The following is a 122,921-nucleotide window of genomic DNA, read 5'->3' as shown; positions in this document are numbered from 1 at the left end:
ACTGGGAACTGCTGTCTGTAGCCCTAGACACCCACCTAGATACCCAAATCTGAGAACATTCCAATTACAGAGAACAATACCTTTGCATACAATAAACACACACTCTGGTGCATCCAAACTCACCCCCAGGTTACCTGTTAGAGCACACACAGGAGTGCTGCATGCATGGTTGCCACTGCAGCAGCGTCTAGGGGACAGGTTAGAAAAGCCTGTTGATGTTCAGTTTCAAATGTTTCAAAGTCCATTTTCTTCCATGTTTGATGGAATCCAAGGGTGTGAAGCCACTCATGGTCAAAATCTTTGCATAGAGAATCTCTGTCCTACTGTTTTCGAAGCAGTTTCAAAAACAGACTATATAGAAATGGCTGGCCATTGTGTGCCTGGTACTAGAGTGTAAGATCTCTCACCCCTCTATAGAGCTCTGTTGCCAAGAATCCAGACTGTATGGATTGGCAGAAAGCCCTCTCTTGATCAATCCAGAATGACATGGGTGTGTCTGACAGTAGAAGGACCTTACTGCACGCTGGAGCCTTTCCTAGGGGACATTTGATACTTGTATATTTGTGGAAAAATTCATTGTGGGTTGAGGCAGAGGTATCGCCAAACCACAGAATCTGTCTACATTCAGACAATATCCTTGCAGCCGCTATAGCTGTACCTCCCAGGCCAAGACAGCCAAGACTCCCCAGGATTGAGACAAGGGACAGTTTGAGCATCAGCACCATAATTCCCAGAGGGCGAGAGTGAGTGAGGGAAGGTGACCACAGAGAAACCTGGCCATGCAGCCTTGCTTGATCCCTAGTTCTATCCGCATGGTCAGGAAACCAGCCTTTCACTGCCCCTGCCTTCCGAGGCCCAACCCACCCTGCCTGGAGAAGGTGGCCCAGGGTCAGAGCAAGCAATTCTTTCCTCCTCAGACTGGTAGCCATGGAGCAGTTATGGAAGGCCTGGAAAAAGCTCAAGGCCTTTTACCCAAGGACAGAAACACAGGCAGGGCTAGGCAGGACATGTGAGCAGCTAAGCCCATATATAGATGAGGTTTTTGCATCACTCCATGGCAGGCCTCAAGACAAGCAGTCTTGGGAGTCACCTTGCACGTGGAAAGTCACTTGAAACAGCTGCACTCCGTCCCAATAGGGGCTCTGTAATAAGCCTACAGCACCCAGAGCCAAACCTACCAAGAAATAGCAGGAACATAGAGAGCTGCTTCTCGTCATCCCTCCTCGCCAACTGCCCCTTCAGCTGACCCAAACACTCTTCACTTACTCTAGGCCCTATGCAACCTGGAAGAGTGACCACACAATGCAGCCATGTGCGCTAAAGCGATAGTTGTCGACACTCTGGGCCAGTCTGCAGCTCACACAAACAGGCGGGTCTCTTGTCACTTTCATCCCACCCAAATCACTTTTAAACACAGTTTACACGATAGGGCAACAGAATATGCCCCAGAAGAAAGTCTGGTCAGCTGTGTGCCCCTAGAACACACTGGGCACGTGATTACCTTTCACCCAGGCCACAGGAAGTAAATACACAGGAGTTTTAAAATAATACAAAAACTATTTTTATTGTTTTTAAAAGCCAACACAGTGGCTTTTGGCATAACTATCCATTTCTAATACAAAACTGGATTAAATAAATATCATCCAATGTATAAATAGACCATGAGACAATTCTGAAGATAAAAAGAGAATTTTTCTGTAAATTAAAAAATTAACTTTGAATTTTCTTAGTGGTGGCTGAAGAACAATCACTATGGCATTTTAGAACTTGTCAAATATACAAATCTTGATTCAATACAAAAATCTTCATGCCATGTCACACATAGAAAAGATTAAATAGCACAATTTTTTTTTAATTACTGCCTATTGCCCCTGACACACTAACAAATCTATACCATTTAGTCCATACAAAATGTATCTGCCTAACCATGAGGGTGCCTGGGAAGAGGTCAGCCAGAGGCAGCAGTGCCAACCATCACACTTCCAGGGCGTGCGGTGCAGGCATCCAGCTTCCCACGAATTACACGGCTCTAATTTTTAGACAGCAAGGAGGGCAAACAACCTGTTTAGACAGCAAACAACAGATTTCCAGTTGTTTCACTAGAATAAGGTAAAAAAAAAAAAAAAAAAAAAAAAAAAACCAAATCAGTTGACACTAAATTGGGCTATTGTGGGTAGCTATTTTGAAATTTTACTTGCTTTTTGATTTTGTTTCATTGAAACAGGGTCTCAAGTAGCCCAGGCTGGCCTGGAACTTGCTATGTAATAGAGACTGACTTTGAGGTTCTGATCTTCCTGCCTCATTTCTCAAGTGTTGAGATTACAAGTGTTTGCAGCCACAGCTCATTTCCTCTAAATTACATGAATTTTACCCACATGCCATGAACATAAACCAAGTGCAGAAGAAGAATGGACTATGGACCAATCTCACCGTGTATAAGGCTCACTACTCAGTAGCACCAGGCCCTGGGGTCACTGTTGGTGGGAGCTGGGGGAAGGGCAAAGTGTGGATTTTGAAATAGGCTATGGAGAAAACCCTTATGTAAGGAGGCATGAGATATCCCTTACACAGAACCCAAAAGTAGGCCTACAGATATGCACTTCCATATACAATGCTACTTACAGACATCTGTGTGGTGCCCTTTAGGTAGGAAAGTGAGTGTCAGTGAGTGAATGACACTTATCAAGACAGAGCGCACAGAAAGGATGATATCTACTCTCTAAAATCTGGGCTACACAGATATGCTCAACTCACTGGTGCTCATGAGAATTCTTTTAAAAAATGGTGTGAAGGGCATACAAACAAGCGCACATTTTTCTGGTGCAGGCTGCCCACTGTAATTTCTGAGGAGCCTCTCTGGCCCTCCCTGATTTCTTCTCACTGCTACACAAGCACCCAGTGCTCTGAGGACTGCAGGGAAGCTTGCTGGGTGTGAGACACACTTCCATTCACACCACATATTGGCTTTGATCTAGGCCCTTCTGAAAGGTCTGTCCATGCTGGATTCTCCTGCTGCCTCAGCCTCCTTGGCTGTGCTTTCAAGGATATGCCTAGCTGTTCTTCTACCAACCAGGAGCCTCCTTCAGGGACCAAAAGGCTCCACAGTACTGAAGGAGCAAGTGGCACCCCCAGGACTGCGCCAGACACAGGATTTGCTCTCAAGGGCCATATCCGACTGTCAGCTCGACGTAATGTGTGCTTCAGGGAGACACTGAGAGGATTTCCATTCTCTGGACTTCACACAGGTAAAAGAAATATCATTACAGTTTTTTTTTTTTTCCTGCTAAAAATACCTGAAATTTATTTCCCACCCAACTAGTGATTCTGAAACATGATTTAAAAACAAAACAAAGCAAAACACGTACATCACATTTCCTAACGTCATTTTGCATTTAGTTATTTTAAAACAGATATGTTATATAGAGAGTTCTAAAAAATACAGTTCTCTATCCTCCAAACCCTGGTTATACATGAGGCTAGAAACCACTTTCCTAAAATAGTACTTCAAACATTAAATACAGAGATCAACCTGTAAACCACAGTACTCAAGTGAGCTATCTTCTTGAAACCTGGTTATTTTCAAGGAATGTTGGCAAAGAAGCAGCTTTGATGATAAGGACATAAATCATAATGCATACATGTCATGCTTGTTCGCTAGTAAACTGAGAATTACTGGCAGATTTTCTTTTCTTAGGAGTCACACAGAAAAGTTTGACTTCTGTAGGTCACTGACTGCCACAGTCAGCACCTGCGTTCACGACACCATCGGGAAATAGCCAACCTCTTTACAGATGTCCTGAGATGACATTTAATGCTGAAAGGAAAATAAATAACCCAGCAAGAACAAAAACGTTTAAATGCAATAATTTCAATTTGGGGGATTTTTGTTCACTAAAATTAATATTTCTAAAATACTTTAATAAAAAAATTAAAGAAAAGTGCATTAATAGCAGAGACTTTAGAACTCTCGCACAGTTACAATTACTCTGAAAACACGACCTCGGCCGGGTGTACACACTGACATTCAGGGAGCCTTGGCGTCTTTAAGTCCAGTATCACAAGAAAAGTCAAGTAAGGCTTTTTTCTTCTTAAAAAAATATACAATACACAAATCAGTTTGAAAAAAAGTAATAATATTTAACAGTTCTCTGACTTAAATATTTTCACATAACAAAAGTTTTTATGTCACTGTCAATATTACTTATATACAGATGACAAAATGAACAGAATCAAAAGATGCCCTTTTAAAATAACAGTGAAATGTCTCTCTCCAGGACTCTTAGTGAACAAGTCCACATAATATTTATAATAAAACTGCTCTCTTCGGGAACAAAGGAGGCAATGAGAGAAAATAAAGGCAATTTTTTTTTCAGAAAAAAAATAGAGCCCAGCTTTATGTTACAATGAAAAAGATATCCATTTATTAACAGAGTGAACACGACACCGGTCTGCAGTGCACCAGGGATGGCCTCAGATGCGCTCTGTGATGAGGACTAGTGCTTCTATTTACAAAATATACTTCTCAGCCACACGGAGGCCCATATATCTGTCTATGTACACAGGTATTCACATATAGAACATATAAATAGTTTCAAGGGAATTGATATGAAGTGGGAACCTACTGTCTTTGGAATGCTGAGGCGCACGCACGCACGCACTGCTCAGCCAGTGCAGGGGGATTTGGTTTGGGATGTGTCTCGTGTGGCACTGCTGATGTCACTAAAAGGATTCCCTGAAATGAAAACACACCTCCGTATGCATGAGGAGAAAAGTCGCAGGAGTTTTGTGGGTCCTTAGCCTTAAAATACAGATAAATTTACTGAGGTGGATAGGAACAGCTTCCTGTCCCTTAAGAGACAACTCTGTCAATTCCTGCTCACAGGGTATGGCTTGTGCTTCTGCGGTGATCTAATACCAGGTGACTGGACAGATTCATGCAGCAAGCGTGTGGACATCCATGTGAGCAGCTGGTCCTCGCCTGCGGGTCAGATTTTCTCCGTGGCCCTGCTGTCGCCAGATCTTGTGTTCTTCTAACTAGGGATTAGGGATCTGTGATGGAGAGAGAACTGGTCCAGCCATCTCTCAAGGCATCAGTTACATTAACGTAAGAGTGAGCCAAAAAGAGCTGTTACTAATTAGCAAAACGCGGAGTAAAAAGTGGAAAAGCATCCATGTGTGATGGCACCGCTTCTGAACTTCACGCACTACCACACGTGTGTTTTGCCATATTGTCTTTTGCTAACACAAACCTCACTGCAATGATACTCAGATCCAGGTCATCCGCTAAGGACAGACACCGGCCATAAGAAGGTAACAGTGACCGTGGTAGTGCCCAGGTTCTGTGATTTGTAGACAAATGAAAACAGTGCATTTGTACATTTCCCAGTTGTTTCCTGTTAGTCTCTGAATGACAATGATTCTTCAAATAACTTTAGCTAAAAAAACTACTGTGGTAGATTTTTAACACTTGAAGTTTTAAAACAGAAACTCTGAGCGATCTAATCTTCACAAACATAGCTTCATGGATGCTCTTAGCCTTGTTCCATGGCATCAGAACACATTGGTTAGGGTCTGCCATTCGCCCGCCGCCTCCTGCACCACCTCCTCTAAATGGAGGGTCCTTAGCTCTTCCCCGTCCTGTTCCTGGACCACAGCGGCTGCCTGCAAGGTTCCTGCAGAAGCAAAAAGAAAATTAGCCTCAGCTCTCAGAATCAGGCCAGCATGTACATTTAAACAAGAGTATATGGGAATCAGAGAAAAGGAATCTCTAGCTTGCTTTGCTTCCCATCTCAGTGGAATGAGAAACTCTGGACCAGAGGGACCATTTTTCAACTTGTAATTCTGGGGCTGGAACCCTACGCCTCATGCATACAAACAAGTGCTGACCCCTAGGTAGAATGTCTGTTGGTCACAGGCTCTGAGATATGGGCACTCACACCCTGAGGGCTATGCCAATACAGAATCAGTGACAAACAACTAATGACACTCACAATACAGACACTCTCCAACAGGCAACAGTGACCTTCCCTCCACACAGTAGAGTTCTACCCAGATATGTCTAGACACAACCCAGTGACTACACGAAGGTCAGTACATTCACTAACAAAACCTATCATCTTACAACTAAGTGTACTTTAAATACACAGCTGTAAAACTCAACTGCCCACCCCACTCAGCTTTTAATATTCCATACTCCTGCCACCAGTGCAACAGGACCTAAATGCCTGAGTCTGTTAAGTAAAAATGATACTGCCATGCTACTGTGAGGTCTGGACCTCAAGCAGGACAGGCAGCTGTTCTCGCCCTATAACCCAATTGTGATGGCATCAATACTTGCAAACCACAGAGAAGGCACGACTTGTGTGGCCTGGACTAAGTAGACAGAATGGAGGCAATGGTGTTCAACATAGAGTCTGCAGACCCTGCCTATCTCTGTGCAGACTCCAGGCTGATCCTGCCTCCTGACACTTAGGTGTCTCTGACCTGAACACTCCAGAAAGGGAGACTGTGAAAACAAGAGTCCCGCTGCTCACACTGGCAGTCATGCTGCACACACTGCTCCACACTGACAGTCACACTGCTCACACTGCTCACACTGCTCACACTACTCCGCACTGATAGTAACTCTGCTTACATTGCTCACACTGCTCGGCCTTGATCTCCCTTCAGAAAGCACTGTCTGAAGCTGGGCATGGTGGAAAAAAAGACTGAAATTGTAGTGCTCAGGAGGCAAAGGAGGATACTGAGAGTTTGAGGGCAGCCTGGGTTATACAGTTAACTCTTGTCTCAGGAGAAAGAAAGAAGGAGGGGGAATAAGAAAGAGGAGGAGGAAAAGAGGAAAGGAGGGCAAGGGGGCAGGAAGCAGACACAGCACAGGCTTCCAACCCTGTGCTCAGGGCCTCTTCTATAAACTTCAGTCCTTACAGAAGCTATGGTGCATGGCCACTGTGAAATGTGTAAAGGTAACACCTGGGAAATACCCCATGACCTAGTCATCTGCAAGTGTGCCTTCTCTGGGACAGACTTCTTACCCACAAAGCTGTGAGCTCGCTTCATGTGCAATTTCATGTTGCTTTTCTGTGTGAAGCCCATGACACAGTAGTCACACCTGTAGGGCCGCTCGCCTGTGTGCTTCTTCATGTGTACCTGCAGCGCGCTCTTCTGGTTGAAGGCTTTCTCACACAGAGTGCAGTGGAATGGCCGCTCCCCTGTGTGCAAAAGGTGAACCACAGTCAGTGTCATTCTCAAGACTGCACACACCGTCACTCATTCCACAGACTGTTCACAGCTGACACAGACTCAGTGACAGTCCTGCTGCCACCACCAGAGTGCTGACTAGCAAGATGCTGGCAGATACTCCATGCTGACACAAAAATGAAACCTTATTCAATGAGTACCCAGACTCACAGAAATATCAGAGATAGAACATGCATGGTTTAAACAATATGTCCTAGTATATTTTATGTAACACAAGCAAAAGACATAACTGAACATTAGAATATCAACTCAATTAAATTATACTTTCCTATAATCTTTAAAATGCTACTGAATGGCCTTCAGGTGAAGGTAGAACTGGAGGGAGCTGCAAAGCATGACATCGCTGGGAGCTGCCCAGATGAACACCCAGCCGACCTCAGTGTCTCCCTTGGCAAGCCATGGTAGTCCTGCTTCCTGGAAGCAATCCCCAACCACTGAGTCATTCTGGGAGCCTGGGGATGGGGTATGGCCTCCCCCCTTTGACTACAAGTTCTTCCCATCTGCTCTGCCTAGCAGCCTCTTGCTGCAGTACCAGGGCCCTTCCTCACAAGGACTCACAGACTGTTTCTGAACAGCAGGAGTCCATGACTGCTCTGACTACATGCTGAGCTGGTCCTGTTTCTTCTCCTTAGAGACTATGCACAGCCAGTGAGGCTTTATTTCAGTCACCTAGGGTGAAACCCCAAATTGAAAAGCTTCTACCCATCCTCCTGACTGAGTGCAGTGAAACTGATCTGTTCACCAGCTACCTCCAGGGGAGAAGACGACAGCCAGACCTGGCTAAGCAACAGCTCTTAAAGCAGGTGTCTGGCTGGGAGTAATCCACACCCATCCTCTTAGAAAAGTCTGAGATGGCCTTTTCTACAGAATGCCCAAGCCAAGGGCTGGGAGCTGACTCTGCCCTGAAGGACTAAGCAAGGGGCAGAGCAGCCCGGCTCAGCCACACCAGTGGTCTCGAGACCAGCCATTGCACCTGCTACAGAACAAAAGGTGGCAACAGTCTTTCCACACTTGCATGGGTTAAGATCTCAGTGTATCTTCCAGGACATAAAGCACAGTCAGGAATGTTCCTGAGCAGGGAGAAGCAGTCCCAGCACGTAACACTGGCCTGACTGGAGGGGAGGGGAGCAGCAGGACAGGAGCTTTGGAAGCACAGAGAACACAGGGACCATCTCACTGGCTCTTCTCCACAATGACATCCTGTTCAGGATGTGCGTGAAGGGCTCAAGTCCGTCTCAGTCAAGCCAGTATGTCTACCCCACAATGACAACATGACAGAATTATGGACCACCGATGCATTAGATTAGAGGGTATGAGGCAATCACCATCAAGTTCAATGTTTTCCTGGCAAAAAAATATGTTGAAAATGTTTCAAGTTCAGTCTCCCCCACCCACAGCTATAGAGGGTACAGTATTGTTAGCCCAGTGCCACATTACAGAGGAATAAAATGGAAAAACTCAGAAACATGAATGTAATTTTTACTGGGTGGGGGTGGGGTGAGGTGCATGCCTTTAATCCCAGCATGTTGGAGGCAGAAACAGGAGATCTCTATGAATTCTGAGTCCTGGGCCAGCCTGGTCTACAGAGTGAGTTCCAGGACAACCAGGACTATTACACAGAGAAACCCTGTCTTGAACAACAACAACAAAAATCAAATCAAGTGGCAGCATTTTATCGATTACTTGCATGTATGTATGCATTTGTATGTGATAGTGCACAGGCTTGGGGTTAGGGGTGGTATCAAGACAATCTCCAGTGTCATTCCTCAGGAGCTGCTTTGTTTCTTCTGTTTGCTTTTGTTTTAGAGACAGAGTAATCCTGCTGGCCTGGAACTTGCTACACAGGCCAGGATGGCCTCAGAGGTTTGCTGGCTTCTTTGAGCCTGCCCAGTACACCACCATGCCCAGCTTCTTTGCTGCTTCTTGAGGCATAGTCTCTCAGTGTCTGGGACCTAACAGGAGACTAGGATGGCTGGACAGTGAGCCCCAGTAGCCTCACTCTCTGCAGCCTCAGCAAGGAAATTACATACGACTGGGCCAAGAAAGCTAGTCTCTCTCTGACTGTTTTTCCTCTGAAGAGATTCAAGCAGATGCAGATAGTAAATGCAGCAGAGTGCAGAGTCAGGAGAGACCAGAGCAGTAGTCTAGAGGGCTAGAGGGGCGCCCTCCATCTTCCTAACCAAAGGGAGGGAAGGGGCCACAGCATGGAAGGAAGCACCCCTATTCCCCAAGGTCACAAGAGAACTGGCAAAACCCAAGTGAGAAAAGAGTGTGAAGTTGATCACGATTAGGACGACGTGGACCACAAGGGCCTTGTTTGTAAACACTGTAACACGCCACACACATTCACACGCTTCACTCCACCTTCTCACCAATGACTTTCTCTTTCAAAGAACAATACCACATCACGTCTCACTACCTGTGTGAATGCGGCTGTGTCGCTCCAGCTGGCTTGGTTTGGCAAAGGCCTTTTCACAGGTGTCACATTTGAATACCCTGGGCTTCTGAGAGCTGAGTGAGGGGCCAGCCTGGTGTGTCAGCATGTGCTCCTGGCAGAACACACAGAAACCAGCACAGGTTAGGCCCTAATGGAACCTGAGGGGTCTGAAACAGCAACAGGAAGGATTTATCATGCAAATACAATTAGCCTGCAAGACCGACATCATGGGTGACCTCCGCCTGGGATTTCAGGACCTGGAGCTGATCACGGTAGCAAGATGAGGAGGAGCCATGGCCTTGGCAGCTCCATGTCCATACAAGTGGCAATATCTCCCTCCTCAGGCTGTAATCTGTGTGATATGGCTTTCTCAGAAATATGTGAGCCACTGTGCTGTGTCCCCCTGAGGCTATTTTCAAAGTTTTACTAAGTGCACAATTACCCTGAGAGAGGGATCTTTAAAAGTGCCCCACGCCTTAAAGCAGGATTCTGAGAGAAGTAAACACTTTCACTGTTTGTACCTGCATCACAGATTCATGAAGAACACTACTCCACCCAGACAGCCTATGAGGTGGGTCAGAGGACAGACAGAAAATGAGAAAACTGCTCTTAGCTGACATGCTAAGGTCAGGAAGGGTTTAGGACAAATTGCAGAGCATAAGACTTCAGCAGTCACACTGCACTGTGTAACTCAACGCCTGGAACTGACACTTCTCCACTGCAGCTAAGGCACACTTTATGTATGTGTGAATACCATGCCTTCTGAAACCACTTCTTTTACAAACCCTAAGCACTTGATGCTTAGAAGGCAGATGGATACTGAAGAACAGATAATCCATTATTCGAAAAGGACCATGTTGTAACTCTGGAGATAAACCAGAGAAGGGAAGTCGCTGTGACATTAGTAGTGTGCACAGTGCACACAGTATCAGAGCTGCTACTGCGGCTGGCGCAGTGACAAGCTGCACTTCTTCATCCTAGCAGGGAGAGTTTGCTGCACTGTGACTGAGTGGCTCTCCAGGATGGATGTTCTTACAGGAGGGCCAGTCAAGTGTGGCTCTGATGTTGTCACCACAGATGATGGCATGTCTGCTCTCTGCAGGGAGCTCCTGCATATGTGCTGAGCAAAGGAAAGACTGGAGTGTAGATTGGACAGAGCAGAGACTGTCTCTGGGGTGGGGGGCATCATGGCCCTTGGGAGGCATGAGCAGAGTCAGGGAAGGACAGTAGTGGCTCACTGTTCACTCCTAACTCTCCCTTACTGCAGAGTTCTTAATAATTGCCATGAAATGATCGATTCTTCCAGGCCACCAGAAGAATAAAATCAACCCTCTACCAAAATTAGAGGGACACAGAAGGCTACCCAGCAGCCCCTGTGTCTTGTCTAGGGATGGTTTCTGTCTCTTGATAAAACTTCTTTTATGGCCTCAGATATGGCCTGCATGCCTTCCTGAAGCTTCCGTGGCAAAGAGCAGAGGCTTAGAGAGCATCAGCAGGAGGCATTCAGTCCCCTGGCTGCAGGAGATGAGAGTTAGGGACAAGGACAAAGAGTTTCCAATGGGGAGAGATCTGAGAAGGTACAGGTACATAAATGTGTAATCTGTTCACAAACACTCAACAGGCCTATTTACACCTACAAGTTGGTACACACATTTACATCACTGTTTCTAGAATAATGGGAGGAACGTGTCACTCGGTTTTCCCTTTGGTTACAGCGCTGTGGGTCCCAGGACGCACCTTGAGGTGTGTGGCGCGCTTGAAGGCTTTCCTGCAGACACGGCAGCCATGGATACGCTCCTTCCCGTGCACCTCCTTGCTGTGGTGCATGAGCACGGCGGCTGACGAGAAGGCACGCTCACAGTCCAGGCACTGATGTAAAGGGCCCTCCTTCTCAGGCTGGCTATTAGGGGTCAGCTGGGCAGAGACGTCAGTCACCTGGACAGAGTCACGCACCCTATGTTACTAAAACAGTGTGGTCTGCAACTGCCAGACAGGAAAGATAAGTGCTGTGCTGCCGCCTAACATGGACACACCTGACCACCTTATTCCAGGAGAAAACTTAGAAATGCTCAAAGGCCAGAAAACGCAGCTGCCTTTTGGAACCAGTGGGAACTGAAGCTAAGGACACTGGCTAATAAGGGAGTAAGATGATATATCCACCAAGATCAGACCAGCTCCCAAACTGCTTCTCCTGGCCACATAAGCCATGTGCTTAACCACAGCTGAACAACAAGGGACAGATAAGGCATATATGAAAGGTTCTGGCAAGTAAAATATCAGACATTGTTTTAAAAATGCAGTGGTTTAGACCAGCAAGATGCTTCAGCTGGTAAAAATGCCTATCTCCAAGCCTGACGACCCTGAGCCCACATGTTGGAGGAAGAGAACCAACATCTCCAAGATGTCCTCTGGTTTCCACCCCATTAACTATTGCCCACACACATACACACATGCATGCACAAGACATGTGCACATAAAATATAAATGCAATAAAAATGCTCTGGTTTGGACCTCCATATACTGCACTAAAAACTTTAATAGCAATCAGTGGTGTTCCAGTTGGTTTGTTTGAACTAAGTTATTTTACCTAAACTTTGCATGGAGACTAATGAGTAGGCTTGCAAGTCAATTTCATGGGATGCCACCAGAACTTTCAAGAAAAGCAAAGAAAGCAGACACAGGAGACTCCACTTTAGAGATAAATCTAATGAAGCAATCACAAAAAAGTTTTATGTGACTTGCCAAAATTTCTATTCCTAGTTTGTTGAATACTTTTTCAAAATACCAGAATATTCAAGAGTGTATACAAAAAATTAGAGAAACAGCAGAAGATACTGAAAAGATGGTATTTGGAAATATAAGAGAGAGAGAGTGTGTGTGAGAGTAGACTTTTCTATATTCAGACTATCATTACTACAAGTATGGGTCCTAAAACATACACTTTAAGAAAAAGACCAATCAAACAAGAAAAAGGTCTTACCTATACACACATAGGCAATATGTACATGAAAAGTAAAGGAAGAAATAAAAGAACCAATAATTGCTTCAAGAAAATATGCAAAAAGAACTAATAAATACAAGTAAAAAGCCAAAAGAAAACTGAGCAGAAAGCAGACAGCAAACACCAATTTGGAAGTTTATCACATCACTGTTGGCCACATCTAAGATGGTGGTTCTAAGCCACACCTACTACTGACCAAGGTCTGCAAGCTATCATTTGCCACGGCCATGAAACCCACAGAGTTGAGCACTCTGCTCTGGGGCTAATAGGGCACTCTGTTCATGACGGGCCACCCGACACAGCCCTTGCACGGTCCCTTCTGATGCTGAATGTAAGTGATGCAAGCGCCATACCTGGTAAGCAATTTCTTCAGCAGTAGATGAGGACTGAGGAGTGTGGCTCACTAATATGACTTGTGGTGAGCCGGCTCCACCTTGGCCTGAGAGAGAGGGATCCGTGAGCAACGCTGGGAATTGCTGGCCCTGGTAAAAACATTATCATCAGTTTAGAAGTTGTCACATTATCAAATCACATAGTCTTTTTAAGACTTTAGAGGTTGTCAATATGGCTCAGTGGATAATGGCATCTGCTGCCAAGTCTAATGGCCCCAGTTTTATCCTCAAGACCTATATGACAGAAGGAGATAACTGACTCTCACAAGTTGTCCTCTGACCTCCACATGAGTGCCAGAGTACACATATGCCCACAACACACACACACACACACACACACACACACACACACACACACACACACACACAAATAAATAAATAAATAAAGTAATTAAAGACCTTTTATGGCACAATCACTTTGGAAAGCAAAATTCACCATATGACCCACAGTGAAAGACAGATGAAACTGAGGTCCATTTGACGCCTGGTAGAATGTCTCAGCAGGTCTTGTTCACAGCAGCCTGACTGTGAGAACCACCCAACTCTCACCAACTTTAAGGGACATTCATGCAGAGAAGAAGTATTATTGTGACTTGGTCACATAAAGGGATATTTTTCAGCAATAAAAAGGATGAAGTAGATACATGCGATATAACATGGGTGAACCCTGGAAACCCATCGGAGTAAAAAGGGCCATTTACAAAGACCCACATGATGTATGATGGCACTTACATGAAACACACAGAACAGACAAACCTGCAGAGAAAGAGCAATGGTTGCAGAGGCTGTCGGTGAGATCAGGTTAGTGCTAACTGTCGATGCATCTAGAGTCACCTAGCAAACCTCTGGACATGTCTATGAGGAAATTTCTAGACTGTGTAGCTTGAAGAGGGAAGATCCACCCCATATGTGGGCAATACATTCCACTGGGCTGAATAAAAACCAGAGAGCACAGTGAGCACCAGCATTCATCTCTGCACTTCCTGACCAGGATGCCATGTGACCAGCTGGGGAACTGGCACAGGGGCTAACTGGGGCTGGACACTGATGGAAGGCCACTGTGGGGGGTTGAATGACAAAGCCCCTACAGGCAGTCTCAGATATTTGAAGGTTTGCTTCCCAACTGGTGAACTGTTTAGGAAAGAAAAGGAGGTGTAAGAGTGTCACTGTGGGTGGGCTTTGAGGTTTCAAAAGTCTAGGCCAGTCCCAATCCCAGGCTCTCTCTGCCTGCTGTCTGTGGATTAAGATGAAATCTTAGCTACTGCTCTAGCACCATGCCTGTCTGCCTGCTGACAACTCCAGATCACGACAGACTAACCTTCTGAAACTGTAAGCAAGCCCTCCATTGAATGCTTTTTTTAAAGATTTATTTTGTATAGTGTTCTGTCTACATGTACACAGGCACACCAGAAGAGGGCACCAGATCTCATTACAGATGGTTGTGAGCCACCATGTGGTTGCAGGGAATTGAACTCAGGACCTCTGAAAGAGCAGCCAGTGCTCTTAACCTCTGAGCCTTCTCTCCATCCTTAACTGGTTTCTTCTATGAGCTGCCTTGGTTATGGTGTCTCTTCACAGCAATAAAAAGTTAGTAAGACAGCAGGTCTGTACCTGATTAACAGGTACAGACAAGTCAATCTAAGTTGCTACTCGATGTTATATAAGAAATCTTACCAGTTCATAATTTCCCCTATATATTACTTTAATGAGAAAACAAAACTATGTATTTGGTAAAGAACAAATTCATGAAGACTTTCCAAAGTTCTCTCTGAAGGACACTCACCTGAGAGGTGATGTTCAATGTAACTGTGTCCAGACCTCCAGACAGCATGCCCTGAGTATCAGCCAGGGTCAGGGTGACACTGGCATCACCACCCACACCGGACGAAGACATGACCAGGTTCTGGGTTGAAATGGATGATGGGGACATTGGTGTTGTTGAAGGAATGCTCCCACTTGTAGGATTAAGTTCTAAAAAAGAAGCAAAATAAATAATCAGTAGAAAGCTGAGTAAGTGCTCTCCTAGGGCCTGGGAAGAGCAGTCTGAAGAGCTAATCTGAAGCCACTGGCATCACCACTCTGTACCACAAGAAGGAAATCACAGGTCATCTTTGATGCAATCAGATGAGATGCTTTCTTTGGTTTCTAAGCACATACAAGAGAATGTACTCTGCTTCTCCCACATAATCTTGAAGGTGTGTCCAGCATTATCACCTACAGAGTTCATGCTTAAGAACCATGCAATTGAGTTACAAAAAGGCAAAAGAATCATGTTTTAAGTAAATCCACAATTTTGTGTTGGTCTGCATTCAAAGTTATCTAGTGCCACATACAGATTTGCAAGTTAAACATGCTTGAGAGAGAAAAACCAGAAGAAGGGAAGATAGATCTCTGGCCCTAGTCAATGTAGAAAGAAAACTCGACAAGAATTTCTAGGAACACAGACCACTGAAGAAAAGAACCAGGTCAGACCCCTGAAGCAACTAGTTACAAACTTTAGTGGACAAACTTCCTCACACTCACCATCCTAAAGGTCTACTTAGTCAGAAATGTAGGCTGCCAAAAGAAATCTCACAGAATTCTTCTAGTATTAACATATCCAGCATGACATCTTCATGTTCTTTTGATGCAACAAAGCCTTCAAATGTTTTACTGAGCAGCCAATGATAAGAGAAGGGAAGATATCCAGAGCAGAATAAGCAAAACCAGACAAGGCTTTCCTTCTGGAAACACACTCCTGTGCCCCCTGGCACGTGAGATGGGCTAGAACAGGACTACCAGTGTCCTGCAAGAGCACCAGCACTGAGCACACATGCACAGCCAGGTCTACATGCTCTGTCCTCACAACCCTGCCCTTAACCTACAAACATATGCCCATCATCCTGGATCAGGCCAGGGCCGGGCATGGAGGACCCTAAAGCAATACTGAAGCTGAGTTCATAAAACTGTCCTTGAAAGGAATAAAAAGAAAACAGGCTCCTGCCAATACCTCTGTGACCTGTGTGACACCGATCCAGAGCCTCTGCTAAGAGTCAGGGGCCAACAGGAAAGCCAGGCTACTTACTTGTAAGTGGACTTCTCCAAATACAAGGCCTCCATAGGTCCACACTCGTGGAGTCCCATAATGTGCTGCACAGACCTGGAACCTTCAAAAGCAGTATAACCATTAGGAGCCAGGATCGTGTGCACAGAGCAGCCACTGGGGCGCCCTCCCACCTGCTCCCATCCTGCATGTTTGCTAATGCAGCGGATAGGAGTATGGGTCTGTGGAGGGCATCTAGCGCACCAGCCCTACAGCTACAGAACACCACCAACAGTGATCCTTGTGCTACCTCCACATGTCCTTGTCATGCACAAGTGAACAGAACAAGAAAAGAAAGGTACTCAGGGACACTGTGAGGAACAATGTCACAGAGGAACTGCCTGGAAGTTCAGGGTAACTGGATAGAAGCCTGTTTCTCAGAGTCCCATGTCAACTCATTCTTAAAATGAGCAGACCAAAGTTGACACTACACACTACTCCTGGGTGGCCCGGTGCTCAACCGCACCCTGCCTGCAGATGCAAAAGAACCAAGGGCCTCCCCTACCCACCAGTAAAATGCACCACACTTCCTAGTGATGATCACCCATCAGAAAGTTCCAACACAGTACAAGAAATCTAAAGAGAAAAATCAAAGTCCACTTGTTCAGGGAACAGCTTCAGGTAATGCCACAGTTCATACATAACACAAAGAATCTTTCGTACCATTCCCAATCAAGTCGCTTTTCACAGAGACAGACAGCTGCCAAGAAGAGCTACCCTTAGTACAACTGAAAAGCACACGAAGCTACATGAAAGGCAGAGAATTTGTTTTTCTTAAACAAACAATTGGGATAAGCTATAAACAACTCTTGGTTGTTATCTGTTAAAATCTCAAGAAGAGGGACTGGAGAGATGGCTGGTTAAGAGCACTGGCTGCTCTTCCAGAGGTCCTGAGTTCAATTCCCAGCAACCGCATGGTGGCTCACAACCATCCCTTATGAGATCTGGTGCCCTCTTCTGGTGTGCAGATATACATGGAAGCAGAATGTTGCATACATAATAAAAAAAAAATCTCAAGAAGATACAAATGAAGTAAGGATGAAACATTTTTTCCTGAAACCACTGTTCCTCTAGGACACAACTCAATAAAGTCTTATTTTATTTGATGATCACGATAAGTAAGTCAGATGTGTCAGAACATGCCTATAATGCTAGCATCAAGGGAGGAAGAGCTAGCATCAAGGGAAGCATCAAGGGACATCAAGGGAGGAAGAGCTGCATAGCTAGCCTGAAGTCAAACTGCTACCTAAGAACAAACAAAAACCATGCGCTATGAAATCACACTCACGTCAATTGTTGGAATTAGTTCTTGGGCAAATGGAGTTTATTGAGGAAGTCCGCTCTACACCTACATCATGTAGGGTACAGCCTGTGCTTTCTTCCAGGGGCTTCAGGGTTTCAGGATTCAGGTTCATGCCTTTGATCCATTTCAGTTCTTCTGCATGTAGACATCTAATGTCCCCACCATCATTTTGAAGATGCTTTCTATTCTTCAGCACATATTTTCTTGGCATTTTTATCGTATATTAAGTGGTTGAAGTTAGGTGTACTACTCATGCTTGGATCTTCTTCAGTTCTGTTTCACTGGTCTACATGTCTGTTTTTTGTGCTAGTACCTTACTGTTTTTATTATTATGGCTCTGTAATATATTTTCATAAAACTAAAAAGCTTTAGCTGGGTGAAGAAGCTGCTCACAGACTAGTAGAGAATCTTTGCCAGATATATATCTGACAGAGAATTAACATTCAGAATATATAAAGAACTAAAAAATGAGTTTAAAAAATGATCTATGGCCTGGTACCTGAGCAGAGCTCCCAAAAGGGGAAGGGGTAGCTAAGAAACATCCCAAAATATATTCACTATTCCTAGCAATTAGAGATGAAAATCAAAACAACTTTGAGATTTCATCTTACCACAGTCAGAATGGCAAAGATCAACAAAGCAACCAACAGAAAATATTGGTCAGGGTATACAAAAAAGGGAACCCTCTTCATTGTTGGTGGTTTAGCCAACTGGTTTACATTACAAACTGGTTTAGCCACTCTAGAAATCAGAGTGGGGAATTCTCAAAAAGCTAAAAATAAATTTACCGTATTACCCAGCCATACCACTCTTGGCATACACACAGACATCTGCTTGCCCATGTTCACTGCTGCTCATTCACAATGTCTAAGAAACAGAAACAACCACAGTGTCCTTCCACCCAGGAACAGAAAGTGAGAATGTTTTTTCACAAGCACAGTTGGATATATTCAGCTGCAGGTAAATGGATGAAGCTAGAAAAGACCATATTGAGTGAGGTGACCCAGACAAGACAGACAAATGTCTCATGTTCTCTTTCATAAGAGCCTCCTAGCTCCAAATCTGCAGAGGTGAACACATATTCTGGAATAACTGCAGAAGCCAGGAGAGTAAACAGGGACCAGTGACAGGGTAGGGAGGTTGGGGAGCCACAGAGAGAATAAATAGCAGGGTGCAAGTGATCTGATCAGGGAATGGGGAAAAAGGGAGGACTTATTTTTTCTTTCTTTTTCTTTTGAGACAGAGTTTCTCTGTATACTTTGTAGACCAGGCAGTCCTTGAACTCACAAAGATCTGCCTGCCTCTGCCTCCAGAGTGCTGGGATTAAAGGTGTGTGTCACCAACGCACGGCCAAAAGGGAGAACTCTTCAGAGATGGGAAGGGAGATAAATACAGGAGGAGTGGGGAGAGTAAAATAACAATAAGGATGACTGAAAAAGTTATAAGAAATCATACTATTAACTATGTACCTTATAATACATATAATACATGTATAATAATGTATAAATACACATATGTTGTTTAAATGAACTTTTTTTTTTCTTGAAGGCTGAAAATGTTCCCTCCAAGAGTCAAAGACCACCCAAAAAAACTCTCAACACCAGACATGAGAAGCCTTCTGAGTAGTTGGTAAAGGCTGTTCATGGGATTCCCAAAGCATATTGCTATAGCCCTTGGTTGTCCTACAGAGGTGGAAGGTAAGTCCTTATTGCTGAAGACACCATGTACTTCATTCAGAAACAAGGACAGAGGCTCTGAGCTGGCACTGACCTCAATGCCTCCTTCGAGGCTCTGGAAACATTGTGGAAGGGCAGCAGAAAGATTCTAAGAGTTAGGGGATTGGTGAGTTTGCTGTAAGACTGTGTCAGCTGATACCATCAGAAGGTGCCATGAAAGCTTCCAAAAAAGGTAAGCAACCAACAGTTGCTTACCCAGCTATAATGCCTAGGAATCACAAAAAACTGGCATGGCACAATAACACTGATGTAGCCAACAGCTCTCTAATTGGATTTAAGGCCTACTCAACAAGAGGGAAACCATGCCTGGAACTGGAAACATAGAAAACTACACAGTGCTAATGAGGTTATAGATCTTTCAGGAGAACTTACAACTACCTCTTTACTAAACCAGCATAATCCCTAACAATGATCTAAACATTTGTACTATACCCACAGGTAAACATATTCCTCACTGCTCATCAGGGAAACTTCTCTTTGCAACAGACAGAGACCATAGAAAACTACAACCAATCAAAATTCAGAGTTGTGGAGAGCCCAGCCCCAGTGGATTCATCTACAAAATACTCCCACAACTAAGGCTCAGGGAACACTGTGGAAGAGGGGGTGCAAAGATTATAAGAGCTAGGGGATCAGACAGTTTGCTGTTGAGATTGTGTCTATCAGTAATTGTGGTGATATCTTGCTTGTACAAATAACATCAGTTTGAAGGTCAGAGAATGGAGTTCGCCACTAGCTAACCATAGAGCTCTATACAGACAGATGGAGTGAGGTAGCTGAGGGGAAACAGGAAATAAGCAAGGAGAAACAGGAACTCGCTCTCTTGTCTTCTGAGACCCTAAGGAGGTAAGGTGTGGCCATGGCTTGCTCCTTCTTCTCTCTGATCTCTCAGCATTCCCCCCTATATCTGACTTCAGGTTTTATTACTTAGACCAATTAAGAACTCCATTTACAAGTAGTATATCAGAAGCTACACTCAAGGTCTCATGACTGCCTAGACATGAGCTCAAAAAGGACAACAAAAGCATGCCAAAATGGACAGGACAAAGCCCATTCGGGCAATTAAAAGAATGCTGAAAGTTGAAGAAATAGTCTTTTACAGGCAAGAGCACACCTATTAATTATCCAATAACAAATGGTCAGCCCTGAAAATATACACACAAGTTGTTCCAGGTGTGAGAAAAAAGCTGAACCAAATGTATTCCAGTCCAGAACCAGATGGTTGAACAGATGACCAGGCAGGCAGTTGAATAAGCCAACTTCAACAGTGGGGCTGTCTTACTTAGGGTTACTATTGCTGTGATGAAACAGTATGACCAAAGCAACTGGGTGAGGAAAAGGCTTATTCAGTTTAGCTTCCATACCACAGTTTGTTATCAGAGAAAGTCAGAACAGGAACTCAAACTGGGCAGGATAGTGGAGTAAGGAGCTGATGTAGAGGCCATGGAGGGGTATTTCCTGGCTTGCTCCACATGGCTTGCTCAGCCTGTTTTCTTATAGAACCCAGGACCAGCAGTCCAGGAATGGCACCACCCACCATCTGCTGGGCCCTCCTTCACTGATCACTTGGGAAGGCTGTAGAGCCTTCTTTCTGCTGGAGAAAGCTGGCCATTGGGGCAGACTTTGAGGTTACAGCCTTACCGGACTTCCAGTTCACTCTTTTCTGCTTCCTTTGTGCAGCTCTCAACTGTTTTCTGACCCTGCTGCTTGCTACTATGTCTCACCTGCCATTATTGCTCTCCATCTGGAACCATAAACTCAAATCAACTTTTCCTTGTATAAGTTGCCGTGATCATGGCGTTTTATCACAATGACAAAAAAATAACTAATACAGTAGGCACAGTGATACATGCTTATAACTCTCAGCACTGAGGAGGCAAAGGCCAGAGGACCAGAGGTTTAACACCACTCCTGGTACACAATGAGTTTGAGGCAGGCCTGAGCTACATAAGAACTTGGCTTTTTGGGTTTTTTTGTTTTTTCCGAGATAGGGTGGCTTTTTGGATTTTTTAAAGACTTAGTTTACATGAAGGAATGAAAGCTGCAGAGGAAGGAATCGTGGGTAAAGCATACCAGGCCCATGCTACACTGATCGGATGAGTTTGAGGAACAGGGATGTACAGCAAGGGAGGAGCGACACCTTCAACCAGTGACTGACATTCGGGGAGGTTTGGCCATGTCAGGTGCTCTTTATTGCCAAATAGCATTTCCCACCTATTTACCATCTTTTCAATGCTCTACATACCTAAAGCTTTCTACATGGCCTCAGTAGTGTTCTAGAGATACAAGAGTAGGGCACACCATGAAGGGTTTTCACAGTCCTTGTGCATAGCTCAGATGAGTGATGTTTCTGTGGTGCACAGAACAGCAGCAAGAGTCAAGTTCTCATGCCGCTCTTCACTAAGCAAAGACATACGGCAAAAGTGGCCAACTCTAAACATTAACTCAATAATCAGCACTACAGTCCGGTGAGAAACACATGTTTGTTTCTGATAATGGATTTCACTAGATGTGAACCTGTCACATAATGAAATGCAATGTCTTTATGCCACTGGGTGCTGAAGAGACACAAACAAGATGGCCTTAAGCTGGAAGACAAAAGACGTCTAAAATGTGAACTTACTAACCAGAGATTGTCAGCGTGATCTCCTGTGGAGAGCCTGAGGATGATGTGGAGGTGGGGCCAGCAGCCTGCGCAAGGACCTGGCTGAGACTTGAGTTGTTGATGGTCAGGGTGATCTCGTGGGGGCCCGTCGAAGTGGACACAAGGCCTTGTGAAGTCATCACCTGAGTGAGGTCCTGTGTCCCTGCTCATCATCACAAAGCAAAACAGTACTGAGCTCCAGTGAAACACACTTCTCCTGGTCTACGTGAAAAGCATCTTAATTAAAGAACTGTTGTTAAGCTGGGCATTGGTGGCACACGCCTCTAATCCCAGTACTCAGGAGGCAGAGGCAGGTGGATCTCTGTGAGTTCGAGACCAGCCTGGTCTACAAGAGCTAGTTCCAGGAAAGCCTCTAAAGCCCACAGAGAAACCCTGTCTCGAAAAACCAAAAAAAAAAAAAAAAAAAGGGGGGGGGGCTGTTGTTAAAACACAAAGACTCAAAGTAAACTATCAGTCACTTCTAAGTACTTTATCTAAAATAAAGAAACTTGCCCTAGAATTCACAAGGACCTGTGTTTGATTCCCCAGTACCACAGAAAAGAAAGAGAAGAAAGAGGGGGAGAGAGGGCGCAAGGAAGAAAGAGGGGGTAAGTGAAATGATAAAACAAGGGAAAAATAATTCCATGTACAATAAAATGGACATATGCTGAATGTACACCATTAAAACTAAGAAAACTCTATAGAGTTTTTATTTCTTTGGTGAGCCTTGCAAAGGGATGAAGAATGGCACTACACTACCTAACACCCAATGTGTTACCATGAGCAACAAAATAAAGACACAGTTTCTATAGAAAAGAGCAGTGGGCTCTTACCACTGCCGCTGGTGGTCAGCACAGAGTCCTGTTCTGAGAGCGGGCCAATGGTCAGATTGGCAGATGTCACTGTGGGCTGTAAGGATAGGCCTGAGATGGGCTGGATGACAACACTGGCTGGGACAGTGCTATCTGATGTCTGAAGAGAGTTGCTCTGTGAGCCTGTGCCAGGCTCCCCTGTGACTGGCTGAGCAAGCAGGTTGCCCTGTTGGAGTGTTTGCTGCAGAATGCTCGGGTCAATCTGTAAAACAACACAGATACATTTAAGTGAAAATTCTGTGCTTCCAAGTGATTTAGACAATGTTAACACACAAAAAACCAATGGTAGTCAACAACCTGCAGTGTGATATTGTTGATGCTGGAGGTATCGATTCCAGAAATCTGAACATTTGGTCCAACCAAATTAGCAGCCAGCTGTAACTGGATCCCTTCCAAGGTGGCCAAACTCCCATCAGTCAGAGACACTGTCAAGTCGCCACCAGCTGGTCAGAGAATGAAAAGTGAAAGGACTTAATTGCTATAAATGCTTTAAATCTAACAGAACTCACTTTTCCATAGGGATTTTAGAACACAAAAGTTTTACATGTTGTTATATCTAGTTAAGGAATACAAATATTTATACAATAGACATATCATCTGCCTTCTAAGAAAACCCCGGTGAAATAAATAATCTTTCCATTTCAGACTCCAGAATACAGGCTGAAAGAGACGACTGGTTGGCCCACCAACAAACACAACTGCAGCCACTGAGTGGAGGTCTGGCTCTCACTCCCACAGTAGAAAGACACAGAAGGGAAAGACCCACAGGATGTCAAATAGCTGCAGAACTGTGGCACTTACTGGTAAGTGCACAAATAAATCCAACTGGTGTAAACATAATACTTTTTAAGCATCGTGTGACCAGTGTCAATAGGATAACTCCACTAGATCAAAGTGGTGAGTGTCTGCAAATTATAAATGTCATGAGACTGCCAACCGGGAGAGAGTGTGTTGAGACTCACTGAAGGAAAAGCTTAACAAAGTTTAAAGCAGGGAAAAGGAAGCAGCTTTCCCCATGGCCTTACAAAGCAAAGGCTCAGAGGACTGTCTTGCTTTGGGAACGGCTAAGAGGGGCATATGATGGTTTCTTACCTGACACTGAGGCGGGAAGGATAGCCTGACCCACCAGCCCTTGCTGCAGCATGTTCTGCTCAAACTGCCCTGTTAGAACTGAGTTGTTCATAATGAACACATTGGGGTCATTGGAAGAGGAGCTGAGGAGGCTCACAGACTGGAGACTGTCTGAGGAGCTCTGAGCCACAGGCTTCCTGGCTTTCTTCGAGTCTGATTTGTAATGAAACTGCATGTGAGTCTTCCTTCGTCCAGAAGTGCGGAAGCGCAGCTCACAGTGAGGACACTTGAAAGGCTTCGCCCCTGTGTGCAGGCGCATGTGCACCTTCAGACTTCCCTTTGTGGAGAAGGCGTTGCTGCAGACATGACAGCTGAACAGCTTCTGGCCTACAAGAGCACCAGCAAGAGTCAGCAGGGATCAGTGACAGCTTGAGCCCACAGAAACTCTACACCAGGCAGCATGGACACACTGCACTGGTTTCATGGACCAAGGTGCTTTAGGCTCTCAACCAAAGACGCTATGACCACATGGGTAAGTGCAGACATCTACCCATACACTCTCCACAACATGGTTTGTGTTTGCACACCCTTTGAGGCTTTGTACTCTGAAATCACTACACTCCATGGAACCAGGACTCAAATATTTGATTTACTTTCTAGAAGACTTAACCCTGGGCCACATTCCTGTCCTTTTTGTTTTTGTACAGAGGTTATGTAAGATCTCAGTGTATATTTTCTCTCTGTGAAACTGGAAAGAGAGATGCCAGCACAGACAGCATCACACTTGGAGGGATGTGATGGGGAACTCCGTCCTCAGTGCCTGGTGTTATATATCCCATGACTTTCCCTCTGGTCCTTTTCATCATCACCTGCATAATAAAAGCCACAAAGGCACAAATGACAATGACTGCCCTGGAAGAGCACAGGGTCAGAAACCCAGGAAGGGAGCGCTGCCTTTTACCTGAGATGATCAGACAGACTCACACACAGAGGCATTAGTAAGTCTGGGACCCTACATTGCTCTGGGGTCTCCAGAAGTCACCTTGTCATTCCAAAGGGGAAAACAGTTTTTCTTACCTATGTAACCTAAGCTGAACTCCCACCCCATATAGCCCGGAACAGCTATGCTGATCTGAAGGAACACACTGGGCATCAGCTAGTGACACAGTGTGCTGGACCTGGGTCTTCCAAGCTGAGCAGAGTAAGCCCCTCCACTCTCAGCAAGTTCTTAGCATAAAAGAGACACTGTGAATCTGATGAAATACAGGACAACTGCATATGAGAAAGTCTTCATAAATGAGTTTATCCCTGTTTAATTGCCAATAATAATCCATCAGGAAAGAATCATAGAACTTCACATAAACATATGAAATTCCATTTGTAGTTATTTGTTCAAACTCATGACTGAAAACTTTGGAATATGGGTTAATTTGATGATGCTGCCCCGTGGACCACGTAATGATGTCTAACATTCACTGAAGAGTTCCTACGTTCCTATATACCAAACACAGTACTGGTAGTTATTTCTCAATACAAATAAAATCTCAATGGAGTTGGGGGATGGGGAGCTATGTGACTATTAGCCTCAGGTCACACACAAGGTACCTATGGCTCAGAAAATATGCCTTATAATTCAGCAGTTCTCAACCTTCCTAACACTGCAACTCTTTAATACAGTTCCTCATAAGGTAGTGACCCCAATCATAACTTTTCTTGGCTACTTCATAACTATATAACTGCAATGCTGCTATTATTACTATTATGAATTGTAATGTAAATATCTGTATTTTCTAATGATCTAAGGCCTGGATCTCATTTTGTAGACCAGGCTGGCCTGAAACTCACAAAGATCTGCCTGCTTCTGCCCCCCCCCCCAACACACACACACACAAAACAAGTGCTGGGTTTAAAGACATGCACACCACCTGGACAAAGATTTGTGTTTTGAACGCAACTTATTTGTGGTGATATTTGTTTATGATCTAACAAATAAAGCTTTCCTGGAGATCAGAATGCAAAGCTAGCCACACAAGTCAGCCATACAGGTCAGGCAGCAGTGGCACACACCTTTAATCCCAGCAGCCACACTAGTTAGTGTTAGCCATAGAAGCTGGATGGTGCTGGTGCACACCTTTAATCCCAGCACTAGAGAGGACTATAAAGAAGATGGAAACAGAGTGCAGTGTATTCAGTCTGCAGTCTCACTGAGGACAGGATAGCCCTAGCCTTAGTAGAGGTAAGAGCTCTCTAGTGGTTGGCTGCTTTGCTTTTCTGACCTTCAGCTTGAACCCCAATATCTGTCTCTGGGTTTTTTATTATTCATGTTATACTGATTTTCAAATCAAGTCAGGTAAAGAAAAGGCCAAGGAAACAAGACACCATTTTCCCTTGGATAAGATTCTCTCCTCACATAAAAAGATGCAATAATCAGCAGACTCACCACCCCAATCTCAATGAAACTAAGAGGAGTGAGCTTAAGTGAGAACACAGGGAATTTATAATTCAATTTCTGAGGTTTTACCCCTCCCTCCCTTTAAGAGTTAAACCATTTTCCTTACATCAGGAATAATAATAATAATAATAAAAAAAAACAACTTTGTAATCTATTTTCTCATAGTTCCTAATTTTGAGTTCTGTGTAATTCTGAAGCATTTGTGCATAAAACATGCAGATACAGCCTAAGGAATCTGTAGCGATGAGGGATCAGTCCTTACCGGTGTGAGTCTTCACATGGCAGTCTAGCGTGGACTTCACAGTAAAGCTTTTTCCACACTCATCACACTTATATGGCTTTTCTCCAGTATGGATTCTAACGTGCCTATTAAAAAAGCCCTTCTAATTAAGGAGTTTCATTTTTCAACTATATACATATTTACAAACAACTTCATAAATTTATAATCATGAAAATAAAAATCATATGCTACTATTTCTGATTAAATCTAGCCAAATAAAACTTGTAAACTTCACTGTGTAAGGAAGAGTGCAGTCTACGCATGATGCACTTCACAGCTCTGTGACATTTTATGCTCTATAGCCTCACCTGCTGGCTCTAGAATCCCCACACACTGGATGGCAGCATCTGGGCACGGCTTGCTTCTTCCGCTCCTATACAGACCCAGCACCCTCACCTTCTCCTATGCGTTCAGGTCCCAAATTCTGAACCACTCTGCTACACCTCATCTTGAACATCAGTCATCAGGCAGCTGCTTGCCCTGTGACATCTGCTAGTCTTTATAGTTTGTTCTGTGCTCTCACACTGAATGGCAGTCCTCTGTAAGAATGTATCTGCCAGTCTCCTAGACCCGACACAGCCTGGTACTCTGGGTTCCTCAATTAAGTTGGTTCATTTTCTACTTCTATCACAATCACACAGAAAACGGCATAAGCAACAGAGTTCCTCAGAACCATTCTACATAAGCTCACTACCAAGGTGGTGCAAGCTTAGAAGCACATGCTCCATGGGTAACTTCCCATAGCAGAGTGAAAAGCATCGGGGTACACTTTCAAATCTGCAAGAGCTCTGGATACAGGTGACAGTGTCCTCACCTCACCAGATCGCTGGGCTTCTTGAAGCTCTTGGGACAGTACGTGCAGCAGTTGGCGTGCTTGGGCTCCGCCTCCAGCTCTGCTTGCTTGTCCTTCACCTCACTGATGCGGTCCTTCTCTGCAGCTGACTGCACCAGGACCTTCTCGGACACTGTAGCACTCTCCTGAGGCTGAATTTTGGCCAGCTGGGCTGTCTCTTCTTCTGTGAAAGTGATCACCTCAGGACGAGGCTTTCTTGATGCACTTCTGTCAGAATTTTCTTCTTCTTCCTCCACACACGTGTCTATTAAAAGCATAGGTAAACAAGTCCAAAATCCCCATTAAAAACCAAGTTTCAACATGAGAAAAGGAAGATGAAGCACATAAGGTTAGTGTAGTAACTTAATTCAGCCACATTTCAGACAGTCAACGGCTGCTTTTCCAGTTAGGGCTCATGGGAACTCAACTGACAAGTGAAGGAGGGACCAGGAGTCCATGATGGCTAAAGGACAGAAGCCAAAGTCCTCGGGACTGTCTGTTGATGAAGCTGACTGAATAACTGCTTTGCCACACTGAATCAAGGCTTTTGTAATTTAAAGTGGTTTAGGCAAAGTGTAAAGACTTACTTTTTCAAACTGTAAGAGAAATCTATACTAGTCTCATTTTAGTATAACACAGGAGGGGGTCCTATGGTCTGACTTGTAACCTTATGGGTAGATGACCACAAGTATATGGGGGTAAACACCCAGGAAGAAAGCAAAGAATCCATAAGTATATCTCAGCTCTGAGTGCTGAGCAAAAGGCTGTAAATGGCATGGACACTTCAACACAAGACACACAAGGCCATGTGACAACTACACTCATTAAAACACTGCTGTGTGCTGGTATGACCTGTGGAAATAAAACATGAACATTCTCATACCAGCTTCACTTGTGGAATTTAACAAAAAGAAACCATCTAATTAACAGAAGCAGCATAGGCACCAGAATCATAGGCACAGGAGTTGGGCAAATTAACTTGCATAATGTTTGGTAGCAAATGAGATTAGTCTTTCCAACCACACAGTGTCTATGTGATTAAATGAGGTAATGCAATATGACACTGAGGACACTGGCCAGGGGGAATTCTCACAAATATTGATCTACAATTTCAGGGGAAATTAAAAATGAGCTCTGCATTCATTCACAGCACATCATAATAAAATACGACTACGCAGAAGCATCTGATACAGACCTGTGCTCACTAGTTTTTGGTAGAGGGAATTTAAAAATGCACTGTAAAGGCAGCACAACCCCCAAGTTAGAAGAACTCCACACACATGCATGCTGAGTGCAGCTGCAGGAGCACATGCTGAGTTATGCAATTCCGTGCATGCTGACCAGGAGAGCTGAGCACATTCACAGTGAGGCTCTGAGTTTGTTCTCAAAGGGCATGCAGGCTTTCATATTCAGAAAATACAACCCCACAGAGACACACAAATGATAGCTATATTATTCAGGGCTTCCCAGACACACGCAGACATAAGTGCTGCACAGGCCTGGCAACCTGAGGTCAATGTGAAGGGGTAAGGACAGCATCAGCTCCACAACTGACCTCTGACCCCCACACATGTGGCATGGCACACGCACATCATGTCCATTCAATCATACATTCTTAAATTAAAAATTCAAGGTGCTACTAGGCTTAATTTGTAAAACTACAATATCCAAACCAAATTGTAACTTATAACTAAATTGGCAATTTGACCAGTAACCTTTCAATCCAAACAGAAAGTACCTCCTCCCTCTGCATCTGCAGCTGCTGAGGTTGTAGCTGCAACTGCCTGGTGTCTCTTCATGTGCTTCTTACAGTGAATCGCTGTGCGAAAGCCCTCTTCACAGAACGGACACTTGTAAGGCTTCAGGCTCATGTGTGTGGCCATGTGCCGCGTGAGGCTGCCATTGGTGGTGAAGGACGCATTGCAGATGCTGCAGCTGAATGCCTTGACCCCTATGCCAAAAGACAAAAGCAAGTCAGGGAAGTGCTCTTTGTCATCTTGAAATCCTAGGTATTCAAGGACTAACAAACATGTACCAAGAAGAGGTTATCCTGCTTACAGTTTAAGATTTGGACTGGATACTGCTAGCCATGACACTAACAAAGCTTGTCTGATTATAGTCTCTACTACATGAAGAGCCCTGAGAAAAGGCTGCTCACAACAAACCTAGACTGCTCTGTCCCCATCTTTGACATCTCAGCTGTAGCAGTGCAGCCACAGCACAGAGTTTATTAGTTAGACTCAGGAGGGCCTCTGAAGCCTCTCATGGCCTCACTTCTGATGAAGTTCAGCATTACAGTCCCTTTCTGATGGAACAGAGCCTCAGAAGCGCCTAGCCTGACCCTGCCTTCCCTCAATGGACTGGCTCTCCCTGCCTCCAGAACAGTACTCCCTGTGTACTACTTATCAGGACCTTCAACATTCACTGGTAGACATGGAAAAGTTTGACTCAACTCAAAAGTCTACAGGTCAGCTTGGTTTTGCAGTATTTTGAACCCAGGGCTTTACACATACTAAGCAAGTTTCTCCAAAAATCATTATCCTCAGAACCATCCCCAACCCTAAAAAGGGTTATTCTTATGGCCCAGCAATCGTGTTCCTTGGTGGACAAGTAAAGCCATCTCCATATAGAATTATTCACACAGAAGTCAAATAGTAGAACTGATAAATAGGTAAATTAAGCTTGATTTATCTGTCTAATGAAATACTATGGGCCATAAAATCATAGTACTAATACATGCTATAACACTGATGAACCTTGAACAGTGCACTGTACTAAGTGAAAGAACATGACCACTAAAGACCATTTAGTCTACAGGAGACAGACAGTAACCTGTGTGTGTCTTCTCATGAGACTTGAGGACGCCAGAGGAGACAAAACCACGCCCACAGAGTTTGCACTTGTAAGGTTTCTCCCCCGTGTGTGAGCGCACATGCTGCTTCAAGTGGCTGGACTTCTTGAAGCCTTTGTTGCAATAGTCACATCTAGAAACAAAACACAGAGAACTCAGGCCCTGTTCACTCAAGAGTATGACTGCTGAGTAGCTGGACACCTGGCAATAGAGGGGAGCAAAGTAGCTTTAGCATGCTCACCAAGTTGGTCGGTGTTCTTGGCTAAACCACAGCACTGTTCCATACTCAAAGCACAGAGCAGGCAGTACAAAGCAGAGGTGAGGACATTAATTGTTGGATCAAGTTCTGTACAGGATATTTGTAATCTTAAATGTATTATTTTGAAATTGGTAAATGCTGTAACTCCCCAGGAGACGATTTAATCATTATTCAAGAAGGACGTTCAGGATCCTTGATAAACTGGGGTGATGATGAAACCTACTTTCCAGTCTGAAAAAACTGAGCTGCAGAGCACATAACCATTTGCTGCCAAGTGTCCAGTCGGCCAGCAGCAATCGGGATATGGGTCTCACAGTGATTACCTGTAAGAGCGCCTGCCCTGGTCCTCGCTGTCCTCCAGGAATTGTGCACGCTGTGTTTGTAGGTCTAGATCCTCTTGAGATGACTCTGGAAGCAAACGAGTTGCCTAAAATGACCAGAAATATAAACCAAGAATAATGACTCTCTATAAATAATATAAGATGGCTCAATAATCAAAGAAAAAAAAACAGCCTGACACAGAGAAAGTGTAAACTATTGACACAGACAGGATTAAGTTTATATCTACTTTCCATCAAAAAAAAACACAAGTAGTCCATTGCAACAGCATGAAACAGAGAAAGTGTAAGCGACTGACACAGACAGGATTAAGTTTGTATTTACTTTCCATTAAGCGATTTATTCACAGGTTGTTCGAGGTAGTCTAAGTCTTGTTAGCCAAGGCTAGCCTGGAGTGTGCTATGTTGATCAAACTCATGACCCTCCTAGTGCAGCCTCTCAAGAGTTGGAATTATAGATATGGAACTCATGCCTGACTAATAACCCACTTCAGTGCAAAGCATAAACATGATTTATCTTAATAAGAGACTACTCTTTCATCAGCTTGACTCTACTACCTATGAAGAGTGATCTTAGACTCCCTATAATATTTTAAATGACTAACTGTAAATCTGTGGGGACTATGGGGGACTAGTAGAACCTTCGTGGGGAGGACATACTTTGAGAATATTGTTATTAAGGGCATGCCCTTGTAGGAGAAATTGGAACCCCCAACTTTCCCCCCTCTCCCCCAGATGCCACAAGGTAAGCATTTGTCTGCACCAATGTGCCCCCAGGATGACTTTCTGCTATGCCACAGGCCCCAAAGCAGCAGAGATAGTAATTCATAGACCAAATTTCTGAAATTATGAAGCAAAATAACCCTTTCCTGCTTTTAAGTTGGTCACCTGAGGTATGTTGTCAGAGCAGTAGAAAGTAACACACTGATGTGAATAAGTGTGCTACTTTCTGTGAACAGTAAGACTTCTCTCGTGTCTCAAGAGGCCCAGGGAAAGGAAGGCCATCTGATGACTGAAGTGTAGATATAAACTCCCTTGCAAAGCAATGGAAACAAGGTCCTTTCTTACTTCTTCACCCAACTTCCATGACCAAATCAGACGAAGTCCCATCTTGCTACATCACCTGCACTAGGCAGGCAGCTCTACTCAGAGGAACGTGCAGTAAAGCTCAGCTACTACACAGCTTCTTCTCCAAAGCAGAGTCATCACCCGCTAAAAACTATGTGGTTTCAACCTCAAAGAAAGTGCCTGACTTCCCAGAGCTACTACTAACATCAGTGGATTTTTAAAGAGAGATCTATTGACTTGTCTGTCATTTTCAACACTATTTAAAACCTTGAAAAAGAAAACAAAACTCAAACAGTGTCTCTAATCTGAGTACTCGGAAAAAAATTTAATTAAGAATGGAAATGTTATAAGGAAACCTATTACTTAAAGAAATGTTTTATATATTTGTTTTTACATGTCAACATTAATTTTATTTTCCTTCTAACATTTATGGTTCCACAAACAAAAATACATTTTGTGCCTAAAGCAACATTCTTCAACTTCTTATACAGCACACTAGTAAATTCCTGCCTTTCAGTCAAAATGGCAAAGCTGCTCATGGCGTCAACCAGATGAGGTAAAGTTAAGATGTCCTAAGAATAAAGCTGGTTCTGTGGATTGCATATGCTGCCTCACATGAGCTAACCGGAGTGTACCAGACCTAAGTCTGCCATGAGAAGCAAGTGCATTTGACATGACTACAGCACCAGACAGAAAGCTATCTGCTGAGTGGGGAGCTCTTCAGCCCTCCTGCACATACTCACCACATTAATGGCATCAGAGCTGGGGACCTGCAGTAAGTTTTGCTGGTGGAAACTCGTCGACAAGGCCTGGGACTCAAGTGTGCTGGAATCCTGCAGCTGCTGCACAGGTGGGAACGGAGCCTGCTGACTGTACGTGTCAGTCACCGTGAAACCTGAAACAAATGAGGTACGGGAGCTCTACAAGACATGGTAATTATACAAAGGTAAAAGTAATTTACAAAGAAAGGACATTTAGGCAATGTCCGCTTCCTGAATGAGAAGCAAGATTAGGGTGGTGTTTTAGCAGCTCAAAGTTGTAAGCTAATAGGCAGGATGTTGTGCCCAGTCCATTTCCTTGAGACATGGGCTTTATACTCCAGTCATGAAAACGAGTTCCCACCAGATCTTCATTCCAACCCATCACCTTCTCTGAGATGGAAACCCTGCATAGAATGACTGTAAAAGTCATTTTTTAGGAGATGAGGAGATTACAAAATATTATATAAAGAAAACATAAATGCATGCAATTATTGGGTTTAAACCACAAAATTTTACAGAAGTCCTCAAGAAATACCCTAACTTTTGCAAACTAAACCCAGTACAGGTCAGATGGTTTGAAAACTCACTGAAATTTACACTGACCTTGTGAAAGTCCTGCAGACTCAAAAGACTGCTGTGGAGTAGTCTGTTCTTCAAACTGGTCCATGTGTCCTGGGAGAGGGTCTTGAGGAGCTGTAAACCCATCTAAGGGCAAAGAGAAAGAAGTACAATCTGTGTAGAGTCATTTCCCAGCTGTGAATTTTCAAAATTTAGCCCACTCATTTTGAAAACAAAAGAGGAAGGTAATATTTTTTGTTCTAAAGTTATACACATATTGAAATATTCTGAAATGTAGCTACACTTAGTAATTATGTAAAACTCAGGCATCCTTGGGGACAAAAGTGTACAATCCTGCCAACAGACTAAATACATTATAGAACACCCAGAACAAAACTATAAATGGGGAGCTGGAGAGATGACTCAGAGGTTAAGAGCAGTGGCTGCTCTTCCAGAGGTCCTGAGTTCAATTCCCAGCAACCACATGGTGGCTCACAACCATCTATAATGAGATCTGGTGCCCTCTTCTGGTGTGCAGATATACATGGAAGCAGAATGTTGTATACATAATAAATAAATAAAATATTAAAAAAAAAAAAAACTGGAAAATGGGCCAGGAGATGGTCTGTTAATACCTGGTAAGATGAGGGCTTGCTGGGCAGCAGAGTACCAATCACAATGAGCACACTGAGGAGGCTCAGCTGGCACTGTCTGCTGACCAGCACTGCCTGTCTCACTGTGACTGGTGACTCACTAGTCTGGGAATTTACATGGAGTCCTTGTCACAGAATACTAATGAACACAGCTAAAAGGAAAAATGTTGACAATATATCAAAAGTTTATAAAAATTACATAGAAGATTCTATTTCTATAAGCCATGAATAAGCTGAATTTGGACAGACAGGCAGACAGAAGGCCATGCTGACACATTTGTTTAGAAAAAATTGGAAGAACTTACAACAAAATATGGACAGTAAGTTTTTCTGTAGGCCTAAAATTTCAAGTAATTTAAAAATTTGCCACTAATGCCAGGTGTTCGTGGCACATGCCTTTAATCCCAGTACTCAGGAGGCAGAGACAGGTGGATCTCTGTGAATCCGAGGCCAGCCCAGTCTACAAAACAAGTCCCAGGACAGCCTCCAAAGCTACAGAGAAATCCTATCTTGGGGAGAAAAAAAATTGCCACCAAGAAGTCAGATTGCTTTGTGTTTAAAACAGACAACCCTGACCCATATCAGAAAAAAACAAAAATCACCAAGTCCCTAAAATAAACTAATAAAATTGAGCAGCTGATGCTCAGTTAAAGAATGTAAAGGACAATACTAAAGACCTAACATCACAGCTGCATATACACATGCTTAGTACAAACTGTGATTTTAAAAGGGCAAGCTGGATAGCGGACCTGGATCAGCCACAGACTGCTACAAGGCTCCGCATATCATCCCCAGCACCAAAAGGAAGACATCAGGGATTACACTGGTCTATGGACCACAAGACTTCACTGGGATCATTAGAAAACCTAAAGCTCATGGAGTAGTACCTTCGTCGGCTTCCAAAGGCTGATCTGCCAACTGCTGTCCGAGTTCCTCATCTTCCGTGCCTACCACATGTTGTGGCCCCAGCTCCAGTATAGCCTCGGGGTCTGCTGCCACGGTGTCTGGGGTCTGCTGCAGTTCTGCACTTTCAATCTCCACAGGCATGGAAGCTGACACTTGCATGCCTTGCTGGTCCACAGTGCTGTCATCCATGGAGGAAGCCTCCTGATGTTGCTGAAGCTGCTGGGCTAGTTCATATCTTTGGAAAAGCAGCAACAATTCATAAAGTAGGCACTATCAACAGTATAGATACATCTGTGAAAGATGTTACTTGCTAAAATAACATTTTTATTCTTCAATTATTTCATTTTGAAGTCATGGTGTGAATCTAGCTAAAAGTTGCCTACTTTACAATTCTACAGAAAATCCTATTGCCCTCAGTTGCTGTCAGCAGTCACAGGACTTGAAGGCAAGTAGAGATGGGAAGGAAAACACAGGCAATATCCTGAAGTTTAAAAAGCCAGAAAGAAAAATCAAAAACACCAATGACAGTTTATGCTGGAGAGGATGTGGAGAAAGAGAAACACTCCTCCACTGCTAGTGGGAGTGCCAACTTGTACAGCCACTTTGGAAATCAGTATGGCGACTCCTCAAGAAAATGGGAATGAGTCTACCACAAGATACAGCATATACCCAAAAGAAGCACATTCATATAACAAGGACATCTGTTCAACCATGTTCATAGCAGCATTATTTGTAATAGCCAGAAACTGGAAGCAGCCTAGATGCCCCTCAACCAAAGAATGGATAGAGAAAATGTGGTACATTTACACAATGGAGTACTACTCAGCAGAAAAAAACAATGGAATCTTGAAATTTGCAGGAAAATGGATGGAACTCAAAGAAACCATTCTGAGCAAGGTAACCCAATCACAAAAAGACAAACATGATATGTACTCACTCATATGTGGACCTGCTTTATGATACATAGTAATGACCATGCTTTATCAGAGCTGTTTTTAATGATGTTGCTCAGAATGGTTTCCTCCCAGATGATGACTGAGAAGCTAATTTAAAAAAAAAAAAAAAAAATGGTGCCAAGTACCACAAGAGTAACAGAACTGTGCTGACTTCTGGGACTTTGTTTTTTACTTTTTTGTTGTTGTTATTTGTTTTCTTGTTTTTGTTTGTTTTTTGTTTTTTTAAAAATGGAGTGTGCTGGATGTCTCCACAATTTTATTCAAAGGACTACAGAACCTGGAAAAGCTGTTGCTGCTATTGATGCATAACATATTGCCATTATTGCTCTTTTTATATAAATATAAATATATACATATATATAAGCAAAAATAAAATAAAAAATAAAAAAAAGCCAGAAAGATAGTGCACACCTGTAATCTCAGCATCCAGGAGGCTAGTGCAGGAAAACTGCTGAGAGTTCAAAGCTATCCTGCATTACACAGTGACTGATGTCTCAGAAAGAACCCCACTCCTTTAAAAGCAATCTTGCAATCTGGTGACTCTTGGTCCAAGGCAGACAGTTTTTGTGGTGTGGTGTCACGTATGGATACCCCACATCGTGTGCTGGAGACATAAGTTTCCAATATGGCAGTGCTCACAAGTGAGACTCACATGGGGCTTCTGCTTACTTGCATAGTTGTTTGGTTCTCATTTTTATGAATTTTACTTCTATAATCATGTATGTCTATTTTTTAAAGTTATTTCTTCTTTTGATTTTGAAAGTTATAATTACATCATTTCCCTCTTACCTACTTCCCTATCTCCTTGCTCTCTTTCAGATTTACAGCCTTTTAAAAATTAATTGTAGCTACATAGCAGATAAATATATATACCTCAACATGAATGTGAGCTGTTCACTATATAACATATATATATATATGTTCCTTGAGGAATATATATATATTCCTCAATACATCAATATGAGTTGTTCACTACATAGCAGATACATATATATTCCTCAATACATAAATATAACGTGTTCAGTCTGAATAATGTTACTCGTTGTATGTCTTCAAGGCTGACCCCTTGGTACTGGATAAACAATCAGTGTGCTCCTTCCTGGGGAGGACTATTTCTCCTACTGTCAGCATTCCTGAGCTGCCTGTACTTCTTCGGGTAGGGTTAAGATCTCTTGGGCTTTCTCCTGTATTTTTAAAACAAATGTGTATTGAATTTTGGGACCTCCAAAATAGACCAAGGAAGAAACACGGGATGATCTCTCCTTGTAGGACAATTCAAATGTACAAAATTTGTAGCCAGTACCTATGGTACAGTATGACAGCCTGATTGGTCTCTAATATACTGCATAGTCACACAGTGATACATTCTCCCACAGTATAACCATGACCCACAGAGACCAAAAGTATTTGACCTAGGTCAAGAAACCCAGTAATCATGTCACTGTCCATCAGGACCATCAAAAGAGGTCTTAAAACCTGTATTCTCAACCCTTCATAGAAGGTACATGCTAGAGGCCCGGCTTCCTAATAAAAACAGCATTTAACAGGCCACAGAGCACCCAAACTCCTAAGCTCCAGGCCTCTCTATTGCTTGTGAGCCCCCTTTCTACCAAAGTGAGAATAGAATGTACTAAACATTCCCATCAACAGGGGTTCCCAGGTCCCAAACATCACAGCACTGAATCACTCCCACAGATTGCAATGTGGCACAGCCAGACATGTAACTGTGAGGTATACTGCACCACCACCAATATGAAACCGCTCTGGTGATCTGTAGCAGCAAGTAACTTCCTGGATAAACATTTCAAAATGTTATCCTGTTAAATGTGCTTGAAGTCAGGAAAAGACAAAATGCCAACAAAAATGACCATGACCTACTACAGTTAACTTATTCTACCATGCTGGGGGGGGGCGGTAGTTTTTGTGGGGAATGTGCAGGCAGATTCATCAGAGTTGAAATACTTTTAGTGCTCCTGGGCAGCAGGATGAACCTTGAACCTTGCCCTCAATAAAGATGAATGGAGGTGCTTTGCACAACAATACAGATTGCTTCACAGGAATGCTAGCCTCAGTCCTTAACGAGAAACATGCCTTTTTAATATTAATTCCATCACAGCTCAGCTAGCTTTGACCAAATAAAAATATAGGTCACATTCAATAACAAGTTCATAGCATATCTGAGACTCATGGTCTATTATTCAGTATTAGAATACCAATGAAATTCATTTATAAAACCAAGAAATCAGGCCAAGGAGATGGCTCAACAAGTAAGGGCTATTCCCGTTCAAGACTAGCAACCTGAACTCAAGCTCCAGAGCACACACAGTAGAAGGAGGGAACCAACTCCCACAAGCTGTCCTCATAACTCTCACATGTGTGCTGTAGCAGACATGTGCACTCACACACACAAATATGAAAAATAAGGTTTTTTTAAACCTATAAATCACAGGACTAAAAGTTTCTTTTTAAAAATCTTCACCATGTACAAAAAATTGAAATAACCTCCTGTATCTTATCAGACCACCATGCTTTAAAATTAGAATTTAACAACAATACGAATTACAGAAAAAGGTACAAACTCAAGGAAATTAAGTAACACCCAATTGCACCATTCCTGGGTCGAGGAAGAAATAAAAAAAAGAAATTATAAGATTTCCTAGAATTCAATGAGAATGCAGACACAACATACCCAAACCTATAGGACACTTTGAAAGCAGTGCTAAGAGGAAAGTTAGTTCATAACGCTAAGTGCCCACATGAAGAAACAGGAGAATAATCACACTAGAGATTATTAACAGTACAACTGAATGCTTTAGAAAACAAAGAAGCCAATATATCCTGGAGGAGCAGACGCCAGGAAATAATCAAATTGAGGACTGAAATCAATAAAATAGAAACTAGGACAACAATACAAAGAATCAATATAACAAAAAGTTGATTCTTCCAGAAAATCAACAAGAGAGACAAACCTTTATCCAAACTTACCAAACAGCAGAGAGTGAACATGCAAATTAATAAAATTAGGAATGAAAACAGGGACATAACAACAGACACAGAGGAAATGCAGAAAATCATCAGGTCATACTTCGAAAACCTATATTCCTCAAAATTCGAAAATCGAAAGGAAATGGATAATTTTCTGGATAGATATCAATTACCAAAATTAAATCAAGAACAGATAAGCAACTTAATAAAACCTATAGCCCCTAATGAAATTGAAACAGTCATCAGAAGTCTCCCAACCAAAAAAAGCCCAGGGCCAGATGGCTTCAGTACAGAATTCTAACAGAAATTCAAGGGACAGCTAATACCAATTCTCCTCAAAGTATTCCACACAATAGAAGCAGAAGGGTCATTGTCAAACTCTTTTTATGAGGCTTCAATAACCTTGATACCCAAGCCACACAAAGACACAACTTAGAAAGAGAACTACAGACCAATATCCCTCATGAACACTGATGCAAAAATTCTCAATAAAATACTGGCAAATCAAATCCAAGAACACATCAGAGAAATCATCCACCATGATCAAGTAGGCTTTACCCCAGGGATACAAGGATGGTTCAACATACGAAAATCCATCAATGTAATCCACCATATAAACAGACTGAGGAAAAAAAAACCACATGATCATCTCACTAGATGCTGAAAAAGCCTTTGACAAAATCCAACACCCCTTCATGATAAAGGTCTTGGAGAAATCAGGGATAACAGGAGCATACCTCAACATAATAAAAGCAATATACAGCAAGCCAACAGCCAACATCAAATTAAATGTAGAGAAACTCAATGCAATTCCTCTAAAATCAGGGACAAGACAAGGCTGACCACTCTCTCCAAACCTCTTCAATATTGTCCTTGAAGTTCTACCTAGACCATAAGACAACAAAAGGAGATCAAGGGAATACAAATCAGAAAGGAGGAATTCAAACTCTCACTATTTGCAGACGATATGATGGTCTACATAAGTGACCTGAAAAACTCCACCAGGGAGCTCTTACAGCTGATAAACACCTTCAGCAAAGTGGCAGGATACAAGATTAACTCAAAAAAATCTATAGCCCTACTATATACTGGTGGAAAAAGCAATCAGAGAAACATCACCCTTTATAATTGCCACAAACAACATAAAATACCTTGGGGTAACACTAACCAAAAAAGTGAAAGACCTGTACCATAAGAATTTTAAGTCTCTAAAGAAAGAAATTAAAGAAGATACCAGAAAATGGAAAGATCTCCCATGCTCTTGGATAGGTAGGATCAACATAGTAAAAATGGCAATCTTGCCAAAAGCAATCTACAGATTCAATGCAATCCCCATCAAAATCCCAACACAGTTCTTCACAGACCTTGAAAGAACAATTCTCAACTTTATATGGAGAAACAAAAGACCCAGGATAGCCGGGCATTGATGGCACACGCCTTTAATCCCAGCACTTAGGAGAGAGAGGCAGGCAGATCTATAGGAGTTCGAGAACAGCCTGGTCTACAAGAGCGAGTTCCAGGATGGCTCCGAAGCCACAGAGAAACCCTGTCTCAAACCCCCTCCCCCCCAAAAAAAAAGAAAGAAAAAAAAAGTCCCAGGATAGCCAAAACAACCCTGAGGAACTTCTGGAGGCATCACCATCCCTGACTTCAAGCTCTATTACAGAGCTATAGTCCTGAAAACAGCTTGGTATTGGCACAAAAATAGACAGGTAGACCAATGGAATAGAGTTGAAAACCCTGATATTAACCCACACACCTACACACCTACGAACACCTGATTTGTGACAAACAATCCAAATTTATACGATGGAACAAAGAGAACATCTTCAACAAATGGTGCTGGCATAACTGGATGCGGACATGTAGAAGACTACAGAGAGACCCAAACCTATCACCATGCACAAAAATTAAGTCAAAATGGATTAAAGACCTCAACATAAACCCAGCCACACTAACCCTATTAGAAAACAAAGTGGGAAATACCCTTGAATTAATTGGTACAGGAGACTGCTTCCTGAACATTACACCAGTAGCACAGACACTGAGATCAACAATTAATAAATGGGACCTCCTGAAACTGAGAAGCTTCTATAAGGCAAAGGACACAGTCAGCAAGACAAAACAGCCCACAGACTGGGAAAAGATATTCACCAACCCCACATCTGACAGAGGGCTGATCTCCAAAATATACAAAGAACTCAAGAAGCTAGTCTCCAAAACACCAAACAATCCAATTAAAAAGTGGGGTACAGAACTAAATAGACAATTCTCAATAGAGGAATCTAAAATGGCTGAAAGACACATAAGAAAGTGTTCAACATCCTTAGCCATCAGGGAAATGCAAATCAAAACAACTCTGAGATACCATCTTACTCCTGTCAGAATGGCTAAAATCAAAAACACCAATGACAGTTTTTGTTGGAGAGGACTTCTCCACTGCTGGTGGGAGTGCCAACTTGTACAGCCACTTTGGAAATCAGTATGGCGACTCCTCAAGAAAATGGGAATGAGTCTACCACAAGATCCATCAATTCCACTCTTAGGCATACACCCAAAAGAAGCACATTCATACAACAAGGACATCTGTTCAACCATATTCATAGCAGCACTATTTGTAAGAGCCAGAAACTGGAAGCAGCCTAGATGCCCCTCAACCGAAGAATGGATAGAGAAATTGTGGTACATTCACACAATGGAGTACTACTCAGCAGAAAATCAATGGAATCTTGAAATTCGCAGGAAAATGGATGGAACTAGAAGAAACCATTCTGAGCGAGGTAACCCAATCACAAAAAGACAAACATGATATGGACTCACTCATATGTGGATTTTAGACATAAAGAATTACCAGTCTACAATCCACACTGCCAGAGAAGCTAGGAAACAAGGAGGACCCTAAGAGAGACATACATGGTCCCCTGGAGAAGGGGAAAGGGTCACCATCCCCTGAGCAAATTGAGAACATGGGAAGGGGGGGAGGGAGCTATGAGAATGAGAAGGGAAGAAGAGGAAGGATGCTGAGGACATGAGGGAGCAGAAAGGTTGAGTCAGGGGAAGAATAGCAGAAAGGATATGTGATAGGTAGGGTTTTAGTTGTGGGGGGAGGGGGAGGGGAGGACGGGAGGGAGAAAGGAACTGGGATTGTCATGTAGAACAATCTTGTTTCTAATTCAAATAAAAAAAAAAAATGTGAAAAGAAAAAAATCTTCACCATGTAGCTATGTTAGGGTTAGCCTTTGACTACTAGCTCTAAAAGAGACTAGACAGTAAGCCATTTAGCCTAAGACAGACTGACTCAGCATTAAAAGTCAAAACGTTGACTGGGTATGATGATATCTACATGTGTAATCCCCAGCAATCAGGACTTTGAGATCCTCTTGAGCTACACAGTGAGACCCTGTTTTGGAAGGAAGGAAGGAAGGAAGGAAGGAAGGAAGGAAGGAAGGAAGGAAGGAAGGAAGGAAGCAAGCAAGCTAGGGAGGGAAGGAGGGAGGGAGTATGTGTGTTAGGGTTGGTTTGGTTTTTTTATTGTTGGAGACAGAGTCTCGCTCTCTAGCCCAGTCTGGTCTTGAACTGGCAGCAATACTTCTGCCTCAGCCTCTCATGTCCTTAGATTACAGGCATGAGCCATCATACCTGGCTCAAAGAAAGCATTAAAAAATACACATATAAGTTCATGCTGTCATCTATGGCTATCATTAGATCCTAAGCACAGACAGCCAAACTTCTCAACCGAATACACTTCAAGTTAGAAATAACAATTTAAAAAAAGAAAGAACAATAAATAACAATATAGGCATCAAAGACAATTACTTCTTAACTGGTCCCCAGACCATCTGGGAATTATGAAGATAATTAAACAGCAGGTACATCAGAATTATACCTACCTATGGGTTTTCATGTGTTTTTTGCAGTTTAGTGAAGTCTTAAATGTCTTCTGGCAATAAGGACACATGTAGGGGCGGAGGTCGTTGTGTATGCCCATGTGTCTTCGTAAGCTGCCCCCTGTGGTGAAGGCTCCATTGCAGATCAGACACTTGAAGGACTTCAGTCCAGTGTGCGTCCGAACATGGGCTTTGAGTACTCCTGCAGAGACGAAGCCTCTGTCACACTGAGAACATTTGAAAGGTTTTTCACCCGTATGTGATCTGCAAAGCAGGAAAAAACCTCAGTGCATTTATTAAACATTTATAACAGGTGTAACCTCAGAGGTACTTCACTCTATGACACTCTTGGACAGGTAAGATCTCACTTTCTACATTGTGAGTGAGCAAGTCTGAGACTCAGGTACGTGCTCGCCCAGAGACACCAAGCTGCACACACCGAAGCAAAAACATGCATCTTCGATATAGTTCCATTTTCAGAGTACCACACTACCTCTCGGAAACAAATTTTCTACTTTCTTTTCACTGATGCTAGCATCAAGAATTAAGCTCTGATGAGAACTTAATAAAAAAGTTATAAAAAAATTAAACATTCTAATTAAAATAAAACATGCTTGAAATTGTAAACACTAAATATAACTACAATATAAATAAAACTTGGGGAATTTCTGACTAAAATACTTGAATGAATATATTCAAGAATTTTAAAAATTACAAATAAGTGTTTTTTTTGGTCAAACATTTTAACCACAAGCTAACAACGCCATCCTGAACACCTCATCCCCAGATCCCTGGCTCTCTGCGCTTGCACTGGATCCCCACCTCCCCTCCGACCTTACCTGATGTGCTGTTTAAGATGGCAAGACTTTTTGTATGCTCGATGACAGTAAAAACATTTGTAGGGTCTATCTGCTTCGTTGCCAAAATTATTATTAAAATAATTTTGGAAAAATTGGTTTTTTGGAATGGGTTGGATAAGACCTAAAAATCCAAAGTAGGAATAATTTATTGTTAGTATTATTATTAGTATGTCAAAGGCATTTGCCTTAAGCTAACGACAAGAACTCTGATGAGCTACAGACTCCAGTGTCATAGCAAATACATACTAATTATGTCACGAATTATCATCTATTTAATCCTGTCATTTCAATGCCTATGTTGAAATATTTATCAATTGCTATCTTCTGGCACTGAAGAATGTATATACCATTATAAATATACACTAAGACACAGTATGGTTGGTATTGATTTTGTTCAGCTCAGATTACTTTGAATAGGAAAATTATTTAATATGGAGACTGTATAAAACATAAATCTACCTGTAAAACTTAATGAGTGCTACAGTCCAAATGCTTGCATCCCCACGGAAATCTTACATTGAAAATCTTAAGTACAATGTGACAATAAGAAAAGGGAGCAGTACATGAGATGACTGAGTAGCCATTGGGGTGGAGCCCTGATGAATGAAATTAGTGTCCTTATAAAAGAGGCCTTGCAAAGGTCAAGGCAGAGACTCATAACTGGTCAAATGATGAGAATAAGTGACTGTTTAGACCTCAGCCAAAATGCAACACCTACACCCCATCCAAGATCCAGAGAAGATCATGGAAAAGGGGGGTGAGGAAATAAAAACTGGAAGACAGAAGGGTTGCTGTGAAACACTATCTTCTGGGTAGGGCATGGGTGTTGCAATTCCCAACACAGAGATGAACAACAAAGATGACTTCCTGCATAATGTCTGCATAGAATAAAGACATAGAAGTAGAAGAGGGCTGCTTGTGAGGAGAAGGGGCTCAGTGAGAACTGGAGAGAAATGAAAGATGTCGGCAATGAGCTGTGATTGTGAGCACAATGCATACACGTAGGAAACTGCTAAAAAAGGAAAGAGAAAAAGAGGCCCTGGAGAGCTGCATGGTACCCCTGTGAGGAAGAAGGCTCTTACCAGACAGAGAATGTGCCACTCGCTAATAAAATCATAGTATGTCTTAATTATACTATCAGTGACAGTAAAACAAACTTAGAAACCAGATCAAGTTTCTGTTTCTTCCCAATGCAAAGGCTAAGCAGCCAGAACTACATGGAAATCCAAAGACACAAATAATTACTTGTTCTCCATTTAAATCCCTCTTCACCTTCAGGGGTTCACAGAGATGAAGTACCTCTTCAATGAGGACTCACACAAGACTACTTTTCCTTTTACACTGACTATCTAAAACAAAAGCTGAATTTTGAGCAATACTTTAAGATTTAATCTCAACTGTGTAACATACTAGTCCAACAAAGCAATTTCTAATAAAGATGTCATCAATACTGTGCCTAGGCATTTTCTGCATAGAACATAGAGTATATACATCCCTCACATGGTCCAAAGGAAGAGCATCTGGTCATCTATGATCAGATCATCTACAATCAGCATCTATGATCCATCTTACCTAAATCAGTTATAAGAATTGGCTCCTGCAAAGGGATGTCGGGGACAGGAGCACTGGTCTTGCCAACTCGAACCTTCGCAGGTTTGCGCTGGTGCCTCATCTTCCTCAGTTCCGTGTGTTTAAAGTGGGAAGCTATGTGAGTCTTCCTATGGCCTGAGGTTCGGAATTTTTTATCACAGTGAGGACAAGCAAAAGGCCTAACTCCTAACAAAACAAAAGGACATTTTAGAATTATTTCAAGGAATTACATGTCAAAAACAACAAAAAACGTCCATGTAAAAAACTTCAAATACTTGGCGACGTGTTGTTCTACATTTAGGACTTCATGTATTTTATGAATCAGTTATTTTCTAGCTTTTAATTAGTTCTATTATAGATGCTAGCCTATACAATGGCTTTTCAAGTAAGAAAGGACATATGCTATTTTAAGGACAAATCCAAGTTGTAAAATGTGTACATTCAAATAACAAGTCATCTTAAAATCCAAACAGTGTCAAGAGTCCTGTCTCCCCAATTAACATGCATAAAACCAAACAGACACTCCTCAAGGGAGGCAGGTGAGATTACACACACCAGTATTCAGACAACAGATGGTCTCTTGTAAGGAAGCACTGAAAGGCAACTGTCCCCTCATTGTCCTCCACTATGGTATCCCTTCTATAAAAGTTATTTCCTCTCATAATGAAGATCCCCTGGACAAGCATATAACAAAGTAGGCCAATTTTAGCTTCTTCAGGCTCCTCAACCCAGCAAAGGAGTTCTGGGTACATGACTGCCAGTGACTATGAAGCTTGGGGTATGATGGGATAATAAAAAGGTTTCAATTACAACTATATACTTAATGATTTTGTTTTTTAATCTCCAACATTGTTGCTTACAAATAATGGAGCCCCAGTTAAGGCCTGTAGGTCTCCTGAGATTGTGGAATACTTCTCTCTCTTAGAAGATTTGACGAGTCTAAAGCTAAGTTTGGTCTCCAATGGGAATCTTTCATCCATTGCAAATGCGTTCATTTATTAATATTCCTTTTCCTTTTCTAATGCCTCTCCCACCACATGAGGACCAAGCCCACAAATCAACAAAAGGAAGAGGAATACGGGAGGGAAGACGACCTTGGAGAGCTCCACCACAGCACTTCCTGCACCCCAGCCAGCATGTGCACACCTGTGTGGAGGCGGATGTGCACCTTGAGGCTCCCTGAGGTGGAAAAGCTCTTCATGCAGTACTGGCACTTGAAGGCCTTGATGCCAGTGTGAGTTTTGATGTGGGCAGTCAGTGTGCTCTTCACAGCAAAAGCCCGGAAACACTGTGGACACTTGAAGGGCTTCTCGTGGGTGTGAATGCGGATGTGTCGCACAAGGTCACTGGGCTTCCGGAATTCCTTTGTGCAGTAGGGACACACATGCCACCGTACCCCGTTCTCCTCACGGATGGAGCCTGCAGTGACACGGAAAAGAGAATAGTCCAGATGACCTATAAACTATGATACTACATAAAGGCCCTGCAGTGCCCTGTCCTTCCAGGAAAGGCAGGCTGAGGCAGCTCACCACATCAATGAAAAGCCATAAGCGCTGTGTCAAAGGCACATCAGAGAAAGACGAAAGCTCTACATTATGGACATTATCAAGGATTGTAGTCTTGAAGGCAGTAGTGTGTAAACCAGGGTCCACAGAACAGAGTACAGTCTGGATAAGAATGAAAGCAGGTGTTATCAAACGACTCCATGACCATGTGGAGTAAGAGGCTGAAGAATGCTCTGCCCTAAATGGAACTGCACCCCCGAAAGACTCAGGGATCACCAAGGAAGAGGACACAAAAGAGTGTAAAAAAAGTGGCAGGCTACTAAAAGGAAAAAGTGTGTTCTGGACACAGCAGTACATATGAAGTCAGCAGTTGCAACAACCTGCACAAAACCTGTACAAGCCCAAGCAGACTAAATCCTAGCATGGAGATGGGGTTTAGGCAGAAAATCCTACACACTAGCCATGGAGCTGTTGGCAACTGTGAGGGAGAGAGGAAGACAGCTTTCTTTAAATAATAATTAAAAAAAAAAAAAGACACAAAACCAAGTGCATAGAGAAAGGGAAGGGCATAAGTATAATTCAACTATAAATGTTTCTTTAAAAATAACTCCATGTAGCCGGGTGGTGGTGGCGCACGCCTTTAATCCCAGAACTCCAGGTGGCAGAGGCAGGTGGATCCCTGTAAGTTCAAGACCAGCCTGGTCTACAAGAGCTAGTTCCAGAACAGATTCCAAAGCCACAGAGAAACCCTGTCTCGAAAAACCAAAATAAATAAATAAATAAATAAATAAATAAATAAATAAATAAATAAACAAACTCCATGATCCACTTGAAGGATGAGAACAGACGGGAAGACACTTGAGATTGATTGAGCATCTTAAACCACAAACATAAAGTGATACAAATAATAAGGAAATGACGAACTCTAATGCAACAGTAGGAAATTAACAGTTAAAGCAAAACACAGCATGTGTAAATCTGGGGAATTCATAGACCAAAGTGAAAGATTCTTCCCTATGCCACTATGGACAATATTATGCAGCTCTGAGTGTAGTTGAAAACTTTGGCTAGCAGTGGGGAAAAATGACACTATATGGAAATAAGTGATTTACTAAAATAAACTTGAAATAAAACACAAAGTCATTTTTATTTTAGCATTTTCTTTTTGAAAATATTTTAATTATGTGTATAAATAGGGGCAGGAAGATGCACATGAAAGTTGAGTGTCCAGAGGCCAAGTGTCAGATCCCATACAGCTCAATTACCGGCATAATGTGGGTGTTGGGAACTGAACTTGGGTCATCTGAAAGAGCAATATATATTTTAGCCCACTGAGCCATCTCTCTGGACCACCTTTTTCATATTTTCAGTCAGATTTACCTGTGAAATCAAACATGTATTCATAGTAATAGCAAGATAATTCAAATAGAGAACAAACTTAAAATTATACCAACTTTAGCCAGGCAAATGAAGCTTCAACTCAAATTAGTTTCAACCTATTTGAATAGGAAAGAAGAAAATCTCTCATCTCCTCTTTATGGCCATAAAATACAAAGAATTTTCTATCTATTCCAAAGGAATAAAAGATATTTTCTCTAATAATCTGTTTTGCAAGAATAATTCGGATAGAAAAGAAAACGAGGGAGAGCGTAAGAAACAGGAAGTAGTAACATAACTACAATATCTACTAGCAAGACTTGAGAACTCACCCCAGAAATCAGAGTTAGTTTCTACACATGAAAAATGTGTACTCAGACATACAAGAAGATATAATATAAAACTGCCAAGCTGTAATTACTTCTAGGAAAAGACTGTAACAGGGACTGCAAACTTACAGCACAGACACAGTCTCAAACATAATATGTGTATGTTTGGAAAAAAGAAAAACTGAATCCAGATTTACAGCAATTAGAAAGACCTGGAAAACAAGATCTGCATTAGTTAGGAAAGCTTCCCTATCTGAGCAAGCGCTTATCCTCCTCAATATACTCACTCATTTAGGAGAGCAATCACATTATTCAAGATGCAAACTAATTTTGTAAAGCTGAGAGTATCTAGTCTTAGCAAGTCTAAAGCCAAGAAAAGTTGAATATACCTTATCAAAATAGAATGAAATGGCCAAGCAGCTAGATGTGTAGGGTGACACTCAATAAAGGTGGCACTGTAACCGAGTTAACAATGGTGTTTGGACAGATGAGTAGTTTTTAGAGGTGTGGAAGCACTAGGCAATAGCAGCAGCTGAGCCAGGGAGAAGGCTCACTGGGAAAAGTGCCTGTGGCCCAGCCAAATAACCTCAAACTCAACCCCCAGGACCCCATGGGGGAAAGAACCAACTCCTGTTAATTCTCTGTTGCCCCACAAGCACACTGTTGTACAAGCACCCCCAACACATACAAATAAATATTTAAAAATTTTAAAGAGAAACCCATGCTTTTGCCACGATATTGAAGTACAAATGTCACAAAGCCCAAAATGCAGAACATGTTTGAAAAATATAGCTTCATAACACAAAACATTTCTCCCATGAAGATTAAAAAATAAGGCTAGGAAGAATGTATGCCACAAAAATAGATTAGAAAATACTATAGTTATGGATCTCTACTTCTGCTTCCATCAGCTACTGGATGAAGGCTCTAGGATGGCATATAAGGTAGTCATCAGTCTCATTATAGGGGAAGGAAATTTAAGGTGGCCTCTCCACTATGGCTTAGATTCTTAGTTGCGGTCATCCTTGCGGATTCCTGGGAATTTCCCTAGTGCCAAGTTTCTCATTAAGCTCGTAATGGCTCATAATGCTATCTCTTTCTTTGCTCTCCTTCTCTATTCTTCCCCAGCCCCTTCTCTCTTCCTCTTTCTCCTCCACCGTGCTCCCAATTTACTAGGAAATCTTGTCCTTTTCCCCTTCTCAGGGAGTCCATATATGTCTCTCGTAGGGTCTTCCTTGTTTCCTAGCTTCTCTGGGGTTGTGGATTGTATGCTGGTTATCCTTTGCTCTATGTCTAATATCCAGCTAAGCACTGAGACAAACTCCTGGAATCCAGTTGTAAAGAGGGAGGAATGATGAGCAAAGGGGTCAAGACCAGGCTGGAGAGACCTACAGAAACAGCTGACCTGAGCAAGTGGAAGCTCACTGACTCCAGGCAGTCAGCTGGGAAACCTGCATAAGGCCAACCCGGCCCCCTGAATATGGGTGCCAGTTAGGAGGTCCGGGCAGTCTATGGGACCTCTGACAGTGGAACCAGTATTTATCCCTAGTACACAAATGGGTTTTGGGAGCCCAATCCCTGTGAAGGGATATGCTCTCAGCCTAGACACACAGGGGAGGGCCTAAGCCCTGCCCCAAATGATGTGACAAAGGTTGATGATCCTCCATGGGAGGCCTCACCCTCCCTGAGGAGTGGATGGGGAGTGGATGGGGATCGGTGGGGGGAATGGGAGGATGGGAAGGAGAGGGAACTGGGATTGGTATGTAAAATAAGATTGTTTTAAATTTAAATAAAAATTAATTTAAAAAAAGGAATAAAATACTATAATTCTTAAAGTAAAAGAACTTCTCTAGCAGTAAGTGGCTGTCTCCTAGCTGTACTCTGAAGCCAGGTGTACTCTGAAGCCAGGTACTGGATGCCAAGACTTTGTTTTCCTCACTCATCAAACCCAAGAGGCAACACCGGAACATAGCCAAACCAACTCAGTCTCCAACATTAGCAGCAGCCACAACAGAGAACAAAAAGGGCAACAAGGAAAAAAAAAGGGGGGGGTGGCGACAAAATGACAAGGTGGGCCCCCTGTTGTCAGCCCCTGGCAGTGCAAGAGGGTCGAGATAGTGAAGTAACAGGAAGTGCCTGGGTTTTTCTGTAATGTCAGAGGCATACTTTTTATAACAAGAAAACTCCCATTACACATTAAGACAGTTTGGAATGGTGGTGGTGGCAGTGGTGCACACCTTTAATCTCAGCACTCGGGAGGCAGAAGCAGATGGATCTCTGTGAGTTTTTGAACAGCCTGGTCTACCAAGTAACTTCCAGGAACGCCAGGGCTGTTACACAGAGAAATCCTGACTCAAAAAACAAAAGCAAACAAACAAATGAACAAACAAGACGACAGTGTGTTAGTTAGCTTCTCACCACTATCACAAAACACCTGACACAAAACACTTCAAAGGAGGTTTATTTACCTAGGAGTTTCAGCAGTGTCAGTCCACCAAGGCAGGGAAGGCAACACAGAACAGAACAGCTCATACTGAGAATGCCTGTGCAAATAAGGGCGTTCTCCCTTTCCCCCTTTTATTTTGTCTGGGCCTATGGGATGGTGCCACCCATATCAGTGGGCCTTGCCTCTGGCTAATTCTTTCTAGAAATACTCTCAAAGACACACCCAGAGAGGTGCTTTATTAATCTCCAAAGATTAATTCTGGATTCAATTAAGTTGACAATCAAGATTAACTACCACAGATAAAATGTTGGGCCTATACAAAGCATCAAGGGATTCTCTCAGACACCTGGCAAGCACATGCTCAAGCTCCAGACCACATAACACACTAAAAACAAGAACAGCAGTGCTAGATCACAGGTCAACAGAGGTTCTATGGAAGATGCATGTGATGGTTTGCCTGAAAATATAACTGGACTCTATTGACAAAGTGACACTACTCCAGCCTTTAAATCAAGTACTCCAGCACTCACCAGAAAGATGTCGCCTTCCTGGCCAGATGTTTCAGGCTCACAAATGCAGAAGGACAGTCACCAACAGTCAGCTGGATTCACTGATGTGGGCTGGATATCAAGAGTGCTTAAGATGCACTTGGAGCTGCTGAAACAAAGGTTCCTGATGTTGCAGTGACTGACAATGATCCTGCTCTTAAAATAAGGCAGCTCCTGCTAGGGGAATCTTGGTATTTCAGCAAAAAGCCACTGGAGATGGAACCACATTGGCTACCATGAAAAATTAATGAGAAACAATTCACCTTTCAAATGATGCTGAAGAAAAAAAAAGAAAAAAGAAAAAAAAAAAAGAAGCCGTATGTATGGAATATAAGAAATAGCTTGCCGGGCGGTGGTGGCACCTGTCTTTAATCCCAGCACTGGGGAGGCAGAGGCAGGCATATCTCTGTGAGTTCGAGACCAGCCTGGTCTACAAGAGCTAGTTCCAGGGCAGCCTCCAAAGCCACAGAGAAACTCTGTCTCGAAAAACCCAAAAAAGAAAAAAAAAAAAAAGAAAGAAAGAAACCCTAAGTCATATACATACAAGCCCCAGGCTAACAGACTCCCTCCCTGTCCCTACCAGCCAGGAATCAGAAGCAGTCTGATTGCAGTCATACTGTGGACTACATATTAATCACACGACATAGAACCTCTCCCTTCCCCTGAAATATGTAAGAAGGGACCCAACAGCCTCCAAAGCCACAGAGAAATCCTGTCTCACAAAACAAAATACAAAAAACACTCATACCACTGTTAAAACTGCCTTACCTATATATGCTCTAGATACACTGCCTGCTACTGCTTGCTCAGTTCTTAGTCCAACAGGCTCCAGTAACAGGCTTCAAGATTTGTGGCAGCTGAGTAATGAGCCTGCTACATGTGGATGCAGTACCTTATGGGTCAGGGTTTTCAGAGGATGTTCCAATGGATGGTACTTCAATGGGTACAACTAGAGTTTGGTAGCATCACAGTCAGCTTCTATCAGCAAATATGCAGACCCTCTTGTCAGAGGGGCTGGAGAGATGGCTCAGTGGTTAAGAGAGCTTCCTGTTTGTGCAGAGGACCTGAGTTTGACTCCCAGCATCCACATCAGGCAGTTCATAACCATCTATAACTCCAGCTCCAGGGGAGCTGCCCTCTTCTGGCCTCTACAGGTACCCCCACATACACGACATATATTCATACAAATATACATCAATGAAAATCAAAATTTTAATTTAAAAATTAACTTTTGCTAGGCATGGAAAACTCCAGAGTTGAACCTCAATGTAGCCCATGAGTACCAACAGCTTTCTTAGATCAGTCTCATCGGAAACACTTTCTGGTTTCCAGATTTATCCACTCTCAGGAAACCCCAGAATGCATCCTTGAGGATGTCCTCTACACAAACTACTAGTTTCTCTACCTGATGTCAATGATGATCACCTGTTTATTATGGAGAGACAGTGGTGTGCTAATTACAGACAATGAGATGTTTATGAGACAAGCAGGAGGCACTAAGAAGGAGTCTGCTGCCTCTAACCACAGAACAGCTTTCATTCAATTCTCTTAGAAAAGTTGTTGCTGACACAAGATGAAGATGACATCTCAGGCAGACTTTCTCAACCATGCTTTTAAATATGCTAGATGACCAACCAAAGCCCCCAAGAACAGACAGGCCACAAAATATGGCTCTTCTAAAATTTCCCTGGAATGCTCCAGGAGTTCTTCACAAGTCTGAGGTGCAACTCACTAAAGACATTCTCAGCAGGACTGCAGACAGGCTCAGGTGTGTGGTGATACAGTTTATGATCTAACAAAGCTACTGGAGATCAAAATGCAAAGCTAGCCACAGCCATAGAGTCAGGCAATGCTGATACACACCTTTAATTCCACCAGCCACACTAGTTAGCTATAGAAGCTGGGCAGTGGTGGCAGACACCTTTAATCCCAGGACTCAGGAGACAAAGGCAGATGGATCTCTGTTAGTTCAAGGCTACATTGAGCTACATGAAATTGATGCAATCCAAAGACAAACAGCTCACATAAAGGTAATCGAAGCACTTCAGATCACACCCTTTAATCCCATTTTGTGGTGGGATTAGAGAACCAAAGAGCCACTGCCCAGGGATGGCACCACCCACTGTGGGCTGGGCCCTCCCCCATCAGTCACTAATTAAGAAAAAGCCCACCAACTGGATCTTATGGAGGTATTTTCTTACACAACTGAGGTTGTGTCAAGCTGGCATAAAACTGACCAATACATTTACCTAGGGTAGGAAGTTTTGTCTCTACCACCTCATCAGTCACATGTGCAAAGACTGAAGAAGAGCCAGGAGCTCCTCCTCCTCCACCAGCAGCAAGGTGGGATAAGACCCTGGTATCTTGATGACTACAGACACCTGAATTCAATCCCTGGAACCCACATGGAGAAAGGAAAAACTTCAGCTCATAATCCTCTGATCTACACACACACACACACACACACACAGAGAGAGAGAGAGAGAGGAGAGAGAGAGAGAGAGAGAGAGAGAGAGAGAGAGAGAGAGACTCTCAAATAAATAAATCGATAAATAAAACCTAAAAAAATTGTCTACATATAAAACACAAAATAATCTAGAAATGAAATAGCACAATAAAAGTTCCTGGAATCATGACCAATATACAAAACTCAATCACTTTTCCATATACCAACAAAAAACAGGAAAAGCAATCTAAAGACAATTCATGCCCCACCCCCAAAGAGTGAGATAGAAAGAGAAGTCCAACAGGAAATTTACAAGGTCGCTAGAATCTAAGACATCAATAGAAAGAAAACCATGCTCATGGGTATGAAAGACACTATGAGAGTTAATTTCCATCATTAAGCTGACTGGGAATAGAATCACACCTATAAGGGTGCCTGTTTCCACCCTGAATGCAGGTCAGACTGTGGTCCCAAGCTGAATGACGAAAGAGAAAATGAATCAAGCACCAGCTTTCATCTGTCAGCAGCCTGACGTGAGGATGCAGTGACTCCAGCTGCCTCATGTGCCAGCTGCCCACACTTTCCCACCATGGCCACCTGCTCTCTAAAATGAGCCAAAATAACCCTCCAGGACTAAGTTGCTTCTCTCAGAAACTTAGTCACTGCACTGAAAAAGCACTCAGGCAAATTGTTCCTCACTTGGTGATCTGCAGACAGATATCAGAATATCTTTAATTTAACACAACAACTAGACAAGAGCCATGATAACTCATGGAAAAGGTTTCCCACCATGGTCTTCATTTGACTTTGCATCTGTTCATTGGAAGCATATGCACACAAAAAAAGCTTTATCCTTTCCTTTCTCCTCTACAGACCATCAAACTCACATGTTTCATTTCACCATCCCATTTCTCTCACAGGGAACAACTGTCCAGATCAGGGGAGCAAAAGAATGGTGCTGCAATGCTGGACTGAATGAGAAACTGCGGCTCCCCGTTGACATGTCAATGAGGAGAAAGTAATTACTTTACAGGAAAAAGATGGCCATGTTGCCCAAGATTTGCAGTTATATAAGAGGTCTCTTATATAGCACAGGACTCTTGGTAAATGCCCGCTGCTGTGAAAGAGCAACATGCAACCCAGGGAAGTCAGCTGAGAAAGATGCACCCCAGGCTAGAGGCTGCAGTGCAGCAAGACATTCACAACCATGCCCTGCGAGCATCACACCATCCAGTGGTATGCTGTACCAGACGGGATCGGATGAGCTCAGTCAAGAGCCTGCATGTAGACATCACACTACAGTCAGTCTTAAGAGACAGCTAGAGTTTTATAGTGACTGGAAGGGTAAAGAGAAAGACATTCTCTGTGCAGAAAAGCTCCCCAAAGCAGGGTTGGGACAGCAGGAATCCAACTATAAAGGAAGAAGACATCTAGAACAAAGCCTGAGTACAGGGTAGGCCAGGGGAAGGAAGACCTAAAACAGTGAAAAAGGGTCGGCGTGGAGTAAGACAGGCTGGCGGGGCAGGAGCAATGGGCCTGGAAGTTGTCAAGTGGGAGCACCCAGGAAGAGTGAGGAGTCCTCCAGGAGGCTGTGGAACAAGGGAGTCACAGGGCAAGTAGCAGCCAAAGCAAGAACTGAAGAAGCAATGGATCTAGAGTCGCTAGAAGCCCCAGATGAAACAGCAAGAAAATGAAGACTCCGAGACCCAGCCCCGTGACAGGCACAGGAAAGCAGCTTTGTGAGATAAGGAGGACACCATCCAAGTACTGTGGTTGCCAACCCTTTAACTTCCCAACACCAGTCAACTCTAGTTAAGATTCAGAAAAGTGGGAGACATGTTTCCTAACACAAGTCTACCACCACCAAAGTACCAGAAAGGAAAAGTATGGAGTAAATTACCAGGTAGAAATGGTGATTTCTTCTTCATAATCTTCTTCTCTTTCTTCTCCGTCTTCTCGGGGCTTTCCTGTCCCTTTTCCTGGTCTGCATCCATGACATCAGCTTGCTCAGCGGAGACACTGGAGGCGTGTGGACTCTGAGGAGACACTGTGGACGTCTGGGCATTGCTGCAGTCGCTGGGAGGTGCTGCAACTGGAAGTGAAGACAGCCCACTGTTTTCTAAGGCTTGCTGAGACAGAACAAAACTATAAGGTTAGAAAAGGCGACAGCCCAAACGTGCCTACCAAAAGCTATCCCAAGATGCCACAAAGTCTCACCCACAGAACTCTAACTCCACTCTACAACTCCAAGAGGCTGTTTACTCTAGGAGGTTCCAACACCCCTTCTAATATCTGACATTTCATCCCCACCCCAAACTTGATAGAAATAGATACACTTCTAAAATTAATGGGATTAAAAATCATTAATTGACATTCAGAAATCTTAGCACGTGGGCTGTCTCTAAACATATTTGGGTCACAAGTTACCTCAGGCCCACCTGTAGGGTACTCCTGACACCCTAAACAACCTATCCTAAGATTCAAAGAAAAGAGGACAGCCGCCTCTCTGGAGGTGGAGTACATCTGTGAATGTCCCACTCTCTCAGAGCTAGGAGAACTAAACAAGTACTACCAACTTCCTTCCTCCTCATGTCCCAGAGGTGATGGGACAATTATTCTCACACCAGTAACACAGAGTCAACATCCTCTATACTACATATGCATCTCGGGAAGAATGACAGCCTTCTCAACAGGATGGACACCTGGCAAGCTTTAAAGAACCTGTCCAGGTCTAGTTAGTTCATTTACAGAATTAAAAAAAAAAAAAAAAAAAGGTTCCATTTTCTTCAATGTTCAGATTAACTTAGCACTTCCTGTTGGTTAACACGCAGGCATATTTTGTTTTACTACAATCATTTACAACCAGACTCCTTGCATCTCTACCGCTTGATCATAAACCCTGATTTCTGAGGACCCAAATGTGACAGCTTTGCCCAGCAGGTAAGCGTGCTTCACCTGGAGGATGTCCTGGTTGATGCCCACTGTCACACTCAGCTGCCGCCCAGACTGTGGGGACTGCTGTGCCTCCACCGGCCCCGGCTCAGACAGTTCCAGAAGCTGCTGAATGACATCAGTCACTGCCTGAGAATTCTGCTGACTAGAGACTGATGACACCTGGCCTTCCACCTGCTGCAGTGGTAAAGTCTGAAAGATCGTGGCCTGGAACACAGCAACATTTTCATTAAAAATGCAACTTCCACTTTAAACATAAACCATATTAAGAGGACACCTCTCTAATGGCATCAAAAGCTACTGCTTCCCAAACATAGAGCTGAGATGTAATTCCTCGGTGATTTCTTTCTGTGAGGCACAATGTTGGCTCTTAAAAGAACACACTCAAATAACCCTTCTACAGCAGTCTGGGAGTTCTTCTCATGGGAGTGGACATGGCTATCAACACTCATCTTTGCATCGTCGCCAAGTCAGAGTGGGTGAGTGAAGAAGCATAATGTTCAGGAAAGACAGAGACACAGAGGCAGAGAAGGAAGGGAAGCCAATGTGGTCAAAATACTTAACACTTTAAGAACCCCATTGCCACACTCCCTAGGACCACAAGGAACTACCTGCAGGTGATGGATGGATGGATGGATGGATGGATGGATGGATTGATGGATAGATAGATAGCAGACAGAGACAGACTTTAAAGGGGGGGGCTGCATCTACCAAATAAAAAGAACAAACTATCTAATGAGACTCTGGGTACTTTTTATGGCATTTAGTACCTCAATCTAAAGTCCTCTGTGCTCTGACAAAAGCATATGAGACAGAGGATGGCTAAATGTGAAGCCAGAGCAAGGACAATGACATAACCTTCCCACTCATGAACTCACTGTAGCTGCAGTTATACACACAAAATTGGATCCCTCGCCATTTCCTTATGGATGAGGGAGGGGCCTATGAGGCCTACCCCTCCCTGAAGGACTAGTAACAATTCATAGTTGTTGAAGGAGGGGGTGTCATTTCCCTAGTGGTGTAGCCATGGATACATTGCCCTTGCTCCAGTAAATTAGCACACACCCATGCTCAGGCAAGAGCCTCAAATTAACCTCACTGGTCACACACAGAAATGCAGTGATATCTTGTTTATACTCTAACAAATAAAGCTTGCCTGAAGATCAGAAAGAGGAGCTAGCCACTAGTTAACCATAGAGGTCTGGAGGTCTGTACAGACAGACAGGAAGTGATACGGCTGGGCAGAGAGAGGAAGTGATAAGGCAGGAGGAGACAGGAGCTGGTTTCTTTTCGGCTGGGAAGTTGACGGGGTAAGGTGGCTGTGGTTTTGCTCATTCATCTCTCTGATCTCCCAGCATTTTCCCCTATATCTGACTCCAGGCTTTTACTATTAAGACCTATTAGAACTTGTGTTACACAGAAAGAAAACAGGAAAGTAGAAAGGGAACTTGTTGAGAAGAAGTCTAGTGAGGAAGAGAGTGAAAATGACTAGTGAAACAAAAAAATTAAAATTTAAGAAAAAACAAACAGGTTCCTTGGTATGTTGGCCATTCTCAGTTGACTACATCTAGAATTAACTAAAAACCAAGGAGGGGATTTTTCATAATTAAATATTTTGAGTTAGGAATATTGACCTTAAACCTGGGTCAGCCCTTCTGTGAACAGTCTATATAAGGACATGGAAGAAGGAAACTGGCTCTCTTTGCCTGCCATCCTCACTCTCACTAGCAAACCCACCCCTTCACTGGCATTACCAGCTGAGACATCAGCCTTGTGGATTGAACTGGATTCTTGGACCTCTGTTGGGAGACAGTTATTGTTGGACTAGTTGGACCACAGCCTATAAGCCATTCTAATAAATTCCCTTTGGGGGGATATGATAGATGACAGACAGACAGACAGACATCATTCTCTAAGTTCTGTTTCTCTAAAGAATCCTGATGAATACACTTGGTCACATGCATACAAAGTCTTCACTAGCTGTGCATGGAAATGTGACTTAACTTTAACTTCTGATACACAAACAGGCAGCCAGAGATGGCAAGAATCATGAAGGATGAAAGAGGGAGATGACAGACGCCACAGGTGTGCGTTTCAGAACAAATTGCCTCACGACAGAAAGGTTTTAAAAAGAAACGATACTATGTGGACGCAGCTCTCTCATCTGCTCTCTCTCTGCAGCATGTTCCCTCTCACACACCACACAAATTCCTATCCACATTATTTAGTATAACCACCTTTTGATTTACATACAGCCAAAGGAAATGGTGAAACTATTATTTGGTTATTAACACACTAAAATATTCATTTTTTAAAATAGGAAATCCAAAAATAGAATTTTTAAGATTTCATATTTACTCAATTATTCCTGTTTGCAATGCTTTATAACACTTTAAAAATAAACTACTATGAACTATAAAACTATGAAAAATTAATTACTAAACTAAGGAAAAAAGAAAACAATTATAATAAAAGAATATCATGTTTATAACCCAGATATGAACCAGCACTGCAGAAAGGGAGCCAAGACACTACCACCATGCACTCAGACATGGACATTCATGAAAACTCTTCTGCACGCTGTAGTCAACTCTAATGATACTACATCCTACGCTTACATTTTGCAATGTATTATCAACTAATAAAATATGGTTGAAGTTACTGATTAAAGCTGTTATAAAATCCTAGGGAAAAAAACACACAAAAATGTGTAAATGGCCATGTGTGCATTTGTGTGGAACTGTGTTCTTGTGGGTAATATGTTTGACTATGCCTGTTTGTACTTAAGGTCATTCCACTTCTAAATACATGAACTAGAAAGCAGAATTTGATATCCCAAAAGACTTAGGAGATATTATTACTGCCACATTAGAAAATGAGGAACATTACTGCAAAGTAGATTAACACTCAAAGATAAACAATATTTAATACTTTACAATAGCAATGACTCTGAGAATTGAATCCCATAAATTATTGATAAATTTTTCTCAGTTTTACAGATTTAGATGACAAGTTATAAGTCAAAACTATGTGTCATTACCCTGAAGTTTAGACAGATTGATTTTTATTAATTAAAAAAATATATATACCTTATTTAGAAAACCTTAACTGTACTTTTTGGTACTAAATACATAATTTAAAAATTTACATTTAAAATGATATTTGAGATTTTTGTTTCCTAAAACCCTTTTATAAATCAAATTATTTTTTAATTCTTTAATTACTACTCATATTTACATATCCATCCCCCCATTCCCTCGCCCTCCCATCTTCCCATGCTCCCCACCAACCCCCCCCCAACCCACCCCGCAACTCCTCCCCAGGGATAGTGAGGGCCCCCACTAGGGACCTTCAAAGTCTGTCAAATCATTTGAGGGAGGGCTAGGCCCTCCTTGCTGTATCTGGGCTACAATAGTATCCCTCCATAGGGAATGGGCTTAAATCAAATTATTAAACTTACCGTTATAACATGCGCAGTCTCTGTAGAATTTGTGGAATTTGAGGGTCCACCCATATGCATCTTGCTGATATGAGTATTTAAGCTACCTAAACTTTTAAATATGCAGCTACATTCTGTACAATTATAAGTAGGCCCATTTTTTACCTTTAAAAAAAGGAAAAAGTAGTTTTCAAATCTTTGACTAATAGATGAGCATATTTAAGTTATAGCAAAGAAAATGTACCACTTCAATCAGAGTGAGATAATTATATAACTCTAACATTGGGATATTTTGTTTGTTTTAAATTAGCTTGAGAATCAATGATACAACTACTTAATCAATATCACCAGTTTAGTATCAATTGAAATTTCAGTGTTTATCTAAATAAGAAGTGTCTAGGAATGGAGAAACATTAGTGTAGTTTAAACATCAAAATGTTATCATATGTTCTCAACTTCTTAAATTGCTAAACACGTTCCCCAATGAAGGCTAGGTACAGCTGAGAATATCACTGTGCATACTGAGCTTCTGGGGCCATATTAATACACAGGTATGTTAGAGTGGTTAAAAAAATCTGTAAATTTTTTACCAATTTAACACCCATCCATGATCACTTTTTACAACTACAATTAATCCAGAAACAGATGACAAATAACATTTAGATGAGTAAGAACATCTATGATCAGAGAATGTATCTAAAACATTCTCTCACTATTATTCAAACCTAGCCTTAGTTACCCACCACGGTTATGAGGCAGGCTTGAAAACGCACAAGTGACCTCTAAGCTGGAAGACTTCCACTCTATTTGTAGTACTTCATAAGAACCAAATTTAAGCCAGGTATGGTACTGCACACCTTTAACCTCAGCACTTGAGGGGCAGAGACAGGTAGATCTCTATGAGTCTGAGGCCAGCCTGCTCTACAGAGCAAGTTCCAGGATAGTCAGAGTTGCATAGTGAGACCCTATCTCAAAAAACAAACGAACACACAAAAAGAACCAAATTCAAGGCTATGGACATCTCACAGGACTGGATAATAATAACATGGAATATCTTAACAAGTATCTCAGAGGACCACCCTAAGGTCCCAGGGAGGTATTTAAATATGAGCTATGTAAACACACAGCTATTCCTAAGTGATCAACTCTACTCAAAGGCAACTTGCAAGAATAACCCTTATGCCCCAATGCACTCTTCTGAGACCAAATTATGCAGTGTCAGTATCTTACCAATATTAGTGAATATAGAATTCCAAATCTTTTTCTAAAATTATGTGACATATATGTTTGTTCTCTTTTTATTTAAACCCATTAGATGTTAGAGACCAAATATCTCTCCCCTTCCCCCCCTGCAGTGCGTGCGTGCGTGCGTGCGTGTGTGCGTGCGTGCGTGCGTGCGTGCGTGTGTGTGTGTGTGTGTGTGTATGTGTATGTGTGTGTTATCTTGATATCTGCATGTGAAAGCCAAAGGACAAGCAAGGGTATCATTCTTCAGGAATCATCTACTTTGATTTTGAGACAAGATTTCTCAATGGCCTAGAACTTGCTGATTCAGCCAGCTGCTAGGGATCTGCCTGTCTCTGCCTCCATAGCACTGGGATTACATGTACATGCCTTCATGCCTGGCTCTTTTTCCCCAGTGTGAATTCTGGAGACTGAACTCAAGTCTTCATGTGTGCAAAGCAAGTGCTTTAGGCAGAACTATCCCCTAAGCCCTAGTTTTGTTCTTACTAAGGGGACTTCTGTTGGGTTTATTTCCGTTTTTATTGTCATTATTGAGATAAAAATTTGCTAACTAGCCCAAACTGTCCTCAAACTCACGATCCTCCTGCCTTAGCCTCCTGAGTGCTGAGATTATATGTGTCAGTCATTCAATTTTTAGTATTTTTTTTAGCTCCCATCACTAAGATGATACTTTTTTCCATGAAAAAATTAAAGATACATATTTGCTTTTTAAAATAATAGTTTTCGTTGTACAATAAACTGATTCATAATATAAGTATTTGTGTTAAGTAAGTATTCCTTTATATTCTATAATTAGGCCATAACTAAGACACTAGGACTAATAGACACACTGGTCCTTAAAACAGTTAAACTTACTTAACACAGACGTTTCCAAGAGGTCTATAGTTAAGCAGGGCCTGAAGACAACAGCCAACTGCAATCACAGAGCTGACCCATGCTATGTCTGTGTGCAAGTGTGCTGCAGGGCCAAGCCAGCTCCACTCAGTCTGCAGTGAGAACAGAGCTTTTTGTTGACTTCTTGTCTCTCTCTTCCTACATCTGACAGTGTCTATAGCTGAATAGATGATTACGGTTGATAGGTCACATCACTAAAGGTTTTACCATTTTTAAATACGTATTAAAAGTAAGAAGACAAGCTAGGATTTTGTATTTATCCCACATATAATAAACCCAAAAGAGCCTGGTACAGTGGTGTACACAATTCCAACAGTCAGGAAGCTGAAGCTGGAGGACTGTCAGAAATGAAAGGTCAGCCTGAGCTACAGACTGAGTACAGCACCAGCCAAAGCCACACCAAGACCTGTCACCAACAATAACAACACAACAGGATGTTCCCATCAATGTACTTTTGCTAAAATAGGTTACTGTACATAAGCTCATTCTGCATTTTTCAAAACTCTAACACACTTCCTCAGGCTAGTCATAACCAATATATATCTACTACATTTTGAGATCATGCATAGAGCCCAATGCTGTGCTCACCTCTGAGTGGACCCTCTGCACATGGGACTGCAGGTTCCCCTTCTGAGAAAAGGCTGCAGGACAAAAGGCACAGGCATGTGGCTTTTCTCCTGTGTGCTTGATCATGTGGGTCTGCAGTGCCCCTTTCTGGTTAAAAGCTTTTCCACATTCACTGCATTTGAATGGCCTTTCACCTAGCCAGAGAGGAAAAGAATCGCTATGTGAGAATTTTAGGATGAGAGAAATACATAAGGTATACAAACTCAAGGCTCCAGCCTATCCCTCCAGCCAAAATATCTCCTGAGGATTCTAAATTCACATATAGAAGTATCTCTTAACATTTCAACCTGTCTTAGGCAAACCTTTCCATATCCCCAGCGAATCCCACAGCAGTTCTTGTGGAGCCATGGCTTTCTCTCAGCCTGCTTACTCCCAGGTTAGCCCTACTCCCTGCCCCAAACTACTGTCTAAGCAGGGCACAGCCCTGCCCATCCTCATAACCTCTGATGGGCACTGCTGCTTACACCGGGCCCTGGGTAGGCTGCTCTGCACTCAACAGAGGGACTTTTTCTAAATGAGACCACAGCAAGTCTGGTTTGCTCAATGCCTCCAGAGCTCCTCAGTCCCACTCAGCTAGCTGGTCTCTTCACACTACCTCTCTCCACTAACCTTCTGTTCCCTCAGCACAGGATGCAGCTCCATGGAAGGTCTGTCACCTATGCCTGCCCATCCTTCCTGAGAACCCACACAGCTTGCTCCCTCATGGTTCTTCTGCCCCTGCCACAGTATCACCTCCAAGAATGACGTTTCAATCAGTTCTAGTTGATTTCAAAATCTCTCAAGTCTATCCTATAATCTTTGCTCCCCTTTTCTGCTTAATTCTCTCCATATGACCTGTAATCAGTAACTTCTGACAGTTCACTTATTATTCAACTTCTCTTACATGTTCTAAGAAAGGTTTTTAACTGTCCTGTTAAAAACTTCTGTATGCCACATATATTATTCCATAGGTATTCATTCACTGATGAATGACTGAAAAGAGAAAATTACGTAATTAAAATCTAACTACAAGCTAGTTCAAGGTCTTGTCTTACTAAAATTCCATTCCCTGGGAAATATGTGAGCAGACAGATCCCTACTTCTCTGAACTGACCTCAGGGTTAAGTAAATTAGTCAGATGGAGATGGGAGTGGTGCTCTTGTAGAGAGGTATCATTGGGAAGAGACAGACAATTAGGGTGCTCAGTGAGAACTGTGGGCCCTAGGCATGGGGTGTCCTTCCCAGAGGCATCCTTTCTGTTCTAGTGACATTAGCTGAGATACCTCTCACCTGTCCTGGATGGGGCTCATTCACTCAAGGAGTAGCCGTCAGAAGATCACACATCACACCATCACATCACATGAGGCACATACACTCAAAGACCACGTGGAGAACACAAAAGCCTTCTATTTAGGAGCATATTTGACTGCCTACCTGTGCTGAGCCTTGCAGGCTAGTAAGATGCGGAGGACTATTGCAAACCACTTTCCCCAACATTCCATGCACTCAAGAGGCCAGCAAGGATGAATATGTGTAATCAAAAGATCAATGCCAAGAAGAGAACATATGGTGAATCCCCAAAAGTCACATGAAAGTGTCTAACAGCATTGTGCCTAGGGGATGCGCTGCTCTGATAAATACATTTATGGATGTGCAGAAAAAAATCTCAAGGGGCAGACATCAAATTGTCTAAGGAAGCAGTGTAAGCACTGTCTTCTTTGCATGTTCCTACTTAAAGGATGTAACACCATTCAAGCAATCTTTTCATTAAGAGAAGCTAGAAATTAACACTCTAAAACACATTTTATCTCATTTTTCTTTTTGATACAAGGTCTCATGTATCCCAGACTGGCCTCAAACTTACTATATAGTTAACAATGACCTTAAACTTTTCTTTACTCTTTTTGAGACAAAGTCTCAAGTATCCCTTCTAGTCCGGAATTCCCTATGTAGACCAAGCTGGCCTTAAACTCACACAGATCCGCCTGCTTCTGCCTCCAGAGTGTTGACATTAAAGGTGTGCACTACCATGTCTAGCTGACCTTGAACTTCTGATCCGCCTGCCTCCAGCTCCCAAATGCTGGAATTACAATATACTACCACACTAGTTTGTGTAGTGTCAGGAACTGAACCCAGGACTTCATGCACGGTAGACAAGTACGCTACCAACTGAACTATGTCCCTATGCCAACATTTAAAAGACAGCACTTCTTTTTTCCCTTGATTTAAGGAATATAGAACAAACCTTTGAAAATATCAACTTTCTACTGGCATATAAATGAGCTAAGAAATTATCTGAGTGGTTCTGCAATACAGAGACATGTCTTTAAGATACCATAAATGGAAAAGAACAACAAAGCATAATCAGAACTGGTCAAAGTAGCCAACCAAACAGCTGCAAGTTCATACTGTTTTGTCACTATAAAGGAAAAACAAAGCAGAAGAAGAAAAAAGGGCAAAGCATGGATCATTATTATTTTAATTTTAAATATATAAATATTCACCATTTCCTTTGTCTTTCTCAAGAGAACACTTGCATTATTCATAATAGCATAAACTCAGTTGTGAATACTGTTTTCATTTCAAATACTCAAGCAAGCAAGGTAATGCACAGAGAAATACGATTTTTGTTATTTTAATGCTGTTTAGTTGGTCAGTTGACTGGTTTTGTGAGGCAGGGTCTCACACTGTAGACCAAGCTGGCTTGGAACTCACTGTGTAGCTGAGATGACCCCAAAGCCCTCATCTTCCTACCATGGCCTCCTGAGAGCTAGGATTACAGGTCTGTACTGCCATGCCCAGCTACCTTAACATTTTGTAGCCTACTTCATTAAAGCCAATTGTCACACACAATTGTGCTGCCTTTACTCCTGGAGATCTAACCAGCTGAGATGCCATACAAGTAACAACCATAACATCAACACCAACTGACTGGAGCCCAGTAGACCCAAAAACATGTCTGCATTTCATCATTTATAATACAGCACAACTACATGACAGACAGACTCCCTTTTCAGAATGAAATCATACACACTAGCTAACTGCACCAAGGTTGTACAGCAAACCACAGAGAAGCTGGAGTTAAGAATGCAGGCTAAATTAGCAGTAGGTACATTTTCTTTCCTTCATATCACATAATAAATCATCGGACAGCAAACGTTTCTCATACCTGTATGTATCCTTATATGCCGCGTTAACTGACTGGGCTTTTGAAATGTCTTTCCACAGTGTGGACACGAGTATGTGAAGCCGCTTCTGTCAATGTTCCGATTATAAGATCTTGGACCTGATGCCCTAGTACGACATATGGGGAAAACATTGAGTCATCATCCTTACATTACAGTTTCTAAGTGAAATACTACCACAAAGTTTAGCTGGATGGTAATCAGAATATGCTTTAATGACAACTCAAACATTTGTCTGTCCAACATACAAACACAGAAGCACACATATATGAGTCTAGTGATATAAAATTCATTTTTGCCTATTTTTAGTGGAAAGAGAAGCTTGGTTTGTTCAAACCCTCACAGTGACTGGGAAGTTTTAAAGCACGTTTTGTTGGTTTAGTTGGCATAGAGGCCCATGCAGATACGAGGTCTATATCAACAAGCCCATGCTCTCCCAAAGCTCTGTGCTCAGCAGCACCTGAATGCTGATAATCTCTACCTCTCACCACACAGCTTAACAACCGACTATTTGCTTAACTCTCTGGATACTGCTTGGCCAGCAGCAATGGCAAAAGATCAAAAAGAACCCTGTGCCCTGCCTCAGCCTGTGAACAGTTACCTCATCACCTGCTACGAGGTGCCTTTCCACTGTCAGCTATGTGACATGTGCAACCATTAAAAGTGCCCGTCCATCACAGTCCCCTTTCTTGCTCCTCTTGATTTCCTGTCTGTCTGTCTGTCTGTCTGTCTGTCTGTCTGTCTGTCTGTCTGTCTGAATCTCTCATGTCCCCTCTCCAAATGGCCTTTCACTCTTTCACTTTCCCTCTCCCTGCTCTCCCAATAAATCTCTTGCACTAACAACAACAACAACAACAACAACAAAAGAGCCCTGTGCCATCTCAACCTGTTCCTTTCCATGTCAAGTAATGAAAACTCCTTAGGTTTAAATCTTAAGACCTCACACAGGATTCTCCAAATCCATCTTCAAAAGCACTGGTTTTACTCTCAGACATGGCACCTGCCAGCCACCAACACTACTGCATACACGAGAGCACTGCCTACCCACAGAATGTAAAGCCTCCTGGCACCCTGCTGTCCTCCTGCTATGACTGTCTATGAGAAAAGCAACCACTCATACTTTTCCAGTCAGCTTCTGAACCCAGTGTATGCAGAAAGTATGTGTTTTATTCACATGTATACAGACACACGTGTAGAGAGAATGAAAACACTCCTTGTGCTCCTGGCTCCACCTCCCCACAGCTTAAACTACATACATGCACCATCACACCTGGTTTCTATAGTGCTAGGGACTGACCCAGAACCTTGTGCATGGCAGGCAAGCACTCTACTGACTGAGATACATTCCCAAACCACACTGCATTTTAAAGTAAAAATCAGTGAAATAGCAATGCATGCCTATATCCTAGCACTCAGGATATCCAGGTCAGAGGATGGTAGGTTTTAGGTCAGCCTGAACTATGCAGCAAAACCCTGTCTCAAAAATCAAAAGCAAATCAGACACTAAATAATAGGGATATTAGTCAACAACAAGCAAAATGAAAGAGAAGAGGTGGGAACCACCTACTCCATTCCCCCGTCTAACGTGCAGCACTAGGAGTATACTACATGCTGCCTAGTGTTTAGAGATTTCATAAACTTTTTAAATTAACTAATATGAAATTTCTTGTTAAAAATAACAGACATTTCTTAACTATTACAGGTGGGCATGTAACCTAACTGCTGACACTGTCCTTTATAGTCCTTTATGTTGAAACCAGCTTGGTGACAGGCATGAAGGCATATAGCTATTATTCTAGTAGTCAGGATCTCCATGAGTATGAGGCCAACATGGGCTACAGAGGGAGACTCCTACCTTTAAAACAAACAAACAAAAACCCACATATACACACACACAACCAAAAAAACAACAGAAAGACAACAAAAGTCAGCTCAGTGACTACCGATCACCACCAGCAGGAAAGGGAAGCAAAGCAACAGGACAACCTCCTTTACTTCCTATTTATTAACAAACAAAAATTTCTCCCCACACTAAGGCTCAGGGAACAGTGGAGAGGAAGGAACATTAAGAATTAGAAGCCAGAGGATGAGGAGGGATGCTGCAGACCATTATCTCCTAGACAAGGTATGGCCTCTGCACTCAGGAATTACCTACACAAGATCTGCACAATATTGAGCCCATCAATTCTCATGAGGCCCTGGGCCTAGCTGAGGAGCTACTTTGCTTCAGGAGCATAGCCACCCGTTAGCTGTCCATGATCCAGCAAATAATATCACAATCATGCACATGCAAGCATCCCTAACTAAATTCAGTGACCATTTTAAAAAAAAAAAAAAATGAGTGAGTTTGAGACCAGTCTGGTCTACAAGAGTTAGTTCCAGGACAGCCTCCAAAGCCACAGAGAAGTCCTATCTCAAAAAAAAAAAAAAAAAAAAAGAGAGAGACAGAAAAAAATCATGAAAGTAGGAGGAGAAATGTTGGAAATAAGAATTGCAAGAGGAATTAGGAAAGAAGGGGATGGGTGAGTATGATCAAATACATTATATACATGTACCAAATTGTCAAAAGATGCATTAAGGGCTGGAGAAATGGCTTAGAAGTTAAGAGCACTGGCTGCTCTTTCAGAGGTTCTGGGTTCAATTCCCAGCAACCACATGGTAGCTCAAAACCATCTATAATGAGACCTGGTGCCTTCTTCTGGCATGCAGGTGTACATACAGGCAGAATACTGTATACATAATAAATAAAGTCTTTAAAAAAATACATTAAAATTTTTTTTAAGAAATAAGTAAAGAAACCACATAAGTAATAGGTAAAATACAAGAATCTGAAAAAAATGTTAAGTGTGGCCAGGAGTATATGTATGTCTCTAAATACCAGTAAGGAAACTGGATTTCTACTTGAACATGTTAACAAAGTGTGGCACTAGAACAAACCAGCTGTGTGCTCACGTCTGCTACTTCTCTTCCTAGAACGCCAGATACTAGAGTCAAGCACAGCAAAGCAGCCCATTTTTCTGGATCTGACACAGGGTTTTTACTGTGCAAATCTGGGAATGACCCATACCTAACTTTACAGTGAGTCTTCATGTGTTCCTTCAGCTCGGGCGTCGTCTCAAACTCCTCCTTACAGGCCTTGCAGGTATGGACTCGGTTGTTTGCCAGCTCCTGCCGGTGCTCCTCCATGTGTATGGCCAGCTGGCTGTGCAGTGTGAACTCATCCCCACACTCAGAGCAAATGAGGTTCTGGAAAAGGAACATTTCCAAGCTGCTGCACCTTAAAAGAACTGGTGCCACCGTGAGCATCAATCCACAAGTGACACCTTCCTCTGGAATAAATATCACCTTCGCCCCTCAAAAATGCATCATTGTATCCAAACTGGAATGTCGAAAAGGCATTTCTACTAGTAAAGGATAAAAACAAAAACTACCATTTTCAAACAAACTGAATTCTACATTAAAAGGCTACTGGGCACTAGGCAACTGGTCCATCTGTTCCATGAAAACCTCAGAGACACAGAAGGACTTCAACACAAAAAGGTCAGAAAAGAATGCTAGGTGAGACTATCTACAAAACACCATCAAACACAATGCAAGTGATACATTTCTCAATGGAAATTGTCTACTGAGTTTTGACTATAGGCCGAGTGACCACATGGATGAGCAGCCGGGCTGCTGTAAGCAGGGGACGCATAGGACTTCCCTGTGCCCAAACCAAAGCTGGCAAAAGCCCTCCAGTCTTTAGGACTTGAATAGCTTACATCTCAGTGTAGTTTAACAAATTCACCTCACCTGCTTAATGGAGGTTTTTGCTTTGGTTTGGGTTTTTGGTTTTTGTTAGACAGGGTTTTATTGTGTACCTCTGGCTGGCCTGGAACTCACTATGTAAGCCAGGCTAGCCACAGACTCACCCTCAGGTAGAGGATCTGCCTGCCTCTACCTCCCAAATGGTAAGATTAAAGCTGTGAGCCACAAGAACCAGCTTAATGAGGATTTTGTGGATGTTATTTTTTTGTTTCATTATTTTACTGTGGCCTGTGATAGTCTACATGAACCTTGGTGTGTGCTTCAACCCCCATAGAAGAAGAGAGCAAAGCTAAGTGAAATGACAGAGATGACAAAAAAGAACATGGCAGTGATAGTAACTTCTACAGTACCAGCAAGTGCTGGATTGGGACATTTCAAACCATGAGCATGTGTGCAGTCTCATATGCAGCACTTACTGATGTCATGACCCAGTCAACTGCCCAAAGATGAAAAGCAAGAGTACTCCATTAAGGAGCATGAACTGTTAGTTCCAAACCACAAAAGGTCAGTTTTCTTTGTTGTGAGGCAAGGCTTCATATAATTCCAAATAGCCTCAAACTCACTATGCACCAAGGAAGACCTTGAACTTCTGACCCTCACTGATTACCCCCTGGGCAGGCACTAGGTTTACAGACTTATTCCACAACACCCTCTTTAGGTAGTGCTGGGGGCTGAATCCAGCACTTCACACATGCTTGGCTCTAACTGCAAGCTGCATTAGAACCCAGCCCTTCTGTTTCTTTCCATCAGAGTTCCCTCTATTTTTCCGCATACCAGTTTTGAATGCAAAGCTCAGTAGTTAGGTTATTAACTGACTACTCACAGCCCTGCTGCACAAAAAGGTTAAGATTGAGGGAATTACCCTAAGAAATCTAATAGTGATTTTAAATTGACATTATAATACGATAACTTAATGAATTAATAAACTACTACTAGGTTGTCAGCAACTTGGAAGATAATGAAAATTTACTCTAGGACACCACCAAAAGGAAAAAAAAGAAAATAACCATCCCAATCCATGAATGTGTTTGGCAGAGAAAATATTTATTTTTTTTATTAATAATCCTATCACTTGTCCAGGTTCAAAACTACAAGACAGGGGCTGGAGAGATGGCAGTTGTTAAGAGCACTGGCCATTCTTCCAGAGGACCTATCACACATTTGGCGGCTCACGAAGGCCTGTAAATCCAGTTCCAGGAGCTAAGATGCTAAGATGCCTCTTCTGACCTCCCGGAATACAAGGTGCGCATACGTAAACTCAGGCACACACATACACACATAAAAACAAGTATGTAAATACTTATAAATTACAAAACAGAGCTGGACTCTGACATCCCCACCGTGTTCTCTTGTCGCTCTGGCTCACACCCTCCCTTGCCACCCTCTCTCTCTCTCCCTCTCTCTCTCTCCCCCCCCCTCTTTTGAGACAGGGTTTCTCTGTGTGGCCTTACCTGGAACTCGCTCTACAGACCAAGCTGGCCTTGAACTCAGAGATCCGTCTGCCTCTGCCTCCAGAGTGAGTGCTGGGATTAAAGTCATGCACCACCACCATATGGCTCTCACTTTTTTTACAGAATGGTCAGATGAATACACTGGGAAGCACTCTACAGGAATGTCTGTGAAAATGTTGGTTTCTATACAGTTTGCTCAGATGAGGAAAGGGGGATGGAGCACACACACCTCTAGCCAATATATGCTATTACTGTCTCTCTGCTACTCAACTGACCATTCAAAAGAAGCCAGGACCTTCCTCCTGCCTCTCATCCCACAGAAACTGAGGAAGTCTCTCTGTATCCTGCACGTCATCGGCAGCATTAAGTCTCCTCCTAGACTATCCTGGGTAATTTTAATGCTTCTGAGTAGCCAACAGAGGTTATGGGGGAAACTTCACATAGCACTTTACTCAGCTGTTGCTGTACCATCTCTGAAGAGCCAGAGTACACAAGACACTCTCCAGCCTCAGAGCTCCTCAGCAATCCTCAACACTGACTCCTCTCTCATCAGCATTCCAGGGACCGATCTCTTCTAGCCTCTGTATGGACTCCCAAATGATGCTCAATGTACCAAGTACTCCAAGTTCACCCCACAGAACGCTGCTCCTCCCTTCCATAAACAGGATGCCCCCTCCATCACAGCAATCAGCAAATGTGCACAGCTTCCCTGTGAGATGCTCGGTCTGCCAAGTACTGGGGGAATACATCTGCTATTCCCCAAGCATCCTACAGCACCCTTTAAGGGATTAATATTCTTAATATTTAGAAACTAGAGGCATTTTTCTTCCCTAGTTTAAATAATTTGATAGAGTACTGATCTCAAGAGATTTGAGACTATTAATATCAGCAGAGCAGCAAGGAAAATAGTTTACAGTGCTCTAAAAAATGTCTCTATCAGGGGTAATCTTAAATTAAAAAGTCACTCATGCTTCCTAAGTTCATATATCAAAATGTGTTTTTGTTATTTTCAAATCAACTTATATATATAACAAGTACACATTTCAAGAGTACTTGAAAAAGATTTATTGGTTTTTACTTTATTTCTTTAAGTACTTTGTCTGCATGTAAGTGTACCACATGTATGCAGCACTCAAAGAGGCCAAAAGAGGGCATCAGATCTTCTAGAACTAAAGTTACCGGCAGTTGTGAACTACCATGTGGGACCTGGGAACCAAACCCAGGTCCTCCCCAAGAGTAGTCCGTGCTCTCAACCACCAAGCCATCTCTCTAGCTCCAGGAGTAACTTTTTACTGCTGTACTCCCCGTCACTTGGAGCACCACTCCCAGGGCTTGAGTGACTCATGACAACAGAACAAGGACCCCAGCAGATGGAGCCAGGAGCAAACCACTACAAGTTCCACCTGGAAGCCACCTGGAAAAGAATTTCAATGAAGTTTGTAGAAGAATAAATATTAGAAGGCAAGGTTTTGAAAATATCATGTGAAAATCCAAAGCATTTTAGAAATGATGAATGACTATACATTCCTCTTTCTAGTCACAAAGAAAAGCCAAATAAATTTTAAATTGTATGAAGAATACCAGAAGAGAGAACAAAAAAATCTGTTCTGTGTCCCTACACAGATGCTGGGGTTAGATGAAATATAACTAGGCTAGGTATGTAGATTAGCTGAAGTGCTTTCGTACTAAACTGTATGATGCCCTGGGTTTGATTCCCAGCAATGCACAAACTAGATGTGATACAGCATGCTTGAATCTCAGCACTTCTCTAGAAGTAAAGGTAGGGAGAAAAGAAGTTCTAGGTCATCCTTGACTACACAGGAATTTCCAGGTCAGCCCGGGACACATCAGACCTCATCTCAAAACAAACAAAAAGAAAGTAAGTATGCCATAATAAAGCATGTCTTTTCTGTACTGTGACCCTGGAAATGGGCCTTGCCAGAACAGAGTACAAGCGGAACTTCAAGGACCTTCCCCCAGTGACCTTACCCTCCAAAGCATTAATGTGCCTGCGTCTCACCTCAGCCCAGACTACACAGTTCATCATAGACTCTCCTACCCACATGCTTCACAGTCCCTGACCTCAAAGACCACAACTTTGCTGCTGAGCAGCACAAATGAATGGCACACCCTGAGATCTCACCATCACTGACTCTGAGCTAAATCGGACAATCTGTATACTTGCCCCCACCCATACTCTGTTCCCATTTCCAAAACAGGGTTCCCACATTGCCTAGGGCATTTAACGGAGTTAAATCCAGTTAAACATTTTAGAAGAAATCATTATTAATATCAAGACCTAGTGGAACAGGCCTGTAATCCCAACTACTTAGGAGGCTGAAGAAGAAAGACTGTATGTTTAAGGCCTTCGTGGACTACAGAGTGAATTCAAGGCCAGTTTTGAAGACTAAGGAAAACCTTGTTTCAAAAATTACAAATTAATTAAGTAAATAAAACGAAATGTAGGAGATGCAGCTGGGTGACCGAGCTGCTGAGAAAAGCAGAGGGCCAACAGAATGGCACATCGTTACAGGAAGCATTGTGATGGGAGTCAGAGCAGCCTCCCCTCTGTGCACTCATCATCAGATGGCAAGCCACTGGATACTGCACAGATGCCATAAGGTGACTGTGCTCCAAATGCCTGCGGGGGGAGGGGGGCAATAGCTCCTGCTCCAGACTTTCTCCACTCGTAATCATTCCACACAATGGCATTAGCTTGGGAGACCACTCCAGTAAAGACCAGCCTCAAAAATTCTATATGATCCTGCTCATTTCTCAAGCAGGTCAGAGCAAAGAGCACTTCCCCCAGTAACATGGCAGAATGTGATTGGTCTTCACGTGAGACTTTGTGATTGGTGGACCTGGAAGCTGTGCTGTGACTGGTGCAAATTACAATCATACATTTGCATGCCACAACCTCTCCTGGCTATATAATCAGGCTTTTCAGATTACTTTTCAAATCAGTCCACTACACTGCCTGTATGCACTGAAGCATTAGGTCAGATACTCTCCTGAATGGTCTTTCTTGCTTACTTGAATCTTTATCTCGGGTAGAGTGGGCTGAGCTAGTAACAGGGGTAGCTGAAGTAGTTAACAGCAAATGCTCTAGAACTGAGGCTTCAGAGGAAAAGAAGCTGTGAAGAAGCTGTTAAAATTGCCCCTCTGTAAAATCAGGCTAATGATTAATGCATTTAACAATCAGTTAACAAACACTCGTTAAACAATTACCTCTTCCTTCTCATGGAGCATAATGTGTGCTTTGAGACTGGCCACTCGGGAGAACCTCTTGTGGCATACAGGACAGACAGGATCTTCTGCATTGTGTGTACATTTATGAAGTGTCAGGTTGAACTCAACATTAAATGTCTGGGGGCACTGGTCACATCGGTGTGGCTGTTTGACAGAAAAGAAGGAACAGAGTTACAATCTTCCCAAAAAATGTTATTAAAGTAATAAGTACCAGGTGGGGGTGGCACATGCCATTAATCCCAGCACTCAGGAGGCAGAGGCAGGTGGATCTCTATAAGAGGCCAGCCTAGTCTACAGAGTGAGTTACAGAACAGCCAGGGCTCCCAAGTATGGAGGGAAAAAAAAAAAAAGGTACCCTTTCTAAAACAGTCTCTTTTGGATCCATATATCCAAAAGCACCTAGTAAAGCTTCTGATCAAATTTTCAAAGCAGTGCAAACAGAACATCACATGTAAAAATACTGGTCTCAAATTTTCAATCCTCCTGCCTCCACCTCCCAAGTGTTCAGATAAGTATGTGCGACAATACCTAACTCCAAAACTATTTCTAATTCAGAAGACTGCAAACAAATCTATTGGGCTGTAGTCCCCAAGAGATGTGAGAAAGCCCAGTTCATTAGATGGGATTTTCCTTCTATTTCTAACAAACTCACTCATTGTAAACAAAATCCCTTCTAGAAAAATAGATGACTAAAAAGTTTTCCTCTAGATTCTAACAGTTGCTTTTCTCAGTCCAAAGTTTCCTCTACATGGAAAACACACTCTCTCTCTTATCTGTAAAAAGAAAGACAAAGCAAAGGTTGGGGTCTCTCTGCAGCCTTTCGGGACTGGGACTTGGGATAGCACAGCCCATGTCTTCCACCAGCACCACGTGACAGCACATGAAACCTGAGCTTCCACTCTCTAAGCAAAGGAAAGTCAGCCGTCCCTTCTAATTGCCCTTTAAGCTGCCTTCCATCTAGTTTCATTATGTCATATTTGGAAGGATTAGCATAAAAGGGTTCAGCTCTTTCTTTAGAAGGACACTGGGGTATAAAGGGCTGGAGGGAATGGCAGAAAACATGCTAACACACACCAGACCCTGAACATAATCCTCACCTCCAGCCATCCCCCAAAAGACACAACTGACTCCTGTCAAACCAAATTTAAAGCCTCAAGAATGCCATAAAGACAACTTGAAAGCAAAATGCCCTCAAAGGGAAAAACATTTCAGAATAGCCACCATGAATTTAGTTGTATGGTAAACTAAGGTACCAAAAAGTCCTATTTCTCTGTCTACTCACAAATAATCTCAATACAGACATTCACTAAAGCACATTCTCAAAGGAAAGCCAAAGGGTCAGGTGTTAGTGACTCACGCCTTTAGTCCCAGCACTCGGGAGGCAGAGGCAGGCGGATCTCTGTGAGTTTGAGACCAGCCTGATCTACAAGATGTAGTTCCAGAGAAACCCTGTCTCAAAAAAAGAAAGGAAGGCAGGCAAAATGTTTACATACTATGAAATGAACTACAAGTTTATCTTACATGTTGACTCTATACCACCTCCAATTTCAGAACCCTCTTTCTGGAGTCCTTTTGAAAATACCCACCTTGTCATTTTGCTCATGCTCCCTCATGTGACGCTGAAACTGGGACTCTTTTGGGAAAGACAGCAAACAGATTTCACATTTGTGGAAGTTTGGTATCTGACAGTCATCGTCAAGGTCGTCATCATTCAATCCCAAAATTTCATCTGTAAAATTTCATACATACATACAATGAATACCAGGTATTAGTCTCATTGCATAAATAAACTAAATCATTTGGCTATTTTAATTTTTTTATATTGTTATTTTACACTTATGGATGTTTTGCCTGCGTGCATGTCTTGCACACCTGTGCATGCTGTGCCCTCAGAGACCAGAAGAGGACCTGAGTTATAAATGGTTGTAAACTCACATGTGAGTGCAGGGAATTGAACCCAGGTCCTCTGGAAGAACAGTGAGTGCTCTTAAACACTGAGCCAACTCTCTGACCCCTCATTTGTCTACTAATAGAAACAGATTTATAAGAGACTTTTAGATAAACTTAGTAAAGTGCTGAATTTCAAAAATGGCTATGTTTGACATTAGAAATGAGAAATGTTGGGATGCCTGAGATGTGGGATAAGAAAATTCAAAATACTTGGTAGGAATTGTAGAAACCTGGAACTAATTTCCTAATGCACACACACACACAAAGTTCTTTGAATTTTGCTAGCTTATCCAATACTGTTTCCCTTCCTGTAACCCATGGAGGCATGTGCCATCTAACTCACATTACATGCAGGCAAAACACCAATACAAGTAAATATTTTTTTTAAAGAGCATAACAGCTTCTTACACTACTCAGTAAGCTCAACTCTATAAAATATAAAAGCCTTCAACTGATAATTCATTTATTTCTGAAAACTGCTCCAAAGAAAGATTAAGTCAAAAAGAAAAATTTTTGTTCTCTCAGGTAGAGAAAGACTGCATGCAATCCCTTGCTTGGTCAGTTCCATTGGCACAAAAAGATTTTCAACAAGGGGCTAATATTTCAAACTTACAAGTATTTTCAAGTATCAAAAACATAACAATATAATACAAATAAATTTGCCAAAAATGTCAAATAAAACTGTTCTAAATAATTATAATTACAATTTTTAAAGTACATACATCCCAAGTCTTGGGATTAGGGTATAAATAAATAACACACCAGAACTATACAAGGTTGACAAATAATTTACAGACCATTCTGCATCCAATCTGGGGACTGGGGAAGGAGTTCAGTTGGTAGAGTGCTGAGCTGGCATGCCTGGGGCCCTGGGTTCAATCCCAAGAACCATAGAAACCAGGAATAGCGGTGCACAATGGTAAACTCTGGGACATGGATTCAGAGAGAATCAGAATTTCAAGGTCACACTAGACATCCATGCCCACTGATTCAACAGTGGCCTGAGGCTATCGGGGTAACTAAATACTTTCTGATTGGATTTGAAGTCTGCTCCACAGAAGGTATTCAGGCCTGGTCTCTAAACCTGGCTCCTGAGAGTGTAGGCCCTGGTGAGAAAGCTAGGACTCATGTTTTGCTAGCTAAATATGTCAAACTGCTTTCTAAATATTTATATGTATATACACAGGCTTATAAATACTATTCTAATCCTTGGCCAAACAAGTCTCTTGCTATAGCTTATAAAGACTCTTAAGTGGTCAAGGGGTTGAGGATAAGTTTTAAAGTCTTGGTTCTTAAATAAGATATTTGTTTTGATTTGAACTTACTTTTCTAAGTGGTATGAGGTAAGGATCTGAATATATTACTTTACATATAGCCAGCTCTGTCCTGGAGCCATTTATTGAAGTGACTGACTGGCACTCTTGGTAGGCTGTGAAGGTTTATTTCCAGACTGCCAGTTCTGCCTCACTTGTCTCCATGTCTATCTTCATGCCAATTCCACCATTTTGGTGTGCACTAAAACTTTATACTAAAATATGTAAAGTGCATAGCCATTAGAATTAGAAGTCGTGTGTGTGTGTGTGTGTGTGTGTGTGTGTGTGTGTGTGTGTGTGTGTGAAGTTTCCTCCAAATGACTTGTGGTACATGCCAGACCCAGAAGCTATTCTGTATGTAGGAAATCAGTTTTCGTAAGTCAAAGAAAACTATCAATAAAACTTTCAATTTCTTACTACTAGTTACAGAATGGGAGAAAACATCTGCAAATCAGTAAGAACACATGCAATTCAACATTCAAAGGGCGAAACAACAAAGTTTGAAAGGAGGAACAAATTTAACAAACATTTTCCTAAAGATATAATGTCAACAAAAAGTATCCTCCAAAAAGACTTGTGTTCTGAAGGGCTTGATCCCCAGCTGGTTACTTCTATTTCTGGAGGTTCTAGAAGCCCTGAGAAGCAGGTCACTGGGGACATGTCCCTGGGCACATATGGTGTCCAAGGCCCCTCTGTTCCTTTCCCTATTTCCTATCTGCCATGAAGTGAGTAGACTCTACGTAAGATCCTGCAATACAATGTTCAACTTTACTAAGGCAGAAGCTCTGAACCCATGGGCTAAAATGGATCCTTCTTCCTTAAGACTGTTCTGTCAGGATTGAAAAGTCTACACAGATGTCCAATACCATTAGTCATTAATGAAATGTAAATCAAAACCAGACTGTGTTACTACTAGCTAGAATGGCCGAACACAGATTATAAGAGAAAAATAACACTTTTCTGAGTTATTGAGCATTCATGATGATGATAACACACATGGATGCTTCTTAAAACTTTGTGTCTAGCTGGGCCTTTAATCCCAGCACTCCAGGAGGCAGAGGCAGGCAGATCTCTGTGAGTTCTAGGCTAGCCTGGTCTACATAGCTCCAAAGCTACACAGAGAAACCCTGTCTCAAAAAAAAAAAAAAAAAAAAAAAAAACCCACACATGCTGTTCGGCTAAAACAAGTCTCAGTCAATCAGTTCAAGTTTAAAGTAATCTAACATAGGTCTTCTAACAACTGAGCTAAATGTCAGTAACAAAACAAAACAAAACAAAAAAAAAAGAGGCAATTTGAAAAGCTCCATTTGGAGGACTAAAGGAGGTGGTAGCACACACCTTTAGTCCCAGCATTTGGGAGGCAGAGACAGGCAGATGGATCTCTGTGAGTTCAAGGCCAGCCTGGTCTAGAAAGCCCAGGCAGAGTTGTTACACAGAGAAATCCTATCTTGGGGAAGGGGGAGTGTTTTTGGTTGGTCAACATTTCTTTTCTGTTTTTGTGTGCTTTTTGAGATAACATTTCAAGTAGCCCAGACTGAGCTTGAACTCACCCTGTAGCTATGATTGGTCTTGGGCCCTGATCATACTGTCTCTACCATCCAAGTGTTGGGATTACAGAGTGCAGGGTCATGCCCTGCAGCCAGTCACGTCTTTAGACTTCAGTTTTCCTATTCTCTCTAGGAAACTCAGAAGGCTATCTGCTGTCACACCATATTTGCAATAATTAACATCAGTATGCACTGCTCTGAAGAGTGACAACAGAGATCAATTCTCTTACTTAGTTTTGTATCCCAGCACCTAGTGTAAGATCTACCTATCATAATGTGTGCTCACTAGTTTGGAACAAACCTATTTACCAATATGAAAAGTAGTGCTTTTATCAAGCAGAACAAGAAAATGTACATTGTAGATTCCAATGCAGATAGAAATCTTCAAACTTTCAAGGCTACTGGGTGGATTCACCTTCCAAAACAATCTCTACAATATCAGTTCCCTTCCCCTCCACTGCAAAAGACCCTCAGAAGGACCCTTACAGTTCATAATATACTGGCCATAACAGTGCATGCCAAGAAAAGGAAAGTGTGGAGTTCTGGGTCAGTCAAGATTACACAGCAAGACACTGTTAAAAATAATAATCCTACTGTATACATAATAAATATTTAAAAATTTTTAAAAAGGGGACTAGAGAAATGGCTCAGAGGTTAAGAGCATGGGCTGCTGCTCTTCCAGAGGTCCTGAGTTCAATTCTCAGCAACCACATAGTAGTTCACAACCATCTGAAATAAGATCTGATAGCCTCTTTTTGCCTGCAGGCATACATGCAGACAGAACACTATATTCATGATAAATAAATCTTTAAAAATAAAAAAATAATAATCCTGCCAGACAGTGGTGGCAAACGCCTTTAATCCCAACATTCAAGAGGCAGAGGCAGTCTGACCTCTGTTGAGGCAGGCCTGGAATACAGAACAAGTTCCAAGCCAGCAAGGGGAACACAGAGAAACCCTGTCTTGAAAAACTAAAAATAGTAGTAATAATCCTAATGTAGTGACCAAAAAAAAACCAAGTAAAATTATCATAGATTAAAAAATGGTAGTAAATGGTGGGGCAATGGACTCAAACATCTTAAATATTAATGAATATCTCAAGACCTACAATTTATATATATTTTATTAATATCTATCCTTCTAGAGAGCTAAACTCATTTTTAAATTGAATGTGGTGGCTCATATCTAATCCAAACACTTGGGAGGTGAAGACAAAAGGATTGCCATAAATTTGAGCCTATCTGAACTACATATGAGACCTACTCCAGCCTGGCCTAGTGTGAGACTCTTCCTCAAAACTAAAATAAAATTATCAGGAGGCTGGAGAGGGTTCGGTAGTTAAGAGCACTTATTGTTCTTGTACAAGACCTGGGTTTGGTTCCCAGCATCCACATGGTGGTTCACAAATGTCCTTGACTCCAGTTCCATGAAATGACACACCCTCCTCTTACCTCCAAACACCAGGCATGCATGTTGTACATACATGCAGGCAAAACACTCATCAACATCAAATAAAATAAACTAATTTCTTTTAGGTCAGTTTATTGCCTGTTAACATAATACATTTTTTGTGAAAAAATGTTTTTTTAAAAAATTACTTACTAATCTGAGCCGGGCGTTGGTGGCACACGCCTTTAATCCCAGCACTTGGCAGAGGCAGGCGAATCTCTGCGAGTTCAAGGCCAGTCTGGTGTACAGATCGAATTCCAGGACAGGCTCCAAAACAATACAGAGAAACCCTTTCTCGAAGAAAAAAAAAATTACTTACTAATCTGTTTTGTCTAGTTTTTTTTTTTAGACATAGTCTAACTAACACTGGTCTGGAACTTGGAAACCCATACCTGTACTGCCCAATTGCTGGGATTAAAGGCTTGTGCAACCATGCCTGGTTTACAAAGCTTTTAATAAAATAAAGCTGGATTCTCATAGCTGCCTCTGCATGCTCCCTTGTGTGAAGAGTCACAAACAGTCACATAGATCTGGTACACCATCAGATCCTGTGTGCTAAACTGGCTTCAGTTATACCCACAGCTGTTTTCATGTAACCAAAGCACATACATGTTAGCCCAGTGAAAAGGCCCAATACTTTTAATAACACTATTTATCTTACATACTTCTGAGAGCACCTCAAGGCCCCAAGCACCACAATTTGAGAACCACCGTGGTGAGCCTGACTGATACATGTAAGGTTGTCTTCAAACAGGTCTGAGGAAGATCTCTGAAGAAGCCAAAACACTTGGGGTACATAATAAAAGATGATCTCTCAAAAAAAGGAATTAAAAAGGCCAAAAGCAAAAAGAAGAAGAAAGAGAAGGAGGAGGAAGAGGAGATGGAAGAAGAAGAAGAAGAAGAAGAAGAAGAAGAAGAAGAAGAAGAAGAAGAAGAAGAAGAAGAAGAAGAAGCAAGCCAAAATTGGCGCTATCAAGGTCATCGGTGACAATTAATGCCTGAGTGAAGAGAGCTGAAGACTGAGGCCCGAGGGTTCTGGAGAGTGTGAAGCTTAGGTCAAAATCCTGAGTTAACCTGCTGTGAAGTTCAACCAGGGTGTGGTCCTTGATTACATTTGAAAAGAATGAAAAGTGATGGACAGCAGAGTGAAGTCTGAAAGCCCCACCTTTGGAGTTGTGGGCACCTTGAAAGGTGTGGTGGATTGTAAACCTCATTCTGAGGAAGCAGCTAAGACCTTAGCCATGGAGCTGGAGAGATGGATCAGTATGCAAAAACAAAACAAAACAAACAAAAAAACACTTGCCAACACACACAATAAAAAGTAATGTAGTTAAAAAATTTAAATTATGAAATGTCTTGGAAAACAAGAGAAACAGAATTATTCTTAGATTTGGTTCTTTGTGGACAGTGATACCATCTGGTAAAATGTAGAGTGCTCGGAGAGCCTTGTCTCTGTAAATTTTACTTTTTTGCCCTCTCTAAGCCTTTTTCCACACTGCTCCTTTCATTATTTTTAGCATAAAACATGTTATCAAAAAAAAAAAAAACAACCATAAACACAGGAGCACACACACACCTAAGAAAATATGGCCAAGGCCAAAGCAGTGAGCCATAAGCCATTGATGAATACTCTGAGCGCTTACTCTCAACCACAGATATCTGCTAACATTACTCTCCAGCCACTATCCTCCAAGCAATCCATGAAAACAACAGTTAAGTGTGAAATCGGTGAAATCACTGGCTGTAGTTCATAAACAGTGTTCATATTGACCTGACACGCCTGTTGACTTTGTCAAGAGCAACAGCAGTACTAAGTAGCAACTTCTAGTCTGGGTGTCCTGTTCCCAAGCTCGCAAAGATGCCAACTCCTCACCCCTTTATCCCAATGGACCAACTTAGCACAGTCCTTTGTAGGTGCAGACCGGGCCTGACCGTGGACACTTGGGCTCCTTGACGACAGTTCTGGAACCTCGGTGCACTCATCCCCAACGACAGTCAAACCCTGAGTCACTAAGCAGCAACCGGCTACATAAACATAATACAAGTTGGGGGCCATTCACCTTCCATTGCGTCCCAGACAGGCACCGCCTTCCCGGCGCCCAAGCAGGGTCCTTTCCCAGCCAGCTTGACTGCACAAACCGCCCAGGGCTGCTTCGGGACCACAAAAGCTGGGACTCGAGGGCAGGTATTTCCCCAGACTGGGACTAAAGCCTGGCTCGCCCAGCTGAGCTCTGTGCCTCTCCACCCGATGGCCCCCATCCCATCTCAAAAGAACGCCTCGGCAATGGATGCCTGTTTCCTCCTCCTCCTCCTCCTCCTCCTCGTCCTCCTCCTCCTCCTCGCGTTGGAGGAGGGGCCCCCACTAAGCGCCAGGCTGAGGGGAGGCGACGGTGTGGGTGACATTTTTCTCCCCAGCGCTTCGCCTGCAGCACAACTGTGCGCTTGTCCTTCCTAAAGAAACAGACCCCGAGTTATCGCAAACGAATTCGGCCCGCGAGGCACACAAGTGACAGAGGGAAAAGCCTCCCGGGGCCCTGCGTTGCGCACGCACGACAGCCTACTGTGTGCGCTCCCCGCGGCCCCCTCCGCCCGAGGCCCCGGTCCCCGCCGGGCTGGGGTCCCCCGGGAGCGCGGACGGAACCCCGGATGCACCGGAAGAGCGGGCACTCCCTCGGGCCTGTACCGAGGACGGGCGAGGCGGGCGGGCGGAAGGGACGGGGAGACATGGAGGGAGGGGACAGAGGGGACGACGCTGAGCTGAGCTGAGCTGAGCTGAGCTGAGCTGAGCTGAGCAGGCAGCATGGAGGGCGGGGGACCCGGGGAGGCGGTGAGGAGACTCGGGACTGCGAGCGGCTCTGAGCAGCCCGGAGCGAGGGGCTCAGGCAGGGAGCCGACGGGAACTCCGCAGGAGGAGGAGGAGGAGGAGAACGCGGAGGAGGAGGAAGCCGCCGCCGCCCCCGCGCCGCCACGGCCCGGAAAGTAGGCCCAGCGCGGAGGGGCCCGGCCGCGGTGCCCGTATCCGTCCGCCCGCGCTGCGCCCGCCCGACCAGTCGCCGCCGCCCGCCTCCGCGCCGCTCCCGGCGCTCCCGCGCCCATCCGGGGACTCGGCGGCCGCCGCGGGCCTTACCGGAGTCGCCGCGCGCCGCGCCGTCCCGGGACTTCGGGGGCGGCCCGCGGCATCGTCGCGGCGGCGGGCGCCCACCCCTCACTCGCGCTCTCACTCGGCGGGCGCGCACGCGCGGCACCGGCGGGCGGCGGGCTGCGGAGCGGCCGGACCCAGCCCGCCGGGCTCACGGGGCTACGGCGCCGGACGCTCGGGCAGCAGCGCTCGGACCGCGCCGGCCTCGGCGGGTTCCATGGCCGCGGGGCCGCGGCGGGGGCGTTGGGAGCGGGCGGTGGGGGCGGGGGCGCCGCTGTGCGCATGCGCGCGGCCCGACAGGCGGCGGCGTCACCCGGCTCGGCGAGCCGCGGGCCTCGGAGGCCTAGCCCGCGGGGCCGGAGGCCCGGAGGCCTGTCGGTGTCGCCAGCTGTGTCTCCACCCCGGACTTGGGGCCGGTGCGGACAGACAGACAGACAGCCCTCCATCCCACCCCCACCCCACCCCAGGAAATGGAAAGGGTCCGAGTGTGGTTCGCTTGTCACGCGCTTGCCCGCCTGCCTGCGCTCACTTAAGTGTTGACGGTTACCTCTGGTCGCAAGCAGGCAGAGTGAGTGTCCCAGCACATCGCTCTGCCTCAGCTTCCGGGACTCCTTTGTAGTCAGCCCTGCCCAGACCCCCTCTGCAGTGACGGAGCCCACAGAGATTCCCGTGGACTGCCGCTAACAGGCCCCATTTTGTTTAGCCCTCACTTGCCCCACTTGGGGTGTGATTTCTTGTCTGTTTCGTTGTCCCTTTTGTAACATCCATTCTTTCACAGTTGGCATGGCCTGAAGCAGAGTGTGGTGACTCAAGCCTAATTTAATCCCATCACTTGGAAGCCTGAGACTTGTGGGAAAGCTGTAATTGTAATGTTGAAGCCTACCTGGGCTATATGGTAAGTTCCAGGCTCAAGTGAGACCTTGTGTTCAAAATGTAAAAAGAAAAATAATCAGAGAAAGGAATGACCATTTACTCCAGTGAGCCAGATGGCCTATATAATTTGAGAATTCTCAGTGAGGTAGTTCTAAGTGATGTGCCGTGTTTACCAACTACATGCCATATTTCCTGAGACATTCAAAATAATACTCCACAAGCTAAATGATTAGAGCCCGGGTGATGGAACAAGAAAGACCCAAAAGTAGAATAAAAGATTTGTAAGATAGTAAGAGAAACCATATAATAGATCAAATGTTACAAGTAGGAGTTTTAAAAATCTTGGGCTAAGGCTTACTGGGGTAAAGGATTCCTCAGGAAAGCCTAGCTACCCGAGTCCCTGCACTCCAGGTGAACTGACTCCACAGAGCTGTCCTCTCAGCCCTGCACGCGTGCTGTGACATCCAAGCCCCACAGTAGGAATATATTCTTTTAAAACAATGTGCCCGAGTAGTTTTTTGAGAACAAGATTGGTTACAGCTAAATAAGTAGAAAAGCCAGGCAGTGCACACACCTTCGATCCCAGCATTTGAGGAGGTGGAGGAAGGTGGATCTCAGTGAGTTCAAGGCCAGCCTGTTCTACAAATCCAGTTCCAGGACAGCCTGGACTATTGCACAGAGAAACCATGTCTCGGAAAAAAAAAAAAAAAAAAAGTAGGAAAGAGGCTTTGGAGTGAGTCTTAGGAAGTGGTTGCATTTTAACAGGCAGGGATGGTGAAGAAATGTCTTTGTGTATTAACAAGCAGCTTACAAAGGGAGAAAAAAAATATCAAGTTTTATGTTCTAACTATATGCATGCCGGCAGGCCAGAAGAGGGCACCAGATCTCATTATAAGATGAGCCACCATGTGGTGGCTGAGCATTAAACTCAAGACTTCGGGAAGAGCAGCCAGTGCTCTTAACCCCTGAGCCATCTTTCCAGCCCCTTTTCTTGTTTTTTAAAGAGATTTTACTGCATTTATTTATTTGTGCTGGTGGGGGGCGGCAGGTGACATAGCACACATGGAAAATAGAGGACAACTTGCAGAAGTCAGTTCTCCCACTGTGTGCCTCCATCAGGTCACACTCAGGTTGACAGGCTTGAACAGCAAGCAAGCACCTTTTTACCTTTATCTGCTGAGCACTGGGGCCATTCTTTGGACTGCAGGAAAAAGAATAGGGCAGCAGTATGTTGGTCAAGACCTGCATATCAGAGACTTACATTATGATTCAGAACAGTAGCAAAATTGCAGTTATGAAGTAACAAAACAGTTTTGTGGTCGGGGGTCACCACCACATTAACTATTAAAGGATTGCAGCATTAGGAAGGTTGAGAACTGGCCAGGCGGTGGTGGCTCATGCCTTTTAATCCCAGAGCTATACAGAGAAACTCTGTCTCAAAAAACATGTATGCGTGTGTGTATGTATATAAATCCCTCCACTGAATAGGTGGTTGAAGCCCAGGCCAGAATCTTGGTTGGGATTCCCAAGGTGCCCGAGGAGTTGTGATATTAAGAACAGTTTTGAGCCGGGTGGTGGTGGCACATGCCTTTAATCCCAGCACTCCGGAGGCAGAGGCAGGTGGATCTCTGTGAGTTCGAGGCCAGCCTGGTCTCCAGAGTGAGTGCCAGGACAGCCTTCAAAGCCACAGAGAAACCCTGTCTCGAAAACCGAGAAAAAAAAGAACAGTTTTGACTAGAGTGGAAGGAATCTCCGGAAAGCTTCCTGGGAATCGTCAACTGTGAGATATAGCTCACCTTGCTGAAGACCTTGTAAGGGAAGAGGAGCTTGTCATCCTCCATGGGCTCCAGGTTTTCAACAATCACAATGCTGTTGTATTCTTCTGGCTAGGTGGAATCCAACAGACAGACTCAGTAGGGCCAGCTGCCCCTGTCTGTGCTGCCTCTGCAGTTGAAAGATATGGATGACCGCCTCCAAGTGCTGGGCAACTCCCTGTCCAAATCATGACACACAGGGAAAGAGTCCTCCCATCCCTGAATGTCTCTCCTCTTCTCTGGCTGCTTGTGTTTGGTGTCTAGCAGACTGGTGATGGTGTCCCTGTGTGTGGATCTTCCGCTCACACTCCCAGACATTCTTTGCTAGTCTCAGGATTGTTTTTAGACATTGTTTCTTTTTTCTTCTTTTTTTTTGTTTTTTGTTTTGTTTTGTTTTGTTTTTTCGAGACAGGGTTTCTCTGTATAGCTTTGGAGCCTGTTCTGGAACTCGCTCAGTAAACCAGGAGATCCTCCTACCTACCTCTGCCTCCCAAGTGCTTGGATTAAAAGCATATGCCACCACTGTCCAGCTAGAAATTATTTCTATAACTATGACTTCAGCCTCTTTTATGGAATTATCCACTTAGGTTTTTTTTTTTTTTTTTAATATGTTGTCTCTTTCACATTCCCTGACTCCACTCTAGTTAAAAGTCCTTAATTTTTCTGGAACTAATTTTTTTTCTTGTAGCCAGTTAACCTAACCATTGAAACTGGAGGCTCAATCTTCTCTATCTCTCTTTTTTTCTTTTCTTTTTTTTTTTTTTTTTTGGTTTTTTTCGAGACAGGGTTTTTCTGTTAGTTTGGAGGCTGTTCTGGAACTCGCTCTAGGCTGGCCCGGAACTCACAGAGATCCGCCTGCCCCTGCCTCCCGAGTGCTGGGATTAAAGGCTTGTGCATCACCAATGCCTGGCTGTTTGATTGCTTTTTTATTTGTTTACTTAGAATATCTCACTTAGCCTTGAGTGGCTTGAATCTCACTAGGTAGCCCAAGCTTTGAATTTACAGCAACCCTCATGTCTTGGCCTCCCAAGTGCTGCAATCAGAGGAATGATTTACAATACTCTGCAGTTTTTCCAACTTCTAATTATAATGTTATCAAGCATAAAGTTTAGAAAACAAAATAAACACATTGATCCACATGTTCTTGTTATTTTTTACCATATTAATTTTTCTACCATATTAATTTTCTAAAAAATTAATAGATTTTGTTGAACTATTTAAAATAAATTGCATACAGCATCTTATCCTGTTAGACCCCCGAAAACTCAAGTACCCGGGGTCCCAGGCCATGTTCTCGGTCACCCAAATCACCAAGCGGATTCGAGAGGTTGCTGCAAACTGCACGAGAGCTAACCCCATGTTAGCTCAGGTCTTTCGCTCACCTGCCATGGCGGATGGCCAGAAAAGACGGCTCCTAGGGGCTCCCAAAAGATCTTATAGGGCAGTGTAAGGGGAGTGTCTAGGGGTACGCACAGGCTTACGATTGGTGTGCCTCCAGCCTTGGAGGGCTTGCCCTGTGTTGATTGGTCAACTTGTTGTTATGGCCCATAGGCCCTCCCAGGGTGGTTGCCATGCTCTCCACGTCACTGCCGTCCGTAAAGCACACCCAGGGTCGCAAAGCATAGCATCACCAGCTAACTTCCGATTGGTTCCCTGTCACGAGACAGGAATCTGACTTCCTAGTGTCTAGGGCAAGGTCATAGAAACACGTGTTCTGCCCTTATGGCTGCCAAAAGGGAAGCTGGTTCCTTCAATCCATAATTCAGTTGAAATTTTCTTGAACAGTTACAGAGCCATGGATGGGTGGATGGATAGATAGATGATAGATAGACAGATAGATAGCCCACATATTTTTCCAATTGTCCCTAAAATGTCTTCCTTTTTAAAGAGTTCATTTCTAATTTAAAGTTTTGTTTGATTTCAGCATGTAGACCAGCCTGGCCTCAGAGATCTACCTGCCACTGCCTCCTAAGTACTTAGATTAAATGCATGTACCACAACACCCAACCCCATGGTTCAGATTTTTAGTATATCCTATGAGCCACCAAGTGGTTGCTCAGAATTGAAGCCAGGTCCTCTAGAAGAGCAGCCAGTGCTCTCAACCACTGAGCCATCTCTCCAGCCGACCCCCCCCCCAAGTTATAATGTTTAAAAAATAAGCTAAATAGATAAAATGGTGGACGGTAATGGCGGGCAGTAGTAGCACACGCCTTTAATCCCAGCGCTCCAGAGGCACAGGCAGGCGGATCTCTGTGAGTTTGAGGACAGGCTCCAAAGCAATACAGAGAGAAACCCTGTCTTGAAAAACCAAAAAAAAAAAGTAGCTCATAGATAAAATGGCAGCCACATCCAAATTAGAATTTGTAATACTCCTCTGTTAACTCGTTTTTGCACATTCTTGTTCTCCCCCACCTTCAAAGTATATTCTACTGTGGTGGTTTGAAAGAAAATGGCCCCAAAAGGAGTGATACTATCAGGAGGAGGCGTGGCTTTGTTAGTGTAGGTATGACCTTGTTGGAGGACATGTGTCACTGTGGGGGTGGGCTTTAGGTTCTATGCTGAAGCTACTCCCAGTGTCAGAAATCATCTCCTGTTGTCTGCAAAATGTAGGACTCTGAGCTGCTTCTCCAGCCAGCACTGTGTCTGCCTGCATGCTGCCATGCTCCGCACCATGATAATAACCTAAAACTCTCAAACTGTAAGCCACCCCAATTAAATGTTTTTTATAACAGTTGTCATGATAATGGTGTCTCTTCACAGCAATAGAAACCCTAAGTCATGCCGGGCGGAGGTGGCACACGCCTTTAGTCCCAGCACTTGGGAGGCAGAGGCAGGCAGATCTCTGTGAGTTCGAGGCCAGCCTGGTCTACAAGAGCTAGTTCTAAGACAGGCTCCAAAGCCACAGAGAAACCCTGTCTCGAAACCCCCCCCCCAAAAAAATAAAAGAAACCCTAAGTCATATACATACAAGCCCCAGGCTAACAGACTCCCTCCCTGTCCCTACCAGCCAGGAATCAGAGGCAGTCTGATTGCAGTCATACTGTGGACTACATATTAATCACATGACATAGAACCTCTCCCTTCCCCTGAAATATGTAAGAAGGGACCCGACATCTTTTCTCATGTTCTGAACTCCCCTCAGGGCCCCCACATTGCTGCTGTCCACCAGTCTATGCAGTTAATAACACTTGGGTCTTTTATCCAAGAAGATATTCTACTTTAGTGTTCCCCTGGAACTCCAAGCCCCAAACCATTGCTTTAGGCCAGAGAGAAGCAAGCACTATGAAGACTGCCTCAGTAGAGTGTTAGGACAGAATTTGAGTCAAGCTTCTTATGTGAAAATTTGCAGAAATACAATAGTAACTTCCTTAAGAGTGAAATGACAGCTACTGCTGGAGAGATGGCTCAGCAGTCAAGAGCACTGGCTGCTCATAGAGGACTTGGCTTCAAGTCCCAGCACCCACATGGCAACTCTCAGCTGTCTAGAACTGAACTCCAGTTCCAGGGGCTCTATACCCTCTTCTGGCCTCAACCATCAGTCATGTACATGGTACACAGACATACGTGCAGCCAAAGCATGTAAATATTTTTTCTAATTTTAAGTAAAAACATATTTGGCCCTGAAAACTGCTTTTAAAAAGGAGGGTGCAGGAAAACACTGTAATTCTCAATAAAAATCATTTTGGTTTGTCCTGTTGTGTTTTTATGTAGTTGTCAGGGGTGATTTAAATGAGAATGTCCCCCATAGGTTCAGAATACTTGGTCCCCATTGGTGGTACTGTTTAAGTATGTTTAGGAGATATGGCCTTGCTGAAAGAAGTATGTCCCTGGGGGTGGGCTTGAAACTTTCAAAGCCGTACCAGTTCACTTTTTCTGCTTCCTACTTGTGGTTTGAGATATGAGCTCTCATGTGTTTCCTCTACCATGTGTGCCACCTGCAGCCACTGTTCCCTGCCCTGATGGACTCATCCCTCTGGAACTGTAAGCCCAAATAAACTCTTTTAGAAGTTGCCTTGGTCATGGTATCTTATCGAAGCAACAGAAAAGTAATTAACATATTGATTCTGCCACCTAAGTGCTGCAGTGCAAACATCACGCTCTGCTAACACACACTGTTAACACACTGCTTCTCCCCCCTAAGTGCTGCAGTGCAGACATCACGCTCTGCTAACACACACTGTTAACACACACTGCTTCTCCCCCCTAAGTGCTGCAGTGCAGACACCATACACTGCTGACACACATGCTGGAGTACAGATACCACACACTGCTGGTGTAGTGCTAGGCATCAAACTTCAGGACTTCATGTGTGCTAGGCAAGAACTCAACTGACTGAGCTACATCCTGAAACCCTTTTATACTATGTTAATAACAAAAGGATATAGGGACCTGAAAATTAATTTGGGGGCATTTTGCAATGTAACTGTTGATCCCTTAAGAGTGACCCAGCTTTATCCATGAGTATAAAGAGACCTACAAGTATCAAGTAACATCCTTTGACTTGATTTCATGGAAAGTGTATAACAGAGCCATTCTCCTGATCAGTGCTTTTTCCATGGGATATTTCCTGCCCAATTCCAGTTTTTTATGTTTACCTTTACCTGGAGCCCTCTTCAGTTCTTGACAGTTGTTTTTGTTGGTTGGTTGGTTGGTTTGGTCCTGCACCAACCAAGCCTTTTGGACAAAAAATAGCCAACTATTTCCTCTCTGCCCACATTTGGGATGTGGTAGACCGTACACTAACATTCATCCCAGGTCAGCAGTTCAGTCATACTTTTTATCACTAAAGATGTCACTACAGTGGGAAGAAGTACTCTGGGCCATAAAAGAACCACAGGGCATGTGTGTTCCCTGACCTACACACTTCTCAACCACTGACTCGTGGGCAGAGAACACAAACCTTCCTAGGAAGAACAATTACATTTGTCCCTCTCATAGCATGACATGGCATTTCCAAACTCCACAACTAGCCTCCCACCCACCTCAGGGAAATAAAATGTAGGTACTCTTGGCCCTCACCGAGTGAATACCCGGATGTGCACACTTCCACAGCGTCTTTTCTACTGCTGTGTAAACTACATTCCACTCACTGTCAGTGCTACACAAGTTCTAGTGCGTGGCTGTGACATTTTAGATCTAGAATGTTCTCTAGGTGGAGCACTTGATCTCCAGCTGGCAGCACCATTTGGGGAGACTGGAGCCTTTCTGTGGCACAGCCTGGCAGGAGGAAGTAGGTCACCACCAGAGGGATGAAGGCATACCCATTGAAGTCCGTAGCACAGCTCAGGCTCTGGTCAGACCCTGCTTTCCAGGCTGCAGCCGAAGGATCATCCCCTGCCACATGTTCCTGCCACCACAGACTGAGCTGCCCAGCCACCACTCCTTCCCTGTGGTGGACTTGAAACTTTGCTCCTAAAACTAGAGCAAAAGAACTTTTTCTCCTTCCTTGGTGTGTTTCTGCCAGATATTTTGGTCACAGTAACACAAAAGTAACTATTTCAATAGCTATATTTTTTCTCTTGCCAAAAAAAAAGGGGGCTATTTCTGATTATTGTTTTGTTGTTTAGGCTATTATAAATAACATCACTCAGTATTTTTGCAGTTGTCTTCCGCATTGCAGAGTGCTTTCCTGGGGTTTCATATCATCTGCAATATGCTTGTTATGTACAGTTTTCCTGGCACAATTGTCACCAGCAGACATCTTTGTGATAGCCTGGGAGTTTTGTTTTGGTTTTTTTCCCCACTGATTTCCCTGTTTTTAATTTTGCCTGTTTAAAATTAGGTTCATGAAGTCTTTTCAAGATAGGGTCTTCCATAGCCCAGACTGGTCTTGAACTCTCAGTGTAGCTAAGGATGACTTGAACTTCTGATCCTCCTGCCTTCACATCCTGAGTACTGGGGTTACACTTATGCATCATTGGCACACCCCACACAGCTTCTCATTTTTTTACCCCTGCCTGGGTGCGAATGTAGAGGTCAGAGGAGAACACATGGAGTCATTCTCTTTTTCTCTCCAGGTGGGTTCCAAGAATGATAGCCCGGTTCCAAGGATGGCCCTCAGGCCATCAAGCTTTTGTGGCAAGCGTCTTTAACCACAGAACCCTCTCACTAGCTCAGTCAGCATGTTTGATGGTGAGCCAAGAACAGGGTGAACAGAAGCCTAATCTGAAACCAGGCCTTCTCCGCTTCCGCAGGATAGGCTGATAGTGACTCGAGAAGGTCAGGACAATGCCACCTTGTGGTGACACATCACAGCCCAGGAATCTCTGAGCTGCCATTTCCTGCACAGTTCTGACCTCCAGTGGTGGACGACAAGCCCTGGCAGAGGCTTTAAAAAGTGAACAGACTCTAGTGTTTATAGTTTCCCTGCTCTCCACCACATAGACTGGTGGACTCTCTGCTCCACCCGGGAGGGTCGAGGAGCCAGTTCATCAATGACACCTGAAAGGTTGGAGTCAGGAAGCAGGGCCCATGTGGCCAACTGTTATTTTCAGTCTTGCATTCTAAGCCACCTCACTTCTCTGACACCCATTTACTGATCTCTTCAGAGTATGCACTGGCAGTCTCCATAGTTCTGACACTTCTGCAATTCTAGAATCCCTGAGGCTTTACTCTGAGACAAAGAAAATTGTTTCTCAGAAAACAACAAAGCAGCAGGATTCCTTTGACATCAGTCCCCCCAAAAAGAGAGCATTTGCTTCATGTCCATGGAGACCTGAGACAAACAGATTACAGGTGAACTCACAGGTGGCCCTTCAGATCACCATGACAACAAACATGAGCGTACAAATGTTGATGGACCAACTCAACACATTTAGCATTGGTAACGAAGTGTACACATGACACACACGACACACCCTCATCTCACACACGACACACCCTCATCTCACACACATACACACGAAGAAGAGGCATAAAAAAGTCCTCCCACCAATTCTGATTCTGGAGACATAGCTCCATTGATAGAGCACCTGCCTAGGATACACAAGGCCCCGGGTTCAGCCCCCACTACCACAGAGGCTGGTCATGGTAGCATATGCCTGTAACCCCAGAACTCTGAAGGGAAGGAAAGAAAGGTCAGGGATTCTAGGTCATCCTCAGCTACATGAGTTTGAGATCAATCAGGGCTACTTGAAATCATGTCTCAAAAAGCAAGCAAGCAGCAAAGTCATCTGGGACTCTATTCTAAAGAACAATATAATTAATGTGTAGCTTCTACTCTTAGAAACTTAATATGTTATATATTCAGGCAATGGGAATTCAAAGGTTTTTTTAAAAAGATTTTATTTATTATGTATATAACATTCTGCTTCCATGTATATCTGCACACCAGAAGAGGGCACCAGATCTCATAACAGATGGTGAGCCACCATGTAGTTGCTGGGAATTGAACTCAGGACCTCTGGAAGAACAGCCACTGCTTTTACTTAACCTCTGAGCCATCTCTCCAGCCCCCAGGAATTCAAAAATTTTTGACTTGAAATTAAATACACAATTAGACCAGATACAATTTTTTAATTTTTATTTATTTTGGGGTTTTTCCTTTTTATTTAAATTAGAAACAAGCTTGTTTTACATGTCAATTCCAGTTCTCTCTCCCTTCCTTCCTCCCCTGCTCCCCACCAACCCCCATCCCATCCTCTTTCTGCTCCCCAGAGGGTGGGGCCTTCCATGGGGGATTTCAAAGTCTGTCATATCATTTGGAGCAGGGCCTAGACCCGCCCCGTGTGTCTAGGCTGACAGAGTACCCGATACAACTTTTTTTTCTGAAAAAAATATTTGGTAGCTCAGTTAAGGTTTTTATTGCTGTGAAGAGACACCATGACCACGGCCACTCTTTTTTTTATTTTTAAAAATTTATCTTATATTCCAACATTTATTAACCTTGTTGACATTTATACTTTTGGGGAAGAATTGTTTTCCATAAATACTAACTGAGTAACAAGTCGGTATAAGCATATGTAAGCACTGGTATTCTGCATCGGAGAAAAAGCACTTGGGATATTTCTTCTTTCTGAATCTGGCTCATTTTATTAATATGATGATCTCCAGTTCTATCTATTTTCTGCAAATGACAAAAAAACTCTGTCTTTTTTTTTTTTTTTTTTTTTTTGGTTTTTCGAGACAGGGTTTCTCTGTGGCTTTGGAGGCTGGTCTCAAACTCACAGAGATCCACCTGCCTCTGCCTCCCGAGTGCTGGGATTAAAGGCGTGCACCACCACCGCCCAGCCTTTTTTTGTTTTGTTTTGTTTTGTTTTTTGTTTTTGAGTTATGGTCTCATTATATCCCTGGCTGGCCTGAAATTCCCTATGTGGACCAGGCTGTCCTAGATCCTGTGAGTCCTAGGATCCTCACTTGCCTCTGCCTCTAGAGGGCTAGGCGTGTGTGTATCATTATACTTTGCTTTAATTCACCCCCATCTCGCCCTCCTGAACACCATACTCTTCATTGTTTATGACTGAATACAACTCTACTGTGTGTATCATGCTTGCTTCATCCAGTCTTCTGCTGATGGGCACACAGTCAATTCCACACCTCAGCTGTTGTGAACAGTGATGATCCATGGATATAGGAAACATGTTGAACTGGCGTCTCTGTGGTATGCTGGCACTGTTTATTTTTCCATTGGCAAAAAAAAAAAAAACTATTATGTGGCTCATCTCTGAATTTTGTGGACATAGATGTCTCTATGGCAGCTATCAGTCTTTGGGGAGCTGAAGAAGTCCTCATCTAGATTGGTAGCTGTCCTTTTGAGTAGGTGAATCTGAGGGACAGCACCAAGCCACAAGCCTTGGCATACCATTAATCCAGAGAGTGATGTTGCAGAAACATCAGGGTTGTGGGCATAGACTCACAGTGTGTTGGGAGTTGGGACAGCAGGCAGGGACAGAGGGACGGAGGGACGGAGGGACGGAGGGACGGAGGGACAGAGGGACGGAGGGACGGAGGGACGGAGGGACGGAGGGACGGAGGGACGGAGGGACAGAGGGACAGAGGGATGGAGAAATGGAGGAAGATCTCAATGAACACAACTTAGCTGCACATTCTTTCCCTCAACACACAGATTTCCGTTATTAATGCAATGGTGTTGGCATGGTGATTCTCCACACCAAGGAGGAGCATGAACTCTTCTGGTGTGTCTGCTCTTCTGTATGGCACACAGAACAAAGGTGTGAGGACACACCTCTTATCTCCCAGTCTGTTTCTGTTTCTGTGGGAAAATGCTGACCAAAACCACTTGAAGAAGAAAAGGTTTTTCTCAGTTTACAGGTCACCAAGGGAAGCCACGGCTGTAACTCAGGGCAGGAACTGATGCAGAGTCCAAGGAGGGATGCACTAGCTTGCTTTCCAGGTTCATGGTCTGATTCCTTTCTTAGACAGCCCATGTCCATGAAGGCACCACCTGGGCTCTCCTACATCAACAAGCCATTAGGAAGATGCCTCACAGATATGGCCACAGGCCAATACGATCTAGATTGAATTCCTCTAATGAGGTCCCCCCACCCATGTAACTCTGTGTTGTGTCAGGTTGACAGCTGAAACTAACTATGACAATCATGCTCATCTTCTCACTAGAAAAGTCTAGACAGAAAACATCCTGTGAGAAAGACCTGGATCTGGAATGTCCCCTGGAGGCTCACAGGTGGAAGTTGGGTCCCAGCACAGCTGTTGTCATTTGAACATGGAATGTCCCTCAAGGTGTTCATGTTTGAACACCTTGTCCCCAGTGGTGGTGCTGTTTGGAGAGATGAAACAGGAAGTGGAGCCTGGCTGGAGGAAGTGGCTCATCGTGTCAGGCCTTGAGGCTTTATGGATTGGCTCACTTTAGGTACAATACGATTAATTAGCTTCCTGCTCCCAGTACCGTGTCTTTCCTGCCATGATGGACTGTATCCCTTGGAACTGTGAGTGGAAAGAAGTGTCCTCTCCCTTCAGTTTCTCTGTCATCATATTTTATTACAGCAACAGAAAAAGAAACAGGAGGACAGCCAGAGGTTAAGATTGAGGACTCTGCCCCCATGGATGGGTTAATGTATATGTGGGCCTGTAACCAGGAGGTGACGGCTCCTAAAGGAGATAGAGGAGGAGGGAGGAGGAGATAGGCACTCCTTTTCAGGGTGTAGCCTTTGCATTCTCCATCTATCTATCCATCATCTATCCATCCATCCATAATCTATCTACTTCCCTATCTACCCATCTGTCTGTCTGTCTGTCTGTCTGTCTGTCTGTCTGTCTGTCTGTCTCTGCCACCATGGAGTCAGCCGCTCCCCTGTCACTCTACCACACTTTTCACACATCACGTCCTGCCTTCTTTGACACAGAGGGAGTAATGGAGCCAAGAGACCATGAACTGAAGCCAAAAGCCAAATTTCCTCTTTTAAAATGCTTTTCAATCCTTGCCTTTGTGGTGAAAAGCTGGGTAACACACCATTTATTCCACCTATGTAAGTTTGCAAACTTTCAGAGTCTTTGCAAAAACTTAGCATTCTCATTGGGGCCAAAGGCTCATCATGTTGAATGGACAAGGAAAGTTTATTTTTCTACTTTGTTCCTTGTTTGTTTGTTGTTTTGTGTAACCCTGACTGTCCTGGAACTAGCTCTGTAGACCAGGCTGGACTCATTGATCTGCCTGTCTCTGCTGCAATTAAAGGCATCCACCACCACCACCCAGCTACTTTGTGTTTCATCAGCCATTTGTGACGTTGGACATTTCTCATTAGTTCGATGGTCTTTTAAGCTTTCTCTTTGGAGAATACTTGATGTTTTTGTTTTGTTTTGTTTACCATAGTTATCTTGGGACAGAACGATGGGATTGCCTCTTAAAAATTGATCCATGAGCAGTATCATTGCCGATGTGATTAATCAGCAACCCATTCTAAATATGTCATAGTTGCTGATTACATACTCGGTAGGAAATTTCCAGCCTCTGACCTTGCTTATCTGTTAGTCACCATTGCTCTTGGAATTCACTAGTGAATTGGTTGTGCGTGTCCCTGAACCCTGCTGGTGCTGAGGCAGCATTGTGGGCAGGACCTCTAGCAGAGGACATGGTTCTGGGCAAGTGTTTGCTTCTCACCATTGCTTTGTCCCAATTCATCTGCCTCCTCACACAAAGAGCATTAAGACTCTCTCAGGGATTAACAAGCTGCACATTATACTTGAGGAATTATTTGACATTTCAATTGCCCTGAAGTGTGAAAGGGTTCTACTGTGTTCAGATTCAAATTCATCACAAGCATTCATAATGTCCTGGTTAGGAGCCCGTTTTTCATTTTCATCTATATATCACAGGCAATTTCCTTTTGCAGCTTGAAGACAGTGTTTCAGTTATACATCCTGGAAAGAATAGTTTGTGCCTGGTAATCAAATCAGCCAATGATTAATCCCCCTTAAATCACGCTTAGTGCCTACATAAAGAACATCTAAAGATTTCTTTCCCCGAGGATTATGTAACTGGAGTCTGTGTGTGTTAATAATCTCAACCGGGCTGAACACAGAGAGAACGATGTACAGAACACAATAGGGCAGGGGAGAGAAAAGCATTTACAGGATTAAGTGGAGTGCCTTGCCCTCCTCAGAGGTCACGAGTGTGCGCCCTTTTATAGAGAAGGCATAAATTTTTATTTTCATTCAAGTTATTTTATAACACACATTAGAAAGATAGTTGGTTAAAATGTTTGTTCCTTCCAAAGTATTTTTTTCTTTTTTCTTCTTTTTTTTTTTTTTTTTTTTTTTTTTTTTTTTTTTTTTTTTTCGAGACAGGGTTTCTCTGTGGCTTTGGAGGCTGTCCTGGAACTCGCTCTTGTAGACCAAGCTGGTCTCGAACTCACAGAAATCCGCCTGCCTCTCCCTCCTAAATGCTGGGATTAAAGGCGTGCGCCACCACCGCCCGGCCCAAAGTATATTTTTCAAAGGGAGATGATTTGCATAGCTGAGGAATACCAGGAAGAAGTGAGACTCTTACAGTGTGAGGGAAACAAGCAGAGGATGGTCTTGCTGTTGGTTTGGAGTGGTGCCTGAGTCTACTTTGTCTGCCAGTACCAAAATACCAAACTGTATGCCCTACTTTGATTTCTTTTTTTAATTTTGTAGATAGGGTCACACTATGTAGCTTTGTCTGCAATGTGTGTACTGAAACTCATGATCCTACTGCCTTAGCCTCCCAAGTGCTAGATTTATAGGCAGGCACCAGGGCTGACCTTTCTTCTTTTTGTAAACTTCATTTTACGTTACATGTGTGTGTGTGTGTGTGTGTGTGTGTGTGTGTGTGTGTATGTTTTGCTTGCATGTAAGTCTGTGCACCTCATATATGCCTGGTGCCTAGAAAAGCCAGAAGACAAAAGGCCTCACACACCCTGGAACTGGAGTTATAGACAGTTGTGAGCCAACCTGTGGGTAGTGGGTGTTGAACCCAAGTCTCCTGGAAGAACAATCAATGTTCTTAACCACTCAGCTATCTCGACAACCCCCTACAAGAAGAAATTCTTTTTTTTACGATTTTATTTATTATGTATACAACATTCTGCTTCCATGTATATCTGCACACCAGAAGAGGGCACCAGATCTCATAACGGATGGTTGTAAGCCACCATGTGGTTGCTGGGAATTGAACTCAGGACCTCTGGAAGAGCAGTCAGTGTTCTTAACCTCTGAGCCATCTCTCCAGCCCAAGAAGAAATTCTTGCATGGACCAATTAATTCATCAGGAAAAAGAAAGAAAATGCGTTTCACATCGTGCTTCCTACATGTTAGGCAAGCACCGAGTCCCAGGATTAAATTTTCATAACTTCACATGGGACCGCTGGGATATCTGCCTGGCAAAGATGTGGATGGCTCTACTCAGGTCCCTTAAACATTATCACACCAACAGCCCTCAGATGTAGAACTAGCTGCTTGCTAATACTAAACCTAGCATTAAATTAAGATCTGTTTAGAGAGCTTCCCAGCCTCTCTTTCAGTGCTGGGAACTGAACCCAGAGCCTGTGCATGCAAGGCAAGCGCCCTACCACTCAACTATAATCTCATCTCTAAAAAGATTTTCTATTCTGATTTTAACTTAGAAATGAAATGATTTTTTGGAACACTCATTGGAGGAAGGATCTGTTTTGGCTTGCAATTTGAAGATACAGTTTCTCCTCTTGGGTCTGACACAGGAGCTTGCTCACATCTGATCAGATCGGGAAGCCAAGAAAGGGGAATGCCAGTATGAGTTGACTTTTGTGGTGGATGAATGAGAGATGTCCCCTATAGTCTCAGGCACTTGAACACTTAGTCCTCAGTTGGTAGTATTGTTTAGGAAGACTAGATAATAATGGTCTTGTTGAAGGAAGGTGCTGCTGAAGGTGTTGGGCCCAAAAGGGGACCAACTTCAGGAGACGCACCCCACAGAGTCACTCACAGGATGCAAGTTCAATGCAAAAGCAAGACGATTTTATTCCAACGTGTCTCTGAGAAGAGATAGACCCCGAGTTTCTAAAGCAAACAGTTTTTATATCTTTTTGGTCACTAAGCAGGAGTGTGACAACATATTGATTAGCTGTAACATTCATGAGTCATTTACTGACTGGTTGGGAACTGAACTTACAATTTTGCCCACGAGGGGTTTGGAATGTTATTTTGGTTTTTACGCCTGAAGGCCATGGGACAGCTAGTGGTTTTTCTGGGAAGAGTGGCTTGTACTTATTTTCAAAACTTGGGTGCTCTGGAGCAGGGTAACCCATAACAATTTTTAGAAACCAGGATAATAACATTCCTTGGAAACTGGTAATAATAACAATTTCCAGAGACTGGTCATCATGACCGACCATTTCATGTGTTCTTTTTCCCAGAGCTGTATGTGTAGCCAGAGTGATTTTCAAATACATGCTGGTGGATATCAGTCTGGGTTTGAGTTGGGGGTCTTTCAAAGGCAGACTTTGAGAGTTTAAAGACTCAAGCCATTACCAGTTCTGTCTCTGCTTTTGTGGTTGGGTCAAGACATGAGACCTTGTTCTACCTTTGTGGGCTCTAACTGGCATCATAAGTCCAAATAAACTACTACTTCTATGGGCTGCGTGTGGAAGCTCACAGAATTGACCCCATTCCATTTTGACTTAAGGTCAGAGAGTTTTTACCTGCCTTTGTTCTTCCAAGGTGAAAAACAAGGATGTCTGGCCCAAGATGTGAATGGGACAGGATTCTTGGCCGCTGCATATCCGGTCTATACAACAGAATACTTAACTCAGGATATGGTTACTTAATGTTTCAGGTATTGAAGAGGTTCCTTGTATCTGTTCCTTGTATCATTGGAAAGGAAGTCTTTTGCCTTCTCCTCCTCTTTTGATGGGGTATAAAAAAACCTTGAACAATAAATGTGGGCAGATTCAGTATTCACTGAACGCTCCCCTGACTCCATCTCTTGTCTCTAGCCTGTTTCTTTCCTCAATTTGCACTCCCCTTTTCAGGTACGAACCTGAATTAGCTGGTAGACAGTTGCCTTGGTCATGGTGTTTTATCACAGCAATAGACAAGTAACTGATACCTCCTCTTTTTTCTTTCTTGCTTTCTTGCTTTCTTTCTTTTTTTCCTTTTTTTTTTTTTTGTTTTTTGTTGTTGTTGTTGTTTTTGGAGACAGCGTTTTGACTAGCTCTTGTAGTCCAGGCTGGTCTGGAACTCACAGAGATCCACCTGCCTCTGCCTCTGTAGTGCTGGGATTAAAGCTATGTCCCACCACCGCCTGGCTATCTGATACCTCTTTCTTTTCTTTTCTTTTCTTTTTTTTTTAAAGATTTTATTTATTTATTATATATACAACATTCTGCTTCCATGTATATCTGCACACCAGAAGAGGGCACCAGATCTCATTACGGATGGTTGTGAGCCACCATGTGGTTGCTGGGAATTGAACTCAGGACCTTTGGAAGAGCAGTTGGTGCTCTTAACCTCTGAGCCATCGCTCCAGCCCCCTGATACTTCTTTCTTAATTTTCTCTTTTTACTCATTCCATGTGATGGCACCACTCCAGGTATATTCAGGGTAGATCTTTGCTCTTAGACCTTTCTGGAAACACCTGCAAACACATCTCCTAGGTGATTCAGCCCAGTTGTGCTGACCTTGAAAACTAATCATTTTAGACACACCACGCAAGTTAAATCTAGATCCTACACATGGAAGAAATCATATTTTACCTTTCTCCCTTCCCTATTACCCTTCTTCCCATCCTCCTTTAGATAGCTCCCTTTTCCCTCCACTCACAGTTCCCCTTTTATTTCCATGCCTTATATGTATGTATGAATATATGTATATATCTATATTTAACATCTTAATAAAAACATGAATGTATTTTCTGAGTCTGGCTTATTTCACTCAACGTGACTGTGCTGCATAGTTTTTTCTCTGAGCCTGTCCCGGACCTCACTGTGTAGACCAGGCTGTCTGTCCTCCAACTCACAGAGATCCACCCGTCTCTGCCCCTGAATGCTGGAATTAAAGGAGTACACTACCGCATGCTGGATAGTTTTATGTCAACTTGACACAAGCTAAAGTCAACTGAAAGGAGGAAACTTCGTATAGGATCAGGCTGTATGCAAGCCTGTGGGGCATTTTCTTAATTAGTGATTGATGGGGGAGGGCCCAGCCCATTGTGAGTGGTGCCACCCCCTATGATGGCAGTCCTCAGTTCTATAAGAAAGCAGACTGAGCAAGCTTTCATGAACAAACCAGTAAGCAGTACCCCTCCATGGCCTCTGCATCAGCTACTGCCTCCAGGTTCCTGCCCTGTTTGAGTTCCTGTCCTAAATTCCTGTGATGATGAGCAGTGATATGGAAGTGTAAGCCAAACAAACCCTTTCCTCCACAAGTTGCTTTGGTCATGGTGTTCCATCCCAGCAATTGTCACCCAAATTAAGAAGAAGGTGATCTCTAGCTGCATCCATTTTTTTCTGCAAATACTATAGTTTCATCCTCTCTTCCTGCTGAAGAAAACTCCATTGTGTATACATACATTGTGTATCCATTTGTCTGCCAATGGGCTTGTAGAACAGAAATATTTCTTGTAGCAGCGCCTTGAATATTCTAGACAAGCACTCCACCACAGAGCTATGTCCCTAGCCTCCCCCTACAGGTCCTTTTGCTTCCTATTCTTACATTGGTGGAATGGAGTGGAACTGGCTACCAGACTCATAGACATGGCTGCAGAGGACTGTAGAGGACAGGAGTCAAAGGCTTGTCCCTACACAGACCCCACTGTCCTGCTGCCTCCTGTCCCCAGGGGTGTCACATCCATTTACTGTGGGGTGCTTTCTAAGGGAATTTGAATGGTATGTGCAGCAATCACATTGTGTCTAACCTTCATGTTCCGTCTTGACAGTTTTTCTTTCCTCTTTTTAAAAACATTTTAATGATTTGTTTATTATTATTTTATGTGCACTGGTGTGTTGCCTTCATGTATGTCTGTGTGAGATGTCAGATACCCTGGGAATGGATCTACAGACAGTTGTGAGCTGCCCTGTGGATGCTGGGAATTGAACCTGGGTCCTCTGGAAGAGCAGCCAGTGCTGTTAACTGCTGAGCCATCTCTCCAACCTTTCTTTCTTTTTTTAGATTTATTTCTTTTCTTTTGTGTATGAGTGTTTTGTCTGTGGACTCGGTAGAAGGCATCACACAAAAAAATGGGTGATGAGAACTGAACCCAGGTCCCCTGCAAGAGCAAAAGTCTCTCTTGACTGCTGAGCTATCTTTCCAGCACCTATTTTGACAGTTTCTTGCTTGAGTAGAGGTAGCTGTCCATACCACGGATAGTATGCAGCATCTTTAATCTGTGTATGAATTACACACAGCTGGGCATCTGCCATTGGCAATTCCGACATTTCTGTTCATGGCCCCACCAATTGGCTGGGAAATGAGAAGCCTTAATTGTTGTTTATATCAAATTCCATCACACAGAAAATCTCCTGCTACTTCACATCCCACCACGTCAACATCCCACTCACCTGACTTACTCAGGTTAGCCGCTCACATAGGAAGATGGTACCATGGCACTTTGAACTCTCTGTCTGTAAGTAAGTCTAGAGTTGGAGAGACAGGTTGTCTTTGATGTGTCCCTTCCCTCTGCCAGGAGGCACATTCCCATAGAAGAATAAAAATGGGGACTCGAACCTTGACAAACCTGAATGTATGTATGAAAACAATGAAACAAAACTCTTGAAACTGAGAGCACACAGGTAACAATGCATGCACCCCATCCTGACTGCTGTTGTTTTTGTCATCCTTTGATGTCCTGGAGATATCTCCCAGACTAGTAGGATCTTCCAACAACCAACAAAGGTACAGCTATCCCCACTGCTGGGTACCCTTAAGGGTCTTTGGGGAAGCTAAGAAACATTTTGGTCACAGTTGGCACCTGTTGCTGGCCTGGTCACAGAGGGTGTGGTGGTTAGAATGAGGATGGCACCCATAGGCTCATAGATTTGAATACTTGGTAGAATTGTTGTAGAAGCACTGGGGTGTGTGTGGCCTTGCTAGAGGAGGTATGTCACTGGAGGCTGGCTTTAGGGTTTCAAAAGCCAATGTTATTTTGAATTATCACCTCTCTCCTTTATACCTTAGTATAAAGATGTAAGCGCTCCACTGTTCCTGCCAACATGCCTTTGCTCTGCCATTGTAACACTAACACTCTGAAACTGTAAACTGAAATTAAATGAGTTCTTTTATAGGTTGCCTTGGTCGTGGCATTTCAAAACAGCAATAGAAACCTAAAACAAAGGGACACTTCAACTAGACAGTAGTAGGGTCATAAGCTAAGCCTGGGACCTTAATGCCTCTAGGGTCTTAATACAGCAAGAGGCCGGAGGTCATCAGGATAGGTTATTTACTATATCCTTCAAGATTTAGTGTGATTTCTATGTTTCCTTTTCTTCCTGAGGCTTTGACAAAGAGGGAGATGACTTTCGTGGGTTGTCCTAAGTCTGCAGGGTAAATGTACAGGGTCAACTGACATAATTAATGCTGATAGTGTTAGCTCTGTCCTCAGTGAGACCAGACATCATGCCTGTAAGTATGTCCTTGGGGATCATAGGAAGAAGACAAGAAAGTAACGCCAGGTCCAAATAATTAGATAGTAACTCACAGAAGGATACATTGCTCACCCTTAAACCCCCTGTGTGTGGAATAACCAGCATCCTCCAGTAGCCTCCTAAACTTCTGGAAGACGCATTTCCTGTCCCATCCACATGGCAGGACCTACCAGCCCACCACAGAGTGAGAAACTGGAAAAGCCGATTATGTCCTTGAGGCCTGCAAGTGTAGATGGATTTCAAATTCAGGCACGAAGAGACATTATTTTATCGCACTCTTTCCTAATTGATCCTAAACCTACCTCCCTCCAGGATTTTTCACAAAGTCCTGGAAGGAAAGCAGCAAGATGAGCCCAGGCCTCTGCAGCAGCCCAGCCTCCTCCCTGCACTGTGCTTCCGATTTCCACAGTTTCACTGGAGGACATCCAAGAGCCACACTCCCCCTCCACAACTCTGAGTCCCAGTGATGCCCCGCCCTCGCCCTGCTCCGAAGCACAGTGATGCCCCGCCCTCTCCCTGCTCCGCAGCACAGCAGAGTCTTCAGTAGGAAGGCATTCCACTGGCTAGGGTGTGCCAGACTCAGGGTTGAGTTGCTGGTGCAGTCACCCTTGCTGCCCTGCATGCTGACCACACACTGGACCACAGAGCGTTCCTCTTCTGGGAGGACTACATGTCTTGGACAGGGACTCCATCATCCATCCTGCCTGTGCCCTCCTTGCCCTTCCAAAATGCATGCAATGCAGAAGCAGAAATGCCAAGCTTGGTTTTTTTGTTTTGTTTTTGTTTTTGTTTGTTTTTTGTTTGTTTTGTTTTGTTGGTGTGTGTGTGTGTGTGTGTGTGTGTGTGTGTGTGTGTGTGTGTTTATTAGATTTAAATTTTTTTGATTGGGTTATCCAGTTTTTCCACCTTGTTTTCAACACCTGAGTTTCTCTCTTCTGTGTATTATATACTGTGGTGAACTTTATCTCTGAGGTTTTCATTTGACTTCATAAATTATCCACTTCCAATTACATCTCAAATTTTTAGGTTTGCTTTAGTGATCTATTTCTACTTTCATGTCTTGAACTGTTTTCGCTATTTCATTCAACTGTTTATTTGTGTTTTCACAGACTTCATTAAGGGATTTATTCATATCCCACTTTAAGGTCCTTGAATATATTCATAATTGCTTCTTTGAAGTCCTTGTCTTACGGTTCAGCTATAACGCATTTCTCAGGGCCTGTGTGTAGGGTTACGGGGTTATGGTGGAGTCATAGTGTCTTGGCTGTTCATGTTGTGTTTCTGCACTGGTTTCTAGACAGCTGGAGATTGTGATTCTAGGTGTTGATATCTGCTCTCATGTTTTTGGGCATGTTTTGTTCCTTGGTTTCTGTTGCCGTCTCTGGGTTTTAGGAAAGCATGTTGGCTGCGGTTGCCTGAACAGTAGGTGGGTGGCATCAAGGAATAGAGGCAGGCTAGGAGGAAAGGCTGAGTGGAGGCTTCAGCATGTAAATGCAGGATCCTGTCCACACCAAGTGGTGGGAAGAGGGAATCCTGAAAGTAGGCTGCAGGAAGACAAAGAATAATCTGGAGAGACAAGGGTAACAGGGTTCAGAAAACCCTGGGTCTGAACCAAGATATGGAATCTCAGGTAAATGGGAGGAGTTTGTTACAGGGCTGAGGGTGGGGAAGGAGAGATCATGATGTAGGAGGGGAGGAAGTGTGACTCTCTTATCTGACAGGAAGGAAGTGTGACTCTCTTATCTGACAGGAAGGAAGTGTGACTCTCCTATCTGAAACTGCCAGTGTGGCCCCTGGGGTCCCAGGTAAAGAGAGGAACAAGGGTGTGTTAGTGGCCCACTCCACAGACCACCTGAAAACTTGGTCCTCCACTCTGAATGCTGAGTGTGTTCAAAGGCAGCTTCAGGTTTTCTTTGTTCTTGTAAATCTCATTTTTCCCCCTCCCAGTTTCCACTTCATGTTCAACCCTTAGATATCATTGCAAGTTCAGGAATTTTCTCTTCATTCTCTCAGCATCATGTTCTTCTATGGTTGGTCAGTCTGGTGCCTTCCTCCCAGGATCTGACCCCATGATACAGACTTCTAAATGAAGGGTACACAACACACACAATCTATGTCACCGAACTCACCTGGGAGAATCCCAGGGATCCCATCCATAGGACACACAGCCTCAAGCACTCATGAAGGGAGTAATTGATTTTACCTTCCAGGAAATCACCATCCGTCACTAGAGTTGCTATGCACTGATGCTTCAAATGTCATCTCCTGCCTTGCTCCACCCCTAGCATCAGGGTAAATGCTTTCAGGTTATAGGAAAAATCTGAGCTCTGAGCACACTTAGCCGAGACTCCAGACTTGGGCTCAGTCAATGCTTGTGGCTCAAGTGGGTCTGGCGGGGTCCCATCTATACTATTATGACTCTGGACAACTGGGTGTTTGGGGGGCATGGAAGAGTCACCTAGTCACCCTGATAAGGGACTTTCTGACCTGGGACCCTGAGGCAGGAGGAGCAGGAGTCCCAATGGGTCAGAGTGGAGTGGCTTGGTGGCAAGGCAAGATACTATTGTGCCCAATCCCATGATGTAAGCACCCTGGGTGCTTCTCAGCATGTGGACACTGCCTGTGGTGTACAGTGAGAGCCCCAGGCACCCTCTCAGGCTCCAGTGAGAAGCTCCTGTGTTGTTATTTTGCTTAAATTAGAGATTGTAAGATGGAGATGGAACATGAACCATGGAGGGTCCATTAAACATAAAGTTTATTACAGGGCGGGAGAGAGAGAGGGGAAGAGAGAGAAATGGAAGAAGGTAAGAGGGTAAGAGAGAAGAATTAGTGGTTGACCACCGGAAACACACACACACACACACACACACAGAGAGAGAGAGAGAGAGAGAGAGAGAGAGAGAGAGAGAGAGAGAGAGAGAGAGAGAGAGTGAGAGAGAGAGAGAGAGAGTGAGAGAGAGAGAGAGTTAGTGGTCAGCCGCCGGAAAGTGAGAGAGAGTGGAGAATAACGCTGCGGGCTTAAAAGGGGGAGCTTGCACATGTGCAGGGCCCCTATGCAGTTAGTTATGCAGCTCCGAATGAGTGGTGTAGCACGTCACTGTGCGCTCCCCACCCGTTGTCAGGGGGCGGGGTCTGCCTGTTAAAGAGGTACGGGCAGGTCAGCATAAATGCCTGAACCTTTCATCCTGGACTATGGGTAATAGGAGTATTGTGCCCAAAGTCTGAACCCCCAAATCACCAAGAGACCCGATCCAATGCAAAAGCAAAGAGTATTTAATTATTTAATGAGTTAACTTATTAACTCACATCCTCCGTCTGGTCAAAATAGCAGGTGGATCAAGAAGGATTTGGAGGGACCGTGGGGCAGGGAATTTATTGGGGTAGAGCAAGGAGGGTGTTTTCGGACTGCAACAGTCTCAGGATTGGTGTGTTTCTGAGCTTGGGCAACTTGTCCTGTGTTGGTTGGCCAGCTGAAGCTGCGGGAAGGTTGCTATGCCTAGAGGCCCTCCCAGGGCAGTTGCTATGCTCTGCACTCCGCTGTTACCATAAAGCACACCCAGGGCCCACCAGCTAACTTCTGATTGGTTCTTTGCCACATGGAGGATATCTGGTTTCCTAATGACTGGGGCAAGGTTGGAAACTCAGCACGTGTTGCTGAGTCAGAAGCCTACATCTTGCTGGGTCTTTTCTGCAGCCTGCTATGGCTGCCAAAGTAGGGGGCTAGATGAGGGTCTGATCCCTTCAGGAACTGTTACAGTCTTTGCATCTCCTTCATTCCCAGCACAGGGTGTGCCTGGAATGGAAAGGCCCTGAGCAAGTGCTGTCTGCAACTCAAATGATTAGTCCATGGAAGTTTCTAGAAGACATGCTGGCCAGCAGAACTAGACAGCACTATCCCACAGGCTCTGCCTTCTTCTGGGACTTACCATCATAGTCTGTGCTCACCTGACTGTGTCCTCACTCTCTGGGGGCATCTCCATCTGCCATCTGTCCTAGAGCCCTCAAGAGGCCCATCCTGGCTTTGCACATTCCAGTGGCTGAGACTTCCTGGTGTCGTTATTTATGGGCTATCTTCAGCACAGCTTCATTCCTGTGAAAGGGGCAGTTTCTGAGGGAGCTCTCAGAGACCTGCATTCTGAGGATTTATGCCACTCAGGCAGCAGATGAAGAGGCTGTAAAAGCACCTGACAGAGCTAAAAAATTAAGACATCTGCTCCCTGAAATCCCTAACCCTTGCTGTCTGGCTCAGCTTGCAGTTGCCTTTTTCTTCACCACACTCAGTCACACTTAATACAGATGAAGGGAGGCATGAATCTAAGGCAGCTTTGTCTCCCAGCCCTTCCCATTCTAATCCATGCAAATGATGTAGAACATTCTAGCTTCCCCAGGAAGTTTGCCAGGACAGTCGCCTCTCAGCTACAGCCCAGTACCTCAGTCTAGAAAGTCCACCAAGTCCTGGGATGGATCAGGAGAACTTTACAGGGGTCTCTCTACTCCCCCCACCTTTTCTTTTCTCCTCTCCTGAGCTGGCTCAGCGAGGTAGATTCTCAAGGCCAGTCTCAGTCAACTGAGGTATGGGGTAGAAGCCAGGTGAGGGGCAGCACTATGCCAAGCTGGGATGGGATATTCAGCTGGCTTGTGTCTGTCATCGTTTCTGAAGTATAGGAGTGAACGTGTGGAGTATTCACATGAGCAGGCCAGGAAGAATGGGTGGAAGGACATTGACTCAGGGGATAGAGGGGACAACTGTGGCGCTCTTATTGTACCTGGGCCCTGTGCTGGGACTGGACTTCATGGTACCCTCTGTGTCCCTAAAGGTGCTGTTCCTTCCAATACCTGCCTTACATTGGGTTTTTATTGTCGTGGTAAAACATCATGACCAGCTGGGCAGTGGTGGCAAACACCTTTAATCCCAGCACTTGGGAGGCAGAGGCAGGTGGATCTCTGTGAGTTCAAGGTCAGCCTGGTCTACAGAGTGAGTTCCGGACAGCCAGGGCTACACAGAGAAACCCTGTCTCAAAAAACAAACAAACAAAAAGACAAGGTAAATAAACATTCCAGTGTGAGGATCGTAGGCAGGGAAAGGTGTGTTGTAGGGTGGAGTCAGAGTAGGAAGGAACCAAAAACCTCACCTATAGGAGGAAGCTTGACATTTTTTTGTCTGGTCCCTAAGTCTCTGAACTCCATCTCAAACCAGTGTTGTGGAATATTTTCACACTATGTGAAGATATATTTCTGTGACTGGTATAATAAAAAGCTGAGTGGCCAATAGCTATGCAGGAGGCATAGGCAGGACTTCCGGGCAGAGAGAGAAAAGAAGAGGAAGAGGAGGAAGCTAGGTGCAGAGAGATGCTAGGAGACATGCAGAGGAAGCAGGAGGTACAAGATGAAAGAAAGGTAAAAAGCCGTGTGGTAAAACACAGATCAACAAAATCAGCAAAATCCGATTAATTTAAGTCTTTAGAGCTAGTGGGATAAGCTAAGGCCAAGCTTTCATAACTAATAATAAGTCTGTGTCATTCTTTCTGAGCTGGTGGAACAAAAGAAAGTCTGACTACAAACCAATTTGGATTTGTTGGTACAAAAGCAGAGTTGTCCCTGAGGGAGGGCACAAAAGCCAAGGTTAGCAGGAGTCAGTACATCTAGTCCTCTTTAATTCTGGAGTACCACAAAGCTGGTCCTGAAGGCTGTTAAGCTGATTTGAAATTTCTTTAAGGTTTTCTGAGAGCTGGTGTATCAGAGAGGTTAATTAGTGCAAAGAAGCCTCAGTCCAGATTTAGTTTCAATTCCTGAGAAAAATGACCAGAGTGGCAAGAGAAGAGATGGGCTGGGTGGCCCATTAGTCCCTTCTCAGAGGCCACCTGACCTGCCGTGAAGGGTGGGGGCACAGATCTCTCTTAACTGATTCCAGCTGACAAAAGAGGTGACAGAGAAAGGGCAGCAGACAGACTGCCTCGGAGGAGAGTCCATCTAAGAGGCCATGATGAAACTTAGTAGCTGGCAAAGATCCTAACATATGGTGACATTTGATGACAGTATATACTCTTGCAGTGTGTTATGTGAGCTAACATCTGTGACATACAAGAGTGAGACGGGAATACTATTATAATTCCTACTGAGAGCATAGTTTAAAAAAGTACAGGGCAATTGTACTCCTATTAGAGGAAGAGAGCCAGCAAGAAAACCATGTGAGGAGCCCTTGGTAGGCATTATCATAGGTGTTAGAGAGACTTATGATTTCTGTCATCGTTGTTCATTACAAGATGGAAGGCCGTTGGTTGGTGGAAGAGCTTGAGGCATTTTTTTTCACTGACCAGCATAAGTTCAGAATCAGCCATTGGGTCTACTTTGCTAAAACCTTGTGGGGAACATCAAGAAAGAGTCAATGAGGAAAAATTTTAACACTGTGATTAACATTTTGTTTAGTAAGGTGAAATGTGATTGAACAACTGGTTGGACAGTGTACCAGAGTCCTAGAAGGATAAGGTAACCATAACCAGCTGTTTATTACATCAGACTCCTGTATGAGGATCAAACTGACTTTGCAAGAGCCATCAGTTAAGTCAGCATCTTAAGAGAAATAGAATCCCTGTTGGGTCATTTTCATAGGATTGTCTAGCAATGGTCAAAGAACATCACTTGGGTATCTGTAATGATTTCCCAAACCTGTGAGTTTGATGGCAGGGTATTTGGCAGCCTTATTTATTCAAGGAACATGGCGGCGAGGGTGCAGAAGGGCACACTACAGCTGTGAGAAGCACTCTTCCAGAAACAGCTAGTGTTCCACAGCTGGCGTCTTAGACTTTCTATTGCTGCAAAAAGATCATGACCTCGACAACTTTTATAAAGGAGCATTTAATTGGGGTGGCTTACATTTTTAGAGATTTAGTTCATTATCATCATGGTGTCACATGGTGGTGTGTAGCATACATGGAGAAGGAACTACATCTTGATCCACAGGCCACAAAAAGTGAACTGAGACACTGGGCATGGCTTGAGCATAGGAGACCTCAAAGCCCACCCCCACAATGACACACTTCCTCCAACAAGGCCACACTTCCTATAGTGCCACTTCCTATGAGCTTATGGGGGGGCAATTACATTCAAATAAATGCTACCCCAGCTGGTAAAAGTAGCTTTGTGATTTGGCCTCAGTATTCAAGAAGATAGGCCCATTTTTCCCAGCTATGGAGTGAAACTCCAGTGCTTAAGTAAGCCAAGGTGTTGGGATTAAGTTTTTTATAATTCTTGTTGTGAAAGGAAAGCTTAACATAGAGATCCTCAGTCAACATATTTTTAGCTCAGAGAGAAACAAAGGCAGATACCTATGGAAAAAAGGGGTATGGGGGAGGATGCATTTTTAGATCAGAAAAGAAGGGGCCTGGAGAAACCAGAAAGAAATGGCAGATACCAAGCCTAGGTAACAGCTTCACACCAGCAGCAGCTTGTGTAGCACTTGGCAGTTCATCCCCCCTGTCCCCGCTCCATAGACTCTGCTGGGATCTGTGAATCTCAGAGCATGAGTTCCCTGTGCTAGCATGCCAGTGCTGGAGGCTTGGGGCCGAGAAAACTCTTAGCCTCTCCTTAGAAGCAGTAAATGTATCTTGTAAAAACTGTGTCAAAATCAAAAAAAATAAAAATAAAACAAAACAGGATGCATTGATCCCCCAGGACTCAGTGTGACCAGGAAGTTTTATTAATGTCTCCCTTTTGGTTGAGCTCAGTTTCATAGTAAAGTGAGTGCCCACCCCCAATCAGGGCGAAAGTAGGATCCATATATCCTACAGACCAAATGTAGACAGTTACATCCTTCTCTTAGGAAAGATACTTTACTAAGTTAGTGTGGATATAGGAGAAGATGGTACCTATGGCTTAGGCAGGCAGCCCAAAATAGCTGAGGTCTCTTTCAGAGTGGCAGAAGACCAGGGGAGCAGAAAGCAAAGACGGTGCTTCAGAAATACCAAAGGCTTGTCTCCAGGTGATAGCAACTACCAACTCTCCCCAAGGAATATTACCAGCCCAGTTCCAGCAGGTTGGACTGCTTTGCTTTCCCTTTCCTGTCACAACATCAGGGAGCCAGCCTGGACCTGGACAGGGCTTTGAAGGACATTTTGAGACAAACATGCTTGGTTTTGAAGTGGGAGGGTGTAAAGAACACAGGGCACGGTGTTAGCAGCACTGGCTGCTCTGCTTTGGTAGAGAGGCTCCTCGCCAGCTAAATCAGCGTCCAGAGGGAGCCTGGGGAATCTGGCTCAGAAGTCTGTGTGGGTCAACCCTGATCTGCAAAATGGGGGATAAAGGATGGAAGATAGAGAGGAGACTTGCAGGTGGAACATTTTCCATTCTGTCTTAGGAAGTTGTTTGCGACAGTGATACAAAAGTTCTGTCCAATTTGTATTGGGGCCAGACAGTTGCCTTCAGGTTTTAGGCCAAACCAAAAGTGTAGGAATGGAGACTTTGAACCCATTTTGGGCAAGGTAAGACTGACGCTAGTGCTTGGTAATTAGTCATCACCTATAACCAGAAAGCAGCTGAAAATGAGTGACCAAGAGCTGCAATATGTGCCTCAAATTCCAGTGATGTAGGCAACGCTGGAAGCAGAAAGTCCTGGGGTCCAGACAGAGGGTGACATTCTAGGGTGCCTAAAGTCTCAACCCGAGTCTTATTTTGATGTGTGGATATTGGATGTGCTGCTATCATGAATGCTGGAAGGTCTATGCTCTGGAGGTCTACAGAGAGAGAGGGGGGAAGGGTGGCAGATGGGTATACATGGCTCACCAAGAAAGCCCCAGAGTAGGGCTTACACTGCTTACACTGCTTACACTGCTTACACTGCTTACACTGCTTACACTGCTTACACTGCTTACACAGGTACAGGCAACAGCAACTCAGAGGTTTCAGGTCAGAACTGGTGGCTGTGTAGACCTCCATGGGATGGTGTCAGACAAAGGGAGAGAGGAGAGAGAGAGGAGAGAGAGAGAGAGAGAGAGAGAGAGAGAGAGAGAGAGAAGGGGAAATAGCACAGGTCACCAAGAGGGAAGGTCTGCAGGGCAGGAACCCAATCCTCTCCCAGGTTTCAGCACCAATTGTTAGATTGATAGAGGGAGGGAGGGAGGGAGGAGGAGGGAGGGAGGGAGGGAGGGAGGGAGGGAGACCAACCTCCACAGAAGCAGGAAGCAGCAGGTTGTCCTGTGATTAGAACAGTGGAGGGCTGTGGTCTCCCCATGGATGGAGACTGTGTGACAGGCACAGGTGCTTAGTGCTTTATAGGTCAGATAATGGTACTTTTGTGGTAGAAGATTCCCTAAGAGGATCTGTTCCCTCAAAGTTGTGAATACAATAGAGTTGGCAAGTTGATCTTATCAGGAGCCCTTGGGTCCTAAAGTCCTAAGGAAAGTCTCAGCAGTTGTCAGCTTCCTTGTCCTGGGTTCCTCAGTCTTCCTGAGGTTTTTTTTTTTTTTTTTTTTTTTGGTTATTAACCCTTTAGGGGAATAAAAGATTTGTTTCATCTTACAACACATAGATAGGGCACATTCTGAATCAGAGGAGGAACCTTGAGGCAGAAGCTGATGCAGGGGCCATAGAGAAAAGAAGCTTACTGGCTTGTTCCCCCATGGTTTGCTCAGCCTGTTTTCTTTACACCTGGGGACCACCAGCCCAGGGTAGCACTGCTTACAGTGAGCTGGACCCTCCCACACCAATCATCATTCAACAAAATGCACCACAGGCCGACTGGTGGGGGCATTTTCTCACTTGAGGCCAGCTTCCTCCTCCATCACAGGCCTCGATACTGTGTGACTTCAAGCCCATGCTCAAACTTTTGGAGTACATTTTATTTGCTTGTTTCATATGATAAAAATAAGCCCTGGGAGGTTGAGGCGACCTCACAGGTAGAAATGCTTGCTGTACAAGCCTAACAACTGGAGTTCAGTTCCTGGAAGCCACGTAAAAAGCCAGGTGTGGTAGTGCATACCTGCAATTCCAGGAGCCCTGTGGTGAGATAAGCTGAGACAGGAGAATTGCCAGAAGCCCAGCGAGCCTGGAATTTGCAGTACAGCAGCAGGGATCAGAGAGGGAAAGTTGGTAGAAAGTGAAAACTGAACCCTTAAAATTGTCCTCCACACACATGCTGTGGCATGCAACTCACACACACAGACAAGAGAGGAGGGAGGGAGGGAAGGAGGGAGGGAGGGAGGAAGGAAGGAAGGAAGGAAGGAAGGAAGGAAGGAAGGAAGGAAGGAAGGAAGGAAGGAAGGGGCCATTTGTCTTGAACTTGTAGTTTGGAATTACAACCACCAAGTGGCAGTAGTGCCTAAGTCTCAGGATCCCAGCACCCAGGAAGCAAAGCTCTTGTTAAATCCTACTGGGCTGAATGCACAACTGCCTTGCATATTCATGAGCAAGCTGTGGTTCTTAGCGCTCCATCATTCAGTTGGAGTCACGTGGCTCAGCACAGCAACTCAGGATTTTGCAGACGTGAGAGGCTGTACCCATACCCCAGGGTGCTAAAGGGTATCACAAAGGTAGCTTGGCCTTCTCCATGAGTTCTAGCCATAAGTGTCATGTACACCAGCCCCTACCCAGTGTGCCATGTGTGTTCTAGGAAGTGGAAAAATTCCCCCTCCTCCCTCAGGGCTGTTTAGATAAAAACCCAGTTGAAGGAAAAGTTTTGTTGTGTGAAACAATTCTTTCTATAAAAAATTTGTTAGGGGCTGGAGAGATGGCTCAGAGGTTAAAAGCACTGATGTTCTTCCAGAGGACTTGGGTTCAATTCCCTGCACCTACATGGTGACTCACAACTGTCTGTGCCTCCAGGTCCAGAAGATCGGATGCTGTCTTCTAGCCTCTGCAAACACTGCACACATGGTGCACAAACGTACAAGCAGGGAGAATACCCATATTCTGGAATTTGTAGAGCGGAAGTAAGGGCATCTTACAAATTTTCACTTAATTCCATGAGTTTCATACGGTGTACCCTCTCCCAGCTCCTCCCAGATCACCTCCTGCTACCTCCCTATCCACCCAACTTCATGCTGTTGCTCTTTTTTTAACCCACTAAATGCAGCAAATTCTTAACAACCACCACTTTTCTTGAAGTCCGTGTAACATACAACAAATCCAAGTCAAAAGCCTCCCCACATGCTCTTCCTTTTGAGGCTGGCACAGGGAAATTTATCAGGCTCATTTATTTCCCCGGTATCCACTGCCAGTACTTCGCCATTGTTAAATAAAGTAAGGGTCACTGGGCACAGGCACAGAACACAGCTACCAGAGTACTGAGACCATGGTCTGATGCCCAAGCTGCTGGGGACTGATGGTAGCTGTAGGCACAGAACTGCTTGCACTGGACAAAAGATGATTCATGTCCCAGCTGGGAGATGTCATCTTGCTACTCAAGAGTGGCACATGATCTGAAATCTAAATTTGCTTCTGGAGTTTTCTGTGTAATATTTTCAGATCATGGTTGACTGAATGCAATATAAACAAGGATTAGCCCAAAGTGGGCGGGGTGCTACTGTATCCTAGAGTTCATCCACGGGGTGGGATGCGAAGAAAGTCCACTGTACCCAAGACTGCAGCCCCTTCCACCTTGTCAAACAGGAAGGAGAGGGACACAATTTCCTGGTGCAGCTGCCTCCCAGTCTGCTGTGGTCTTTGCAAACTTGCTTTGATGATGTCCCCATATCCACCATCAGGCTTCTACACCTTTGTCAGAGCAACTTTGCTCCCAGTCGCCTGGTCTGAGCTGTGTTAAAGGTCATATGATGACCGTGTGACACTTCCCCTCTTCTGTCCCATCTTTATGCACAGCCAAACCTCTGTGTGCACTAGTGGAGCTCCTAGTGCCCCGCCTGACTTTGCTACACACTCTGGTCCTCCTCCCATCTAACTTTCTGCTCCTGTTGAATTGCCACACTCCCCACCTGGCTTCTGGGTGCCTATGAGGTTGGTAGGACTCCTCCAGCCTCGAGCAGGCTCTGTCTGTTTCAAGGTTTCTCTAGATAGTCCCTGAATCAAGGTAGACAGTGACTGCCCACCAGGAGAGTTTGAGCAGGGCCAGAAGAGTTCTGGTGAGAATCCTTAGAAAGTATAGGCACCCCAGGAGGATGGCCCAGCCCTGAAGCAAGTGGGTATCACCAGCAAGGCTTGCCTAGTGACAAGGTGACCTGGATCTCCTGTCTGTGCCTGCAGCACAGGCTGTAGACCCTGTACCCCAGAAGGGTGGTACCATGTGCTGCATGGAGAGGCAGGCTGCAGCCATGTGTTGGTGGCCTGTGTCCACACTCTAGCCTAGTGATTCAGGCGGCACAGGTTGTCCCTGGGTCTCCTAATGAGAAAATAGTGGTCTGGCTCTGTAGCCACTGCCTGTGGCTGATGACAGGTGTCCTGGCCCAGGAAGGGGCACAGAGAGGCCATGCCTGTGAGAATATAAAGTCAGATCTTCTAGCTCCTTCCAACTTCCCAGGCATTTCAGGCTGCAGTTAAACCTTGTGACCCTGCCCCATCTGTCTTCCAGGTTCCCAAGTCATAAATGTCCTTTCTCAGCTACAGCCTCTCCTTGGTTTTTTCCTTTGCCATCTTACAAAGGAAAACAAAGCCTTAAAAGAGAGCCTGTGGCAATCTTAACAAGTTCAGCTCAGATCCGCACCCCCCCCCCCACTTCTGGGTGTGTAGGGAAAGCAGCCTCCTGACTGAGCAGGAGGAGTCTCCCTGTGGCTTAGGGAGTCCTGACTGCACCTTATCCCACTGATCCATCTTCCTGCTGGCACCATCCTTGCTATCGTGTGGAAGAAGAGGCTGTGGGGACAGGTACTGTGGAGACAGGCCCTGTGGGGACAGGCCCTGAGCCTTCTCTCAGGTTTACATCTCCTGTTCCTGGAAGCACAAGGCTAGGGTCAACAAGAAAGGTGGCATTTTTCTAATGGCCTTCCAAAGATGCAGGAGGGCTTCAACTCCCCCTCCAACTGTTGAGTATCTGAGTGCTGTGTTCCCAGCTGTAGGTCTGCAGAAGGGACTCCCTCTGAGCACTGAAGGGCCAGCCTCCCATCAGACCTTGCTGGAGGTCTTAGGTCAGTACAAGCCCCACCCCCAGTAGTCTGGAGGCGGGCATGACCTTGTGTTTCAGAGTAACGGACATTTGTAAAAGCTCTACAACTTTCCGTTTTGTTTCAGTTGGGTGACCCTGGGGACCCTGCAGCCCAGGCAGGCTTCTGAAAATGAACATTTGCCTTCTCTACAGCCTTTCTGCTCGAACATTCTGGAATTTGCAGATTCAACAAGTAATCATGGAAACCACGTCCCAACCCCGAATCTACTAGGATGGGACCAGCCCTTCTAAAAGTCCCACATGCCTGGATGCCCCAACCTTCTGTTTCCAAACCACTCCCTGGAAGGCAGAGTTATTCATCACATCTCCACAACACTGCCAAGGGAACTGATAGAACACACTGCCAGATTATCAAGAAAAGGCACAGATAGCCTCCATTTTCAGAGCCCACCCTTCCTTTCTTTCTGAATTCTTTAAAAAAAGAAAAGAGTGATTATTGTGCCTGGTGGTTTGAAAGAAAATGGCCCCCAAAGGAAGTGGCACGAATAGGAGGTAAGGCTTGGTTGGATTGGGTGTGGCCTTATTGGAGGAAGTGTGTCACTGTAGAGGTGGGCTTTGAGGTCTCATATGTGGTCAAGCTACACCCAGTGTCTCAGTTCACTTCCTGTTGCCTGCAAGATGTAGAACTCTCAGCTGCTTCTTCACCATGTCTGCCTGCATGCCACTGTGTCCCAATGTGACAATAATGGGCTAAACTTCTGAAACTGTAAGACACCCCAGTTAAATATTTTCCCTATAAGAGTTGCTATGGTCATCGTGTCTCTTCACAGCAATAGAAACTCTAACTAAGGCAATGTGTGTATATGATGTGTGGTTTTTAAGTCTTATTTTTAAAGTGTTAACAACCGTGCCACCAATTTAAACTGTTGTTTTGCTTAATTCTTATAAAAATTCATGGTTCTGTCCTCTGTCCTTCTAACATGTCAGTCTGTAACACAGTCCCGTAGTTTACATTTATTTCATTGTACTGTATTTATGTTCTGTGCAATTTCACCAGAATAGGGTAGTTAGTGACTTGCTGGGAGAGCAGTAGTGGCCCCTGCTTGCCCTTTCCTGCCCTCCTCTGACCCTCTAGAAGAAACAGCACTTATTTTTTTAGTGGTTTTCCTTTCCTAATCACTTTCCTGTCCTGACTTCCTTTGATGAAAAGTGTTGTGAAATATCAGCCAAATAAACCTTTTCCTCCCCAAGTTGCTTTGGTCATGGTATTTCATCACAGCAACAGCAATCCTAACTGAGACAAGAGAACAAACTCCCACAAGGTGACCCACTGCCCTGGCCTCGGCATTGGAACTGTAGCATACATATATTTACCAGCCCATCTCCCAACCACACACACACTAAACTGCAAACATCCAGAACACTATCCTACACGTAAAACACAGATTACATTTAAACTCACAAGCTGGTTTAAAATGCGTTCAGAGTCTCTTGATTTTATTATTTAAAACAAAACAAAATCAACTTGCTGCAGGTGTGCCAAGCTTAACTATGTTGAAGAAACGGAGTCCTGTCTTTTGCAGTCACCAGCCAACTCGGGCTAAAGTGATCTAACAGTATGGGCCCCTGTTTGTCTTGGCTCAGTAACAGTTGCTATGGGAACAAGTCACTGACCTACTTCCTCCCACCTCCAGGTAAACGCAGGGTTTCCTCCTCTTCTGGTTTCCTGTACCTCCTCCTCTCCCCACTCAGGAATTCCTCGGACTGATTGCTAAAGGATCTTAACGGAAGTGTCATTTCATGCTACTTCCTGCTGCTCTCACGGGCACAGTCTGCATAGGTTCTGGTTGGAAAGTGCCCCAGGCAGCTTTAGGGCTCCTCCTCCTCCTGGGAGGTGCAGGCTTGACCCAGAAATCCTGAGAGGATTGTCCATCTGGATTGACCAGCTTCAAGTGTTCCCCAAGGTGGTTTTCCACCCTAATCTCCTGAAAGACCAAGCAGGAAGTTCACACACACACCGTCCTCTCTTGGCCAAATTCCATCACCCCACATGCCAAATCCACTTATACTTGGCTGAAGCCACAAGTGTCTAGATAATAGAAATTGTACTGTGCCCATCCTGGACACCACACAGGGCTGTCCACACTTTATGTGTCTTAGATACCTGAGTCCCAGTAAACCAGAGACCCAAACCCTTCAACTCATCTCCACAGACAGGCTTCTGTGGCAATACTGAAAGGAAGTGCCCTGTGATTAACTTACCGCTTGGCATTTTCATGGCCTGGAGGGAGATGGAAGACTACAGACATGCTAAAAGTGAAGAGGGAAAAGTCCTTAATAAGTGTAGACTTCAAAGGATAACCAGCAGGATCTGGTTCCACCCTGTGGATTTTGAGGATCAAACTCAGTCAGTCGATTTGGCAACAAGCACCTGTACTCACTAAGCCATCTCACTGGACCCTACCTTACTTTTTTTTTTTTTATTGTGATTTTATTGTCTTCATAACAAGATCAGTTTAGAACTGGATCACTTGGCCCTTTCTCTTCTTATCGCCTCCCAGTTCAAAATGCTTGCATCTCTTAATAGCCAGCATCCTCTTAGATCTGCAGTTGGGCTCAACACACTCAAGCCTCAGCACAATCTTCTTTGTAGTTTTAGCCTTTTTTCAGAAAACAGGCTTAGTCTGCCCACTCTGTTTCCTGTCATAATGCCGCTTTCCCTGGGCATACAAAGAGTCCTTGCCCTTCGTGTACTGTGTCATTTTATGAGCCTGGTGCTTGCCCCATTTCTTGAAGAACTTCTGGCAAGTCTTAGGAACGTTTACCTTGTTGGTGCGAGTGACATCGGCCCCTACCTTACTATTTAAGGCCGGGGTCTTTCACTGAGCCTGAAGTTCACTGATGGGTTAGATTAGACAGCCAGTCTCCAGATCTGCCCCCACCTCTCCATCCCCCCATCCCCTGATGGGGTGGCAGGTTATGTGCTGCAATGTTTAGGTTTTTATGTGGGTGCTGGGGGTCTGTGTGCTGCTCCTCAAACTTGCACAGTAAACACTTTACCCAATCAACCATCTCCCAAGCCCTTCATAGTTTGTCATTTTGTGTACTCTATTTGTCATTGTGAGACAGGACACAGGGCCTATGCTCCCCGGGGGAGAATTCTTATAACGTCAACAACTGCATTTCAGGGCTGGAGGGATGGCACAGAGGGTAGAGGTGTACACATGCTACCAAGTCTGACAACCCGTATTTGATCCTCAGATTTCACACACAGTAGAAGGAGATGACTCAGTCCCTGAGCTCCGACATTTTCTGTGAGAAACACAACCCCCACCCCCAACCCCGGCAAAAATCCAAGGACCTGTGACCTCAGAGCATTTCTCACAACACAGTGGGTGTGGAAATGACATGATTGACAGTAGCAACCATTCACAAGATGTGCGCTGTGCTCTGTGCTGATGGCACCAGTGTGTGGGAAGCACTCTTCCTGAGGGTTGAGACTCTCTTTGTTGACTCTCATGTTGACTGGCTCCTGGGTACCATCCAGGAAGCAGCCCCTGGGATCAAATATCTGAAGCCCAAGATGGATGTTTCTTTGGGCCACCAGCTCACAAAAATGACACAGAGACTTATTATTAATTATGAAAGCTCAGCCTATAGCTTAGGCTTGTCCCACTAACTTTTTAAAAATAATCTGATCCAAAAGATTATTTACCAAATCAAAATTAATAAATTAAATATAGTATTAAATGAGATATAAGAAGAAAAACTTACACTTTTACTTTTGATTACAATAGTACTTATTTTGAGTAGTATAATATATTTAGAGTGCATCTGTTAGTAACATTACTCTATGTTGTCAAAATTGTTCCTACAATCATTAAAACAGCTTAACAAATCCAGTTTTAGAAATATGAATCTCATCATCACATACACACTAAAAATTCTTTTAAATTGTCTCTAATATCTTTATTTTAAATTGTAAATAGTAAAATTTTAATTTTCATGAAGTTGAAATCAAGACATTGAAGGTTTGATATTTGCAATAGGCATTCACTTTGTTGTATTCTATTAATCAGGCAAATATTGTTTGATCAAATGACAGAATGTGGAAATCAAGAGACCCACTAGCTCTTATAACTTAAATTAACCCATTTATATTAATTAATCTACATTTTGCTTCATGGCCTCTTACCTCTCTTCCATCTTGCATCTCCTATTTCCTCTCTGTGTCCTCTGGCAAGTCTTTCACGCCTAGCTTCATCTCCTCTTCCTCTCTTTCTCTGCCTCTTCCTGCCTAGCTCTTGGCCATTTGGCTCTTCATTAAACCAATCAGAAGGCGTCTTGGCAAAGACACATCTTCACAGTGTACAAAAAGGTTATTCCACAATACAAGATCAGGTTGGAAGCAAATGTATAGCTCATTTCTCGAGGGTAGGCTGTTGAAGGAACTGGTTGATCAGGTGTTTTAAGTGTGACATGAGCAGCCCCCTGGATTCAGAGGAAGCCAGTGACACACCATCTCTCGGAGTTTTGTGATTTGTTCAGTGGCCCCAGTGCTTATGTGTGGCGTGCGTCAGGTGAAAGGCCAGCTGACAAAATCCCAGTATCCTGATGATTGGCAGCTGGATAAGGAGGCAGCTCACAGTCTTGCTAGGATTTCTGGTGGGCCGTGAAGTGGAACCAGAGGAATAAAGAGAGGCTGTGGCAGGCAGATACAGCCTCCTGGGGCAGGGGCATGCCAGCTGTAGGGCCAATATCCCACTCCCGGTACACCCCTGTGGTGCTGCATTGGACAGTTCTTCCCATGAGAGGTAGCGTTGGTTCACTTGACAGCTGTTACCAAGTCTCAGAGTTTACCCTACAGGTTAGAGCAACTAGGTGTAGCCCAGGGCTGCCTAAGGATGGGGCGGCAGCTCTCATAGTTGTGTTCCTCATGTGTCACCTGGCCCTGCACAGTGACAGCTGCTCCCAAGGTCCTGTTAATATCCCTGCTCTGCCTGGGAGCTCATTCATGGGAGAAACACCTTTGTGCTCACTAGGCTGGGGAGCGATGCCTCTCATGTGGGCTGATAAAGTTCTTTCCAAGGGGACACATGTTGGTGTTTATGGAAACAGAATTCAGAGCTCCACCTTTCGTTCTTTAAAAATGGGGGATATTATTTATCTGATTATTTATTTTGTGTGTGTATATTATGGGGCAGCACCCTGTGGAGGTCAGAGGT

General features: G+C 43.8%; 1 protein-coding gene and 1 pseudogene across 4 annotated transcripts; both read right to left on the bottom strand.

Annotated features, from left to right (window-relative positions):
* Positions 1–1,545: 1,545 nt before the first annotated feature.
* Znf236 (zinc finger protein 236) lies at positions 1,546–83,641 on the bottom strand. 4 transcript variants are annotated; one of them, XM_027403698.2, is made up of 31 exons: positions 82,830–83,641; positions 76,097–76,239; positions 74,490–74,654; positions 69,071–69,249; positions 65,988–66,112; positions 62,801–62,973; positions 60,095–60,238; positions 56,638–56,841; positions 55,583–55,811; positions 46,178–46,450; positions 45,014–45,217; positions 43,421–43,562; positions 42,585–42,845; positions 34,735–34,988; positions 33,240–33,341; positions 32,619–32,770; positions 30,793–30,896; positions 30,192–30,343; positions 29,098–29,310; positions 27,342–27,624; positions 26,510–26,613; positions 23,817–24,182; positions 23,022–23,167; positions 22,686–22,926; positions 21,836–22,018; positions 14,871–15,058; positions 13,049–13,177; positions 11,432–11,629; positions 9,677–9,806; positions 7,032–7,208; positions 1,546–5,672 (listed from the first exon to the last, which is right to left on the bottom strand). In XM_027403698.2, the coding sequence occupies exons 1-31, from the start codon at positions 83,026–83,028 to the stop codon at positions 5,551–5,553; spliced, it is 5,685 nt and encodes a 1,894-aa protein (XP_027259499.1). In that variant the 5' UTR covers positions 83,029–83,641; the 3' UTR covers positions 1,546–5,550. The 4 variants fall into 4 exon arrangements, with proteins under 4 accessions (XP_027259499.1, XP_027259500.1, XP_035296194.1 ...); XM_027403699.2 differs by having other exon boundaries at positions 21,836–22,015; positions 82,830–83,639; XM_035440303.1 differs by lacking the exon at positions 82,830–83,641 and adding an exon at positions 82,643–82,770.
* A 36,561-nt stretch (positions 83,642–120,202) lies between these two features.
* On the bottom strand, positions 120,203–121,902 carry LOC100764989 (annotated as a pseudogene).
* Positions 121,903–122,921: the final 1,019 nt, after the last annotated feature.

Source organism: Cricetulus griseus, chromosome 2 (genome assembly GCF_003668045.3).
Source record: "Cricetulus griseus strain 17A/GY chromosome 2, alternate assembly CriGri-PICRH-1.0, whole genome shotgun sequence".
Lineage (NCBI taxonomy): Eukaryota > Metazoa > Chordata > Mammalia > Rodentia > Cricetidae > Cricetulus > Cricetulus griseus.
The sequence above is the reverse complement of the archived record's forward strand: the minus strand, read 5'-3'. Positions and strand labels throughout refer to the sequence as shown.

Coding starts and splice junctions, on each gene's coding strand:
- Znf236 (XM_027403698.2), bottom strand. CDS start 83,028: ATGGGGGCCATCGGGTGGAGAGGCACAGAGCTCAGCTGGGCGAGCCAG. Junction 60,239..62,800: donor TGCAGAGGGTCCACTCAGAG/GTGAGCACAGCA, acceptor CTTTTTTTAAAG/GTAAAAAATGGGCCTACTTA. Junction 22,019..22,685: donor GCTGACCACCAGCGGCAGTG/GTAAGAGCCCAC, acceptor TGTGATGATGAG/CAGGGACACAGGACCTCACT.